The sequence below is a fragment of the Blennius ocellaris genome (assembly GCF_963422515.1).
Source record: "Blennius ocellaris genome assembly, chromosome: 4".
NCBI lineage: Eukaryota > Metazoa > Chordata > Actinopteri > Blenniiformes > Blenniidae > Blennius > Blennius ocellaris.
This window is the reverse complement of record NC_137653.1, coordinates 2,376,658-2,520,836: the sequence shown is the minus strand read 5'-3', so window position 1 is coordinate 2,520,836 and position 144,179 is coordinate 2,376,658. Positions and strand designations below refer to the sequence as shown.

Below are 144,179 nucleotides of genomic sequence, written 5' to 3'. Positions count from 1 at the left end.
TTTTTAATTCTGTATGATGTGTATGAATTTTTGGGCTCATAGCTGCATTAGAAAACGCCTATCTTGTACGTTTCTTAAGACTGAGAGCTATCTGTGAGCATGCATTTAGTTTGAAGTTAACAGATAATTCTTCATGGTTTTCTGTGTTTTTCCATCTTGTGCTTCGACCAAAACTGCTGTATTCAGTGGAACTGCAGGTTTAACAAACCTAATTTCAAGTATACTTTATTGCAATACCTTTTTTTTTTTTCTCCAGCCAGTAGTTCTTCGCTCAATGCTCGCAGCTTTCTGGAGGGAAACGCAAGTTCTCTGGATGGGTTTAATGCTTGTTGGTGCAGAGGCTGCGCTCGAGGGTGTTTAACTAGCAAAAGTACTTATTGACATTTTGGATCTTTAAGTACGACGAGACTGAATATCACTTCTGCTGAGTGAAATATGAAGAACAGAACCAACCGGTCTGTTGGGGCACAAATCAGCTGACAGGAGTCAATAAGTTTTACCAATGAAGTTTCTGCCTTTAGCTATTTGGTAAAAACTAACATTGTTCTTATTGGGAGCCTCGGGGCCACAGGGCTTTTTTTAATGGCAGGTTTGCTTGTCTTGTATTGTGTCCTGTCTTTATTTAATGTTCTTCTCCGGTGTTTTAAGTCTGATTTCCTCATTGTTCCTGGTGTCTTTTGAGTTAAATGTCATGTTGTTGCGGTTGATGCTCCTTGTCTGGTCATTTGACGTTTTAACATGCTGGTTTTCTCGATTGTTCTGTTTTCACTTCCACACCTTGGTTGTGTTTGTGTTGCACCTTTTCAATGTTTCAATCTTTTCTGAAGCCAATGTTCGCAATTTTAAAACGGCAAACCTCCGATGCGTCTTCGGTGTCTTGTTTGCTCCACATTGCTGAAAACGCATCTTTTTGAAAAGCGACTCCCATGATGGAACTTTTCAACAATGATCAGTCTCCGTGGAAACGAGTCTCTCCTCTTCCTTCTCTTGTCTAGCTACGCTTCACGTGTCTCACCTTCTGTGTTTTTTTCGATCCGCGTCTCGTCTCACCTGGCGTCCTTGTCGCTCCACTTGTTTCATATCCTGGTCTAAAGTTTGATGACCTGTTCACTCTCTGTTTAATATTTCACGGTAGTCGAAGTCATCATCCGTATGCTCATGTTTCTATCTGTTTGTATCTCTCTGCTTCGTTTTCCTTTTGGTTTCATGTGTGCTGGAGTTCACCTGGACTCACTGCATCTGATGGAAACTGCTTTCGGTTCGAACCTGATCGGCCCTCTGTCCACGTAACCTGACACTTCCTGTGTCGGCGTTTTCGTCCTCCACGCGATTTGAAAAACACGCTTGATCATTTTTGACTAACTGGAGACTAAAGTGCTCGGGTGTGAATGTGTGCAGTGGTTGGTATTTAGATTATATTCAGATGAAATGAGAATGGGAGATAGATTGATGTTAGGACAGATTCTTCTCTGATAATTGGATTAATATTCCCATTGATATCATCTCATTGTTCACAATTGCATATATTTTGGTTAGTATGAAAAATTCAACTAAATATTAAATAGTTTACATGGCTGTAGTTTTTTTTTAATTATCTCAAAACAACACCTGAGCTTCATTGGTTACTCTAAACTTGACAGATCACCAGCACTGAACTGTGATTGGCTGCAGCCCCTTAATTAGATGAAGCCGTATAAAAGACAGATAGATATATTGATGCATCTTAAACAAAAAAACAAACTTAACTCATGAGATTGCTAAAGTTGCTCATTGCATTTTTTTTTGCTGTGAAAAAACTGTTAAGTTGCAATTTAAAGTAGCCCTGTGTGTCTAACTGCTGCTTTTGTAGTTATTAGTTATAAATTATTTTGTTTATTTGAATGTCTTTCTATTCAATCTTAGTTGTGCTTATGTAATATGCGACTCTTGTATTTGTTCCGTGGCAATTTGAACTTATCACTGGCCATTTTGCTTTTACATCTTTTCCATTTAAGTTCATCCTCTGTAGTGCGCTAGCGATGCTCTCCCTTTCACCTCAGCTCTCCCTGGGTGAGAGCGCTATTTAATGTATGAAGAAAACCTTGTAGCCAAAGGCGTCTTCAGATAATAGTCATTCATGTTTTATGTGAAAGGCCCTTGCCACAAAAGACTTTACTTAGTCATACAAAAGAAAAAAAGGGATGAATGAACGAGCCGGTTTGCTCCGGGCCGGACGAACGTCCCTCATAGCGCCGCACGCGCTAAATCCTGCACATCTTCTGCAATGTACTTCCCTCAAAGGGCTAAAAATATGCTTTTGACTTGATGAATGCTGGTGTGCATTCTTTTATTAATGGCGTTGTCGGCATATGAACGCTATGAAATGATGTTTGAGTTCCACCAGGTCACGAAGAGGGAGTCACGCAATGAGACGCTCGTGGAATTTAAATGATTAATACTCTTGACAGGCCTTCGTCATCATACTACAGCCTGAACACATGGCTCAAGTGAAGATCTTTGAAACCAACCAAAGGAGCATTTGCACCTAAAGAAGAAAGTCCCATGATCATGTGACTCCATTGGTGTCATGCTGTGAGTTAAAAACAAGAGGAATTGTTTATGTATATATGTAGCATTAAAATTATAATCAATTAATGCTAATGATATATAAAATTTAGCAACCAACAAGAGCGGCTGTGTCTCGGTTGGGAGATTGGTTGTCTTTCAATCAGCATGTTGCAGGTGCCATTCCTCCTGTCCACATGTGAAAGTGCCTTTGAGCAAGACACTTGACCACCAAACTGTTTCCAGTGGATGGATTGAGCACCTTGCATGGCAGCCGCCTCCGTCGATGTGAATGTGATGAACAGTGTAAAGCACATTGGGGCGACTCAAGCAGTTGGAAACATAAGTGAAATTCACTTTCCATATTTTCAATTGTAAACAGCTTTTGATTTGTTTTTTTGCGCTTCATCAGATTTTGGAGCTTTGAACATTTCTAAATGTTGCATAATGTTGTCAAAATACATTGTTTGCTTTGGTTTGGTCCACACAAGATCAAATCAGGTAATATGTGGCACCCATATTACCCTCTTTCTTTCTTTCTTTCCTTTCTTTCTTTCTTGAGTTGTGTCAAAACCCGAAGCAGAATTCTTGACGATGCACGCAGTGATCATGCAGGAGGCCGTGAGCTCTTGCAAACCACTGGTGGCCGTCGCTCTCTGATCTCCTCCTCCTGCTGCTGTTGTGCTGAACCTGCGATTCAAGCAATGCTAAGTGGCGTCGAAAACACAACAGGAGCTTTCTGCTCATTTGGCTGTAAAGAAATTCCAAAAATTCCAAATTGAATTTCCAAAAATTCAACCTGACTCGACTCTTTCTGGCAAGTTCTGCAACACTGCTTTCCTTAACACACGTGACTTAATGTCAGACGGTCAAATGTTAAGATTGTATCAAGGAATGTAGCGGAAAGAGGTTTATTTTCACAATAAGTGGTTGCATTGCTGCATTTAGGGGGCCGGTGAGGCAGTGTGGTTTAATCTGCGTGATGGGTGGCCTCATCCTCACACACTTTGAAAACCCCGGGGTTACGTTATCTAACACTCTTACTCTGATGGAAAAGATGCAAGGAACAAATCCCCGATGGATTGGAGACGGGTTTAGAACCAGCAGCCCACCAGGGCTCACAATACCCTGTGGGACACCTTCAGTTCACCTCTCATGTGGGTTGTCACTTTATTCCAGTTTCAGCTCTTAGCAGGGGATTTCATAATGCATTTTCATGTACAGACGAACACTGTGAACGTACCGAGGGTGTATTCAAGGCTACGCGTTGACTTTTTTCATCAAAGAGGTGAGTCAGTGTGACAGAGAGCCCCTTTCTTGGGATTATTCACGTTCTCTACTGAGAAGCCACACTTGTCATGTATGTGTTTTTGTCTTCCAGTCAGCTGCCGTCTGACACTTGCTTTTTCAAGCTGTTACACCCTGAACAATTCCTGATGCCTTTTATTTGTCCCCTCCGATGTGTTTAAATCCACGACCCATGTTTTAATGAATTAGCAGTATTTCTCATTCTCTGCTTTGTCTTCAGAGCATGTAGGGTAATGTGCTTTTTTATTTATTTATTTTTTTTTTAATTGTCGGTTGAGCAGTAGTTGAACTGCGACATCAAAGATACATTAAAAGCTCTGTCAGGCTGGATCTTCATTCATGCCGACAGCATTGCAGGCACATGTGGCTTGGAACGCCACAACTCTTATAAACCAAAGCACATTTTTAAACCCCGTGCATTTGTACAGGGATAAATAATAAATGTAATTCAGCAGATTTATATGTGTATATGATGAGGCAGGGGGCTTTGTAGTCAGTGTTCGCATCGCCAGAATGCAAATACGTTTTTTTTTTTTATTTCTGCAGCATGTGACAATCAGTGTCGCTTTACTTTGTGATGTAGCGCCTTTGAAATCAGCCCGATTAGCGTCATTAAAGATCCATGAGCAACACCAGCACCAGTTTATTCCAGCAGCATCTTGCTGCACCATCAACCTCATAAAAGGTTCAAATCAGCTTCCTCATCCCCTTTTCCCCACCTTTCCTAAACCCTGTCTCCTCCCCCCTCTCTTTCTTCTTCCCCTTTCACTTTTTCACGTCCCTCTTCCTCTAATCAGCCCGCCTCCTCTCACGTCCCCTACTACCGCCTCGCACTCCTCCTTCTCCTCCTCTTTTTTTTCTTCTTTCCTCAGTTTGCTGCAGTGCATCAGTAGCAGGCACATTAACATCTCATCTCCATTACCCGCGCGATGCCCTGCCCTCGCTCCCTCCTCCTGTAACCACCTTTCCTTTCTTCCCTCTTTCCATCCGTCTGCACCATCCCCATCTTTCTTTAATTGGCACAATTGTCCAGATTTTCATGGAGTGGCTGTTTGCTTTCACGCTTTATCCATCATTTCACCGACCATCACCCCCCGTGTGTTTTTACTGTATTTCCTTATTTCCCTATTCCACTGTGAATGTGATCATAATTAAGGGTCTCCTCTCTTCTCTTGTCTTCTCTTGTCTTCTCTTCTCTCCTCTCCTCTCCTCTCCTCTCCTCTCCTCTCCTCTCCTCTCCTCTCCTCTCCTCTCCTCTCCTCTCTTCTCTTCTCTTCTCTTCTCTTCTCTTCTCTTCTCTCTCTTCTCTTCTCTTCTCTTCTCTTCCTCTTCTCTTCTCTTCTCTTCTCTTCTCTTCTCTTCTCTTCTCTTCTCTTCTCTTCTCTTCTCTTCTCTTCTCTTCTCTCTCTTCTCTTCTCTTCTCTTCTCTTCTCTTCTCTTCTCTTCTCTTCTCTTCTCTTCTCTTCTCTTCTCTTCTCTTCTCTTCTCCTCTCCTCTCCTCTGACGAGCTGTGCTGTAGTGTTTCAGGGAAAAGGATGCCCTTGGTGTGACCGTGAGAGAGAGAGAGAGCGAGCGAGCGAGCGAGAGAGAGAGAAAGAGAGAGAGGGGTGGGCTAAAGCTCTGCAGTATAAAGCCAGTGAGAGAGTAAGTTACGGTTCACAGTGTGTCTGTGTGAGTGTTTATATTCCGATAATGAGAGACGGGGGAGTGAAGAGAAGCACAGATTTGGTGTTCTTCCGCGCTCGCCTGTGTTGTCGTCGGACTGAAGCTCGACCAGGAAACCCCGGTTAACATGCAGGCCGGGCGGTCGCTCCTCTGAAGCTCATCGTCGCTCTTCATCGCACGCTTCCTGGTCACCTAATCTGACTCCTCTCCTCCTCCCTTGAACGCAGTTTGGAGCTAATCTTGCTGCATTGGCACCATTCCCCCCCCCCCCTCCACATCCACTGACACTTCATTGTGTTGCTGGCTTCAGTTAACATCCACTAGAGTGGATTTAACACTGGACGGGCTCACAGAGCAATGCACAAAGGATATTGAGAGGGTTATATTTTCTGTCACCTGCCACATTCCAGTGTAATGAAAATGCAGATTGCACCGTATCGACAGTCATTCACAGCTGCAGTTTAGCCAGGAGCGAGTGTTCACATCTCATCCTGAGGACTTCCTTTGGTAAAGAAACGACCAATGACAGAGTGATGCATTTTATTACTTAAAAGGATTGCGGCTCTCGTCTGATTACTCCCTCGAAGGTGTCATTCAAGATGAGTTCCTCTCGATGGAGCAGTCTTTCTCTCTTCCATGCTGTATTTCTGCTTGTCTTACACCTCGTCCAGAACCAGGTCCAATCAGCTTCATCAAGCTGCTAATGAACAAACTATTGAAATGCAGCACCCACATGGAAAGAACCTATATGAGGATATATGCACATATATGAAACCTTTATGCAACATATATGCTGCATCTATGCACATATACGCTGTATATATGCTGCATAAGCATGTATGTACATATATGGGCACATATGTGCATATATGTACATATATGTACATAAAATATAGGAAAAACGGCCAATTTTATATATGTCACATTATTCAAAACCTATATTAAAACATATATGTTCATATAGGTTCTTTCCATGTGGCATGCGGTACGTGTTGCATGATGCGTGTTGTGAAACTGGTCGCTGGATCAGATTTGAACGGCGCAGTAAATGGAAACGGTTGCCAGACTTTAAGTTTCAGTTTGTGGCACACTGCGCCACTTAAGCAATCGTCACGTCTTCACATCATCATAATCGCATATATATTAGTCCACACGCCAGTGTGTGCTGCCACGGAAGGTCATCGCGCAGACCCACACTATACGGAGCAACTTGGGGTTCCGTGTCTCGGCAGTTTAAACACTTTGACAAGACAAGATGGAGGATCAAACCATCAATTTTGTTGATTGGAAGACGATCCACTTAACCAACTGAGCCACAGCCACCCCAAAGCTGAAGTCAAAGCAAACACAGAAGTTAACACATTAAAATGTGGGCGGTGGTGAGAGACTCAATAGTGTTGCCATTACTTCGCTATGTCAGCTACAAGTACTTACAGTTTAGACCCTTTTGGTCAATTCACAACCAAGATCAGTTGGTTCTGGCATTGATCAAGTTTTTCAGCACTAGTTGTATGCAAAAAATATATATATATAATCGTTTTCAGTTATATCAGATGTTTCATTCTGATCATTTGCATATGCATTTTTCATGCCATAATTTTTAGCATTTGCAACAGATGAAGGCCAAATATTATTCACAGCTGGGCTGGCACTTAAAAAAAAAAAGAAGTTTGTTGAATGAATTCAAAATAAGCCGTTTTTCATTCAAATATATTTGCCCTGTTTCAAAAAAATGCAACCTCTTCCATTTCATTTACAGCTGCATTGACATTTTGATGTCTTTAAGTTTGTTCCTTTGACGATGACCTCAATAAAACAAACTTATGTGACTAAAAGTCACACCTTTAATGGTAACTTACATCAAGTAGGAGGGCCCACAAGTTGTGCTCTGTGTGTGTGTGTGTGTGTGTGTGTGTGTGTGTGTGTGTGTGTGTGTGTGTGTGTGGGGGGGGGGGGGGGGGGTACTTTGAGTGGCCTGTGTGAGCTCGCATTATCCTCAGTGCCAGGCAGATCAGTTGCATAGCAACAAGAAGTTTTTGAGGGGCAGGAAATCTTTCACCAGTGGAATGTGTCAAAGCACAAGAACAGTAAAATGGAGAGAGAGAGAGAGAGAGAGAGAGAGAGAGAGAGAGAGAGAGAGAGAGATCAAGTACAGACCCCAAAATTTCCACATACAACTTTTGAAGATTGCATAACATGAAACACAGTGACTGCAATTGCAAAGTCTGAGAAATACAACATGCCTATTATGTCTAGAATTAGTTCACCGAGAAGAGGTTATAATCTTCAGATCAGCGGTAAATTACTATTGTAGTCAGTCTTATTGCGATAGCAGTCAGTAGTTTCTGATGCTACAGTAATAAATTCACTGTCAGGCTCCTTTTCTTGTCCAAAACTAAAGATAATATAAGGATACAAATACTACGCACTGCCATCTCATTGCCATAAATATCTATTTCAAATGCAACAATAGTAGTAAAGAAAATGCATAAACTTATATTTTGTATTTTGTGTTCATTGAGCATTTTCTTTGTGTCGCTCCAAACTACAAGGAAGATGCATTCCGTTTTCTTGTGGATAGTTTCAAATGCAAAGAGAAAAGTGAAACTGAAATAAGCAGAGACTCCATTAATATACAGTATATTGTCCTAACATGTCTCTATGAAACTAACCATGTGGTATTCAGCAAAGCACTCTCCTTTCATGTTTCCTCAATATTTTTCAATATTTTTAAATGCTTCATTGAATTATCCGTCGGTAGTGAGACGACTTTATTGTGATTATTGCATTCACGAACACTGTATTTAAAAAAAAAAAAAAAAAAAAAATGGCTGTTGTGTGTCAGATATTGTACTTGAAAAGGTGTGTGATCTCACATACTAATAGGCTGCATTAAGGTGGCATCCCACACTGGCTGCAGTGAGAAGTGGTATTAATGACCGTGTAGAGTGCTTACCCAGCAATGGCGTGTGTGTGTGTGTGTGTGTGTGTGCGTGTGTGTGTGTGTGTGTGTTTGAAATGGCACCAGAGGTCAGAGCAGTTTAACGACCTCTTGCTTCTTGCTGGAGATTATCCCCATGTTGCTTTATGTCTTTGTCTCATCCTCACCTTTTCCCCGTTCATTAGTGAAACTGACCAAGTGTAACTAGCAAAGACATTACCACAACATTACAGGCCTTCTAACACACGGCCCTCTCTGCTTGTATTCAGGAATCGTGAAACATTTTTTTTAATGGACACTCGTCCAGTAATCATGTAGATTTTACTGGACCGAAGTGAAGTCTGATGAAAATATTTAACTGCTCCCCAAGTTATTGTTTATTCGCAAACCAATTAAGAGTAAGATGGGTTTCTGGTAATATAAAGATTATTAACATCACAAACTGTCAAAACGTGAACATAATGTGAAAAAAAGAACAAAAAAAAATCACAATAAACACAAAATACTTCAGCAGTGAACCACGAATCTGACTAGAATTCACAAATGACGCCGTGTCATGTGACCTGACGTCACCATTCAAAATGGCGGCGCCCATCGATAGTGTAACACTTCATGTGTGCGGTTTTCATGCTGTTAAGTGTTCTTGATGTCCTGAATTCCGACTGTTGGAGGAGTCAGTGAAGGCATCCCGAAGAGCGGGAGGACGAGCAGGAGGGAGGGGCGAGCGATTCAGAGCGATAAATGAAAAATTCGGACACGAGACCAGTTTTTAAGAGGATATTAACGGACCAAGGGCATTTTTATCGGTCGTGTCCGATGTATTTCGCGATCACTGGTATTACAAGTAATTCTTTTCGTTGACAGGGACTGATCATTAATATTGTTTGTAGTCGCAGATCATTTAATCCAGACTGTTTCCTCTTTTATTCACAAACAAATTTACAGGCCGTCGCTCATTAAGCCGTTTTACTACTTGAACGACTCCATTTATTTTGATTTCATGATGACGTAATAATACTTTCGCTGGGATTGGACAGTCACATTGCAGAGGTCCTAGGGGGTCACCGTAATGGTTATATAAGGCTGCAGAGCTCTGCTTCCTGGTTGCTTTGGAATACTCTTATTATCACAGTCTGTGAGTTACGCCGAGGAGAAGCACACATGCCAAGTCCTGTCAGCAGTGACAAGATGGGTGTAAAAGTATTAACGAGGAGCAAGATGATTCACCGTCAGGATGAATAAACAGTTGACTGATTGTTTCCCCTATCAATCGAGTTGCCAGACAATGTTTTGCATTTCACTGGGTTTCAGTTGTGTCTTAAAGGGACTTTTAACAATGACGAGAACGCGGACATTGGTATGGACAGACGGAGTTGGATTTTTATCACAGCGACCCTCAACTATCAAACCACCAAGTCCCAGGAGAAGACGGACTGGGGAGTCGTGACGCTCTGCGGGAAACACAGTTCTTGTTCTTGTCCATCTACTCGTGCATGTGCAGAAGAACTATTCATGATGGCCCCCCGGTGTGCACGTTGTGTAGTTGCAGTGTTTCTAAGAAGTTGCCTTTTCCCACCTTTGGGAGCCGCTATCAAAAAGTTGTGTTTCCGTTGTCACGTGAACTGACAGCCACGATACTAAATAAACTTTAAACGGGGGCCTCGGTAGTACAGATGTACTTTGACAGCAACATATACCAACATAGACATATTAAAAAAAAAATAATTGTCAAACATATCATTGGATATGGATCATTGGATTCATCACAGGAATTCCGATAAAGAGATCTCTTCCAACTCTGCATCTATAGAAGCACTATAGCTCTTTGATTTTCAACAAGGCTCACACTACAAGGTGCACTTCATGAGATTAGTTTTAAGGTCCTCAGATTTGTTCTCAGAATTATTCTGCAGCATGACAGATGCCCAGAACAAGCACTGAGTTGTAAAGAACTATCATTAACAACATGAAGAACGAGGAGTCCCACAGCAGATGGTTTGGCCCCCACAGAGCTCTGATCTCAACAACATAGAGTCAATCTGGGATTACTTGTGAAGACTGATACAAATATACCAGCTGCACAGAAGGATTCCTTCAACATGATGGGAGTTGCGCACCTGTGTTGAAAAGATAAAGAAAGAAAGAAAGCAAATCAAAGCACACAGACCAGGTACTCAGTGCAAAATCTCTAGTTAATTCAGCATGGTCTTGTATGTTTGAATATGTTAGTATTTTTTAAAAAAACCCCAAAAAAACAGGATTTAAAAAGGAGTTAAATAGTTGGAAAAGAATCACATGAAAAAAATCTCAGAACATTTTAAATTTTTTCTTTGAATCGCAGGAAGTGTCATCAAACCGAGGCCCTGTTTACACAACAATGTTTTTAAGTGAAAACTGACAGCCTTCTTGCATTCTGGGTGTCCGTTTACACGACAACGGTGCTCAGAACCAAAGCAACGTTTTAAGAACGGATCCAGGGTGGAACTTTTTGAAAGCTCTCTGATTCTGTCTCCGAGGAAAATGCAACTCTTTGAAGAAATAATAAAACATTTAAAAATTACATTTCAGGATTTATTTGACTAAAATGACTCAATGTATTTTAAATGAAAAAAATGAAGTTCAATGTAGACAGGCTTGACTATAGACACTACAAGTAGGATTGGATGTGCCGGACTTTTCTTCTCCGTGTCGTCAGGTAATCTGTCTTTCTCACTCAAGGTCAGAGTCGATGTGTGAAGGAAAGCGTTGCCTCTCTGTCAGCGCTCTTCTCTCCTCTGCTCTCCCCGTCTATCTGCTGTCCGTCTTCGCTCTGCAGAGAGCTGGAAGCTGTTCGTGATCATGACTTGACTCCGATTAAAAAAAAAAAAAAAAAAAAAAGACCCCTTGAAAAGCTCCCTTCGCTGCAAACAAACCAACAAATTTGAGCTGGAATTGGAAGTGTGAAAGTGGATCCCAGTTTGTTCGTGGACAGTGGGCACAGCGAGTTCTTCTTATAATTGTGTGGCAAAACAAGAGCGAGGCTTTTCCACAGTGTCGCGCTCCGTTTGTAGTGAGCATCCTCTCTGGAACCCTGTGTGGCATCACTCCTCGTGTCCCAATGCAGTTCTCTCACCTCCGTCACGTCTGTGCAACAGATTTACTGTCCACTGGATGCATGTCAGAACCAGAACATCTTTCATCAGTCAAAAAAAAACCAAAACAAAAAAAAAGCCAGTTATTGAAGTGTCTCAGGTTTTCGGGAAGGAAAACATCTCTTATTATCTTCTTTGCGTTGACTGTCTGTCCTGAACAAACCTTTTGTAAAGCCTCAAACTGAAACAAATAATGGGTTTTTACTAGTCCTAGAACGTAAACATATTAATTTCGATCAAAATGTAACATTTATTCAGTTGTGCTTTATTTTTGCACTCCAGCAGAGAACACTTGTCGGTATACCTGAGTGAGTACTTCCAGTTCCTGGCATAGTGATCTTACTGATGCACCAGACGCATAAGACTAAAAAAAAAAAAAAAGCAAAGCAGCTGTGAACCGAAGCGGCTTAATGGACACGATGCATGAAACAGAAAAGCATGCTGTTTGGGGAGGGAAAGTTTGAATGGAATGGATGGATACGAGCACGACTGTGTGCAAGATACGCAATCACAGAATGGCTGAAGCTATTTGAAACCCCGACATCATTTGGAGATTAAGAACAATGTTTTCTCCAGAGTGTCATGACTCCCAGCCCATATTCTCCTGGGACTTGGTAGATTTATTGTTGACAGTCACCGTGATAACGATCCACGTGAACAGACACTGTTTTCAAAAGGTTTCCGTGTCAATGCGAAACGTATTTGAAACGACATCGCTGCGACCGTGGACTAAGAATAAAGTTATTCATCCTGTTTTATTTAAACAACCCAAAGATTTAGGATAACCACGACCCTAAACGTTGTTGACAGGGTTGAAACCCCCCCCCCCCCCAAAAAAAAACAACACAACAAATAAACTCAATATTGTTGTGCACATATTCATTATTTTTTCTACCAAAATGAGTTTCAAATAAACAATGTCGTTTGTTGTATCATAACTGAGATGCCAGTAAAAGAAAAAAAAACAAAACACTTAATTTCATTCCAAAGTCTCTAATATTGAAGACGTACCACTAATTTATATTTTAGGAAGTTGGCCTTATCGTAGGTTTAACAGCCAAGATTGACACTTGAAAGACTGGATAGAGTTTACTTGATTTAAAAAAAAAAACAAAAACCAAAAAACCCAAATGTAAAATCCATTATTTACTTTGAGGTAAATTGTCTTGGAGCCATGTTCGCCTCTGCTGTGCTGAAAGAATTCACACTGACTCATATTCGCTTAATGGATCTACTCTGCATCTAGCAAGTGACAGCCCTTTAGAACGATATCGTCTGATAATCACTAAGTGTTTGTAGTCCACTTTATTCCTCCTCCCACCGCTGGCTCAGAAAATCACTCATTTGTGGCGTTAATAGAAGAGAAGTGTGCTGCGCGATGTGAAGGGGCAGTGCATTTAGGCCGTCACATGAAGGGATGGATGTTCTTTACTTAGCAAAATGGGTCAAAATGTCTTTATCTGACATTTTAATACAAAAATGAAATTATGTAATTGCTTTCGGAGAATAATGTGCAAAAAAAAACAAGCACTGTAGCTGAAAAATATCAAACCCTAGCATATAAGTAAGACCTGTATTCTTTACAGAATGAATTAAATTCAGTCACAATGAGTTGCACGTATTCAAGTGGATGTTCCTATTTTTAAACATTTTTTTTAAGTAACTTGTCAGGAATTGTCTGGCCTATAGACATGCACCACTGATTAATCTTCTTGCACGGTTTAATCCTCACACCTCACCTCGACCAGCCATTAATTTCCTCTGGAAATGGGGAAGTTAGAAGTGAACATATAGCTATTTAGGTGGAGGGAATGAAAGGAGTGCATGTCTCCAGACCAAGAGAAGATAGATGGAAAAGGGAGAGAGAGAGGGGGGGGGGGGGGGGGGTTAAAAAGAAGCTTGGGTAGATTAATGGCTTTGGACAACCAGCTTTTCTCATCTCTACCTCACCGGATTCTATTGAAGCTGAACAGGAGCAGCAGCTTTGTTGGATTATCTACAAAATGTTGCATGTGTTTGTATGCGTTTGTGTTTTAATTAGCTCTGCCTCCAGCGGTCTGCCAATCAAAAACTAGGAAGAGTTTGATATTGGGTTCAAGATCTGGTGGAGAGAAATGTCAACATTTTGCTGAAACCAGTCCGTTTTTCTGGTTTGGATCATGGTTGTGTGGACCTGTGTTTCTGCCCAGCACTTCAACGAGGAGGGAAGCATCATGAGACCAGACGCTCTTGGTGAAATAAAAGCGATTTACCGGTAATAGAATCAGTTGGATTGATTATGCAAAATGGAAGAGATTAAAGAAATAACAGCAATGACAACTTTGGGAAAACGCAAGAAAAAAACCCCAATTAAGTTTCTTCCAGACAGACGGTTGAAATGTGTCATCACGTGTTTGGGAGTCTCTGCTCAACTGCGATTGGTCCACGTCCTGATCTGCTGTGTGATGACATGACATGCTTGCTTGGCTCTGACCAAAGTTTCCAACCAGAGTAACTAATACTTAATCATTTGATTTATTCGGCTGACATCTATGCAGCATTTTGTGAACATGGCATGTTTAACACAACGTGGCCTGCTTATGAATTTATTGGACGAAATGCCAGGAAGACATTGAATCTTGATTTTGGCTTTTGAGTTTTTCGTTTGTTTGAATGTTATGTCATCACGGGACAAGTCACGTATGATGTATAGCTCATCCAAGCATTGGAGCTTGTTTTTTTTTGTTTTAAAAAAAAATCTCAAACATGGAAGTACGGTATGTAAGGAAGTTGTTGCCTTGGTATGACGTGTGACTGGAGCCATACCAAGTCCACCTCTTCAGGATCCACGCTACAGTCTGGGTGGCATATTCACAATCATCCTTAAACAATAGAATCCATTGGCTCCAAAAACTACCTACAAGCATCAGGTGTGAAGACACTTAAATAAACAGACTCTAAACTGAACCTTAAACCAAGCTCTGAAGCTTTTTTTTTTTTTTTTATTCTTTTTCAGGGATGGAACCACTTTCCACATTGACAAAACAATGGTGACTTCATTCTGTCATTCGTTCACTGAATTGATTTAATTTCTTTCTTTGTTGCTGTGGTTTGGAAACCTGTGTTTAAAGAACAAAGACTCTGAATTTGTCTCCAATTGCTAAATGGTCTGATGGACTGACTGGTGAGTCAGAGCCTAAACCCGACGCCTCTTTACAGCAGACTGAGCTGATAACTGGCTCTACTTTAAATGACAACTCCCACCGATCGCACAGCGAAGCCCGTCGGCTTCGACACGGACAGAAGTTTGTTGTTGCAAAGTGGAGAAACAAAGGGGTTTAAAAAGATCTTTGTTCTTGAAGCTGTCACCAAGATTGTGAGGTGTAACAACTTGTAGAAGTTTCTTGTATTCCTTTAAAATCTTCACAGTTTACCTGGAGTACTCTGCTCTTACCTACTGTCTGCAGAGTTTGTAATTTTGTTGGTGCAGAGAAGAATTTTCCTACGGCTTACCGCTTTATTCTAGTAGATAATGTATGATATAGTCAGAGCTCTATAAAACACAGCCAAAGGATACATTTTGGATCACTGCTGTATATTCGTTCTGTGATATAACATCCACAGGAACGCCGCATGCAGTGCCTGATGCACTACAGCTTTTCTTCTAGCTGTGGTCTCACACACCGCTTATGAAATGCGTCCAGCAACAGCATGAGTTCCTTAATTGTGCACATCAAATCCGATCTGCGGCAAAGATACAGTGTTCTGATGTGCGTTTCAAGCTCTTTGGTCCATGTGGTGCTCAGACCTCAGCCAGACTTCAATCAACGCTCACCAGATTGTGTTTGGAGAAGCACCAAGGCCCGCTTTTCAAACACACTCTATGGGTCTATGTGTTTGGTGCACATTAGGATTCAAATGGTGCCGTTCGTACTTCCACAGAAATATCTCATTAACGCAGCGACATAACACTTTCTAAATGGACCACAGGTGGACATACATACAAACCGTATGATTAGTAGAAGAGCGGCAGTAAAAGTAACTGGTATTCATCGGGATATTTCACATTGGGAATTGGGATTTTGAATGTTTTCGAAAGCCCTGTGTTAGAAAGTCTGTCATTTATGTATTGAGGAGGAAAAGTGAAAAGCTCCGTTTAATGTGGATGTCACACCGGCCGCGCCGTCGTCTTCCTGCCCCATGATTCCACGTCGTCACGTGACCTTCTGAAACCTCTGTGTTCACACTCGTCGGTACGGGTTGAAAATGGGCCATTTGGCCATTCGCTGATATTCCTGCAGCACAGCTCATCTTAAGTCATTCAGCTTGTTCAGATTCATCACACTAAGATCAGATATGAGTCGAGTTGAAGGAATTAGAGCCTTTGCGTGCCGTGGTGAAACAGTTTTAAAGGGTGCTAAGAAATATTTTCAACAGCTGTATGCTTTGTGACCTGAGAAAATTAGAAATTTTTTGCGCATTAATACATTGTTGAAACCTTTATTCCATCCATCCATCCACCATCCACCACTATATATTTGGTTGTAATTTATTTTTTTTTGGGGGGGGGGGGCACGCAGTGAACTTGAAATGCTGCCTTTCAAAGTGAGTGAAGCATATTTACGCTTTGAACAGCTTTATCTCCCCTCTGTTTGGGGACGAGACGGTCCGGTATATCATCATAACCATAGATGTTGTCCTTAAATGACAGCAGCAGCAGAACAGTGCTGCACTCAGACAGACAGTTTATAAATGTATCATGCTCTGGAACGCTGTACTTGAGGATACGGCCTCAGTTTAAAAAAAAAAGTACAGTGAGAGTCTTTGCCTTATCTGCTACCTGCACGGCCTGTCGTTGCATAATGTCCCGTTCTCCTCTGTCTCCCCTTGCCTCCGGGTTTGGTATGCAGGTCGCTTTGCCAAAGAGAATTTAACTGAGTTCCCTCCAACTGTCGGACAACGTCTTCCTGTCTGCTGGCTCCGACGTGGATGTAGGTGTCTTTTTGTGCGGAATATCAGGCGTGTGTGTGTGTGTGTGTGTGTGTGTGTGTGTGTGTGTGTTCCGTTTCCATTAGTCTTACAGCTTATGGTTGTCCTCAGGGAGTTGAATGAAGCTCTCCATCACTCTTGGAACAAGGACTGAGAGCAGAGAAAAGGGAGAGAGAGGCATGAGAGAGGAAAATGGGACGGCATGATGAGGCCCTCACAGCACTGCCGGTTACGATTGTATGACTCACAGTGAGATTGCCCTGGTATTAGGGACCCAAGGTACCCAGGCTTTGGTGTTTTCTCTTTGTGTAACAATAAAAAGACACAGGAGTCTCCGGAGGCCATCGTCGTATCAGTATTTACCAATAGGAATCATATATCTGGTGAAATTAGCACCATTGGCACATTTAGTGAACATGAAGGAAAATATGTGGTTGAAGAAAACTGTCAACGATCTGATAACATTTGATCTGTCAGATATTTTGATCAACATTTTCAATTATTGTCAACGTATTTGGCGATCAAGTAATTTACATGGTAATAGAGGAAATTATTGAGCATTTTAATCTGTAATGAAAACTATAATTGGTTACGGTCCTAATCTGGAGGTCAGCTCGTGATATTGACGTAGAGTGCTGCAGCATCCAGCGATAGCCCTGAGTAATAAATGAAATAGACTTCCCGTGGACAATAAATATGCATAGGGTATTCAGCCTTTTATTTCATTTATTTATTTCATTTTTTTTCTGTGCAGTACATAGTCCATTGAAAATCACAGAGGAGAATTGCTGACTGTGAAACACAAATCAGATTAATATCATTTCTCAGGTTGGTGGGGGGGACGGGGGACGGAAATATGATTAGATTAGTGATTTACACTGTCAAGGTGTGATAAATCACATGTGACGTATGTAGTTTACATCCTGGGTGTGAGGTTGTGGGAATTCCCAGTAATGAACTTGCACGCTTGATTGGACTTTTTCATCAGAATTTAGAGATTACTTTCGAGGGTTTTTTTTAAGTCTCTGTCTTGTTTTTAAACCGAGTTACTATACCTTACATGTTATCTCTCAAACTCTAAACATCATGTGATAGAATAAGCATTGAGCTCTCACTCTTCCCAGTTGTCCAGGACGAGATGAGAGGAGGGCGTGTGAGATGGTGACCTCTCACAGAGAAAGGTTAGAGACCTTTGGGAGTCATCTCATTGACTACACGCTTGTGTCAGTGGCCGAGTGTGTGGTGATATTTCACTACAGCACTCTGGAGAGGGTCCAAGGATTCTGCAATTAATAAGGCTAATGGTTATTGGCTTGTGGCTAGTGATGAGGACACAGGAAATGATTGACTCAAGGTAAGCATGGCACTTTATGGGTTAACGGATCCGTTTCTGCGAAGAAAACTGAGTTTTTTATTGAGGGAAAAGAGAGACCCTTTGTAGAGATGAAGGTAATGTGTCTTGTGCACTCCTGGGGTGACTGTCATTTAATTAAAATGTATGATGAGAAGCCACGTTAAGATGTGTGTTTCTTTAGCTCAATGTATATTAAAGAAATGCGGCTGACTGAGATACATGACATTCTTACGAAAAGCAATATCTCGGCATTGTTTCTTTAAATCTCAAATTTTGACACCAAGTCAAGTCGATATTTGAGACATAAAGGAATCTGTTGATGGCTAAGGGGTTATGTAGGTGAAGCAGCATGTTGATTGTTTGTATGGGAGTGAGTGGCTGTGCAGGACTGATACCTCCGGTCTGTGATGCTACTCTGCTCTTGCTTCTGCTCCCAGGTTCCCTGGTTTTGGTGCACTGCAGCCCTGAAATCTCCTCCATGTGCTGCATTGATATTCAGGACCTGTTTCTGATCCCCATCACTGCTCTCTCTCTCTCTCTCTCTCTCTCTCTCTCTCTCTCTCTCTCTCTCTCTCTCTCTCTCTCTCTCTCTCTCTCTCTCTCTCTCTCTCTCTCTCTCACCCCCTCCCCACTCACACACACACACACACACACACACACACACACACACACACACACACACACACACACACACACACACACACACACACACACACACACACACACACACACACACACACACACACACACACACACCTTGCCACAGGCCTCTTTTACTAAATTATTGTGCAGGAACTAATATAATCACATTCAACTTAATATTATCAGTTACTAACATTATTGTTTAGGTATTCTATTCTATTCTATTCTATTCTATTCTATTCTATTCTATTCTATTCTATTCTATTCTATTCTATTCTATTCTATTCTATTCTATTCTATTCTATTCTATTCTGTTCTATTCTGTTCTATTCTATGTATGGTGTCTGATTAATTTTGCCTGGTTGATTTTCAGTCACCTCTGCAGCCATCATCCACCTGCCATGCAGTCACTTTACATGCAGAACCGGAGTCACACCAGATTCCGACTTTTGCCTGAACCTAATTTGTGCCTGCTTGCTTGAAGCTTAACCCCCTGACTGAGCCGAGTGAAGAACCCTCCATTAAGGACCTGCTTGAATCACTATTATCCTCCGAAAATCATTCTATTCTATTCTATTCTATTCTATTCTATTCTATTCTATTGTATTCTATTCTATTCTATTCCCACGTGCCTTGCTGAACCTGCTGTAGCAGCTGTGCTGTCCTGGTCGTGCTGTTATGCGTCAAGCTGTTGCTTTGATGAATAATCTCCTTTTTATCCAGCTTGATTGATTTGGGTTTTTTGTCTAATCCTATTAAATCATGAATGTGCTCACCTAAACACAACATATGCATAATGTACACATACAGTATTTAACTCTTTGCGTCTGTCCTAAAAAGCTTCATCAGCGTGAGGGGAGCCGACAGTTGTCATTAGTCAGTTGAAATGTGAGCTTGTCCAAAGGGTTTTTTTTCCCATGATAGGATCAGCGAAAGACGTTTTGTATGGATCGATAGCGCCCACGGTGTGATATTTGCAGTTGTTCGGGCCGGCAAAGTAAAGCGTACTTGATAGGTTGACATTGACTAAGGCAGTGTGTCTCGCTCCCCACCTCCCTTTTTCCTGTTGTGCTGAAAAGCTGCCTCAAAACCTGTCAAATAAGCAGGAATGCAGTCTCTCTTAAGTGGAACAATCGTGCCGCCACCAAAGTCAGACAGACACTTCGACAATACAGTAATTCTTCCCGTACATGATGTGTTTTGTAGCTGCTGTCCCAGCCTGAGCCCGGATGTGCCGAGCTCAGCTCTGTTTAATGTAGGGAGGGGGGGGGGGGGGTAAGGCTGGTGCTGTCCAACGTCTGATCTACACATAATATACCTGTGACTAAACAGTAGATATAGAGGAAAAAGCGAGTGAGCATGCAACAGAAACAAGAAGAAACGGAGAGAAGAAGTAAACTGAACACAAATAGAGAGTGAGAGGGTAGCAGGTTGACACTCCTGCTCCTCCCTCCTCCTCCTCCTCCTCCTCCCTCCTCCTCCTCCTCTCTTGCTGCAAGCTGTGACAGGATGAGATGTGAGATAGTGACGTGACGGCGACATGACACAAAGCTGTTATCCTCTCCTGTCGTGGCTGGCTTACTGGTTGGCCAGATGACTTGCTGGGGCAGGACAGGTGTGTGTGTGTGTGTGTGTGTGTGTGTGTGTGTGCGCGTGCGTGCGTGCGTGTTACATGAGGCTCACACAGGCTCAGAAAGGCAGGATGTCCTGCAGCCACTGTGACGAGCTGCATGCGACTGCATGTGAGCAGAGTATAGGAATGGGATTCTCAATCTGCAGTACACAGAAATGACCCCGACAACACATGTCCTTGAAACTTCCTCCTTGTTCCCCCTCTCCGTCTCTGGGGTTTTTTTTGTTTTTTTTTGGGGCTCTTGCTCTCATTTCTTTCCCTCACCACTTTTTTTTCCTGCTTCCACTACTGTATTCAGTTGCCTTCTCTTTGAATCTGTCTGCCTTGCTCCTTCCACCTCTCGTGCTTCAGAACTCCTTTTCCTCCCTCTTCTACATCACTCATCCATTCCCCCTATCACCCAAACCTTCTCTTGTTTCCTTCGTTTTCCTGTCTTCTTCGGTCGTTTCTGAATACTGGGTTGAATGCGTGTCTTCAGTGGACCCCCCCCCCTGCTCTGCTCTGGGGGCAAAATGTCAACAAGAGCAAGTTAAAAGAAGCAACAAGGGGCGAGATAGATGGAGAGAAACTGAGTCACTGTCTTACATTTTTCTTTCTCCCATTTTGCTTTCAATACCGCCCCGATCTCTTCTCCCTCTCTCATCAGTCCACCTGTCACTTTATCCTCTCATTCGTTTTGAAGCTTCAAGTCATTTAGGGAGAAAAAAAAATGTCCAGTAGAGATGAGCCTTCCTGCTATGCAGCACCAACCCACACACACACACACACACGCACACGCACGCACGCACGCACGCACGCACACACACACATGCCCACCCCTGCTGCCTGCCGACATGGTACAGGCTGTGCATTGAGACAGCCCCAGCTGAGGCAGGAGCAGTGAGAGTGCAGCCCAGCCAGTCTCCACACACACGCACACCTACACTCACCCACTCACACACACACACACACACATACACCTGCACTCACACACACACACATATATAACGCACACCGCTGTGGCGGCTCGTCCTCCGCTGCATGTGCCGGTGCCACAGCAGTTTCGGGTGGGAGGATTTTCACGTCGCGGTGACGGCGGTGGTCGTAGCCTTTCTGCCATGTAAGTATGTGATGCTCGTCTGGAGTGGAAGTGAATGAGCTGCTCGTCTGACGGTTTTGTGGTCAGTCGCCTTTGATGCTCGTGGCACAAGTCACCTGTGTGCGAGAAGCTGCGTTCTGTACACGCTGTTCCATGCGTGCGGATCGTGGCTGATGCTTGGAGGCTCGTACCGGCGGTTCAGGAGGGAGGTGATCTGTAGGAGAGGGGGGGGGGGGGGGGGAACTAGGAGCCATGTCAGGTTATCTGTAAGATATGAGCAAGTGAAGATACGACAGCATGTGCAGGATTACGTCCATGCACGTGCAGCGTGGGTCCGCTCGCTCCCCGTCGTTGAACTTGGAGGAGTGATCACGTCCACTGGTGTTGCCGTGTCGGTCGATGAAGATGTTGTGCTGCACGTCTCTCCTCCCAGGCCGTCTGTTGGCAGCGCGAAGTCTGCAGTCTCTCCTCTCTGTCACACTCGCTGACTGCTTCTGGCACGGCAGCAGGTTTCGCTGCCGTCGCTCATCATGCGCCGTGTGCTGTCTCCGCTGCATTAGCAAACTGACTATTTGGCATGGTGACTGAATTAATAGGGAACATTATCGCCTCTCCTCCTTGATCCGCTGGCTGTCAGATTTTCCTGCCGCCTCGGCCGGCTCTGCGGCTGATTGCAGCCGCCGGTCGATGGATCGGTAGTTTCACCGAGCCTGTTAGTTGAATGTTTTCTTGCTTGTCCGATCAACACATTGATCACGGCGGTGACTGGCTGACAAGGTCAGTAACTCCGATTGACTATAAGTTGTCGTGGACTTGAGGCGGCGGTCAGTTCGTCTGTGTGTGCAACCATGAAGATAAATGAATAAATACATAAATCACAAGATAATCCATTCAGAGGATTGACGGAGCAGTTTGGCAGTCCAACACCCGGTCAACCATTTTCTTTGCCACCAGGTTGTTCAGGCATCCAGCGTCTCTTTCAGACAGGCTGTCATAGGAAATGGACTGTGCCTCTGTCGGGGCTGCGTGACCTCAAACATCAGCTCCACTGCACCAAGACAGCCAGACAGTGGGAACAGACCCACTCCTCTTCTTCCTCCATTTCTTTCTCGGCTTTGTCTCTATGGAGTGGAAGAGATACCTCCATGCACGTGGCGGTGTTCGAGGGGTGAAAAAAAACAAAAATTGATTTGAGGGGAACAGAGCTGCAACGTACCCGACCGCTCACTCAGGGAAGTCGACGCAAGTCTTAAAAACAAAAAGTTCGGAAAAAAAGGGAAGTTAACGATCATGTGTCACTCTAGAGAGAAAACCCGCTTTACCCCCCATTAAACTAATCGTTCATATAATTTATTCTCCATATGACAACATATTTGACTACCGTTTGATATAACAGATATTTCTGATCGAGCCGATCGCCAACCGAGTGGCTCCATACCTCCATACGTCGCGTAAAGGCGAGTGGCGCTCTGCATTAATTTCTGCTGTGTCATCACCAACTCTCTGTAGCATAGCGACAAACACAGTGGTGAGGAAGGCTTCAGTGTCATTACAGCGCTGAAAAGTTATTATAATCCGGATTTTCATCTGAAGACTAAAGGTTCTTTTGCTGCTGGTAATAACTGATCATGTTTCAAGGCTGAATTCTGGTTTATTTCGATTTTGGAAGGTTTTCTTATGGGAGGAGTCATGCAAGTTAAATTCATGTCATAAAAAAAACCCACAATGCAATATGATAAAGGAGGCAGGAGGGGACTTCAGGAAGGAAAACTACAAATCTGTGAAATGATGCTCTGTTTCTGTGGATTTGATTGCTCATACAAACTTGTCTAACGTACAAGCTAACATACATTCTTTCGAGCTTGGAGCTGAATCAAACATATTTCTAACACACAAATAGCAGTTTTACTTTTGTTTTCTTCAGTGGTTTATATTTATCGCAGTAGTTTTGTCAAAATCATTCAGTCATGCATAAGTTTCACATTTATATAATGCAAAGAAATTCAAGTATGATTTAAATAGATAACGAAGGATGACAATTATCTATTAATATGCCACATATTGTATGCAGTTCAAAGTCATCCAAAGACATCTATTCATTAGATGTCTGTATTTTACACAAAGAACTACATTTAATTGTGATTGCATGCGTCCGACAGTAGAAACGTGCACATTTAGCAGAAATCTTCAGCGGAGCAATAAAAACAAGAGAGCAAAGCACTTTCTTAACTTTCTTAACTTTCTTAACTTTCTTCTTGACGTATCCAGAGGCTATTGTTTCAACATTTCATGTTGATTCATTGTGATGCATCTCTTCTATTGCATCCAGAAGGAAAACTCACTTGCTGAAGGTAAACATTCAGAACTTGGTTACTAGGCAACACACTCATGCTCATTTAGCAGGAGTTGAATCCTTTCTAAGAAAAAGTTTGTGGCTTTTCTTATCTTAGTGCATATTAAGCTATTTGAGCAATGTGATTTTATTCTATTATTGATTTACTGTATGCTGCATGACTGTTCTCTTGTAATTCCTTTCATTTTCATTTCACTGATTTTTCACTGTCTGATTTGAATGGAAAATCACTTTGGTCACATTGAGTGTTGTATAGGGCTTTATAAACTAATGCCGATTGATCGATCAATTGGAAAATTCTATTGAAGTGTTTGGAAATGGTTTGAAATGTTCAAACACTAACTCGTACCATTCTGCATTTTTTAAGTAAATTCTGTTTTTGTGTCGAGAACAAGGGTATCAAACGTAAAGGACTTGGGCAAAAATGGGCCCAAAGTAAAGTAATATATAATAATAAAAAATTGCAAAGAAACCAGCAATTTTTTTAATAGTTTCTGAAAAATGCAACAGTGAGAGGAGACGTTTTAGGGTATTTCACATAATTTTGCATCAGAGTATAATTAAAATTGGCATTATGTTTAGATTTTTGATATTAATTGCAAAACATTTTGCAAAAAACTTTTTCAACATTTCTTGACGAAAGAAAAAACTTCTAGATCATGTGAAGCATTGTGTCTTATTTACATTCTGCATATATTTGTCTAGCATACACATGGAGGCTGAAACTTTTTAATAATTGTCATTATCACAGATAATACACTGAAATACCAAAATAAACCTGCATCTAATTAATCTGATAGAAGTGACAACATTTGCTAGCTCTGCATATTGTACCTGATGGGATGAATGGAAAAAATCAGTTCAGGCTTTTTTCATTGTGGTTCTGGTTTCAGTTTAATTGACTGCCTGAAGACTGCTGATGGGTACAACGTTCCTACCGAACCTCACCATCAATCTCTGTGTGTGTAATATCAGCAAGCTTGACATTCAATGTGTCCGTTCATTGCTTTGACCAGTTAAAGTGGCTCGTGATAGATTGCATCAGTTGTAGTTAATTCCTGTTAACGCTGGTCCGGCAGTAATGTGCTCCGTTCTGCACGCGATACAATCTGAAACATCCTTTTACATCTTTACCTTCCCTTCGACCGTGTGTTTGGTGGGGTGGCAGCCATCCTTGAAATTGCAAGCACATTGAAGATTTGAACTTTTCTGTGCATGGATTACTCAGATTTTTCTCCCAAAAAAAACACACGTTTGAGGTCAGTCGGTGGCTCTAAAGTCGGCGTCCAGGTGTGAGTCGTCACCTTGGTTCGGCACTCTGTCACCGTACGCTGCATTAAGAGGTGCAGAAGGTATATGGATTGTTCTAAAATTATACGCTTATTCATCTTGAGGTTATGTGTCAAGAGACGAGAAATAAAGGACAAATGTTTCAGTCACAATAACCTCAGTGTTTTTCCTCTCCTATACTTCCAGCACCAGACTCGGCCTGTATGTGTTGAATTTAATTAGACCAGCAACTCCCTCGTGATTTCTTCAGGCTCATCTGGAGCAAGTCGACGACCACAGCGGCGAGTTTTCTGTCCCGTCTTCCGGTGACCTTGCAGTTGGAAGTTAATACGTGTCTGCCCATGTTAAATCGCGTACATCGCATTGGAAGTGTTTGATATGTGATCTTGTGATCAAACAATAGGTTGCAAGCAAGGTAGGTTGACTGAAAAGCTTGCAGTTGTGGTCGGGTCCCGTAAAGAAACAGTTCAATTCTTCTCTGCGTAGAATTTTTTCCTGGCATTTAATCTCGTTAAAGAAAGTATGCGTCACATTTTAATGTGCTTTTTTCAGTTCGAGGCAGAAACATCTGAAAAGTAACAGAACACAGCAGGTGCTAATTCAGGTGATAAATGGAATCTTGTGGACTAAAATGGCTACCAGTGGAGCCTTAGTGAGGCTGCCTTTTTGTTCTATTAACAGATAGATGGAATGGCGCGACCGCCTGCATACTGCTGCTGCTATTACCCCGTTGCATACCTTCCTCATTGTCTTGTAGACAGGTGACTTCAAAGCTCCTTCCGTTTGAAGTCTTGTCTCTTTGGGACTTATGTCTCTTGTCCTATTTCACATTGAGATCCAGAATACCAGTTTCAGTCCTTTCCCTCATTCTGAACTGATCCTTCACCCAATATAAAGGTCTGTGTTCATCATTCAAATGTGCGAAAATGAATCCTCCCTGCTTGACGGCACCAGCAGATATCAGTCCTCACCTAAGATCGGATCCTGATGTCTTCCAGATGCCTCCCCTTGTAGGAGGACTGTAGGATTATATAACGGGAAAAGAAGCAGGCGAGCAGGCAGAAGAGAAGCTCAGAGCAGAAGAGGCAGACCGCCGTGCTGGTTTATCTGAATTCATGTGGGGAACGTGACGGCAACAAAGGCTTATGTTGAGAAGACACCGACAGGAGAAACAGATCACTTTGCATTCACGCCATCTGATGTCACACAAGATTAATTATTAGAAATATACATTTTGCTCATTCTTAGACATCCCATTGGAAGAAGTGAAGACCAAGCAAATGATGCAGATGTTTTGTCATTATAAATCAGTATTAAGATCAGATGAGATGGTTGGACAATTGTATCGCACAGCTTTTTCACTATTTTCCTCACTAATTCAGATCCAACAGCACCAAATTGCGTCTGGAGCTTTAAGTTGAACATGCACCATCCAAAATCGTAAAGTAGGATGTGAGCATTAGAAAAATTCCTTTTCTCCTGAACTAGATGTGTACGGGAAGTGTGAATAAAAGAGCCGAACCAAACACAATGCATCTCGCCGTTTCCTCACATGACTTTCATCAAAAAACTCTGCACCTCTACACAATGGCATCCCAATTTGACTTTGATAACTGCTATTTACATGATCACAATTGTATATAGACGAGGTTGAATGCCATTATAAGTCCTTCTTTTTTACTCACTAATATAAAGAAGATGATGGAGAAGTTTTTTTCTTTCAGTTTTTCAGTTTTTTCATTTTGCTCTGTTCAATTTTGTGTCAGTTATGTATCAGTTCTATTCTATTCTATTCTATTCTATTCTATTCTATTCTATTCTATTCTATTCTGGAGTGTTCTTGTGTTCTATTTTTTTCTGTTTGATTTTGTGATATTTTGTTTATTTTACTATAATCTGTTTTATTCTATTCCTTGAAATATAGCTGTTAAATCTTTTTTTTGATCATTTATTTTCACAGCAGATGTTGTTTGCCTGTGCCTAACCCGCTTTGTTTCCATGAAAACATCTTCTAAAGGTAGAAACACAAGAGTAATTTGAGGTCAGCGTTCTGGCTCACACGGACACAAATAACAGAAAAGAGAGGTTAAATGGAATTAGTTTTTAACAACTTGGTTTTGTACCCTATTAATTAGTACACATATAGTGTGGCTGTAGCAACAAATTAATCTCGGACTCTCGACATCGGGGTAATTTCCGAAAGTGGCTGGAGACTACACGTCGGTACAATGTGGGCCGACGCCAGCGCTCTCACGTTTGACTGTGCACATTTCCTTCCACACTGACATTTGCAGAGGTCACAGCATCACTGAAGTTCTCCTTTCTCCTCCCGTCAATACCCACCGTAGGCAACCTTCTCTGAAACGTTCTTTTTTCAAGCGGCACAATGCAGCATATGTGGCAGCGGAACTAAATAAATCTTTGACATTTGATATAAACCACCTTTTTCCTGTAACTCATTATGTGCGTCCACGGCGGCGCTTCGGTGGCAATTAAGGATTAAAACATTCAGAATCCGTCCGACCATATGAGTTTTCAAGGGCCTTAGGTACACCATTATTCAGCCCCCTCCCCCACCACCCCCCACCACCCTGCCTTAACTCCCCCGACCAGCAGTTAAAAGTTGAAATGCATGGTCTCTGCCAAATGACACACAAGCTTAGAGCAGTTAACCTTAAAAAAAAAATGATTATGACTCAGTTTGCTCCGCGGCAGCTCTGTTGGTTAAAAACCTCCCGAGCAAGTGTGAGACTCGCTGCCTTTCCTGGTCCAATGTGCCGCGCTACATGTAGATCGTCATATTGTGTGTGGATTAGTGCAATCCCCATCGGCACACGTGTCATCCACTTCTTTGGTGCGTACTTTTCCCGAGGTGGTGACACAATTCGCTGCATGTTAGCGCAAAGTTCAAAGAGCATGAAAGTTATAGTCTGTCAAAAGACAGAGAGAGAAAAAAAAAGAAGCAACCACGTCTTCATTCCTTACTGCTACTTGTTGTATTTTATGACTTTCGTACTGCTCATACTCATTGATAGTAACACCGTGGTTTGCTCCAGGGGTCACATGCAGCCCAATATCGTCTTGATTGGCCGGACCAGTAAAATAGTGTCATAATAACCTTTAAATTTAAAGTTGAAAAATGTTCTTTATTTATGCAGAGTATATCTGATGAAAATGTTTATATTTTTGCAAAACCAAACCATTATGATAGAAAATTACTACAATCTCAACATCAAGCAAATTTCAATTATATTTTCTGGTGCAAAATACAATAAAATCAATTTTTTTCTTTTTTTTTTCTTTAAAAATGGTTGCAATTGGTGGTTTGTTTCACCACATTGGAGCCTCTTGCCCTACGACACCCTGTGAGTGACACCACTGGTTTAAAAGGTTGTATTTAACTGCAAGTCAATCTGCTGGTTTCTGGTTATAAACGGTGGTGTAGTGGTTTGGTGTCTCCACTCAAAGCGAAGAACCTCCCTGGTTTGAAGCTGGCTCGTGGGCCTGTCAGTGTGCACTTTGCATGTTCTCCCTGGGTGCTCCGGTTCCTCCCATAAACCACAGATCTCTGTGTGAGGATATTTGGTGTAAGTCGCCACCATGTTTGAAAGCGTCTGTTTCTCTTGGTTTGAGCCTTGATGGTCGGATGCATGGATGGCGCTTAAAGGGAAGGTCTCACCAAACTACCCGAGCACTTTAAATATTAATTGTTTGCATGCATACTTAATGAAAGTGCATTATACAGAAAATCACTTCAGCTCAGATTTCATCAGAAACCATCAAATCGTTTTTTCTCCTTTAAGCTCTTCATTTCACAAACGGACCATATTGAGGACTACATTTGCACATCAGACATACGTCATAGTCAACCACTTATATAGACATCAGAGAGGATTTAACAATTCCTAGTTCCAGGGTGCTGTATAATTGTACGTATATCGCACATACTTGCACTGCATGATCATTTTTACAGTACCATTCAGTCTTCCCATTTGTTACTGTATTTTAATTAATGCATGTCGTACTTCTGAAAATATTACATTCTTGTGAGGTCATCCATCCATCCATCCGTCTGTCCAGGTTGATGTTACGAATAGCGAATCACCGAATAGCAATACTCAGAAATACAGTACACTCAGGTGTCTAGTGTGGCATATGGTATAAAATGTTTATATAACTCGCTGCAGACCATTTAAAATGAGTCAGTGTCAACAGTTAGCTTGCGCACGATGGATTACACACCTCTGTCCTTTGATTTAATGACCAATGCAATCTTTTCTGGTTGGAAAGTGACCCTTCTGACCCCGATTTGTCTTTCAAACCCGCCATGCATCTTCTTCAGGCCTATACTCTAAAACAGTCCGCAGCGCATTTATCAGAAGGAGTAAATTTATCTGATGAAACTATAATGAGTTATGGAGAGAAAAATATTGACTCTGCAGCGTGTACCTCAGACGCTTTAATTTCCCTGGAGGAGCACGTGGTCTCTGTGGAAAGATGGGCGCTATTGAGCCTGTAGTTACTGTTGTCATCTTCACCTTTTCATATTATTCTAACCGTCAACGCTGCTCGTTCTAAACACGAAAAAGTAGTTGAGTAAACGGGAGATTATTGAAGCATTAATAATAGGCAGGAGTGGAAACATCCTGCATCCCAGTTTCGATAGTTCTCACAAGTTTGTGCGCAAAATGATTGACAACAAGAAGTTTGATTGGAAAATTGAGCAATGGGTAGAAAAACTGCTTGGATTTTCTGCTATGGAGGTAAATCATATCCTTGTGATCCATAACTCTTCTGTACCTCTTCATTCAGCCTTGGTTTTTTCGATGTTGGTGATAAAACATGTTTTTGGACTGTCTACGGGTACTGAGTTGGAGTACCTGGAGAAAAAACTCATTCATACATAAGGAGAAGATGTAAACTCCCTCCGAGAACACGATTGAAGTTCCCATCAGAACACAGCAGTACTTTACAGCCCCTGAAACCAACAGTACAGAGACAATTATTGTCAATTTATAATGTTCGGACAACATTTTGAGTTTTCCAATATTAATGAACTACACAATGTAATAAAATAAAGTGCATATATATTGCATTAAAATTAGCCCGGGGAGAAAATGTCAGCATCGATTTGGTCACGGTCTGTTAATGTACATTCGCACTGCAGCTCCAGGCAGGATCACACTGTACATCTCTGCCTCTGCCTTACATTACTAGTGACGTAGTTTCATTCCAATAGCTCACCAAGTACAAAAAAAAATTAAAAATAAAATTAAAAATATATATACATATTAAATTGAGTTACATCAAGACCAAGAATGGAAATAATGAGTTATGAGCGCTGGATGAAGCAAACTGAAATTATATGTATGGACAAAACAGGAGGAAAAGTAGCATCTGTACATCAAACAGAAATGTAGAAAAGCAAAAAAAACCAAAAAAGCAGGTGGAAGTCAGGAGAAAAGTGATGATAGAGAGCTGAAGTTGTCCGCTGTTGCACATCATCACGTCCACAGAGACGCTACCTGTCCTCCTCAACACAGATTCGGTGGAGGTTTCTCCATTTCGACCGCTGGCTCATTGTCCACTATCGTATAACCCCGCCGTCTCACAGCTGCAGCACGCAGCACACCAGCTCTCCCATCTCGGCTTCTTAGTCTGACTCTGCAGTGACACGCGGCACTGCCTGCAGCCACATAGAAGTACGTGAGGGCTATATGTCTCCGCTGTGCTTCTCTGACTCATTTGTCTCAGTTTTTCTTCTCCATTTTATCTCTCTCTCTCTCTCTCTCTCTCTCTGCCTGATGTGAGTCGGAGCCTTTTGTGGAGCTCCAGCATCGGTTACCAAAATACTCTTTTCCTTCGTCAGACTCTGTCTGCTGTGCTTAGTTAGCATGACAGCTGGTTTCAACCCAATTAGAGACTCTCCGTGTGGTTGTTATATAACAGTTCACCTCAGAGACAATGTCAGTTAATGTGGCTTCCTGGTTGTGTGTGTGTGTGTGTGTGTGTGTGTGTGATGTATTTCAGTGCAGTACTGCGACGCAGCTGCAGTCGAACGCACCCCGGACTCGGGGATTCCCCGAACGTCGTGCGATATTGCGTCTGCCGCTCGCTTGATATTCATTATTTCATTATTGCACGTATTTGTATCGTCAGACAAGTTGAATTTGTTTCTCAGGACAACACAGCAGGGTAGTGCAGGTCATGCCTTTTTTTTGACTCGACATAGTGCATTTGTGGAAACACATTCCACCGTGTCACTCAAGGACTATGAGATGTTTCACGTGTGAGCCGGATGTTGGTTCGGCCCTTTGCCGTGCCACTTGATCTTCCTTCCACGCAAACGCAGAAGCTGTAGAAAGAAGAGCATCGGTGCTTTTGAGCATTGTAATGTCTCCACACAAGCTTGACTTCACTTGCTACCTGTCATCTGACATTACATGCCATTTTTGAAGAGCCTGCAGGTGTGCAGTGAATTCACCTGCACTGCATTTTGCAGCAGGCAGGGGGCGCTGCATGCCAGTGATGCTGCTGCTGCTGCTGCTGCTGCTGGTGACGATGCAGTGGGCACAGCTCAGACTCAGACCTCCTCAGCTCTGCCTCGCTGTGCTCAAGGACGTTGGGAGACAGCCGCACAGAGATTCCGTGGAGGGCAGCAAACTACCCGCTGCTTGTCAGACGGGGAGCCTCACATCTGAAAAGAGGAGGCAGCAATTATCAGAGCACTGTTTCATCATTAATGCTTGTTCTTAATAATCACAGAGCACAACACAATGACCCAGCAGGCAAACCACCGGTGCACACAGAGTCGAACATTAAAGGTAAATATCCACCCTAAATTAGAATGCAGGGCTCATTCTTAACATGCAGTTTTCAGTCAGAACAGATGATGAAAATGAAGAAACCTGAAAGACCGTGAGGGCAAACAGTTGCATCACTGACTGATGTGGTAAACCTGCAAGGGAGTGACTTTAAATGAAAATCTTAAAACCTTCAAAGCATCTGATGCCCTCAGAAAATATTCAGTTCAGTGTATATACTAACACAGGAATTATCGACAAGGTACCCACCGTGATTGCATAACAAAACCACAACGGAATAGATGAGATGAGACGAGATGATGGGGAAATCCCAGTGTTGCAACACTGATAGATTAACCAAAATCAGCAACAATAAGCTGAAAACAGAGTAAATATGAAGTGATATACACAAACATGAGCGTAATATACAAGAAAATGGATTAGAAGTGTTACAGTCTATACATTTTTTTTTCAGTTCATTAGCGTTGAGCAGATTTAACCGAATTATTAAGACTGAATTACTGAGTTGAAGCTCATCTCATCTCATCTCATCAAGCAGCTATAGTTTGCAAGGAAAAAAAAATCTTGGTCATATTTGAGAGTGAAACATGTTGTGGCCCAGCATGATAGCTGCTTTGTAAACTTTGAACAACAGTTTGGAAATGCTTCACAGACTTTATGGGAATGGGAGTCTTTGTATTTCAACTACAGTAGATTCCTCCGTTTTTTTTTCTTTCTTTCTTGAGTTTGTCATATGGCTCAACACAATGTATTGCGGTGGTCAGATGGCGTTAGCATCTGGCTTTGGAGCGTCACACATTAACGTGGAATCCATATGCCGCTCAAGTTCATGAAGTCCCATGAAGTGTGTCTTACACTTTAGGTAAAAAAAAAAAAAAAAAAAGCTGTTAAATATTGCAAAAAAAAACAAAAAACAAAAACGCAACAAACTTTCCCTTTGAGTGTTTGATCAGATGTTGCTCATTACTCACTGTCAAGTCGAGGGAAGCAGGCCAGCAATTATGCAGATGAACTGGCACATGGGCAGGGAGATAGACGGGAGAACGGCACAAAGGAGGAGCAGATAGACAACCGAGCAACAGGGCAACAAAGAGATTGATTGGACAGTGTGTAGGCAAGGACGGAGAAATGATTGGCAGTGAAATTGATTTAAACATCGGTGGTAAATCAATAAGGCCTAGCATCTTTAGCATTTAAGACGGGGTTAGGCAATTCATTTTCCAGAGGTGCCGCGTGAGAAAGTGGAACAGCTTCGGATGGAAATGACTTCAGTTTTGCTCAATATGAATTTTTAACTGCATAAGCTACCGTGACTGCTACTTATTCTTGAACACTGATATTCAGTAAATAAATACATTTGATGGTCAAAACTCCATGTTCTACAATAAACGTGTTCGCTATTTTGCTGAGTAGCAATTCTTGGCTCTGCCAGCCAGAACCACAAACTTCATACGCTATTAAAATTTAAAAAAATAAAAAAAGAAGTGGACACCTTCAAAATGAAAACGTTATACAGCCTCCATCTTTTATACCCATGGGTCTCATTTAAGATATTTAACAAGAAGCTCTACTGACCCATGAGAAAGACCCATCTGTCTTTTACCTGTGACTGTATATGGGAAGTAACCAACATCTTCACATGCAGCTGCCCTGCTTTTCGAAAGAACGGAGAAATCAATTGCGCTCACATCTATGCACGGTGGCGTAATTGTCCGTATGTTCACACTCCATGAAAGTAGAGCATCGTTTGCTTTGAAGTTACATTTGCATTGCCATCACCTCCACCTCACCTCCCGCCCGGCTCCGTCTACGCTCTCCTCTCTGCGTCATGTGATTCATGCGTCGCCTTTTATTCATGCTTTTTTTCTTTTCTATTTATTTTTCTCCACATCTCAGCGTCGGTTGCACCAAAAACCGTACCTTTCCCTTCCCTTCTCACATCTCTGCTGCTGCCACTGTTGCACCCGTTGTGATTTAAAGACGGGGCAGCTTGGAGCCAGCAGCGTGCAGCGCCGCCATCGCTCACTTATATCACCACGATAATGTGAAGCCTGGAGTACACACCTTCATGGATGTTGGGGTGTAAGCGGCACTGATATTCTGGGACATATTAGTCATCTGGTACTGCATTCTAAATTGTATTTCCACGCGAAAGAAAAAAAAAAAGCTTTCTTCTGTGAAGCGTCCCTGAGAAGAAATAGGAAGGTTGTATCTTTAATCCTGAATGAGCTCTCATTGAAATACGAGGGAATTGAACGTTTCAAGTGGTTAATACCTAAAGTCACTCATATTTTGCCTTTTATACCTTAGAAAATATGCACACAGCATACATTTCGTTCTTAGAAGGCTATATAATGCTTTCACTACAGAGAAATTCTTATGACGTCATCACTTAATCATGAAAGTACAATTCATAAGATCTACTGGATATTTTAGGTCTCAGTTTGAGAGCAGTTATCTTGTCCTTTGCACCATCTTTCTTGTTAAAAAATGTTTACAATCAAATTCAATGTCATGTTGTTGTTGCTTATCCAGTCATGTGCACTCACTGGTGGTAAGGAACTCATTTTCCAAAGCAACTGGTTAAAACTTAACAATATTATAAGGATAATTTAGATTTTTAGTCATATATTTTATGTCTGTCTTCATCTTGTTAATGTGAGGTATAAGCAAACAGAAAAGCGCCTTTTGAAATATTATGCAACAATGTCCTTGTGAGATCAACGACGGGCATTTCATTTACTGAATGGATCAGCCTCTTATTAAGGCCCAGGCCAAAACAGTATATCTCATAATACATATGCCATGGTTTTAAAAAGTTAAATGTTCCACCTCAACCTTTCTCTTCCCCTCATTCTTGTATTTCAATAATGACAAATTGAATTCAATCCAACCCCCCTCTATATGCAGAAATAATAATAATAATTAAAAAAAAACCCAGCACTTCAACATTGCTGGAGTTTTTATATCCTCGTGGTGTTGCCGGTGCCGTCTAACTAGGTCTCTTCAGAAAGCCCTCGCTGGTGCTCATTAACAGAAAGGACTGGACCCTGTGGAGTTACACGCTGTCTAAAGCCTACAGTTGTGTATTCGCATGTTGGCAGGCGCTCTCACCATCCCGCTGCGACAAGGTCGTCGCCCTGCTCTCCGGCACACAGTCGTGTCTGGTACTAGTCTCATCTGTATCCCCACACTTGATATTTCACACTGGACTTCCTGCTGATGGTCTGGCCAGTTCGGGCGACGCCGGCCGGCATCATCAGTGGCTCAAGGGTCTGCTGATGGCTAAACTCACATTACGACATTCGAATAAGAAGTCTGTGCTGCACAGTTTTGCATTTTAGCAGCGGAAACCGACAGCAGATCTTGTGGTATATTTACATTATAGTTTGCTTGAGCGTCTTTTGCATTAATTCTGTCTGTAGGCGTGTAATAATGTGTTTTGCTTTCGATAATAAGGGTGTAATTTAGCTAGTTGTTCATGAATATGGTCTGTAGTTTGCAGTAGTGTTCAGCTGTACTACCTTATAATAAGAGGCTATTCTAATATTGATATGTGGAAAACACATACACACATTTTGAATTAAAGGTTCTCTGATGATGTTAAGCAAAATTTAGCAGGATTATATGCTTGTAAAAGCAGAATTTAAGCTGTTATGTGGAATCACCTTCCATTGTACAACTTTAATGAATTGGCCAGTGCTCATAGATCTTGTATCTCGGCTCATAGATGAAGCCTTATGTTGTATGATGATCTGAAAACTTAGCGATGTGCTACGCAATCAAAGTTTCAGCTTTGGCTGACTTTGCTCTTTAGTTTGATTTTATTATTTAAATATGCCAAGTGTCTGCAGGTGCTGCTGCATCATGGCTTCTTGAAGGTCTCATAGAGGAATTATCTGCCGTGTTAATATTGTGCGGTCCGGATGATGGAGAGGCAGTAAAGTCACTGCAGCGTTCAGCTGAATACAAAACTACGGTGCTTTGATTCCAGGTCTCCCCCTGAGCGCGTGGGCGGTGATAAAGGGCAGCTGTGAAGCAAAGGTTTGCTTTGTATAATAAACGTTCGTGATGAACGCTATTTGGATTCGTCCGGTGACGAGGTGATCAATGTGTGACATGCCTGGTCACTGATTAAAACTGAGGGCACGCATGTAAATCACCGGGCACAGATCAATAGTGTTTTATTCACTTTCTAATGATACCACACACTTGTGGAGAAGTGGGTGGACTGTGAGAAACCAGAGACTTAAGGAATAATGCGGGCAGCATTTCTTCTGCTGTTCACAAATCCCATGCAGAAAGAAAATGTCGTTAGAGAATACTGCTGGTGTGTATTCTTTTACCGGTTTTGTAATCAGACACTAAAAGAAGCACACTATTGTTGGTTTCCTGGACAATTATTGTATATTTCCTTTGCATAATACAGCACAGAATGTCTGATTAACCCGGGGTTGTCAAACACAAGGCCCATGGGCCAAAACCGGCCAGCAGGAGGCTGTAATCCGGCCACCAAACACCAAGGGAATTGTCAATATTTCAATGGAAACATTGATTTTATTCAACATATTCATTGAGAGGAGTGGGCACACTGAGACCTGAGATTTCACTGTATTTTACACCTGAAGGTTTAATTAAAACCGGCTTAATGTTGAGATCGTTGCTCTAGCTACAACAAACAAAACCTTCAAAGTTTAAATTTAAAGGTTGCTATGACACTGTTTTACCACTCGAGGTGAATCTGGGTTGTACGTCGCCCTTGAACACGCCGTCGACTGTAGCACCCTGTGCTCCGGCAAATCACCAATATGTAACGTATGATGTTTTTTTTCCCCCTCAATCTCCTGTCACATGAATCTTAATCTTGAATGTTCATATTCAATGTGTTAGATATTGAGATCAGCTGTTTTTTTTACCACAGTGTGGTGGTGATTGGCACTCCTGCAGGTAACGCTCCCTGGCTCCTGTCCAGGTTTTGCTCGATATATGTAGACCTTCCGGGGTCTATTTTGATGTACTGTTGAACTGTTGAGGGTGCAACCTGCCTTGTCTTATTGTCAGCTTGGACCAGACCCACATGACCCAATATGGGCGAGATATGGTGTATACTGTTAGATTGTTGTGATCAATTTGCACAAGGTGACGCCATGCACTCACAAGAGGATGAGGCTGATGTCACATTACACACTGCAGTCAAACATGGTGCCTTAAAAAGAGAGAATTGGTGTGTTGTTGACAACGTGGATACAGAAGAGTTTAGTGTCTGGAGACTCTCCTTTTAATATAAAAAAACATACAAGTCTTGGCTCTGCTCTTAGTGGGCTAACTGTATGAATGAGGCTATACCATATGTGTGATATGATGCTCAATATTTACATTTCCAGTTGTATTTTCTTCTGGCTTTTAGCCTTAACTATACCCGTGTTTTGTTGCCTGACTATCAACACGCATGAGCAGTTAGCTGCTGTCAAACTTCCTATGACCTTGATTCAGCAAATGGCAGTCTCCCCCCGTCGCCGGCACTGCAGCCGAGCGTACCTGTGAAAGTTGAGGCGACAGGAATTAATTTCAAAGCAAGGCTTTTCAGGACGGCGGGCGCGGAGGAACGCGTGAGGGAGACGGAGCGACTGCATAGGGGATGTCACTTACTGTAGAAGGAGAAGGAGGGAGTGGCGGCGAGAGAGCGGCTCGGCCCATCCTCCCCGTGACAGCGCAGCGTTACATTCTGCCGCTCCGCTCTGTCGTCAGAGCAGCCCCAGCCTCCCACCCGCACACACCTCCTCTCCGCTCTGCACCAGAAAGGACCATTCTCTGCTCCGTCTCTTTCGTTACCCCCCCCCCCCCCACCCACCCACCAACCCACCCACCCTCGCTCTCTCCTTCTCTCTTTCTGTCAGTCCGTGTGTCCTCAGAATGAGGTTAGCAGCAGCAGCAGCAGGAGAAGATAGAGACAGCAGAGGCAGAGTTACTGCAGCAGCCCGGAGAGGCTGTCCTTCAGCCGTGCACCATCTCCAGCTGCATTCACCCCTGTCCTGAGAAGGCATCGCTCATCCCCGTGCTCTCCCTTCTGTGTCTCTCCCTCTCTGCTCCTCCCTCACCTTCTGTCCTCTCTGAATTCATCTCTCGAATTCACCTCTCTCTCTCTCTCTCTCTCTCTCTCCCTCCCTCTCTCTCTCTCTGTAGCAGTGATGGGGAAGACCACCATGTAGAGACAGAGTGGCAGCGGAGGCAACAGCAGAAAAGCAGCAATGGGAAGCCACACATGGAGCGGGTCTGGACTGCAGCCGTGGTGAGCCTGAGACCGCCGGGACTTGCACCCACAATCATTGCCCTGCTCAGGAGCTGACCACTGGGGCTGTCCAACGCTTACCTGGATGCTCCCCACCTCTGTTCTGTCACCCCCTCCTCTCCTCCTTCTCTGCTGCTCTCTGTGCTCTTCTTCTGTTTCTCCTCTTTGATGGTTTTTTGGTCGGCCGAAGTCTGTCTGTCCTGAAGTGGAGAAGCAGCCCATCAATTTATCCCCTTGGATTTTTTCTCCTTTTTGATCTGCCTACTCACCTGCAAGAGGTTTGCTAACCCACCCCTCTCCTTTTTTTGGTTGCTGTTGCCTGCTTGATACCTATTTTTTGGATTTTTTTTTTTCTCCTTTGGACGAGACTGAGCTCTGTTTTGCAAGCTTTTTTTTTTTTTTCTTTTTGTTTTTTGATCTATAAGCAATAAGAAACACTAATCTAACTGACTTGACAAGCTGACATCATGGGGGACATGACGAACAGCGATTTTTATGCCAAGAACCAAAGAAACGAGGACAACCATGCGTCGGGCTTCGGCTGCTCGCTCATGGAGCTGCGCTCGCTCATGGAGCTGCGTGGCTCAGAGGCGGTGGTCAAGCTCCAGGAGGACTACGGGGGAGTCGAGGGACTGTGCAAACGACTGAGAACCTCACCCACAGAAGGTAAGTCCACATGCTTGTCTGCGCATGGATGTGTGTAAGGGGAGGGGGTGTAAGTGAAGATCTGTGTCCTGCTGTATGAAACAGCCTCTCTGTCCTTTTGTATTTTCTGTCCTTTAAAAAAAAAAAAAAAAAATGTACATGATGCACCGGCTTCTTTGACTGTAAAGTCAGTGAGAGAAGCAGAGACGTGCGGGAAGCCTGTAAATCTCCCGGAGAAATGCGTAAGCACAGCATCAGAACAGCACGCAGGGGAGGGAGTCCCGTTTGAGGGGCACTAATGAAAATTCTCCTCAGCCAGCTAGTGTTAGACCTGTTTAGTATGAACAGCAATCTCTCTGGACAGTTTAGCCCGCCTCTCTCCCCCCCCCTCTCTCTCTCTCTCTCTCTCTTTCCCTCTCTCTCTCTCTCTCTCTCTCTCGCCTCCCCACCGTCCCCCACCCTGCCCTGTCATCCTTTAGTTCAGCCAATCAGCTGGAGCCTCATTTAGCAGCAGGTCGCAGGACAGGTTTTTGTGCCACGTGGGATGAGCGGTGGCATCTGCAAACGTGGACCGAATCAAACCACATATCCATCATTTTCAATTCAACCATTTGGATAAACACATTTCTTTCATTTGTAATAATGATGAATATCTGGTTGCCTACCTGTGCTCTATATTCTTCGACCAAAAGATTTTCCACAAAGACGATGTAAAAGAAAAAAGGAATTCCTACATAGGTTGTGAAGATGTCTGCCAAGGCTCCTACTTAAAATTCCTCTCATGTACATATTAAATGCACACCTATGTCTGCTTTGTCAAGATACCACCCTACGGACATTCAAATAACACAAACGTATGATTCAAATATGTGATGCATTTCCTGTCTATACATTTCATTAAGGAAGGAGTTTTGTTGCTACATCAACAACAAGCACACAAACTGGATCTCCCTTCTCGCTACTACACCTGCGTATTGAATATTTATCACGGCGCTGAAATCTTCTTACTCGGCTGACGTTTGGGTCACTGATCAGTATTCATGCTGTGGGACCTCTGTGACATCAGAGGAACCCTGTAACCCTATAGGCTGATCGTCAAAGTAGATACTGTTTCCAGGCCAGGTTATGGTGATGCCACCAGCAAAACAAGTAGTCTCAATACAATTAGTGCATGTTTCACCAACATGATTGATTGGAGAGTAAAAAAATAGGATTGGGGAAAAGAAAGTGCACTCGGGAATCGGTTCTCTAACATGCATCTGCACCAAGAAAGTCGTTTCCCCCCGTGTTGCCTCGTCGGTGACTGTGCGGTGAAGAGCTAGCGTTTCCCTCAGGCAGCCAGCAGGTGAATATCATGAGTCATCCAGAGGCCAGATGGGTTGTCAGCCTCAGACTTCATTTCCAAGTGGGAGCAGCAATAAGCAGCATTGGCGCATGACCCCGCTCTTCTTGCGATGGGAAACAAGACCATTGTTGTTGGATGCTGACAGTACAACTCTTTACCCTAGAGACGGTGGAGAGCTGCAGCACATCAGAGAGTCCTTCTGAGCGGGGAGCAAGGAATTGTAAAACAGCACCCAGAGCGCAGCCATTCCTCCAGGGTCGAGAGGTTGGAGAGGTGCTCGGGGCTCTGCTAGTCTTTGATGCTACGAGAGAGAGAGAGAGAGTGGGAGGGTACTTAGTCAGAACTCGAGAGGAGAAGAAAACACACAACATAACTGTGCAAAGCGTTCGGGTTGGTTTCGTGAATGCTGTAACGTTGGATAAAGACACAGCACATTAAAAGAAAACTTGCATCCATCTGTCTTTCCAACCCTCCAACCAATCCGTCTTTAGATTGTGAAGAAACCTGAGGAAACTCCGCGAAAGTGAAACGTGTTCATCAAAACATACCAACGAAATTAAGACCAGAACCTTTCTCTGTGTGACGCAACAGAACTCGCCACTCCACCGCTGCGTTCCCTCTGCATCAGTAACACATAAATCAATATATTCATTACAAAACAGTGAGCATTGTCCTCCACTGTATCTGAAATAATGTCTGCAATGTTACTCAAACACTGGAATGAAACAGAACACGAACTAGCAATAAAACATAATATTAGAATTTCATTTTCCTGTCTCATGCCTTTCCTAATTAGAAGAATGACATTTTATTAGAACTCTAATTACTAATCCACAATCACAGCCGACAGACGTGCCGTAAAACTACTATTAAAGTAATTAAACTTGTGTCTTCAAAAAAAACCATCAACAAATATTGTAATTAAAGTCATGTTTTCTGATGCAGGAAATCCAATTTTACTGAATGTTTTGCTCATTTTGTTTGCACAGCATCTCCTATCTAAGCTTAAAAGCATTTAATCGTTATTATATATTTTAGGACGGAGTGTCAAACAAGAGGTCTGTGGACCAAAACTAAAACAAAAGACACTGGTTTTTTTTTACATTTCATTGTATTTTACACCAGAAAGTTTCATTAAAAATGGCTTTATGTTGAGATTGTGGTCATTTTTTGTAGTGATTGTTTAGGGTTTGTGAAAACAGACTTTTTTTTTTTATCACGTATACTCTGCACCACAACACAGAAAAATTTTACAGTTTAAATTGAAATGTTGTTATGGCACTATGTTCAGCCCACTCCAAATTAACCTGCACTACATGTGGCTCCTGAACTAAAATGTGTTCAGTACTCTTGGTCTCGGATAATATAATTCATAACTGCACACAAAACCTTTAAAAGAATAAATTAAAGGAACATCTGCAGCTTGTTTGTCCTTTCTTGGGTGTTCACACTGATATTAAATAGGATCACTGTGTAAAATTATAGTTCCTGCTGGAGGATGCAACAATAAGAAAAAGAGCAAAAGAAATGAAAAAGCTCCTCTGAGGAACAGTAAAAAATGTACATAAAATGCAAATTAAATGTACTGCTGACTGCAATATTCAAAATGGTGCAATCTCAAATGTGAATTAATATTTCATGTGAGTACAATTTATTGGAATTTGCTTTTTTACCCCATTATTTGTTTAGTGCTTTGTTGAACTTTAGGTGTTTTTATATCTTAACATATTTAATGACTGGTTTCACTACATCATTTTTTTTATCGGCGAATCTGACTTATCCTCCGATAATCTCATGGTTCTAATTATTAATTTAGATAAATTAATAATTTTCCCCTCGGTGGGACGGTGACTAAATTGGCCCTGAGTAATGGTGTCTTGTGCCGTTTGCATCAATGATCCCTGCGGTTTCTGTGTTTATGCCGCGTGGGCCCCCTCGTGCCATGTGGTTCCTCCACAGAACATATGTTACCTCGGAAATGTGATCATGGTAATCATCCTTTAAGGTATTCTGCAGAGCTTGCTGTCATCGTGTGTAGCTAGTGTAATATGTATGGGTCCCAGGGGCCTGTGTTTGATGGCGGGAGGCCCCGGGCATGGTTGACCTATTACCCTTGTATACGGTTGCCTATACCAATTTGTTTCACACGATGCGAACAGTTCATGAAACGCTATCGTGCATTGTGCAGCATAAATGCATGTCGGCTCACGGGGCATTACCAGTGGAGAAGTTTTACTCCGCACAGCATGTACTTCAACGCACGTTGTGCTGCATTGAACACGAACAACTGTAAGACGAGACGTAAGACGACTTGGAAGAGTAAGAACAGATTAAAGACGATAAAACTATAAACTGCAAGCGCTGCATTCAAAATATGCAAGGAATGTTTTTGGGGGATTGTTCTGAATTGAATGCAACATAATGGGATTCTCCTTTCCTTGTCACTCTCGATGGCGACGATTCCTCGCGCCATGCCTGCACCCCGGGGATGTAGTTACATGTGCGTTGCCTCGTAGGTGACGGCGTGGCGACCAGCGAGCCTTTCTGTAAAGGCTCGAGCCACGCAAGGGGCCAGATCGGCTGTCAGACAGCAGCTTACAGTTTCCGAGCGGGGAAGCTCAGGATGTCACCCGCTGCTCTCGGGGTGACCGAAATGACAGAGGGCGGGTGGTGACGATACACCTTGGTCCTCCCAGGAGACGGTAGAAAGCCGCAGCACATCAATGGGAGCGCCAACGAAGGTTGCAGGAACATGTGACATGGCCTTCAGCCGTCCCCCGAGGGCTGAGAGGATGGGGGGGGTGCTCATGGTGGGGGTCGTCTTCACAGCGTAGCTTCACAGAAGAGTAGAGGTGGACGTAAGTACAATTTAAAAAGTTATAATAATTTAAACAGCATAAGCGAAAACATAAATAGCTGCGGTTGGACAGTGTATTGATTAGCCAGATTTAAAAACAATGAATAGTAAATATTAAAAATTACAAACATATGCAGTCAGAGGCAGGATTTGTACAGTACAACGTGGAAGGTAGTGAAATATAAAAACAATAAAATAAAATAAATATGGGCAGGATTGCATATAAGCAGCATTAAAACCATTAAAAGTAACACTATGCATTACTATTTTGAGTTCAATGGTTTGATGGATCATGTGATCAGTTAACACCCCCCCCCCAAAAAAAAAAATCCCCCAAAACAAAACAAAAAAAAACCAAACAAAACACAGAGCTGTAGATCTAAAAACATAGGGGTTATAACAATATGTTATGCTTCTATAACATATTAATAAAAATAATGATCAGTTAATCATTATGGCAGTGAAACTGAGAAACTCGATTTATTGCCTTTATTTTATTCCAAAGAGCTGAATCACTCAAGACAATGCAAGAAACAGGAAGAGCGGAAAAAAAACAATGAAAGAAAAAATCCCAACAAAACTGGAAAAAAAAAAACCCTGATAATCAGTCATAGTCGCTCGCCCTTCTTCAGTGAAATCTTGCAGAACAATCTTAATGCCAAAGGTAAATACTCAGGAAATACAATCAAATCTGCACACGGTGAGATGCAATATCGATATAAAGCTGTTGTATAACCTGAAAGGTGTCGGAGCCTCTCAGCCAACTCTGTGCTGTAAAATACAAATACACTTGAGTTTTTCTTGGAAAAAAAAAAAAGAAATAGCCATTTAGAAAAAAACCCCACCCAATAGCTTTACTTTATTTATTTTTCAGGGTAAAGCGAGATAACACTCAATACAGATAGAGCAGTGAAACGGAAATTCTGAAGTTTTTCCTCCTTTAATATCATAAAACCAGTGAGAATTGACAGTTTTATGTTTTATGTTATGTTTTCCATTCACTTTTTTTTCTGTTCCCTCTGCACCAGTATCTCTGTTACACACAGCTGTCTTCAGCCTTTCCAAACTGTTTTTAGACTCTCTCTCTCTTTTTTTTTTTAAAGTTCCAACCTCAACTGCACTGCACTCTCGTCGGTATTGTAACGGTATTTAACTATCTCTTGGCTATTGGCTAAAAAATTGACATTAACATCGATTATAGCGACTTCCTTATAAATCCTATTTCTTTCTCTTTCTGCAATCTGTTGCTGACATCGTCTCGTTTGAATCTTCTCACTTCCTGCCAGATTTTGTACCTCCCATTTTCTCCTTGCTATCCCCTCCAGGCCTGCTCCTCATCAACCCATCCACCTGCCCTTCATCTTTCTCTCTCTCTCTGTCTCTCTCTCTGTCTCTCTCTCTCTCACTCTGTCTTTCTTCTGTTCCCATTTCTATTTAAGTATACTGGTTGGTTGCGCGTATCCCAGAGGGCCGGTGTACAGCGTAGCCTAAATAGACCTGCTCCACATCTATAACCTTCATCACGTCTCTCTTTTACTCTCATTTCCTTCGTTCAGCCAACAACAATGTAGCGATCCAAGCTAGAGTTTCTCAACATTGCAGTTCCCGATTCGAGGAAAAAAAAAAAAAAGAGAGAGAAAAGTTTTGACTTGTCTCGTTCCATCCGCCTTCTCTACTGTTATCCAGCCAAAGGTCGCACGGCACTGGAGCGCGACTCCAGCTGTCTGCGTTGCGACAGCCGGATACAACAATTACCCTTCATGGTCGCCATTGGTGTGTGAGTGTATGAGCCAATAGGTGGAAGTGATGGATTGTGTTGAGCTTCATTGAGACTCTGTAAGTTAGTAAAGTCCATTTGTAGCAACTTGTGACCTACTTATTTCAGTATTATTATAAAAAATACAAACAGCTACAATAAGGGAAGATTTCTGGAGCACAAAAGCAAGATTCACGACCAAGTCTTAAAAAAACAGTCTTGCTTTTTCTTGTGTCCTCATAATAAAGTTTACAGATTCTTTTGAATGGGATTATTTCAAACCCGCCAACCCACCGAACAAATTTCAAAGAAAACATAGATTACTTTTTAAAAAAAAACACATTTCTAAAGCGTAGCGGACACAACACAACACAACACAACACAACACAACACTGACTCAAGCTGAGATATTGGTGATGCTGCTATGAAAAAGCGAGCAAACTGGCATTAGACTCCATGCCATGTTGTTTGGATGAGTTTTCAAAAACATGCATAATGCAACAACTGTAGGAACAACTGTTTTGGACTTTTCACTGTGAGATTGAGATTATAGTAATTTCCTGTAGGAACTGTGTGGTTTCATAGAATTTTCATCACATATATTCTGCGCCACAACGATGAAATAGTCTAAATTTAAAGGTCATGGTAGTACTTTACTGCTCAAGACAAAACTGGGCTTTATGTGGCTCCTCAACAAATACACGTTGGGCACCCCTTGCTGTTGCAAATGGTTTGGGAAAATCCACTCATGCACATCGGGAACATGCAAACTCCACACCAGGAAGCCCCTCAAACTATTTTGAGGCGCTAATAGTTACACTGTCTGTCCTATTTAAAACTGGAAATTTGACAAAATGGGTAAGATCCGAGTTTGCAATCTGAGAAAAACCGGTAACAGAAAAAAAAAAAGAATCACATGGCTTTTTGCCAAAACAACCAGAGCACGGCTTGATATCCAGGTGGCCTACTAAAAGTGCGTCATGACTGCGGCACTTCATACTCCTTGAACAGTGGAGAAATGCAGGTGACTATCAGTTAAGCGAGGACGGATCCCAGAGGGGGGGGGGGCGCTCCCGCACCGTCTTCATGACAGTAGTGACAGTGGTGGATGGTGGCCAGATGATGCACCATAAACACTGGCCGCATCCCCCCCCCCCCCCCCCCCCCCCCCCCCCCCCCCGGAGAGAAGCCTGCTCGGGGTTCTTGAGTCAACACTTGCGTCTGAAGTGAGTGCAACCTTGAACATATACACCGGGATGTGTTTAAGGACCATGTACACATACATCAGCAGGCGCGGAATGCCTCCACACACGGGTGCAGACGTCGCCGTGCCTTGCACTCGTGTATTTGATAGCGAAGGGAAGAATAGAAGAAAAAAAAAGAAGAAAAGACTGGCATGTTTGCATCCATTTTGTTTCAGTGACATTGCCCCTGATGTCAAGGGCACAGAGAGGGAAGCGTGTGGCTGACAGAAACTGGAGACACAAGGAGAGATTGACTTGTCACTATAGAGAAGAATAAGATTAGATAGAGGAAGGATTGTCCAGAAATGCATTTGCCTGCCATAAAAAAAGCCTATAAGATAATCCTATGGAGTCGATGTGTGATCACAAACACACTGTACTGTGCCGCTGTTTCTCTTTTATTTCCCGCACTGTATAATCCCGCCGTCTATATTTAGCACTGTCATCTTGATCAAACCTTTATGAATCCCGAGCACAAGAAAACTATTTGGCCCACTCATCTGTCATCCACCTGTTTTCTCACCTTCGCTGCATTTTCCCTCCTTTCCCATTCTGCACACTTCAGTTGAATCCCTCTACCTGCTCTTCCATTTTAATCTCCTTTCTTTCTCGTTCTTCCTCATTCACACACATCTTGGTTCTGTTTTTTTTTTTTTTTTCTCCCCTCCTCACTAATCTGTTTTTATCCCGTCTGTGAAACATTCTGCATTCCCACACACACACACGTGCACATTTCTTTCCTCAACCCCATTTTTTTCCCTTTTCCACCATTCTTCTCGTCTGTCTCGCCCCCCCTCTCCCCTCGTTCTCTTTCTCTCTCCCTCCATCCCACCCTCTCTCCCTGATGATCATACTAATCACGTCTTCCAGTCGCAGCACCACGAGCGCGTTCCCCTCTGACGCAGTCTATTTAATCTCTGTCCCACAAGGGATCTCTCACATGGAGCTGCCGTCGCTTTAATAAGGACAATTTCTCCTGCTCTGCAAGTCCTCCGCACCTCCTCCCCGCCTCTTGTATCTGCTCTCCCCCTCTCCTGCCCTCCCCTCGTGGCTCTGCAAAAAAGGCTGGAAGAGGTAGAAAAAGGAGAGAGAATGAAATAGGAGGCAGTGAAAGAAGGGCGAGAGGGAGAGTGATGGCTCTCAGAGGACAGATTATAAATGATACACAGCCATTTTGCTGTTTGAGGAGGTGAAACCACACTGTGGGTGCATGCGGACACACACACACACACACACACACACACCTTTATGCACACAACTACTCACACAGGTGTTCTTCTTCTGCAGTGTAGTAGCAATGACCTTGAGGCAGCAGCTCGGAGTGAATCACTGCAATCACACTCAATATGCAACATTAGGGAGATTTACCAGGGAGGGAATGTTTTAAATAGTGATCTTTAATAATACACAATGCAGTACATGCATGTTCTCCTAAGGTTTGTATGGGTTTCAGGCACATATTTCGAAAACAAATGCATGCTTTAAAAGGTAATTTATGACTCCAAAATGCTCAGAGCTGGGAATGTGTGTGTGTGTGTGTGTGTGTGTGTGTGTGTGTGTGTGTGTGTGTGTGTGTGTGTGTGTGGGGGGGGGTTGAGATCGGGACACCGGCACTCTGCATCTCTGAATCGGATAAAGCAGTCCAGGGTTTGGTTTGATCTCTACAGCCCTCTGTACATTTGTATATTTCAAGATATCAGGAAAAGTGAGATATTTCCTTTCAATTATCAGTGATGTCCACCTACATCACTTCCTTTTAAGAACATTCGGGATATCATTTCAAGGATTTGTTTTCAGTTTGTTACTTCAAGATGCAAGCAGGATACCTATAACACAAAATGTTCAGTTTTCAAATGCAAACAATATTAAGCTGTAAGCATCACATGCTCTTATTGCGAGTCCTATCTGTACAATGCATACGTGCTAACTGATGGCAAAAAAAACCAAAATACCCTTTCAACTATTACACAAACAGGGACATAAACTACAAAGTGGACAGCTTCAACTGTCAGAATGTGCAGCTTTAAAAACTCCAAATAGCTTTCTTGTTCTTGTGGAGTTGTTTGTAAGCGCAGACGTTACAAAGTTGTGGAAAACGTAATTCAATGCAACACCAGAAGAGGAGGAAATGCAGAAAAAAATAATAATAATGGGTGAATGTTTCCTCTGGGTTTTATAGTGAAGTGCAATCACTTATCAGATACTGAGGCTTTCATATCATGGTTTGATTATCGTCTCTGGAGATGTACACTGTGGGCTGTTTTCCCAGACAGTGATTAAACATGGTCTTGGACTAAAAACAGCATTTTTACATCCCATTAGATATCTACTGAGAAACATCCCTGCTCTATCATTTGATGGGGGTTTTATTTGGGGAAGTTTCAAAATTGGCCCGGGATATACGTATAAGTTAAGAGGATGCGGTGCGCAACCCGCCCCCCAAAAAACAGCAGTACATGTCAAATGAAAATAAATTGTATTAGTTTTACACAAATATACAGTGGGACTCCACAGTCGCTGTGTTTACACAAACAATAAGTGATCTGATTTAAACTCCGATATGGTTAAAATCGTGTCATGTAAATACTTTTGTGTGATTGAATGATGACAAACCAGTGTGATTTAATATTAAGAGTTAGGGAACAAACTGTTTGAATGTGTTTATTTCTGTCTTAGATGTGTGCAGGGAACCCGAGCTTGAGGAAACCTGTCAGACAGACTGACATGAGTGTGCAGACACACACACACACACACACGCACACACACGTGTGTGCAGATGCTGGACACGGCCAGCAGTGAAGTGAACCGTCCCAAGAGAACCGACCCTCCTTGTAGCCTGTTGACTCACTATAGTTTACAGTGTATCTGTGTGAGTGCATCACATAGTGTTCAGTAAACATGACTCCACATCGGAAACTGACTGTAAATCAACCCAGTGCTGAAAAGAACCTAGTTAGCCTCTTACATACTGTTAATTCTACAATGACCTGGTCACGTTTGACCTGAGCTAATATCAACCTCATAGTAGAAACAGATCTATTTAGAACACGTGAGTCGTCAGTCTGACTTTAATAAACGGATAATTAATCCTGAGTAAAACCCTTTTTTTCTCCAGATTTTTCAACACTGGTTTCTAAGGAGACGAAAAATCCAGTTTAAGCGCAAGAAAGCAATACTTAACAGTTGAGTGTCAAATTTTAGCACTGCTAAGTCACTTTTTCTGTCTTGATTTAATGCATATTGGTGTATCCAAAATCCCTCTGAACAGCTACAGGAAAAAGCCTGAGATTTAAGATTCTTTTGTTCACAATTTCTACAATTTTTTTCCACAAATCTTGCAAGAACACATCACTTTATATTGCTAAAGATGTTTAGTTTGGATTTAACAGAGTGGTACGTGCATTATTAAAAATAGAAGTTAAATCTTTTTCTTTGTTTTACTGGCATTTTATACTTTTTTTCCCTCTTTTTATTGGACTTGTGCTAATGGCACCAGCTTCACATCACGTGTTCATAATTCCTGGTCTGGTGTGGAATTGGCACTCCGGTCCGGTTTGCTTGGTGCTCACACTGACATTCTTAAAAAGATGTTAATAGCATGCATGTTGGACAAATACTGTGATATGAAACACGTCTGTTTCATCATTCACATTTGACTGAATTGCTGTAATGCAGGAATCATACCGCGGGTTGTTGTTTCAACCCAACCAAACCTGACAAGTGATTGCAGCCTTTCACCTCCAGCCTGTTTTTTTTTTTTTAATGGTCTTGTTCACCTCCAGGTGAACAACCTTCCTAATGTCGAAGCCTGTCTGGAATCTTGTCCACGGATAAGTGATTTGCTTAAAAGATTCAGTGCCGTAACGCCCCTCCGTTCCAGGTTTCTGTCATTTATCTACATCCACCTCTTGTCCTGGAAAATGTCCCGAACCTGAAGCGGCTGTTGGCCGGCGGATACTGGGGGATATGGATAGCGAGCTGACAGGCAGGGCGGGGAATTTAGCTGGATATGCAGAGTCCGGGCCTATAACCGTCTCGTTTCTCTCCATGTCAGCTCTTTTTTTTTCCTGAGCTGACCTCTTCTCCTCTCTTTTTCTCCTCCCGCTGTGAGGCAGAACCAGCGCGTCGCCGCCGCTGCCGCCAATGCAGACGGACAGCGTTTCCTTCTCAAGGGCACGTAAACAGATACAGTCTTGAACCGCATCCAGCCCATGCCTTGCTCAAGGGCACAGGGCAGCCGCATCTCAACTCTGAATATTGTGCGTCCATGACAGTCCAGCCATGATGGAAGAGATGCACAAACACATGAAGATGGAAAGTTGGGAGTTTTACCTTCTCTCAACCTTTAAAATACACCCCCTCTGGGCCTTGCCCAGTGGCACAAAGGAAGCAGAGGCATTTATTCCTGCCTGAGGGGATCGGGATACAGAGATAGCCACATTTACCCAACGGGCAACAGATCAAAGCAGAGAAATCAAACGCTTCCTGATGGGCAAACACATTATTTCGGCTTTTCATAATATTCCCCCTCGTCTCTTGTGACAGCGTCAATTAGCTCCAACTGTTTAATTCAGTAAGTCCTGAAGAGACATGGAGCAATCATTTCTTTTTTTTGTCAAATATTTTTATTGATTTTTCCCATTGAGAAGGCACAGAAACAGACACCAACATCCAAATGGTCATCTCCCAAATGAATTAAACTTGTTGCAGTAGAACATAACTATAAAACCAATGTGCATCAGAGGGCAAGTCCCCCTTCCCTATTAAAACAGGAGCAATCATTTCAATACAGTGTATGACTTCCTCTTTTTGTTAAAATGATACATGATCATTTTATAAAAGATTATACATTTTATTTATATTTATTTATTTATATTTTATAAATGTATATATTAAATAATAGTCATTAAAATTCATTAACAATATTGGACTTTAGTCAATAAAAGTTTTTTTTTAATCAAAGCAAGTGTCGCAATGGCTTTTAATGTGATTATATCTTTTTACATTTTTAATTCTGGCTACCTATGTAATAATCGTCTTTATTGCCATTGGTAAAAACAATAGAATTGTAAGTGCCATGCGTGCATGTGCCACAGTATAAATACATTAAAGGACATAGAAGGTTAAAAGAGAACAATAAAGTGCATAATAAACTCAGATACATTTAGAAAATTTAGAAAAAAATGGATAATAAAGCCACATTTAGTTGTATGTCTTTGCTCCGTGGCAAACGCTTTTGTTGCAGTGCATGAGAGACCTCCCTGCCCTCGGCCACCGGCCTTATATGAGCAGTCCAGAGTGGAAAAATCAATTACGTTGAATACAGCGCAAGTATATCTGTTTAATGTCACAAACATTACAGTGGAGTCATCCATTTGTGAGGCAGATGGAGCATTTTGGATGGAGTTTCACGAGGCTCGGCCACACAACAGTTCAATCAAATTGTAACTGTGGAGCGCGGAGGGAGGATCAATACTCTCCCAGCGCACTCAGATGCAGCGACAGTAAGCCTCTGTTCATACCACCATCTATCTATCTATCTATCTATCTATCTATCTATCTATCTATCTATCTATCTATCTATCTATCTATCTATCTATCTATCTATCTATCTATCTATCTAATATCCTCCAGCATTGTTCTCCCTTGAATTTCAAATAGCTGTTGACTCCTCCTCCTCCTCCTCCCCGCTCAGCTTTGACCTAAACGCTGTATTTTCTCCCACAGTTCAGATAACGAGGTTCCCCCAGTACAGTGTGTTGATTTCCCTCACCTGTCATGACTATTTCATGACTGTCTCTGGTAGTTTGAATTTTAATAGCTGTGCCTATTGTGTCCGGAGCTTATCTGAGCCCCCGGGCGAAACCAGAGCCTGACACCCAGATGGGAGACAGCAGATAGACCACTGTCACTCTCCCTTTCAGCCTCTCGGCCCTGGATACTCTCTCTTTTCACTCCCCGGGGGGGGGGGGGGAGGAAGGGTTACCGACGTGTGTGTGTGTGTGTGTGTGTGTACACTCTGTGTGCGCCTGGCTAAAGCCACAGAAATGCTCGAGTCAGGACAATTTTAAGCAGCATTCTTCAAATTCACATTTCCTTTGTCAGAAGGCAATAGATTGTTTAAAACGCTGAAGTAAGTCATGATTGCAACTAGGATTAGGACATGGTGATGTGCCGTATGCTAATCTATAAGCAGATAGTCTTTAGCACTAAAAGTAGCTGTCAAACTCTTCTTACATGGCTGCACTGGCGCATCAAACAGCCTGCAAATAAATGGATTCCCAGTCCAGTCACACGTGGGGAGGAGTGGGGAACAGATGTGTTTCTTCCATGTGGAAAGAAACGAGAAGGCAGTTGTTTATTAGCAATATAAATGAGAACACGTTTTTATCAATAACTGGGAACTTTGACTGGAAGCTGTATAGGTTATTAGGTATTCATAACATGTCTGGTTAGAGTGATGAAAGACAGATTAATGATGGCGGGAGGGCGTGCACAGGCAGATCAAATGATTGATTGGGTGAATGAATGAATGGTTGAATAGTCTGAAATTACAGGATAAAGTTACTGAGCCCATTAAAGTTTGCTCTTGTCAGTGAGCAGTTGTGTCTAAACAGGCTTGCACACACACACGCACACACACACACACATGCAGACACACATACGCACGCACACACGTGCATGCCTCCCCACACACACAGAGGCTGTAAACAGATGTCTCATTAATGTTGTGTCCACTCGGAGTGCAGTCAGGCCAGCTAACGTTACAGTGTTTGAGGCTCAGATGGTGGAACAGATACACTCAGTGACTAATAAATTCAGTCAGAGACTCACATTGACACTGTTTTTGTTTTTGTTTTTCCACTTTTGATGACTTTCAGTGGGTTGAGAAGGCACATTTTTTAGCATTTTGAGCAATTTAGGGTTCAGGTGTCTTGTCTAAGGACATTACTTCTCATGGACAGGACAAGATGAGGGGGAAATCGAACGGCAAACCATGGGATTCGTCAGGTTTTGTTCGATTTGTTTTCTTATCGTCTGCATTCCATATCCAGGCTCATGAAGTAATATGTACTGCTTTTCATTCACCGGCTGAATATCATGGGAAATTCTTAAATATCTGACTGGCTTATCAGACGTCGTTGCTCGAACCGTGATGCATCACATCATTTCTGTGTGGATCACAGGTACTGCATGTGCAATCTCACTGCATCATAGATCCATGGAATGAAGCGATATCATGTAATTCACACTAATTCATCTTTAAAGGAAATGCATTAAAGCTGGAACAAAAAACTTTAGTTGATCTGTAACTTTTGAAAATATTAGTAATTGGCTATTGTTACATTTTACATAAAAATGTTTTTGTTCTATTATCATATTAATAGTAGACAATATATATGACTAATGTATTCAAAATGCTGTTTTTTTAAGTGTTAACGCTCATAAATGTATTTTTCAACTCACACAAGAAATTTGCATTTGTATTGTTGAATATGTATGAAATATGGATACTGTACTGTACAGTACTGTAACATACCCCTATTTCTTGTGAATAAATGAATGCATTATTAGTGTAATTGAACAAAAAAAAAAGTCTTAAAGGAAAAATGTACAACGGTAGAGTGAAAAGTATATACACTGGAAAAGTGGTTTCTATGCTAAGCATATGTCTGTGGAGCCTGTGGGACGCTGCACCTACACAAGTTCATGCCACAGTTCATTCATGCTCAGAAATATCAGCGGCACATGCATTTTGCAGGAATGCACTGAAAAGATCACGTGACCTTCGACAAAGTGGGAACCTGCTGAGTCTCCCGAGAACCTCTTCTCTTTCTGCCTCTACACAGTTCATAACACTGACTCCTGATAAACAAATACACTTTTGTATTGCCGATGCATATTCGATACGTAAGTTTAAATTTAGAGGTTGTTATCGTACTATTTCACCGGTTCGGCCCACTCCAAATGGAGTTGGGCTGTACGTTTGGCTTTAGCTTTAATGTTTGTTCATTGGTGACATGCCTACATGATAAATATAATCCGTTTTGCAAATCTTTTTTACTCCTACATTTAGTGGAAAATAGCCCCCAAATTGTCTGTTTCAGTCCCCAGTGCTGCTCCACCAGCCTCTGCCATATTCATGCAGGTTTTTATGCAAAAGAAGTTCTCATCCTGCGCAGGTTGCTTCTCTTTTTTCCCCCCCTTCTTGATATACCACGAGCCAAAAAGGTTTCTCAGCAGGTGTAAATAAACCTTTAGGTATTCATATTCTGTGATATAATCTGCACGAAGAAACCTATCAAAAAGTCATTTTTATCAGATATAACATAAGTTTTTTTTTATTATTATTATTTCTCCCCACTTTGAAATATAAAAGAAAAAAATTGATGAAGCTCGATGACATAAAGAGAATGACAAGGGCGCTTTGGATATAAGGAACTTTTCTGTGCAATACCCACAGCTGAACCCTGAAGATTTTCTTCCATCTCATGTCACCATGCAATTTACACTTTTGCTGATATGTATTCTGCTATGAACGTATGAAAACTAATTATCTGTTACCCTGTAGAGTGTGTGTGTGTGTGTGTGAGAGAGAGAGAGAGCGAGAGAGAAAACGAGAGAGTGTGAGTTGTGTTGTCTCACTTCACTCTGCCATTTCTCGCATGAGTCAGACTCACAGAGCACAATGCCTGACAGCAAAACTCACCCACTTGTACAGCTGCCTACACACACACACACACACACACACACACACACACACACACACACACACACACACACACACACACACACACACACACACCGAGAAACACTCTCTCACACACAACAATTGCATATTTCATTCCTGGGCTTGGAACGTACATTTCATTTTGGTTGTTGGGAGACTCAACATTTAAACCTTTGGAACTGAAGAGACATTATGTGATCAAGTTCAGCCTTGGATGGAAGACCTGCAACAGAAAATCACGTGTGGTCAATTTTTTTCCTGTTGTCCAAGTCACACTCGAGTCGGCTGTGTAAAATGTACATTAAATCTCGAACAGGTCTGAAATTGATGGTTTGACATTTGAGGAAAAACACATAGTCTGTTGAGTGTCCATTAGTTGCATGGCAACGAGGCCCTGAAATAGCCGGACGCATTTGTTGGTGAAATACTGAATCTGTGTTGTTTTTTTTTTTTACGATTGTGTAACCATACAGTGTGTTTTAAAGTTTGGAGTATAGTTTCCTTAATCTTTAGGGTGGAAGCTCCATGACACACACACTATATATAAAGGTTAGCCACACACCTTGACGTAACAGCATCTGCAATATCGTCTTGTAATGTGAAAAACATGAATACGTTCAAACAGTAATTGGTTGAAACCCTGAGAGGAGGACTCATCCTGCAACACTTTGAAACCTCCTGAATGAAAACCCACAGGAAGTATTTATATGAAGACTAGTGATTGCCCTATTTTAACGGTCTTGGGAGGCTTCAGCAACACGGGATTGTTAAGAAGAAGCAACACAAACATCCACATCCCTCACTTTATTCAAGCAGTGATGCAAACCAGCAATCGATACTTGCTTTGAACAATGGATTCACTTTTTCATTTCTTTTTTTTTGAACAGACTGACATATAAACATTGTCTAATCATTGTGACTGCATTGTTTTTTTTTAGTGTGTTTAAGGCTTAAGTTTAAAATTGAAGCGTTATTATGACACTATTTTACCGGCCCGGCCCACTCAAGATGTAGTTTGTAATGTTTGATACCTCTGATTTATAGGGTACATAAAGAATAATGGAGGGCCATCATTTTGTACAGTGACGGTTGTCCAACAAGGACATTTATTCCTGATTGAATAAATGTTCCAGGCAGAACCACGTGGCTACGAGCTCCAGACATGTTTCCTATTTTCCTTTGGCTCATTTAGGACCATTCTGGGAATGTTAACATACTGAGGACACCAGAAGTCCTGTTTGTTGTAATTCCACTTCGGGAAAAAAAAACAAAAAACATCCAAAATGTTTGCACATGTAAAATCCAACATTATATGAGAAAATAATCTGTCACTGAAACATAATGCAATACCTCTGAATTATGATAGACCATACAGCACAGAAGATAATCGCCATTATAAATGAAAAATATAAGTTGTTTTTTTTCTTAATTTGGTGAAATACAAGGAGAGGGGCTTTACACGACATGTTATTTCTTTCATTCTTTCTTTCTTTCATTCTTTCATTCTTTCTTTCTTTCTTTCTTTTTTCTTTCTTTTTTCTTTCTTTCTTTCTTTCTTTTTTCTTTCTTTTTTTCTTTTTTCTTTCTTTTTTTCTTTCTTTCTTTCTTTGTTTTTTCTTTCTTTCTTTCTTTCTTTTTTCTTTCTTTCTTTCTTTCTTTCATTCTTTCTTTCTTTCTTTCTTTTTTCTTTCTTTCTTTCTTTCTTTCTTTTTTTCTTTTTTTCTTTCTTTCTTTCTTTCATTCTTTCATTCTTTTTTTCTTTCTTTCTTTTTTTCTTTCTTTCTTTCTTTCTTTCTTTCTTTCTTTCTTTCTTTCTTTCTTTCTTTCTTTCTTTTTTTCTTTCTTTCTTTCTTTCTTTCTTTCTTTCTTTCTTTTTTTCTTTCTTTCTTTCTTTCTTTCTTTCGTTCTTTCTTTCGTTCTTTCGTTCTTTCTTAAAGGTGAGGAAGGGGAAGAAATTGCTGGAGATGAAGCAGAAGTGAGCAGATCAGTTTTGAAAAGGATTGTTGTCACATTCTTGCTTGATGCAGAGTAGCTGGGCACTTTTTGCTGGATATTTTAATGCAGTAAATAGTTTACATTGGTGAAAGATTTGAACTGCAGGCAGGCTGATTCAGCAGCGGGATTCTTCTTTATAAAGCCATAGTGTGTTGTTGTGATGGAGATGCAGTTTGTTGTTTACAGACTTCGGCACAAATTGCAACCCTATGCTATCAAATACACAAGGTTTGATAACAAGCTTCATGATCACTTGAATCTTACTCCACAGGACACACTGTCCATAGTGTATAAAACAAATGTATATTTCTGATTTATCAGACAACAGAACAGTTCTCCGGTTGATCTCAGACCTCAAGCGTCGGTTCGAACAAGATGATAACATGTCTGGTTTGTGTTTCATGTCTACTTCTTTGCATAATTCAATTAGCATTTGTGGACCATGTGGAAAAACATGTGGTTTTTTTTTTTTCTTTTAATGCAGAGCCGCCTGAGGGCCTAAACATCAGAAGCATTTATTATTGACGGTCAGCTTTGTCCGTTGTGGACGGAGATTTCTCCCGATTCACTTAATTGTTTGATGTACTGGATGGTGGGAGCTTCAAAGTGTTTGCTGTTTCACATTGAGGAGAACATTTGACTGAAACTGTAACTCTGTGTTTTTGCTGGTTTACGGATTGTTGAAGCTCTAATTGACTATTAATTTTATAAAGCAGTATAGAAGATGGTTGGATGGCTGAATTGGTACCTCTTACTTGTTCCTGGATGTGAATAGACTGTCGCTGTAACATGGAAAGCTAACCGAGCTATCAACCAGCTAACCATGACAGTTCTATCTTTTTTTTTGAGACGAGTCGGGCCGTCTAATTTCAAGTGGGCTGATATTTTTTTCCTCAAACTGTAAAACATCTAACTTTTGACAGCTAAGATGTTGTAATGTGCATGACATATAGGCTTATATTTATTGCAAAAAGCTCCTGTCGTACAGTGTGATGCGTATGTGAGCAAATGCACTGATACAGTACGGCCATGATGGGAAATGCGTGGTGTCGAGAAATTGCACAGTGTCGCTTTTCCAGTCCATTAACTGTCAGACGGGGCTAGTCCGTGGGGGAATAAATGATAGATCCATGTGTGTGTGTGTCTGTGCATGTCAGCATGTATCTGTGCCCGTGCTGTCCTGTGGCTCTCCGTGAAATGAGAAGCCCTCCTCGCTTGTTTGTTTGCATACAGTAGGATACATCTGCTTGCATGTTTGCCCTGCTTTGATGTGTGGACGCTCTACGGTCTGAACGGAGCAGTGCGCTTCCACGCTGAAGACATGTCACATCGGCCGCTCCACGAGCGAGCCGGCTCGCCATCGCGCCCTCTGACCCCGGAATCTTGACGCGACGCTATTCGATGCATGCAAAAGCACATTGCGAGACGAGCGCAGAGACACTCGCACGTCCAGTGACTTGGAATGCAGAGTAGATTACCACCGAGGGTAACAAATGTAGACACATCTGCTTAGTGTCTGCCATCTTTAGGTGAAGCCGACTGTGTTGTCTTTGCTTGAAGCAAAGAGAGTGTGGGAGTGTCATGTGTGACTCGGGTCATCGGATCTGAATCATGTTTTCTCTTTTGCACCTCTTTCTTCCTCATTAGTTTTTTTTTTTTTTGTAAACTTTCTTTCTGGAAATAAAGCACAATTTAGAGTAAATAAATGTTGAACAATGTCAAAACCATGAATCATCCAAATCATTGTTTGTACACATGTATCACAGGAAGGTTGACTCTTGATAAAACTACCACTTCACGTCTCTGTAGAGTTTTAATACGCCCACATCGTGTAACGCCTCGTACGGCCGTGGACAAGAGATGATACGAAACATTAAAGTGACTCATCCCTCACAAAAAAAACCCAAATCCTACTAATTGTCTTTTTGAGGCTGCTTTCCCCCCCCCATCTGTATTTGGCTTCTCCAAGCTCTGGACTGAGTTGAATAAATGTACTGTGATGAAAATACATTGTTACGTAGTGGGTACAGTGGTTACCAGAGTCTCACAGTCCCAAACATGATTTTCAGGTTAAATCAGTGCCTTAAAAAGTGTCTTGTGATGAACTGGTGATGTCACCAGATGGAACCGTGCTTCCACCCCATAGTCTGCTGGGATCGGCTCCATTACTCAGTAGACAACCCTAAATTTCATCAAGCAGTATATACAATGAATGATCGGATGGATAAATGGGCAAAAAGCGCCAAAGACGACTAAACAATCACCACAGACGATTGGCTAAACAAACGAAGATGCTGCACACCAGTTGCTGCCATATCGGCTTCGTTGATTGCTTCGTGTCCAGTCAGACTGCCGGTAAACACAAGAATCAGCTAACAGACATAGCAAAAAAAAGAAGAAGTTGAATATTTGTCATTTTAAATCTCTCTCTGTTTGATGGCATCACATTCTGTGCTTATGGCATTGTTATACATCTGCTCATTGAAACATCTTCGGGTTTCTAATTCCATTCGTTCTGCAATACAAAAATGAACATCATTTCTTCTATGGCCTAAAATGGAGCCATTATTATGGAGGTCATTCTCAAGGACACTGACACATTTCTCCATCAATCCTTCTTCTAATAGGAGCATGATAATTACCCACCTTTTATCCACTGATGGGTTATTACTCACAGAGTTACTCTACATCCAGCCTACTCCCATTCTCTTCTTTTCAATCCCGTCTCTCTCTCTCTCTCTCTCTCTCTCTCTCTCTCTCTCTCTCTCTCTCTCTCTCTTCTTCCCGCTCCCTCTGTGACTCACACTTCAACCCTGCTGTCTTCCCTCTTCAAATCCCTCTCCCTCCCTCACTCTTCAAATGGTGAAAGCTGAGAATACACATTGGAGCTATTGATTTGCTGCAGGAAAAAAAAAAAAAAAAAAAAAAGCCGTCAATATTTTACGTCGTTAGAACGATGATCGTCATCAACGTAGAACCCTGTTGCCATGGCGATGTGTTTTGGACACTATCGTGCGCAGTAATGCAAAGTGGAGAGGAAAACAAAGTTGAGGCAGGTTTTATATCAAAGAGATGTTGAGGCACCTTTTTAATAAAATAGGATATTATATATGTTTATTTACCTTTAATATTAAAGTGTGTGCAGTGCTTTGACAAAAAAAAAAAAAAGAAAGAAAAAGCAATCAGACATCCTTCCAGCTGGAGCGGATCCAAGGTGATGATAAGTTAAGACGGGGTACACCCTGGACATGCCACTAATCCATCACGCACACACACATGCAGCAACATGCAGGAGGTGGTGCGAATGAAAAATTCCATTTCAACAGGAAGAAAGGTGCAGAACCAGACTCAGAGGTGGAGACGTTCCTGTTGTGGTTACAGGAGAAAAAGCATTGGACAGACAGATTTTTGAAAAAAAAATCCAACCCCTGGTTGGGTTTGGGCTTGAGGATTGCACCTTGAAGCAACTTAAAGTCAACAATAAGCCTGGATAACATGCAAACGCCACACAGAAAGATCCCCAAGCTTTGAGTCAAACTGAAGATATTGTACTGTGAGGCGACAGTACTAACCAGTACACTGCAGTGTGGCCAAGGTTTTTATTTTTTCTCCATGGATTAACTAAATTCTAAACCAGCCAAAGAATTTCCCAGTGATTAATGGATTTTTTTTCCCCCCCTTTCCTCTCTATTCCACCAGCATGTTGCCCCAGACATGTACCAGTAAAACAAAATATATGGGGGAGGGAATTATAAATAATGACAATTTTTTGTAATGAAATGGCAAAAGAAAATTGGATGTCACCACCGTAAAAAAGGACTAATTATATAATGGATTGAAAGTGGGGAAAAAAATCACATTAAATCTAATGAAATTAAGAATTTGCTTAATAAAAATGCATCTTTAGAAGTGACTTCAAAGAATTTAAGCTCGATCCCTTCAAGCAGTACCTCTAATTGCAAGCAGCTCTGTCACCTCTTGACCTTTCATAGGCTAATATTTGGTCAACATTTTCTGAAATGAGTGAAAGAGCTGAACCCTGGGAGGCTTTTTCACCCGTCTATGACTATAATTACAATCAGGCTCCCCGGCTTTATATTTTGCGGCTGTAGGAATTGTCAAGAAAACATGCAGTGAACAAGTGCTTCTACTTTTTATGCAAGACAACTTTATTATTTAAAATCTAACAGTTCTTTAATGTTACAGTGTGTTTTTGACAGTGCGAATGTGGCACGCTGGTGAATCTAGTCACTTATTGGACAGCCATACTGCAGACATACCAGGGGCGACTGTGACCACTACTATATGAGTCCAAAGCTCTACTTCTCTGCCTGCATACATAAACTATACATACAAACTCCTTTTAGCTGCAGCATAACAGGAATATAAGTCAAACATCATGCCTAAACTCAGAACATTATGCCAGGAGCCAATAGAAGAATGCTTAAATCGGTATAATGTGATGTCATCTGTTGAAACCAGTGAGAAGCCGAGCTGCTGCAATCTACACAAGCTGGAGGCGGGGGAGAGATTCATGATTTATTCCTGACAAAAAGGATTCATAGTAGATCCAGTACAAATGAGCAAATCCAGTGAGTTTGATTTTAGAGCCTGTGATGCAGCTAAGTTAATTTGTTTTAATAAGACCAGGTTATATCCTAAATGTGGAGCGTAAGACGTGTTTATTTCACAAGGACATTTAGAGGTCATTGCAGCAAGTCTGTCTTCTCCGTGTTGGGACACTTGCTTTTGCACACACACACACACACACACACACACACACACACACACACACACACAGGCACTCAAATAGACACACACTCATATATTCACACATTCTCCAAGGTTCAGAGTTGCGGGTATTTCCATTCAATGAGTGGGATGCATAGTGTTTCCATGGAGATCTATTTTTAGCCACTGACAAAAAAAAAAGGCAACTGTTAAAATATGCCATCATGTTCTCCTCTGAGTGAAACAAATCATATTTTATCTCATGGAAGAACGATGGAATAAAGTTGCTTCTCTTTGGGTTTTCTCTTTTCTTATCTGTTCAGACACAGAATGCACCATGTGTCAAAATGGATTAGGAAGGTCAAGGACAAGCACAGAAACACAAAGTTTAATTTCAATCCTGTTGCTACTTTTTGATAGAAATGAATCACTGGCAACTAATGAGAAGAAAAAAAAGCTGAAATAAACAACAAATGTGCTGACGATAGCAGACGGGTGTTATTAAGGTGAGCGAATGTTTATTTAATAACTGCTAATATGATGTGGATACAGGCTAATGCTAACGTGACTATCCAGCTGGAAATGTGACGTTAGTCACGAGACTTAAAAGCACCGCTTTTAGTTTAATCGGCTTTGCACCTCTGGAACTCTTTCCGTGAAAATCAAAAGTAACATAAGCACTATTAAAATGTAATATTTATGTTGGGCCACTTGTGGGTGCTGTTGTTTTTGTCGTGAAAACCACAGACATGCGCGCAGAGAAAGATCCATGTTCGATTGTTTATGTGGCGACTCAACAATAAAACTACCAAGTCCCAGTAGGATATGGACTGGGAGTCATGACACTGTCCGTCCACTTACACGTGTGCAGAAGAAATCCCCGCTGTGTAAACAGGACCTAAGCGTTAGCAGGATAAAAGAAGATCAAACCATAAAGGGCTTAGAAGCAGAGACTGATATACTGAAGCATATTTAAAAAACTTAAGTTAACAAGTTAACAGGGTGACCTGAGGATCGCATGTGACAGATGCACAAATAACACACATACTATTGATTTAGTGCATTTGACTGCCTGGATATTCAAATTCAAGTGTGTGTTCCAGATCACGCAAAATACTCTGTTTTGGGGGGGTTTGACAAGGTTGTACATATCAGCCGAGTGTTTATCAGAGTGGCTGCTGTTTATGCGTGAGAGGCTTTTCCTCTGCAGGCTCCTCATGACTTTCATCTTATCTGAATCGTTTCTGCTGCTCTTCTTCTTTGACTTCTTTGACATCGCGTGTTTGCTCGTCATTTTGTGCTCAGCGCTCCGTCCTGTCATTCCACACAGAAACAAACAAACGCAGAAACAATGTCTTAAATCTAATTCAGCTGAAACACTCTTTTAAATACTAGTTTGAACACGCCTCCACCCATGGTGTAATTCTGAGGTGATATGAATTAAACCCGACGCTCAATCTATTTCAATGAGCTTGTGAATCAGGCGCTAAATTTGGGGTATTATGGATAGAAGTGAAAGTTTGTACTCACGAGGCTTTTACATCTTGACTGAAGTCATTGAGTTTATTCAGGCATTACTACCTGGCTGTGAGCTCTCAAACTGTCTTATTTGCGATCAGTTTTAATCCTCACTGAGCATGTTGTGACTCATCTGTGTATCTCCACGGCTTTTCTGCCCTCTCACTGCCTCCTCAAAATCCACTGCCAGAGCAGTTAGGTGGGCTGACAGTATTTAGCCTACAATATTCTGTAATCTGGAAAATTGATCTTTTTCAGTGAGCATTAATCGCAAGCGGTAAACCAGGAAGCCACACGGCAGAGTCTTTTCTTCTTCCCCTCATCCAGAAATCACGAGAGGAAGAGTATTTAATGATGAGGAAGATCAGAGACTGCACCAGAGCACGTGTCAAGGGTATTTTGGGCGAGAGCAGTTGAAAATGTATTTAATAATTTTTTTTAAAACCAACATACCGATCGCCCATCTATTAGAACAGTAGCAAAACATGCACGGATCTTAATGCACACATGTTTGTATATTTGTCCGTTTTCAGTCAGACAATAAACTGTGTGTGTGTGTTTGTGTGTGTGCGTGCGTGCGTGTTTGTTTCTAATTGGCTGGAACTGGCTAAAGCCTGGTTTTATGAGCTTTGGTTTATTTTGTGATCGGTGATACTGCAACCAATCATAAACACACACACACACACACACACGCACACACACACACGCAGTAGACATTCACGACTCAGAAACCGGTGACCATGTGTCCACACACGTACACACACACACGGTGGTGTGTGATGTGAGGCAGGGTGCCGTGCAGATCAATGGGCGAGCATGCTCAGTCTCCTTGCTGAGACAATTAAAAGAGAATGGATAATGAGGCTATTTATAGCCTGATCTATTTGTAACCAGGGCATTCTCCATCGTATGAGCTGGGAATTGTTCTTTTTTTCTGCCTGCCCTCCTTTTGTCCTTACCATCCCCTTCTCTCTCTCTCTCTCTCTCTCTCTCTCTCTCTCTCTCTCTCTCTCAATATTTCAGTTTTCATATTTATTTCATGATGCAGTCCTAAACATTCCTTCACGCAACGGCTGCCGTCTCATTATCCGTCTTTCCTCTGCTTTGATGGGTCATTAAATATTTTCCTGCAAACATTAATAATTGATCTGAGCGTGGTACACTTTGAGAAGCGCAGCATTGTCATGCTGCAGCAGCGTTATCAGGTGAAATCCAGGGCCGCTCCTGGGAGACCCAGTGACGCACCATGCATGACATAATGCTGTGGTAATGTCTGTGGTTGTGAGGAAGAGAGAGAGAGAGAGAGAGAGAGAGAGCAGGCTCACACACACTGAATACACACTGTTCTTTCGGCAAACACAAAATGGCACTGTACTAAAAAGCAGCCTGATAGAATAATGAAGCTCAGGCTTTTTTTTATCTTTATCTTCCCACTGCACATCGGGAGCATAAATTTGCATAGAACTTAAAGTCACCTCCTGATTTTTGATGTAAATATAGATCAGACCGCAGCAGAGTCAGACACATCAGTGATGCAGACTTCACAATGCAACCGCAGCAAGCTTGATTTGATTTATGAACCATAGTTTTTTTTTTTTTTAAACATTCATTTGGCGTTTTATATTGATTTTCAGTGTTTCTTATGTAAGACAAGCATCAGTGTACGAATTCTCTTTGCACAAAAGTCACGTTCAAATATCTTGTGCAGGTTTGATCATGCGTCCTATGTCCTTTCTCCAAGAAGATTATGTTTTACATTAATGTATGTACCTGAAGATCATCACCCATTGCTGTGGTGGACGATAAAATCAACAGACACTAACTGAATCCATGCGGGTTTGCAGCTTGGGCAATCATTAATTCATCAACGGCTTACAAAAACAGAGTCAAATCCAAACACCTGTCAAGTCAAGTCTGACTGCAGTGCAGAAACAAGCCACTGACTGCATGTAACAGTCGACATATTTGTCCTTAACTGCTCAGTTACACAACATTTGGTGCAGCGTGAGACTTTGATCCACACGGTGACACTGAGAAGCTATTTGTGTCTCCGTGCTCACACTCTCCGACTGTAAATGGTGGGGAGTGAGCTCCACCTGGAACCCGTTGGCAGCGCACCAGTTGTCGTCTGTCGTTAGGGTTTGCTTCGGAAAGGCGGGCTGACACCCGGAGAACTATATTATGACCGTAACACGTGCAAAACTCACACCTCGTTCAGACCGAGTCTGGGCGGTTCTGTTCGCACCGCACGTGTCTTTTGAATAACCGCCGTGTGGAGGTTGCGCTGCATAAAGGCCCTCGGCTCGCTTTGTTCACTGAAGTACAAAAAAAAAAAAGAAAGAGAAAAGTGGTTGGAAGTGATTTCAGGATCAAACCAGCCACATGGCTTTATTAGTTGATCTCAGTCCTTCATGACTATGTTGCTCTTCTTTTGAAAGGATTATATTTGTGTTGTTCATTTCATTTGCATATATTTTACTGTCGATGCAGAACAGTTTGTCGAGTCCGCTGGTGAAATTGCTTTATTCAATATAATGGGATAATACATTCATTTGTCCAAGACATAAAAACAATTCAGCAGACAATTGCACTGCGATTCCTACCGGTTTATAACCAAAACAGGCATTTTATTATCTTGAAAGTAACCACAAATAAACCCGCATTAAACAAAGTGACATCGTAGACTTAGTAGAAACCACAAACCCAGTTATCCATCCATCTTCTACACCACTTAATTCTACTCAGGGTTGTGGGTGGATGGATCTGCAGTCACAGATGAGCTATGACAATTGTACATGTCAGTAGATTTATGAAAAGTATTCCCAGTCGGATGAGAGAGAGTTTTTGGCTCATTCTGGAGGAATCTCTTTATGAGTGCTCATCACGACATCTCCAAAACCGGCAACATCTTCCAACCCCTATTAGGCCCCTGTTATGCGTTTTATAATGTTTAGAATTGTCCATATCAGGTGTTAATGGCTAACCGGCTTGAGTTTGGATTGTATTATTAAGCCTACGTCACTTCTGCTGAATGGCCCAGTTGCGATGTGATTCATCCAGCCGAGCCTGGACGACTTCCTCTGCCGAGGTCGGTGTAAGGCATCGTGTCTCTGCAGACCCCTACGCATGGACATCAATGTTCTTTTCCATAGTTTCTTTGGAGAGTTGGAAAGATTGTATAAAGCAGACTGGCGCATTGTCTTAAACGAAAACATTCCGTGCACCGATGACGTTTACGGACGACGTGCTTTCGTGCAACGCCACCATTTGTGATGCATGATGTTCCCATCATGCATCCTATGTGATCAGGTGCATCCGTAACCACCTCAGAATGTGGTTTGCGTGAACAGGCATCGACCTCCTCACGAGCCTTCCTCTTCTCCTCCTGTCTGGCAGCTTCATTCTCACCACATACGTATCTACAGTGTTCCACATACTAAATGATCTCAACTTCATCACTTTCACTTCTGTACCAAACTGTCTTGTATAAGCAGTCCCGCTCACTTGTAGTATCTGGGACTCTTGCAGTCACAAATAAAAACATGTTTAAATAAAGTATGCAGTGTTACAGAAAGTAAAGAACCATCACCATATCGAGGGATGTCGTCTGAACCTGTACTCAATGTACTGTCGAACATGACCCTATATATATATATATATAGGCTGTTAGGTTAGTCTAAATCTCCACTTTCTTTGCATGGAATCTGACATCCTGTACGAAAATAATTTTCTGAACGGTATTCTAAAATTAAGTGGAGCCTCGAGCCAGAAAAAAAAAAGTTCTTCACACAAAAGTGCCAACGATATTTATGTACAACGGTTCATTGTGTATGAGGTCAAAGCATTGGGCCCTCTTTTCTCTTTTCAGAGTTATATAAGGAATGCAGAGCTGTGGCCCACCACGGCTCCAACTGGTAATTAGAGTCAGTTTATATCTGGTTTGAGAGTGCGAAAAAAGAAACTGCAGCAAAAGAGGAAATCGGAAAAAAAGGATTGATTATGAAGATACGTGCTGTGAACAATAAGTGTCTGAGAAGCTGTGAAAACATTACAGTTTCACTTTGTTTGTTCCGCAGAGCTTTTAGTGCCTCTTTATTTGTTGGGATGACAACTACCCACAGGCTGTTACATTGCCTTAACTGCCATGTTAAATGGACTTTGCCTATCTGGCACATTTTTTTTTCTCACTCCTCAACGCTCTTTAAAGTGTCGGTCACATTCGCTCATGCTCAAACACCATGCAACATGCTCAACTCTGATTGGGAGCAACTGAGGGGTTCAACGTTTTGCTCGTAGGTACACTAAAGCACAGACAAGACTGGATGAGGTTTTCAACCACCAACCTTGAATTGCTATTGCAACAACACATCATCAGTTGGGTGAAACTCATCTGTCTCATGACGGTTGAAGCCAGAGGTCTACAACCTTTATGACCAATACAGCCATTTTTTTTTGCCAACAAATCAAATTTAAGTGCCACAAAACATGTCCAATCTTTAAATTTAGGCTAACACAGATTATAATGTTTCATACATTGATATACATACAAAAACTGTATCTTATGTTGTATTTGGAGTTTTAAAATATGCAAACATGATTGTAAACATTTCAGTACATTTCAGCTGTTTTGTAATGGATTTTAGTGGTTTCACCCAAATATTTGAGCATTTTTTTTTTTTTTTTTTACATTTTAGGTATCAAAACAATTTTTGCCCTTTTTAAAACATTTTTGATTTTTTTTCCCAATTTTTTCACTTTTTTTGTTTTAGAAATTCAAGTCATTTCAAACGGTGTTTTTTCATCTCCTCTCTTTTTAGTTTTTAGTCATTGTGCCATTTTTCTAGAGCCCTTGTTAGGCAAGAGTGAAGAGCGACTGTGTTGTGTCAAAACAATACAAAATAAAGGTAAATTGTTTATTGATCGACGACATGCAGAATTGCTCCATGTGGGTCCAGAGCTGCAGATTACAGCTCCCTGGTCTAAACTCAGCTCACGTTCTCTGTCAGTGGGTGAACAATTCAGTGTTTTGTAGATTCTGATTCACAATGATAGGAAGAGCCAACAAGGGATCAATGAGGGATTGAACCACCAACCTTGGGATTGTAATATGACTCGATAGAACAACTGGGCCACTCGCAGTAAAGATGGAAATATGATGCAGATGGATATTGACAAATGACTTGCAAGATTGGGATTACATCCCCACAACCTCATTTCAAAATATCCATAACTGCAGTATACGGTATCTATATATATTTTCTGCAAACCATACATCCAAAAAACGTGAATATTGGCTTTCTGAAAAAATATATTCAAACTTCAAAATAATACTGATAGCAAAGCTCAAAGAATTCCTCATATACAGCACATTACAGTTCATATTGCATTCTAATTTTAATTGCACATTTAATTTTCCATGCGCATTTTCCTCATAATGACTCCACATTGAACTTGTGGTCCTTTCTGTATGGAGTTTGTATGTTCTCCATCTGTGTGCATGGGTTTTCTCAGGGTAATCAAAACCATGCGTGTGAGGTTAATTGACTCTGTCTCTATGTTTTTGCCCTGCGGTGGATTAGCGACCCCACCAGGGTGTGTTGTGCAACCCTTAATTGGTTAAAGCTGTTTAGAGTATGGACGGATGGATGTTTCCAGCTGTTGCCATGGTTTTAGCTGTTTGGAATTTCTTTCCAACATGCCAGTGTTTTTGGAAGTAAAAGAAAAAAGAACACGCCTTCATACAGTCGATTTTATTTTGTTCCAATGCTTACGTTTTTTTTTTTCTGGATTTAACCATAGTTCGGGGCTGGAAACAAGGCAGGTTAGTTAAAAGGATGTGACACATAGTTTATATATTATGTGACAAAATCCTGAACCATTCTTGTATGTGTCAAGATAAGGATCCCTTGGAAAACTGTCTGCTCTGCAATATAATTAATAGAAATATATAAAATATACTTTTCTATTTGATTTGTGCTGCAGGTTGCAGACAATCGGAATAGATAATCATCTTAAATTCTTCTGTTTGTCTTTAGCATGTGTGCAGGTTTTGTTTTCTGATGCTCATTTTTCCTCCCGCAATCCAAAAACATGCATTTGAGGTTAATTTATGACTCTAAAAATATGTGTGTCTGTGCACCCTGCCTTTACTCATTGCTACCTGGAATTGGCTCGAGTTCTGTGCGGCCTTACGTCTGATAGAGAAAATGATACAGATAGTTGGATACATACGATCATTTCATGTTGACGCTCTTGATGAGCCGCACTCATGTTTTCTCCCTCCTTCCTCCTCAGGTCTCTCAGGCGCCCAACCAGACCTTGACAAGAGAAAAGAACTGTATGATAGAAACCTGATACCTCCAAAAAAGCCAAAAACCTTTCTGCAGCTGGTATGGGAGGCCCTGCAGGACGTCACCCTCATCATCCTGGAGATCGCTGCCCTGATCTCCCTCGGCCTCTCTTTCTATCACCCGCCTGGACAGAGCAACGGAGAGTGTGAGTAAAGCAGTTCCGGTGACGGGACGAAATTCACTGACCGTCATTTGTGATAACCACTCGCACACACTCTTGCACAAACGTATCTCTCGTATCTGCACAATTGCACTTCGTCTGACAGTGCGCACCTGCATGCATGCACACGTTTGAAGTCGGCGAGGCAGGTCAACACTTTTGTTTGCGACCCGCCTCAAGAAGCCAAGTGACTTTTAATGAGCGCGTGGGCAAATTCCTGCGTGTGCGTTCACACAACCGTCCATGCACGTTTTGAGCGTGTCAAATGTGTGCGTGAAAGATACCGGGAAGGTTAATGAGGTGTTGAGCAGAGAAATAACCTTGAGCTCCCAGGGCCCATACATCAGCTCTGAGCTGTGAAACAGGAAATGAAGACAGAGACCATAACGAGGTGCTGAGTCAGCAACATCAGTCATTGCTCCCAGTGCTATCACCGTGATGGAATTCAGTTTTCCCCCCCGGCGCCTGCGATTATCAATATAAAAGTTAAAAAAACTCAGACGAGACATACCTCCAGTTTTCATATTTGCATTTTAGATTAAGTAAATATGTAAAGTAATACATTTTCTTTTGTTGATCAACATCGACTAGATGACATGAAGGACTAAGTGTGTGATTCACTCAATCTGCCAAATGATTCCATTGTAAAGTTTTGGGTTAATTTAAATTTGATGATCGCAGAAGCATTTCTACCACCCTGCCCCCCCCCAGTTATTTGATCTGCTTGGTTTCATGAATAAGCTCTCCGCATCACCAAATCCGAATATAGCTGAGAAATGCCAGAGGCATCATAAAGCTAATAAGTGTGTCCATCTGCAGATTCATAATAAAGCTTCCTCCTAACTTCAGGCACAAGAAGAAGCCAGTATGCCAGTTGTTTCCTTCTCACATTTGAATGATATGAATACATATGAATGCAAATCGGAATATCAGCTCCAGATATGAGATGTGAATGCATTTGGCTACTGGAGGGAATTAGACAGATCTGATTGTGGTGTAGTCAAAATGTCAGACCAATGAACGCCGTCTAATTGCATTGCAAATAAGAGAACACATTTAATCACACTAAATGATCTGAATGTCTGGCAACTTGAATATGTGAGATTTCTTACAAAAACATTTGCAGCGGAATTTCCTGCCTCAATTTCACTTTTTGAACATTACATACAGTATATAAACAATATGTTCAGCTTTCTGTCTCAAAACATAAACTACAAGTGAATCAAAGCTTATTGGTTCATAAATGACATCTTTGATAAACAAAATGTTTTCAAACTCCAAGCAAGAGAAATAAAAAAAAGCACCATGGAAACACATCTCAAATATCTGTGAGGAGCTGATATTGGCATATAAAAATATATTGGTTTAAAATTCTGGTCCAGCATTTTCCCAGAGCGCCAAAAACAGACAACAAAAGGAACCAATGACACCCCCATTCATGCACACAAACAAACAAACAGACAAACAAACAAACAAACAAACACATTCACACATTCTCACACACACGCACACACACACACACACACATTGTTGGTTTTGTTCATTGTAATAGGTCAAAAAAAGCTCAGTGGTCCATAAATAGAAGCTGGTGGGGCGACTTAATTCTCATTTACATATGAAACGGCCTGGCTGCAGTTGAACGAGGAGGCTGTTAATTATGTCTGTAATAAACACACACACACACACACACACACACACACACACACACACACACACACACACACACACACACACACACACACACACACACACACACACACACACACACAAAACATCCTGGTGCCACACATGTGAAATACTTTCACATGGTATCCAAACCAACACCACAGTGCATTCGACGTTCATCTTTCCAATTTAATGTTATTTGGTTGTCAATTTTTGTTTCTGATTTGCTCAGCCGGTTCCGAGGGCTTTTCAGCACCACGGACAGCGACAGATCTGCCTCGTGATGGTGTGTGTATCTGAGAAACAAAAAAACAAAAAGGTCATGTCTGGCTGCAGAGAGAGCAGTGCATTCAGCACCACGGACAGCGACCACACTCTGTTGCTTCTGATGCTGCAGCAGCAAAGTGGAAGAGACGAAACTCATCAGGTTCGACTTTAGAGAAAAAAAAAAGTGCTTTTTTTTGAAGTTGAGAAACTTGCTGTATTCGGCAGGATCTGACACAGTCATGCCAGCCTGTGTTTATGGTTGCAAATTCTTTAAGCAGTACATAGAGTGCTGCCACCTGTCAAAACCAGAATTTGACTGAGGAAATTTCCTGTAAGTAAAATTACTGTTATATTAAGAAATACAAGAAGAACAATATTTAAAAAATCATCTATAGTGTACGTCCACTGTGAGAAAAGTGATATAATGCATCAGTCTGGATTATAAGATAAGCATTCCCCCTGGAAATGGGTCTGAAAATATTGGGTTTAGTATTTTGGCATCTGAGGAATTCAATATATTGGGTGGGCACCGTGTATTTTGACCGTACTATAAGCTGCTCAAAGGTTTAAAATCCTACATCTTGGTTGCATTTTGCATGACACTGAGTATGACACACAGAAGACCAGAGCATGAAAATGAAACTCATGTCCTCTAAAACTATTCTTATTTTGCTCATATTCGATTCAGACCAACGGTAAATGCAGTTCACACTGGATGTGCACATTATAGAGTTGAATTGGTTTGTTTCTTTTCTGAATTTATATAAGAGAAATTGCAATGATACATAATTGAAAAAGTCATTCATGTTCCAGTCAATCTGGTTAAACTGTATATTAACTTACATCAATTAGCTGATCATTCAAGTGGACATTGTTGTCATTATCAAAACTTTGAAAGTGGGTTTATGTTATGCAATTGCCCGTTCATCTTTCTAAGTCCTGTTTTTTACTGTCCCTCTTGCATGCCTTAAAATCTGGATTGTGGATACTGTATCACGATATTCAGGATCTTTGTGAACCCTGAGAAAATGTACAATTAATTCTCATCTGTCTTTATAAGGTTTCTGTCACATTGTTCCGCAGTCTTGACATAAAAAGGCATGCTAATATGCCCAAGTCTTAAATATGAAAAGCACCATTATGAAAAGCACTAACGCTTGCACTCAATGTAAGCATTAGTTGGTAAAACTACTATAATCAAATCAAACTACCATAATCAAATCAATCTGCTTATGTCGTATCATGTCATTTTCGATTTCCCCTTTGATGATGCAAACACATAGAAGGAGCAAAATTCTCTGAGGAGGAGAGGACGCCTCAAACTGTCCGTCTCCAAAAGCACCTCATGTTCCGGTTTCTGTGCGTGTTCCTGCTTCAGCTGCAAAAGCTTCTCAGCTGAGAGCCAATCACTCCTCTGTGGGCTTTCGAAGGTGGCTGGCCAAGAGTGTGGGAGTGCAGGAGGAGCAAAATGGCTTCCAGAGTATTACATGATGCAGCACATGCAAGACTGAGAGTAGACCTCGTTTTGTTTTTTCTTAAATGTTCTCCGGTCTGACGGTGCACAGTCAGTGAAATGCAGGTGAGCTGGCCAGTCCAGCCCGTTTCTATATTTTCAGTTTGTTTTCTACACAAATTGTACACAGACTGAGGAATTGCATATGCCTAGACATAGAAAGCTGGATGTAGATTAAGAAATACCGTCAGTGTGTAACTTACTGTTTTTACATGTACTGCACTGAGGTATGTAGTCCAATATTTACCAATCAACATGCTGTTCAAACATTTGAAAGAACATTTTGTGTTGCTGTTTTGCGAAAACGTCTGAGAAGTGAATTTTTGTAAAGGCTGAAAACTTGAATAGGATGTGTGTTTAAAGAGCCTGGGTTGGTGTGTACATCAAATAACGTGCCACCCTGGTTTGGTTTGTTTGTTTGTTTGTTTGTAGGTATTGCATCACATTTTCAGAGATGATTTGTCGACATTAACGTCATCATTTCCGAATAAATGCCAAAATAATGTGCAAAAATATCCCATACAAAGCAGGTGAGAGTGGAGGAGATCTAAGGAGATCAGTGTCTGTCACCATGGAGACGCTCCCTGATCAGTGTTTCACACGGTGATGTAGCTACCTGAGATACATCGTTAGCGTCAATATGAGCAATCAGCGAACATGCTAGCGATGCTAACACGGCTCCACAAAGAAATGTGGCATTCTACCGGTCTGCGTTCTACCGAGTGTAGCTCTAGTTTTGTGAAAGTATTCAGTGTCTTGTCCAAGCAGCTGTCCGCTTTGAAGTGTTTCGCTCGGGCTTCTGATTAATAAATTTTTCATTGCTTTTTTCTTTGAGCGAATGTTTGAGCAGAGCTTTTGAAGCACCTGTATTTCAAAATACCATGCAAATGGTTCATGTTTTATATTATTTATAACGCGATAAATAAGAGTCAGACGCTTGCACTTGCTCATATCGGCTTCGGTTTATTTACAAGTAAAATCACGGTCACAGCCGTCTCCGGCTCTTCAGTGTGAGTGTGAACTTCGATGGCATCTCATTGTACCAGATGTATGATGACATTTCCACTCAGTGTAAAAGTGTCTGCCTTCGACTGCAGAGCAGAGTTTCCAATCTTGTCTCCTCCTTCCCTCAGCCTGTGGCTCGGCGGCGGGCGGAGTGGAGGATGAAGGCGAGGCCGACGCCGGCTGGATTGAGGGCGCCGCCATCTTGTTGTCTGTGGTCTGCGTGGTGCTGGTGACGGCCTTCAACGACTGGTCCAAGGAGAAGCAGTTCCGCGGGCTGCAGAGCCGCATTGAGCAGGAGCAGAAGTTCCAGGTGGTGCGCGGCAGCCAGGTCATACAGCTTCCCGTGTCGGACATACTGGTGGGGGACATCGCACAGATCAAATATGGTGGGTGCAGGAACGTCGACTGGACCCCCTTTACAAACACGCCTTAGTGTCATGCAGCTCCTAACTTTGGTTAGTTCAATGGATTAACCTAAAACCACAGTTGAAACTACAATTCTGCATCTCACATACATTTATGACCTGTTTTACTGGATCACTGTCTCTTTTAGATTTCTTATTTGTTCTGTTTTTGAAGCACAGTCACACATTTCTGACTACCTGACAAAACATTCAGCAAACTACTTTTGAAGTTTCCATCGTGAAACACATGATTTCTGTATTTTATACCACCAGCAGTTTAAAACCTTTTCTAGTTGAATTGAGTTTTTATATTCCCCCATGTTTAGTGTTGTTGTTTTTATTTTGAACTTGATTTTAAATTGTGATTGTGTGTTTCACAATGAGTCTACTTTTAACATTCATCTCTTTTAATTTTTAACTGAATTTTTCTTTTAAATCTCTTCTTTTAATATTGTGATGCACATTGAGCTGCATTTTATGTAAAAAAAAAAAAAAAGTGCCATATAGTTATGACTTATTATGATTGATTGTTGTTGATTTTGCTGGAAGTACATTATATTCATGGTTTCTAAGGTGCAATTGGAAAACCCACGCATTTTCAGAAGACTGAAGTTGTAAAGCAACACCTTAAACAAAGAAGTGTGAAACAAATTTTCCCAAAGGGCCTCATGAAAAACTAACACTACTACCGAGGGATGAGATTTAAGTGGACTTGAATTTTGCTTAATAAGACTTATCTCATGATAAATTCCTGATTAAATTTTTCTAAAGTTTGATTTCAGTAAATAAGTAAATAAAGACTATATTTTCTCTTTGATAATTTTTTTGAACTGTGAAACACTAAGTTCTGTGAGGTAATGATTGATAAACCCAACCAATAAAGTAACAATGACCTATAACAAGAAAAAATGGACCACTTCAGATGTGATAATGCCTATAATAATACAAGTAATTTTCAGATATACTGTATTCATGCCTTTACCCTCTGTTTTCCAACGCCTACAAAGATTACTGGACAGCTGTCGAGCACATCTGGAGCCGTCGTACCAGTTTTCTTCTTTAGTGCTGCAGATCGTCATCGCTCTGTCCTGTTTCAGGTGATCTGCTTCCCGCTGACGGCGTGTTGATTCAGGGTAACGACCTCAAGATCGATGAGTCCTCACTGACCGGAGAGTCCGACCACGTCAAGAAGGCTGCAGACAAAGACCCCATGCTGTTGTCCGGTACGTCCACGCTCCGTCCACGCGCTCGGCGTGTTTTACAATTTTCCGGTTTCCTTGATTTACAATCTATCAGCTGATGCAGACTTTTCATCTTGCATCACTGCTTTGTGCTAAATTAATTGTGAACCCTTCAAATGCTCATTTGTTTATTTAGGGAGGAAAACAACGCTACTTCCTCCAAAACTGTTTTTGATTTGATGAAACATTCCCATCATTTACCAGAGAGTAGTGTGTGAAATAGTAAATTCTATGGCAATAAACCTTCTTGACAGTTTATCATACAACATTTTTGCATCTTGCATTCCCCTTCACTGGTTTCTGTTTTTGTTCCAGCAGAGATGCCAGAATCTGTGGGATTCTTAGAAATGCAGAATATCAGTGGTAGCAGAAATGTGGGTTAATCTGATCCCACATCTTAGTGTTTTTTTTTCCTGTGGATAATTAGCTGTGTGCCATTTTCTTGCCTTTCTTAATTAGCTTCATATTCACCCACATTGACTTACTCTCGCAAAGGTTAATGATTTTCTGTGTGTGTGTGTGTGTGTATGCGTGTGTGTGTGCTGTGCATATAGAAATGCACAAGTCTAAAGCAGTCTTCTTCTAATTTGTACAGTGACACATTTTTTACTTTCCTCCGAAGAGAGGTTATATTCAATTAAATTTAGACTTGTAACTTTAATGTTTGAGGTTTTCTATTCACTGATATCAAATCGCATCTCTTCTAATACATGCTGCTATCCTCAGATTGGTTCTCAATATAGTCAACAACTTTAAGTGAACTACTACAGGTTAACATTGTCTACAGCTCTGTTAAAATCTTTGAAAAGCAAAGATGTCCACAGTTTTTCATCAAATTATAAATGTATTTGTTCAAGAGGTGGTTCTAGAGCTGTGAATCTGTGGAACAATTATCAGTCGAACAACTGCAAGCAAACATAAATTAACAGATTAACAGTTGAAGAAGATACGTTCAGACAAGATTAAGGAAACCTAAATATTATAAATGTGTTATTGAAGAGATTTTCATGATTCACAAGTGCTTTGGCAGCCCCTTCATTTATAATGTATTTCATAAAAACTATTGATCTGAGATAAATATCGATATCTAGCAGTTTTGCATCTTGCTGATTATCGCCGCATCTTCATCTGTCTGTAGCCGGCTGGTTTGAAACATATCAAAGCTTAAGCTTTCTCCTTCAGAAGGAGTTGATTAAACATGTGACCTGACCTCATTGTTGGCCGCATTTGAACCAACACATTCAGTGGTTCTGCACGTGAGAGAACAAATTATAGAGAAAGTAGGTCCCCTGACCAGATCGCAGGCGTGGCTGCATTAGAAGTGAGCTGCAAGCATCTAATGCATCTAAATAAAGATTGATTGATTGATAATGCACGTCCACGTTTAAATGGACGCCGCCGCTGTCATGCTGCAGATTGAGGTGTGCTGTCAACATGCTCACACTGAAATAAATCATTTAACTGTTTGGCTTTATTTCTTTATCAGCATTGTGTACTATGTTTAACTAGATGCTCTCCTTGACAAATTGAAGCCTATTGAGATGGTGGTGGCAAAGTAGGGTTCACGTCACTGTTCAGGTCGGATTTCATGGATCGTTTAAAACAGTGGTTCCCAACCTTTTTTGACCAGTGTACCCCTTGAGCTGGTTTCCATGTGAAAAGTACCCCCTCTCTCATGTGTGATTATTCGCCTTAATGTGTACTTATATTTAACCCTTTGTCTTTCTATCCAACTGCTCATTTAAATAAAACAATTATTGTGAGTGTAAAAACATACCTTTTAATGAGACACTTGCGCTTGCTTGTCTTTCATAAGTCTTTCATAATTCCTTTTTTCACTGGGCTCCCCTGTGCCTGCGTCCGAGGCGACGGTAGCAGTAGCGGTAGCTGGACGTTTACTCCTGCCTAGCCATGCATCCATGTTTACAGTCGGTATGCAGCTAGAGTTAGCTAGCTTCGCGAATCGTGCGCGCCCGCAGCAAGAATGTGAACCTTTTTTTTTTTTTTTTTTTAAAGCGCGCTACTTTATAGTCTTTTCATGTTATGTGCATTGTAGTGTTACAATCACTGTGGACGAACTGCTACTCATGGAAAATAAATGTATGGCCTTACTAAAATTCATGATATAATACAATATAATATAGTATAATTTTTTTTTTTGTGTGTGGATACTGTAGGCTAATTTATAATCTTTCTGCGTACCCCCTGCAATACCCTCGTGTACCCCTAGGGGTCCGTGTACCCCCGGTTGGGAATCACTGGTTTAAAACACAATAGAATAGGATGCAAAAACTTGTATAATCTCAGAGGGAATTTATTTTATTTATAGGACAAATTACGGCATTTGGTAACTTCTAGACTCATTTTGTTCTGTCTAGTGTAAGTTATCCTTCCAAATCTAATGTATCTTACAGTAAATCATATGGCAAGGCAAGGAAAGCACCATAGGCCAATTCAATTTTGCAAAGAAATAAAAGAAGCTCCTTTATCGTCAGTTCTTTTTTTCTTTTTCCAAACAGAAAACCAGGGACTTGTTGATCCTGGTTAGATATCCCACATTTTGGCTAAAAATGCAGAACTTTGTATGATTTTGGTCAATTTCACATTTTCCAACAGATTTCTGTGCGTAAAACGGCAGGTTGATTTAAGTAACGGCTGATTTGAGTCTGCTTTGAATGACACTCGAGAGTGAAATCTGGAAGGGGGACTATTTCAATATGACGCGTCTCCTCAGGGACCCATGTAATGGAGGGGTCAGGGCGCATGGTGGTGACGGCCGTCGGCGTCAACTCTCAGACTGGAATCATCTTCACCCTACTGGGCGCCGGTGTGGAGGAGGAGGAGAAGAAAGAAAGGAAAGGTAACCATCATCATTTCCACAAACTATCGTGTCAGAAGTATGGAGGTAATCTTTTTGTCTTTTTGCCTTTTTTTTTTTGTCAGTGTTGCCCAGCAACGTACCTTTAAAAACAAGCCTGTTTCATTTATGTGCTGAAAGCCAGCGTAATGGTTTTTTTTTTGGTTTTTTTTTAACCGTTATGAAAAGGGTTTCTGAATAATAAAATAAAATGGGTTCATCTGTATGAACCCTTTGTAGGTATTTGTGTAATGGAGTCTGTGTGTATTTACTGTGTGAGATGAGTATTTGGAGGTACAGTTGTGAGCTGCAGTAAGCAGATTCTGTGGGTTCGGGTGCATCATTGTCCTTACTCTCTTATCGTTCCAAATTCGCCTCGAAGGAGGGGCAGTGGAAGACGGACACCAGAATACAGGTAGAGTATCACCTTTCTCTGACCCCCGGGAGTGGTATTTGATCCTCTTGACCTTTCAAACCCCATAGTGATTCCCAGTAGACCTCCCTTCCCCGCCCCCCCCCCCCCCCCCTCCACTGTAGCCCAGCATCTTTGCTCCAGTTACACTTAAAAAGAGAAGCCTCATGATCACGACACTGCATCTTTTTAAGTGTTGACAGGTGACACATTTCACAACGCATAATCTTCTCCCCCTTCAACAGGCACTGCACTCATCAAAACTAACTAGCTGGCATTAGGCATCACTACTCTTTTCATATACTGTGCTGAATGCCTTAAGAGGAAAACTCATGTTATTGCTGCAGCGCAGAACAATGACATGAGCGCGACAGTCTGCGGGTGTACGGCGCATGTAGAGAGCACACAAGCCTTTTTTAAGATGTTTACATCTTACATATGTATTTTTTTTTTTTTTTACCCCTACATATTCCACCTTGAGCAATGTTTTTCTTTCGCAGGATCAGTAAGCACACGACTCAGTAGCTTGCATGGAAAAACACACTGTATGTTTTTTTTTTTAAAGCTTCTTATTCATGTGTCGCGTCAGACTCGTCACATTGCACAAGGTAGCAGTCAAACATGTCATCTTCCAGATACCGTATGTCTCCTCGGTGTTACCTGCACCACGAGTGCAACGTTCCTCTGCGGTGCCGCGCTGGCAGATCGCATTATTTTCAGTGTTTCATCATTTAAAGGACAAACTGTACATCATAGAATGTATCCATATTCAAATTAAAGTGTTAGCTGTTGACGATGGATGATTTGTTCAACGTTTAATTGTTAGAAACTGCAAGAAGTTTATGTAAGGCTGATTTAAATCACCTACAGTTGTACATATGTAAACACCAATAACTTAATAATGTGATATATTTGGCCATTCTGAATGTAATAAAGCTGATAATGTAATAAGTTGCTCTTAGACGATTTTTCACTTAAGAATGGTGAACAGAAACAAGTTCTGAGGTCTAGTTTAAGTTTTACTTCCAGGAAAGAGTCCACACGTACAACCAAGACTGTACAGAGAGAAGTGAAGTCATATACCAACAGGGTCTTTTTTTAAAGAGACAGGCTCCATGGCTGAGTTCATATCTTAGGAAACGTTTTGTCAGAAAACACATTGAGAAGAGTTTAACTCAATATTTTTCAATCACTTAATAATACGACCGTGATTGACAAATATTATTTAAGAGTTTGTATCTTCAATGAATTAATATGACAACCATTATGCCTATTTTTGAGACACAAAGTGCACAAAACTCGCAATAAAACTTTTTAATTCCCAAGGAATGCATAATTTTTTCAATTATTACATTATTAGCTGCAGTTTAATGACTTATTGCGTTATTGGCAAAACATTATTACAATACAGGATCAAATATAGTATTACACTTTTAGCAAGTTATTATGTATTCTGCTTTATAACATGTAAAATCCCCAGATTATTATATTATTGGTTGTTACAATGGTACACTACTGTTTTTATAAGTCATTTGTTAAAACTCTAAATAAAGCAGGCTTACTTCAAATAAAATTTCACATCTTCCACATATTTTCCACTCTGTACGCCCACGTTTACTTTGACATGCCAACAAATATCGAAGAACTGCCACTGAACTTCACTTTCCCACGATGCAACATTTGTGTCACTGCTATTAAAAGATTAAAGGAAGTGTTTTGAGATTTTAAAACAGTAACTTTTGCTTCAAGAAGGACTAAAACGATATAATTTTTCACCTCATTTGACTGGTTTGTACATAATTCTCCCCTTTGATAATAAATGGTTTCCTCGTATGTTGGATCTGTTTTGCGTGTTGGGGGGGGGGGTTATTCAGAGATTGGTTGTATGACATCGTTTAGCTTATTCGTTTCAGATTTTTGGCTTAAATTATGATTTTATGATGCTCAAAGTATTACATGAACATGGTTGAAATTCACTGCCTACAAGGAAAATGAGGCCAAACTATGATCTGATGGTAAAAGAAAAATATCGCTTCAGTAAAGATATGAAAGAACAAACAAATGCAGTTGGTTAATATTTGATTGTAGCTCTGTTTCACTCATTACTATATTCTTTTTTTACATGTTGTGTTCAGATTTCATGTTTCCTGTCTGTCCACCTCTTTGTTTGGACTTACATCGAGTGGAGCACAATATTTAAACTAATTGACATACACACTTTTAATTAACACACACATGCAGTCTACATATGCTGAATTTCTTTATCCGTGCTATAACCATGTTATTTCTGTTCACTGTCCTGTGTGTCCACTTGCGTGTGTGTATGTGTGTGTGTGCGTGTGTGTGGGCGAATGTGTGTTTTTGTTCATTCATGTCCGGCCCTCATTTTTTACTGGCTAGACTGCTCCCATCCCCCCATCCACCCCATCGCAACTATAGCCACGGATGGGGCTGCAGGCATTAATGCCCCTGGCAGTGCCAGCCTAATTAATGGTAGGTTAACAAAGCCTCTGATCTCTGACCTCTCTCTTGTTGTGACCTTTGACTCCTCCTATCTTCTCTATTCTCCCGCTGCCTCCGACCCTGGGCGCTGTGTTCCACCTCCTCTCCCTCTCTCTCAGTTGTTTCGTACCTCTCGTGCTGTCAGTTGCATGCCATCTTCACTTGTAGAAATTAGTCTCGTGTTTCCTGTTTTTTTTCTCCCGATGCTGTCGGCTGCTGTTTGTCTCGTGATGCCTTTAATGCAGAGACTTGAGACTGTCAGAACAATGAAACTCAGCTTTAATAAATTGAAAATGTAAAGTGTTCTTATTTCGATGGGGCCTGTCATCTGCGAATTCACCCAAATTGTAGTCTGTATATTGCTCACAGACACAATTGTGTCATTTGTGCCATTTCTTTTTATATATGCAGACAAAACATAGTATAGAAAAAGATATATCTGCTATGTGCACTACTCTTGTACTCTCTTCCACTTTGAATGAAGCATTTAATCTGCTAAATTGGGATTATTAATATTGTGACTATTGGACTATTTACCTGCTCTTCCGTCAGCTTTAAATAGTGCTATTGAGTTAATTAAATGTTCAGATTAAAGTAGCTATGATTAATATTCCTCATTGTCATCATTTAACTAAGATTCATGATGACAGAAAGTAAAATCCTGCTGTCGTTTTGTTTGCGGTGAGCGTTCGTTTAGATCACTTCACCGCAAATCTCGAATTTCTGCAGGAGTTGTAAACATGTAAAAAAATTACCTCCAGCCTTGGTTGCACTGGATTCTCTCTTATCTCCAACTCCTTGGAGAGCAGCCCAGATGTGATGATGTTTTCGTACAGACAAAGCAATGAGAGAGTTCCTTTGGACTGCCTTCCAATGAAACAGTGAAGTGCAAATCTAATTATAGTGACATCAGATAATGGGATCTGCACAAGGCAAACACACGTTCCAAATAAACCATACACAAAAAGTAAGTAAACTTGTGTTATACCTTCGGGGAGCCTGGTTATTGTTAGGAAGTAGGGATGCAATGATAAAAGTACAAGTACTAACCTTTAGCCGACACAAGTATTTATTAAATGGCAATGCGCCTTATTCATTCTCCGTATGCAAATGCGTCAATGCTTCGTGTGCCTCCGACAGCGTTGAACACGCCAGTGTGTTGCTGCGTCTCCAGCACTCGCAGAACAGTGCGTAGTGTCTACGTACACACTGCCCTATGTGAACGTTAGACCCAATAGAATAGTAACTTTGAGATGCTGGAACTCGCTGTGTTGCTGCAGTTTAGTTTATATCTTTGGGTCCATTTGGTTCGGGTGACATTTTGTCAGTTTGCAGAATTACCAGTATTTCATGCTTCTTCCAAAGTTACTCAGTTGCAGCTCCTCTGGACTTCCCAGAAGTTGACAGTAACAATTTAAAACAAACAATGCCGGGTGACTTAAATGCCCGTTTGAATGGATTTCACTACAATCCAGCAGCATTATAAATTCATTGTCCCTGAACTTCGATTTCGATTTTCCCTTCAGTTGCTCTTATGTAACTTCATGTAGGAGGCTTTTCCTTCAGGCTCTCTCTCTCTCTCTCTCTCTCTCTCTCTCTCTCTCTCTCTCTCTCTCTCTCTCTCTCTCTCTCTCTCTCTCTCTCGACCGCTCCCCCCTGTCTCTCTTGTCCATATTTCCAGTCTGCCTCCCTCTTAAGTGTGTGATCTTGCATGCGCTCTCTGAACTCCCCTCTTCTGCATGTTGTCTTTTGTGTGTGTGGGCGTGCGTGTGTGTGCGTGTGCGTGTGCGTGTGCGTGTGTGCGTGTGTGCGTGTGTGTGTGTGTGTGTGTGTGTGTGTGCGTGTGTTTCTGGTGTGATCTCCCTCCGCTTACACTGTCCGTTGGGTCTAATGCTCTATCTGCTGTTTGTCTTGTTCCTCATTTTCTGAGCTGATGATTTGACGCTCGTTGTTGATGATGCGTGTGGAATTGCCCGTGTTCATGGTGCGAGTATGTCACCTGAGCTAATGGAAGTCAGCACAATGTGCATTTTTTTTTTTTTTTTGAAATTAGCCATGATTTGATGTCACATTCAGTGTTTTCCCTGTCAACATATTTAATTCCACAAAGGCCCATTTTATTCTCCATCATCAGAAAATCTGCACGCCACACTAGAAGTGTAGTTACTTTTAGTGTAACATTCATTTTAGTTCTTCTTCTTCTTTTTTTTAAACACCTTGACAGTGGATGCAGCTTTTGGTCACATAGCATCACTTAGAAACCTTTCTATGTGACTGTCACAGAGATGTTGTATTAAAAGTCATTTTCCTGTCTCCCTGTTTGTGGTTTTTTGGTTCTCGCTGTTTGTGTCGTCTGTGTGGTGATAATCTGTTGACTTGTCTGCCTTGGTTATTTTTGTTGTTCCTGTCTTGTATGTCTTCCATCATAGGTAAAATGCAAGATGGCAATATGGAGAGCAACCAGATTAAAGGTAACCAAACCATATCTTTCACTCTCTCCCTCCCCTCCCCTCCTCCTTCTCCTCCTTCCTCTTCCTCCCTTTTATGGCATGCGGCGTAAGCTCTGGGTCGTGTGCAAGTGGAAAGTCCCGCAGCATTTATTCCCAATACCACGCTTGATCCTCAAAAGGATTGTGCATTAACTTAAAAACTGCCCGTGACTGAGTCAGTTCCAGATTGAATGTATGCTTGGATTGTTTCTGACCCAGGTTTTACCCACAGTCACATTACTGTAGGTTAGTACCGCCCCCTCTTCTTCACCTCCTCACTGTCTGTCACCGACGTGTCGTCCCTGGTCTGTTGTTCTGTTGTTCTTCTTGTTTCGTTGTCTTACTGTCTTGGATAGAATAGCAGCCCGTCCCTTGGCTACCTTGTGTTGGCATTTTCTCCAGAACCACCCGGGAAGTGTCCTCTCAATACTCTCCTCCAGTTGTAAACCCGCTTCCCACTGTTTCATGAACTTTTCTTTACACAATCAAACACAAAAAAAAGATGTGGGGATTTAAAGGATACTGTGACATGTTTCTTTTCGTTTTCTGCGAGGTGTGTGTAACATTGTTTTCTCATATTGTTCTTTTATATATATATATATATATATATATTTTGAAAGAAAAAATATAACCGAACCCAGGTTATCCACGAGATGTTTTACAAACAATGTGTCGGGAATACAGGTAGAAACTGAAGAAGCAGAAGATTGCCGACTTGGTTTTGGCAGTTTTATTTGCAGATGTAGTCAGATAACAGGCAGAGTAAATAACCATCATCCAAAAAACAAGCAGAAGTACAGAAGTGTAAGAAAGTATAGAGAATAAATATAAAAAAAAAACAAGAATTGCAAGTGAGGAAAAAATGAACTACATAAAAACAGAAACGTTAGACGCAAGAGGCTTTATAATGAACACACACACACACACACACACACACAGGGAGTGGGGAAACTAGTTAGTTTTGGTGAGGAGTATGAATGACGGAGCAACAACACACCAAAATCCACCCAGATTCGAACCCACAACCATCCTGCTACAAGCAGAGGGCGTCAACATCTCCAACATGCTCCACTGGGGAAATAGTTTTATCATTAAATTAATGGAACATGTGGATACGGTCCAGCAGTCCACCTCCTTGCGGAATCTTTCATCTCTCGACGCGTTGCCACGCCGGACCGACTTTGATCTTCTTGCCGTTTTCTGCTTGCATTTCTATTGAAGGTTGTAGCAGGAGTCACGCTGTTCGGTGAAGTGTGACCGCCAGGAAATAACCTGCGGTCGCACGACTGTGACTGTCTGTGATCTCCTCTCAGATTCTGACACAAATCCAAAGATTTTAATCTGAGATATCGCGATTGCTCGTCTTTCGTCTGAGACCAAGCCTGAATTGCAAAAGGCACATGGGCATTGCCACAACATTGAACGTGCACGGGAGGAACAGCCAAAACATGAACGTGAAACCACGACGGGGATAAAACAAAAGGGAAACTTGCTGTTAAAATAACTTGGGAGATATAAGATGGGACAAAGTACACAAGAATAACACCAAGACCAGGACAAAAATCTATTTAAAAAATACCAGCTCACCCATGACAGACATATAGGATGATGTTTGAAACACACAGACTATTGAACAACAACTACTGTGTCCTATGTCTCTCTTTTACTACGTGTGCATGCAAAAGAAAGTTTATTTGAAGCATTTTTCACAGGTCTGAATATATTTCCCTGTCAAAGTGTGCCCTAAGCAAATTGCCAGGAGGCTAAATAAGCCTCTCGACACCTACTTTATCATTATATAAGGCTCTGAACCAGATTTAACACTTTGAAAACTACGCTGTTCAGCACGGTAATTACAATCAAGATCAGCCTTCCTTGATTTACTGCATAAAACCTGAAGTATTTCTGCGTACAGCTGGATGCACATCACATGGGGGGGGGGGAAAAACAATACACACATGCAGAAGAGGATGACAAATGTTTAGCATTAAAAGGTTTTTCCATGACTGTCAAACGTGCGCCTCGCCGCGATTGGGGGACTGGGCTGAAGTGATTCTTGGTAATGAGTTACATTACCAGAGCAGCACTGGATGTGGATGTGGATGTGCGTATCGGGGGTGGACGAGACGGAGAGAGGCTGAGGTAATTGAAGATTTGGTGTTACTGCCTGAACAGCAAGACCTCGGTTTATGTCACATTATAAAACCGTCCCTACAGCGTTGAGCAGATCAAATTACAATCACACTTTAAGTGGTGTTAGTTATTGTGTACCTGTAATATACACAAATTGAAATACGTGTCAGAAAATGGTATTGGAAATGGCTTTGATGTGGATTTTTCTTTAAATGTTCACGCGCTGCATTTATTTTTTTTCTGCCAATCAACTTCCAAATATGGGAATTTCAGTGAAATGTGTGATTTATTTCAGTGTGTTATCTGATTATAAGACATAGGAGTTAAACAATGTGGAGTTTCCGTTAAGTTGTTGATACTGTAATTTCTCATCCATGCTTGGTTCAGTCACTGCAGCCAGCTTTAGATTTGTATAGATTTTCTTAAAAAAAACATTTTTTAAAGAGCTACTTGCCAGTTACCAAGTACCGATGAAAGTACTTATTATTCTGTGTGCCTGTCTCTTTAAGTGGAGAGGTTGAAAGATTACTTTCTTAGGCGCTGGTTTAATTTGAATCTTATTAATCTTTTCCGTGCGCGCCCATTTGGGAGTACATACACCAAAAAAGTTTTTTTGACCATATATGAGTTACTTTTTTATTTTGGTCGACTGTGCAGCAGACTTATAAAAACCATGTGAACACGACCTTTCCATTAGATTTAATGCCACTGAATTACGACTGATTAACTGTTTGTAACGAAAGATAATGGCAGTGATGGAATCTGTGTAGGTGTAGTTCTCACAGGAGGTTCAAATCCTGATTGATCTTGCCGAAAAGACAACGAAGGGACAGACAATCAATTGCTATCTGGGTATGAGGAAGCTCAATACACACCGTTTAGTTCGGTGGGACATCACAGTCGTCTCTCCTTTGGTTGTAACCGCTAACCGTATGCCGATCCCGAGCATACCTGGGTGTTGAAGGACGTCCCTCTTCCTCCTATTTTCCTGCGTCTGACCTTTTTTTTTCTAACAGTGGCTCTGTATGTTTTTGTTTTTTCTTTCTTTGATTGTGGTGTTTACAGTGAAGAAGCCAGATGGCGCGGCCGCCATGGAGATGCAGCCTCTAAAGAGCGCTGAAGGCGGAGAGACCGACGAAAAAGAGAGAAAGAAGGTGTCCGTTTCCAAGAAGGAGAAGTCCGTCCTGCAGGGGAAGCTGACCAAACTGGCCGTCCAGATCGGCAAAGCAGGTACAGTGAATCACAAGTCCATCACTCAGTCACGCCAGGATAGATCAGAGAAACGAGGAGCTCCTGAACCATCATCCTGTCCATCAAGGAAAAAATGTTTTCCACCGATCAGACCCACTTCAGGGCAGTTCAGACGAAAGCTCATTTATCTGGATGATGGAACTTTCTGCATCGTTTTGGTGGGGTCGTGTTACGCGGCACGTTCACGTTTGGCAATATTGCAGCGAGTATCGCAACCACACAGTTTGTAATGTAATCTGAATCAAATTACAGCGCTGACAAGTTGTTGAGTTACTTTCCGGAGGTACCTGAAAGCGTGTCTTTGAACAGGACGCTGTTATCCCACACTTTAGGAGTCCTTCCAGCAGCCTCGTGAAAAATAACAGAAAAATAACAGAAAAAAACCCGACTGGACTGCAGATTTGTATTCCTCATGCATTCCTTCTTGATTGAACTTGATTTGAAAGGGTTGAGCGTTCACAGAGGGCTGCTGAAGACGCCTCGTGTGCTCTTAGATCAGACTGTTGCTCTGAGTGATGGAATGAGGACGGGACGTCATAACAACAAAAGAACTTGGATGTATTAGCATACAAGCAGCAGCAAAAGATCATGAGTTTGGACATAGCACACTTCAGACACGTTCTGTCTTATAAAGAACACCAGGTCTGTCACAGGCGTGGCTTTGATGTCCATCTAATACTAAGTCATAATGACTCCAAGTATACTGTTGTTCCAATTATTGTAACTAAGTCTAAGTCTGTGGGGTTTAATCAAATTACAAATTACTTGTATTTTGTTATTGTAGATGGACAGGTCTGCATTTTCTTTTATTTGCGATTCCCTACTTATCTGTATGTTTTCTTACATTCTCTTCACACTTATCACTTCAATTAGATTTGATTTCTATAGCATCAAATACAACAATACATTTCAAGGCATTTTTACAGAGAAAAACCTAACAAGTCCACATGAGCAAGCAGACGAGACGGTGGAACTGGAATTTAGTTTCCATCTAAAGCCTTGCAACAAGCACATTGTCATTGATAATGATAATACATTTGATGTATTCCAGCTGAAAAACAGAACTACACAACTATAGCTGTTTGAAGGTTGGTATCTGTCTCATGCAAGTACAGTATAATAGACACCATATGTCAATAAACATATTTTATTAATGTTTTACTCATATATATTCCACAACCAGTAATTTTTTTTTCTTTTTACCCAAGTAAAGCATCTAAACTAGTGTTTTTATTTTGTCATAGAAGTATTGTTAAGTCAAGTAAAAAATGTGATGGACTTTGCCCGATCTGCTCTTTTTCCTCCAACCTTGCTGGAGTTTATGCACTCAAGATTTATGAGTGGATGAGTGGCCATGTTTTGGGTCCGTCGCATCCAGTCCAGCCAAATCCAGCCCACAAGATGCTCAATCGGGCCTGACAAACCACCAACCAAAAGATAAAAGTGTCAAGAAAACATAGATTAAATTGAAAAAGTTGACACTTTCTTGCATGCGACGGGTGTAGGAGAGGTTTTTCGGACATTTCACTGGATTTTGCACGAGAAGCTTTCATTAAAATTGACTTCATATTGAGATTGTAGTAATTTTCCCTTGTAATTTTTAGATTTTTGTGAAAATATCAACATTTTCAAGGAAGAAAGGAAGTCTTTAATAAGCTGTTTGTCACGTGTGTTTTCACGTCATAGCAGAAACAGAAAGTACAGCCTGTGATGGTTGTTTCATTCAAAAGTATAACCTGCAGTTTGATGAGAAGCAACAATGAAAATGAATTGTGTCCTTTGTTAAACAGCCACAGACGCCGGCGTTAGTCGATTTGATGCTGAGAACAAATGAGAGATGAAACTGTGAAGGAGATTCATTTGCCTCTATTGTGGGGTTGTATTATACTCGACAAAGTCAGTGAAAACTGATTAGCATCAGAGACTGTTCAAAACAACAATTCTTAAAAAATTTTACTTTATATAAATACACTGGAGATTTAAATCATTTTTAAAGTGCAAATGCTGTGTTTTTTGTTGTATGAATGGATGAATTTCAGTACTTTTTCCACTTTTGCCTCAACCCAAATACTGTAATACACATTTCTTTTTTTTATTATTAAAACGTAAGGGAACAAATAGGACAACCTAAGGAGATATTGAAAACTTCTAATTTTCCGATTTGTAAATACAGATAAAAACTGTGGTGACACCTTGAATTGTTTCTCACATTTCTCCCCAGTTTTCACCAAAATGTTCAGCAAAATGATCTGTTTATCTTGAGTGTCTTCGCAGCTTTGTTTCCCCTCCACATTTTGCCACGCCTTGGCGTTGGCGTTGGCGTTGGCCTTGGCGTTGGCGTGGTCCCCCTCCTGACTTGATGCCCTCTGTGCCCCTTCCAGGTTTGCTCATGTCGGCCATCACAGTCATCATCCTCGTCCTCTACTTCGCCATCGACAACTTTGTGCTGCAGAAGCGCCCCTGGATGCCAGAGTGCACTCCCATCTACGTCCAGTACTTTGTCAAGTTCTTCATCATCGGTGTGACTGTGTTGGTGGTGGCGGTTCCCGAGGGGCTGCCGCTGGCCGTCACCATCTCCCTGGCGTATTCTGTCAAGGTAGGAAACAGCTGTAGGGAGATTGGAGTTACTTTGTAGTCTGAGTTACACAAACCAAGTTTTGATTTTGTACACAGTAAACTTAAAAAACACGATTATTGATATATATTTTTAATTGACTGCAGTTATGCTGCCTTGTACAAATAAATATATCCGGTTGAATTTTATTGGTCGAATGATAAAAACTGTGTGAACATTTTAGTTGGAGCAGAGGGGTAAAACACACGACGCCCGATTTCATCCTGAATGGGCCAGACCGATAAAATAGTAACATAATAACCTTTTGAATTTCAACTTCTATTTTTTTCTTTGTTGTCGTGCAGAGGACACGTGATAAAAATGTCGATATTTTCATGCACAAAAAAAACAAAGCTATCATACAATTACTATCAGAAATTTGAACAATCTCAAGGTAAAACCTATTTTGATTAAATCTTCTGGTGCAAAATGAAAAGATGTGTTCTTTAACAGTTTGAAACTCAGCTTGGTGGCTTGCAGGCCGGTTCTGGCCTGTAAAAGTTAAACGAATCAAGCACATTCGAGGCTTATAAACTCGTTCTGAATGGTATTTTAATGACCAATTATGACCTGAGACTGTTTAAAGGAACAAAAGTTAATCACCGACTCCATTGTGTGCCATTTATCCATAAGAAAATCTCTGCGAAAAATCATTTCTATTTCAAATTTTTACCTTCGAGATATGTTTAAATCAGATGTATTCCTCACTGGATTTCTGTAATTGGTGATAAAATTGCTTTTTCTCCATACAATATTTTTATTGTCACTCATGTTCTATTCTCTATTACACTTTAAAAATAAAAGCATCAATCAGGTGACCTTGCGCACTAACTTTGACATTTTTAGAGGGTTTTTTTTTTCCAAAGCTCAAAACAAATCAGTGTTTGTGGAACAATAGAAGAAGCAGAAAGTATAGCTGTCCTGTCATTAGCACTTAATACTATTTTTATGTTTTTTCACCTCGTCTGTAACTGTCATCAACTCATTGTTTGTTGAGGAGTCCGTCCAGCTGCTTTAACCCTCGGATGCACAACCTTCCAGTTCCTACTCTCTTCCACAAGTGGGGTCAAAAATGACCCCAATTCAAATCAATGCGTATTTGCAATACTGGCTTGTTATTCTTCAAAATCTTTAAAACAAAGTGTTGTAATATTTTAATATTCCAGGTGTTCCTCACAAAACATCTTTGTGACATGAGACCATTAGCATTTTTATGAATTTTTTCATTAATTTTAAGAAATGGCAGTTACCTACCTAAATACAATACTGTCAGCTAACAACAAAGTAGATTAATCTGATCGCACATAATTTGTCAATGAAAAATAAGTTCATAAATGGAGATAATGCTTACATGTACGTTGCTGGGTAAAACTGACCTCCGGGGTGGTGAGACTGCTGACATCAGATGTTTAAGTGGGACTATCGGAGTTGCTAAGAATTAAGTATCATAGAAGATTCCATAGGAACTGCTTGGGGTAATTTTTGACCCCCACTTGTGGAAGAGTGGGGGTCGAGATACAAAAACTGCACTTTCTTAAAATTAATGACAAAATAAATAAAAATGCAAATGGACTCATGTCACAAACATGTTTTCTGAGGAATACCTGGAATATGAATATATTACAACTTTTCATTGTAAAGATGTTGAAGAATAACAACCTGTGGGGTCATTTTTGACCCCACCTGTGCATCTAAGGGTTAAAGTGTTTAGTTCTGAGTGGTCACGCTTTGTCTCCTCCAGAAAATGATGAAAGACAACAACCTGGTGCGTCACCTGGACGCCTGTGAGACCATGGGCAACGCTACGGCCATCTGCTCCGACAAGACAGGCACGCTCACCACCAACCGCATGACGGCCGTGCAGTGTTACGTCGGGGATGTGCACTACAAAGAAATCCCCGAACCCGGAGCTTTGCCGCCCAAATCACTGGACTTATTGGTCAACGCCATCTCCATCAATAGCGCCTACACCACCAAGATACTGGTAAGTCAGCTGCAACAGCAAAGAGAAGCCTGTTGGCCACTGAAACAGGAAATGTGCTCATTCCACAAATCCGTGCTCTTTTCTAATGTATCACCAGACTTCGGCACTGGGACTCGTCGTCTACACCCAATTATCTACAAAATGTCTTATTTATCCATAATTAGTAGAAACAATACGTGACCATTTGCGATATGACCCTAATTGCAAGAAAATAATAAAATTGAGTTTCTCTACAGGAGAATACAGTTTCGTTGTTTAGAGTCCTTCAGCCTGTCCCGCTGTTGTGACTTTACAAATAGTTTTTATATTGTCAAAATGTGAAATAGCATTTTCTTGTGTTCTTTATCGTATATATGAGAGCATGTAAGATATTGTCTACTGCTACAACGCCTGAATGTCTTGACTTAGCTGAAGGTTCGAGGTGACCTGTAAGTCCAGCAGTCCAGAAAGAGTGAGACCGGTCCCTGCACTACTTTGTTCAGTCGGTGTCCTTGGCTGCTGCTTTACATTCGTCAGGCTTTCACTCAACTTGCCACCTTGAGAATGGTTGTGTAATTTTGTCTTATCTGATATTGAGAGCGTGGCCGACTGTAATTGAATCCAATCCGTCTAAGTGCTGGAGATGCTCTCTCGTTTACAGTGAATGCGGCGGAGAGAGAGATTCTCTAAGCCAATTAGACCTGCGAGAAGTAAGAAAGAGATAGATTGATCTTTGGACATGCACGCAGCAGATGTTTAATCACACAATCTCAGACCTGTTTGCATGGAAATCTATTTAGGACACTCATCCGAGGCAATATTTCCATCATAAATCACTTGGAGAAGTATCGTAAATGTTATACTACACTAATCAGGACGTAGTCAGTCAAAATTGACCAAGTATATACTCACGTGTAGCGGCGTCGGCAGATCTCACCAGAGAAACACGCAACCACACTTAATAAAACAAGTACATTTATCTCAAAGATAAATAATTAAATAGATAAATAAATACGCATAAAAGATGAAATGAAAAAGCACAATGGCCACAAACGTGACTTTCCGAGTGTGTTAAGCCATTAAAACAATGTAACCTTTGATAAACAGCAGATATACACACTTTAAAATCAGATTTAGACTTTTTAAATCAAGAAAATCTCTGATGATTTCACTTAATTATTGTTTCAAAGCATCCGTTCCTCTTTTCATTGTATTTGCAGGACGTCAAACGAGCAATTTCCTCATTCAGACGCCATAAAGTGGCATACGCATTAAAAAGGGACCCTTTTTATATAATTAGAAGAAGCTCAAAACAGGAATAATGACAGATAATCTTAGTCTGCAGCATCAAGAGTGACTCCTTCTGCAAACAAATGACAAAAGGTCCCAAGTGCAATTGTATGAAAATGTATTTAATATTTTGAATACTCACACTCTGATTTGCTTGTACTATGTGTACACGAGGAACAGGGTGGATGTGGAAGATTAAAAAATCCATTTAAAATATCTGACAAATTGTGGAGACGATAAAAAACCAAATAATCATCAAACACATTTCATAAAACTGCAAATGGCTACTAGTATTTATACACAACTTTACAATAAATCAAGATTTAAGATCAAACTACTGAGACATACTCAGTAGAGACTGAAGAAGTAGCAAAGCAGTTTACGTGGTGTAAATTGCACTTAAATATGAGATTACAAAAAAGCTGGGCCATCAAAATACTACTTAATTACAGTAATGTCATTACTTTTAAATCATTACTTCTTCTGTGGATGAAAGCAAAGTCCATCAATCTGCAGGCAATTTTTCTAAAGTGAACTTTTATGGTATTTCTACCAGGACAATATGCTACTACTGTTTAAAAACATTGATGAAATATATTTTTCAGTATTACATTGGTACGTTGGTATTCTCTTGGCACAACTCACCGCTCCATTCCTCAAGGAGTTTAATTCATGTATCGAAGTACAAGTTGAATAAAGATTAAATATGAATTGAAGTCACCTCTCATATCTTCACTGTTTGCAAACCTGCATCTGCAATAATTACCTGCAGCATGCACATCGTGTACCTCTTACGTACTACAAAACTTGCACCATCAATTTTATATGAAGAGCTTCAGAGTGCAATGTAATGATAGGTGTGAACTTTTTCCTCTATGATATAAAAGGAGCTGAGTGCAGCGCGGGAGTGCGCTTCACTTAACTAAAGCTTTACATTCTTCATGGTTTGCTGATTTTTAAATATATAGGGTTTGCTGATAAATGTAATTAAAATGTACATCCATTCCTTCAGCCTCAAAACATTCAGCAATATTGAAGAATTGCCAGATATTGAAAGTTGAACTACCCCCCGAAAAAAGGACACACTTTTTTATGACAATTCTGTCAGAAATTCTGAATAAATCCAGCCGATCTATATAATTGGGAAATAATTGTACCAGTAAAGCCAGCCAAGTGAAGCACTGTTGTACTGCTTTGTACAGGGTTGCAGATCTTAGCTGAATGTAGGTGAAGGCAGGTTACATCCTGCACAGATTACTCGTCCATCACAGATTAACCAAATTAAACCCACACATACAAGGAGAACACAGAAAATCCTAATAACAAGCCTACTGACCACTATTAGAATATATCTCTATATTGCATTTGTTCCAGTAGGAACAGTTATAACAACAAAAACGTAATTAGAATCGCAAATTGTGCATATTCTCAAATTTCAAGGTAGGAAAGAGGCATCTCAAGGCAAGTAGATCAAGTCAAGCGATTCAGTTGCTTTCAGAGAACGATGATGAACTTCCAGGACTCCCAGTTTCCGAGTGCTGCAAGTAACCGCTGAGTTCCAAATAAATCAGGGCACAGACCTCTTTGTTTTATTTAGTTCGTGCAAGAATCAATACATCTCAGTAAAATGGAAATTGAAAAAAAAGATGAAGTCTCTTGGTGAATGAAGATAAAAGTGACGCCTCTATTTTGCACGGGGAACTAAGTAACTTAGAAAGTCTCTCGAGTGAAGTCGAGCTGGGAACCTTCTCGCTCTGAGGCGAGAGCTTCGACCGCCACATGACCCATGTCAGAATGATCTCATTACATCCCTGCTCCAAGTTGGACAAGACCATCTGCTAGCGGTGGACAATATTTTATTAATGAAGATTAGCTCAGCTGACCTTGGGGGTGGAGGTGCATAAATAGCATACCGTACAGTGTGTGTGCTAAACTACCCAGAGCTCTAATTATGGAGAATGGATGAGAAGCACCATTATACAGTCTGACGGAGAAGGACGGATGAAAATAAGGCACGGAGAGAATTCAGCAAGCACTTTTGCAGGAGGGAAATTCCTGAGGAATATTGAGTGCCTCCCTCTACTCCGTCCCCCGCCTCCCCCATTCCCTCAGCGTCACTCCAGCCCTGCAGTATGCTGGATGGTTTGTCCTTATATAAGAGGCCAGTCCTGTGGGATGCCAGGATGGCTATGGAAGTCTTTGATGGCCACCACACAAAGGCACAAAGGCAAAGAAGCAGGCTTTGATACCCATATCAGTCCCCCCACTGCCTCTCTGGCTCCATAATGCACTCGGTGGTGCAGCTCTGCTTCCGCTGTCAGCGCATACAGACTACAGTACAAAGTGGAGGAGCCTCGTCCTCCAGGGAGGAATTCACACACATATTTACACAATGAATCCACGCACACATACTGTACGCGCGCGGGCTCATTGATGCTGTACCCGAGCGCACGTGCGCTCCTATTCTTGCATTCTGAAAGGGATGCGTGCATGCATGCATACATACAAACGGGAATACGAGGAGATGCTTGGCACGCTTGTCAGCAGACAATTCAAGCATAACGCGGGGCGATTTCTGTACAGCGCTTTAGTGACGTCACTAAAAACTGACGTCACTCAGATAAAACATCGCGCAGCACAGATACACACTTTCTTTTGAGCCCCGTGTGTGAGTGTGTGTGTGTGTGTGTGAGTGTGTGTCAGTGTGTGTCAGTGTGTGTGCGTGTGTTCGCACGCACGCATTGCTCATTTGCACATCTGTTTTGGGGGTATCTTGACACTTTAGGACGTGTTCAGACTGTGTGTGTGTGTGTGTGTGTGTGTGTGTGTGTGTGTGTGTGTGTGTGTGTGTGTGCGTGTGCGTGTGTGTGTGTGTGTGTTCAGCAGGGCTGTGTCGGTGTCCTGGACGCTCAGTTTCATGTAGTTTCCACCACCTGCTCGGGTCATTATTCCGGTCAGGGATGAGAGAGGTGGAGAACACTGCTGCACACACAAATACATGGCATGAGTTCTGAAATGTGCTGTATGTGCTTTTTGGAAAGAAGTCAACGCGGAGGAGCTCATGATGTGGGTGAAAAAAATGGGGTTGTTGGATTCCAGATAGCAGAAAAAAAAAAAAAAAAAACATTTCAGTTCATGTTATAAGGGAAATAGAAAAAAAAAACAAACAAACAAAAGAGAAATACCACTCATCAGTCTCCAGTGAGCAAATTATAGTAAATAAATAACATGAACTGCCTCACGTTTGTTCAGTCGTAAGCAGCGAGGCCTTGATAATAATTAGTTCCTTGCTTACAGTGATTGTCATCTGGACACTGCGTGCTGGTTTGCTTAACATGGAGGCGAGATGAGAGTCTCTTGGATGTTTTTAGCTTGAAGCACCCAGTGTCCCCATATTTTAGGATATTTTTGGAGACTGAGAAGACGGATATACCCACTGCAGAAGCATGTCCAAAAGACGGTTCTCTTCTCTTCTCTTCTCTTCTCTTCTCTTCTCTTCTCTTCTCTTCTCTTCTCTTCTCTTCTCTTCTCTTCTCTTCTCTTCTCTTCTCTTCTCTTCTCTTCTCTTCTCTTCTCTTCTCTTCTCTTCTTGACTGAGTGCTGAGAAAAATTGTCATCACGGGGCTTTGATCTTTCCGGAGGTACTAAGCTTAATGGTTTCTCTGCATTTCCATCTCATTTGATGCAATTTCATGCTTTCATTGACCCTGTTTTAGCTGATTAGTGGGATCTAGTGTCAGAAAATGCTACATAAGTAGTAATAAAACTGATAATTGTTGAGATAAGTTACCTCACCGTGACACTGTTGCATGTATGCAGGGATTTCTGCAGACTGTTTAGTGGATAACTGGGGTTTGTTTTCCAAAAGCCAGTATGTTAAGGCACACATCTCATTCTATTCAGAGCAGTAATTAGCATTTGTCACTGGATCTTGACAAAAAAATTCTCAATTCAAACAAGTTAATTACTACCCTGCCAGCCAGGCATCAAAACTAACATCCCGGACAATAGACTTTGAGCCGTAAGTAGTGGGAAACAGGGAAGAGCAGAAATGATGGAGGGAGCTTCAACACAGCTAAAATGGATGAACTCAAGTGGTGAATTACCACTTTTTCAAGTACAGCTTTTCAGTGTAGAGGGAAATTACATGTCCATACAAACAGTCATTCAAAGGTGTGTTCGGGGCTTTTCGGTATGAAGTTAAAATATTCTGTTGTGCGTGTTTTGCTCTTCTGGAAGTCCAAAGACATGCATGTTAGATAAATGGACGACTTTTCAAATGAAAACGCAACACTTCCGTTGCGTTTTGGGTGTCCGTTTACATAACAGCGGTGCTCAGCGCGACATTCAACTTTCTGAAAACGACATTCTGATAAAAACACACCAACTCCCGCAAATGATTTAAAATGCTGTTACTGTGCTCATCACAGCCATAATAAATACTTGTGGTATGAATGTCATGACTCCCAGTCCATCTCACCATTGTTAACGTTTATAGCACGGCCTAGAAATGCTGAAACCGACATTTTTTTCAGCGTTTCTGCCATTTACAGTAAACACACATCTTTTTCTTCAGCTAAAACGTGGAAACTATGCATTTTCACTGTTGAGATGCATGTGTGTGTGATGTTTGATTTAGTGTTAGATGAAACCTTTGTGCAAATTTAAATATATCATAATGTGATATAGAAACAAACGACTATAGGAAGCAGAAAGAAGAGGCTAAATATGTGATTAAGATGTAGCAGAGTCACTAATAGGATATATGATAGAAGAATAGAGGAGAAGAGAATATGCGAGTGAAAAGCACACTTGCGTGACAAGTGTCCTCCTCACGGACTGCATTACCGGCCTGCAGCACGCCTCCAGGTCTCAGCCCAGTTGGCTGCTATAGTCATGTGGAGAGCTACTGTATATCATCTACTCCTACATGCGAAGAGGGAACGAGCGGGAAGGCGGAGGCAGGGAAGGTGGAGGACCTTGTGAGAGACTGTGGTGAAATGCGGGAGAGAAAGTCATCCAAAGCAAGGAAGACGAATAGAAACTGAAGGCAAAGGAAGGAGAGAAAAAAAAAAATCTGCAAACATCAAAGTCAGAGCAGAATAAGACAGCGAGAAGGGGGATGTAACGGGGGGGGGGGGGGGTGAAGAAAACGGAGAAGGAAGGAACAGGAGGGCTGGATTAAGGAGAGCCCCAGGTGGAATAGGAAGTAAAGTTGCCAGCTCTCCCTCTGGCATATGTCCTCGCCTGCAGGAACACCCAAGAACCAGGGAGAGGGCAGCTGGTCCGAAGCCACGTCCAGGACAGGACATGCCAACAGTCGTCTGGTCATGCCAACACTGGGTGTCCCATGCCAGCAACTCCCTTTGTGCGTAGAAACCCACGTCAAGCGAAACCTCTGCGGAGTCTCTGAGAATGAACGGCGGCGTTGTTTACATTTCCCCCTTTTTAGTATCTGTGAATTGCCTCCTTTTTTTCTTTAACAGAGCAGTTAAACATTTCATTTGCACAAAAGACATTATAAACTACATCTCAGTGTCGTACTGTCCGTTTTAAAGATTTACAGTTAAAGCAATCCACCATCACATTTCCTGGTACCAGTTTTCCTACACCACATGTTTGACTGGTGTGGCCTCAACCACTGGGTTAGCTGATTAGTAGTATTCTATCAACACTTGAGCCAGTTATCCCTGCAGTAACTTTTCTGACACCTCCTGCTTAACACCCCCAAAAACCGGATGGATTGTGAGGCCCAGCTTTGTGGATTTGCTCTGAAACTCCAGATCAAGTGAGCCCTTTCCCTTCCGGTCGATGTGAAGTTTCTTTCCTCCCGGAGAACACATTGGCACACCTGCTCCACAAGTTGACAGGCACATAAACCCCTGTTGAACCCAAGAGGTTGGCTTTCCTGGCACTTCCTCTGCAGAATTTGAATATTTTCTGTGGGTGCTGCAATTTTCTCCCACAAGTTGCATTAAGAGTCTCCATTTGCACCGCATTGGTGTTCGGAGTCACTGAAAACACAACATTTTAAAAACACAGAAATGCTGTTACTGCATGTGTTCCTTCTGCACATGCATGGGTCGCCAGTGTCATGACTCCCAGTTCATATTCTCCCACAAGTTAGTAGTTTTATAGATAAGAGTCACCCGCAATAACAATCTAACTTGGCCGTTGTACATTAGAACGTTTGTAAACCCTGCCGTTCCCTTCATGTACTGTATGTGTGGAGAGTTTCGTTACAAAAACAAAGAAACGGTACTTGCTTGTGTGTCTGTCTCTCTGTGTTTGCCCTGTAATGGACTGGTGAACTGTGGCGTACACCGCCCACCCCCACAGTCAGCCCGGATCAAATCTACAGCCTCTGCCACCCTAAGTTGGATGAAGCTCAATAGAAGATGGATGAAAAGATGGTTTAACTTGATGTCGTGCTCTTGCCAGTAGCTCATCACACCCCACCACCCCCACCCCCCCATTCACCCCCACCCCCCCCCCACAGATGAGACAATTTGTTACGTCCCCTCATTAGCCAATGACAGGCAGTGTCCTCCTGATGCAATCATTGGTCATTAGGAAAAGGCATTAATTCTGTTATTTACTGCAAACTCTTCTCTGTGTGCTCCTTGTAAAGTATTTATACTCATGTCTGCGAGACACACGGCTGGACAATAACCAGATATGCCCAATTACTAGGTGAAGCTGGGCCAACGCTCTGATTTGGTTTTAACGATGAATGTAAATGTGGACGTGTCTTTGTCAGCTGGACTCCCTGGCCGTCAGCCGAAACAAGTCAACCACATATGTTTCACGATTTAATCTGTATTAACAGCATTCATTTAAGGAAATCAAACGGCCTGTATATAGTTTTACAGTGCCCAGGTCTGCTATAAATATTTCACACGCTCAATAGAAACACCCTTCACACTGACCAAATCTAAAGTTCTGCATTCTGCAGTTTCGGGACATTTATTCTATTGTCTCAGCCACCTTGTTAATACAAATTAACACAATTAAAGTCTTGTCAGCAGGTGGATAGGCGCCGGCTTCATAAGGAAAATGCGAGTGCATCAGTTCCGACAGGACATCAATGCGATTAACAATACCGCCGGCAGAATCTTTCTCAACACACCTCGACGAGCGTAGAGGGAAGAGAACAACAGCAATAAAGTACAATACCAACGTCAAAATGTCAAACTACCCTTTTTAAATCCATTCCTGTTCGCAGGCCCGTGTACACGCAGAACAGCGAGTCTATTTTGGGGTAAATAGCGCAGACTGAAGGTGTCTGCTGAGCAGCACGGTAGAAGAATTAAGTTCGGTGTATGTGTGGAGTGCAAGAGAGAGAGAGAGAGAGAGAGAGAGAGAGGAAAAAGAGTGTACCTGACAAACTGTTGTACAGATGTGAGTGTAGGTGTCGGCTGTGCTGTAGGTACTATGCAGCAGAGCCCTCAGGGAGCCCGCCTGTCACCTCAGCGCCGGCTAATGGGGATCCAAATGAAGCAAATGTAACATGCTGTACAATCAAACACCGTTATGTTCCATATTACTCATTAACAACAACATTAATCAGCACTTACCAGCAATTGTTCACCGTTTCATGGGTAATTTGTATCACCCCAAATTGAGATTATGTCCTTTCAGAGTCAAATACAGTAATTAGTCAAACTGTAGGAAATGATTTGGCTACTGTTCTCATCAGTTCCAGTCATTTTTTGTTTTTCATTTTTTTTAAGACAAAATCAGAAGGCGTCATCCTGTATTTATTGTTATATTTTCTGTGCAAACAATTTATCAGAAGGATAGAGATTCACTGTCTTTGTCTATTAACCCCGTGGCTTTAATTGGGCTAAAAGTAAAATCAGCTTGAGAAGTGTGATCGTGTGAAGAGGCATGCTATGATTAATGACAGTGAGGACTCCACACTCTTTAGATGTGTCTGCACATATGAGCATCAGTGTCACTACAGTGGTCAGTGTGTGTGTGTGTGTGTGTGTACGCGAGCGTACGTGCGTGTTTGTGTTCTTCATTACTGTAGTGGGAGCTGGAATCTATTTAATCTGGAGGCTTTATTTCTTTTAAGCCAAAAATAACAAATTATATTAATGATAATTATTAAATCCACTTGTTAAAACATAGTCGATCTGTCCGTATTTACACAGCACATTTCAGTCGACGTTACGTGACTCAAACCTACACATCTGCATGTTTGCACAGACATGCAAATATTGAGAACAGTTGAAAATGAACCGGGGAGACTGAGGGCAGTAGAAGGTGAATGTAAGTCTGTGGGAAAATGTATGGGATTTAATGCAATGTCTCCTGGAGATATAAAAACACGTGTGCAAGCACTTACCATGTCTCTACTTGAAACAAAACGCTCAAGAGATTCTTGATGTTGGTCATCACATTTTGAGTGTGTGCTTGTCCGTGCGCATGTGTGTGTGTGTGTGTCTGTGTGTGCATGTGTGTAAAACAATAATGAGATTTGTCTCTCTGTGCGCCGCATTGCTCGTATCAACCTGTGTGGTGGTCCTTAAAGCAGAGTTCATAAATGAAGTCGGGCTCAGGCAATATGAATAAATATAAGAGCGGAGCACAGGCTGAAGAGGGGAAACACAAAAAAGCTTGGCGGACGTGTGGTGTGAAGTGGGACGAGTGCGAATTCTGTAAGAGAATCAGAGCCAGAGAGCAAAAATCCCAGTGTGGTGGAGCGTGCAGCGTCTTCTCCCAAGTCTTCTCATCCAAGTGCGCTTTGCCCAGTGTTACCATGGTAACTGTGTCTTCGACAAGCTGACCACTTTGTGTGCACACACACACACACACACACACACACTTGCACTTACAGTAAGTGTGTACACAGCGCACATGTACTGTAGCACCTGTCCACACACAGACACACACACACACACACACACACACACACACACACACACACACACACACACACACACGCACACACTATGATAAAAGAAGTCTCTGCTGTTGCCTGATAATAATCACATTCCCGCTCTGAGAGGCAGAGAAATTGTTCCCTTGGTGTTGTTCTACGTCGCTGTATGACAATTCCTGCCTCTTAGAAGCAAACGTAATCGGAATTGTGTTAATAAGTGATTGTTTTTAAGGTGATCAGTAATTTACGATTTGTACAAGCAAGAATTAAATGCCTGCCTCAATTCTCCGTGATGTTAATTTAGTTGGAATTGATATTTTGTGAAAAGACGTAATTCTATCGTGTCGATTTGAACTCTTGGAAACTGTCGCATGCCATTATTGTTTTCTCAGAATGGAAATGCAGTGCGACTGCAAACTTCAATTGTCTGTCTTGTGCGTGTTTTATTCCAAACCTGCAACGGCAAATTGAAGTAAATACGACAACATATGAGTAAATTGTTGAGCTAATTATTCATATGTGTATATTGTTTGCTATTTCAGGATCCCCATTAGTTGCCACACTTTTGTCAACTATTCCTACTGGGGTCTAGAAAGTGTTATTTTTGTAGTTAAAGACACAAACATACACAATAGTCTATGTCTTTTATGAAGCATCTCCTCCTCACAACATTTGCATCGTACAAAGAAAACTACTACAAGAGACACTGTATTCCTCTAAACATTCACAATACTTACAGATAATAAAGTAAAAAATGACTATTTAATCCCATTTTTGTCCCATTCTGCAAGATATATGTGGATAATTTCAATGGTGCATCTTTATTTTGACTTCAAAATGTTGAAGTTTAAATGTATCTAACACCTTATAGGGTTATAAAATGTACACATGTTTCAGTGAGTGACCTATAAAGGGTAAACTCTAACTGAAACATGTTTATATGTCACATAACTAAATCCAAACTCGCTTGTTGTTTCTGTCTCCTCGTCCAGCAATGTTTAATGGACCAGAGAAACCCCGGGACTGTTTCTGTTTACGACTTTTACCCGTTCGGTCAAAATGTTTGGTCGTGACGAAAATCTGCCGCCTCCTTTCAGCCACCGGACAAGGAAGGCGGTCTGCCGAAGCAAGTGGGCAACAAGACGGAATGCGGCCTGCTGGGATTGGTGCTGGACCTCAAGCGGGACTACCAGCCAATAAGAAACCAGATTCCCGAGGAGAAGCTTTACAAAGTCTACACCTTCAACTCCGTCAGGAAGTCCATGAGCACCGTCGTCAAACTTCCCGATGGCAGCTTCCGCATGTACAGCAAGGGAGCCTCCGAGATCGTCCTGAAAAAGTGAGTGTCTTCTGCGTTTAAAACTAGAAGGTTGTGAGTCCAGTGATGTTGCTCAAGCAGGTGTCGGGGTGTCGTTATGCTTTCACCTCGGCGACCGCCGAAGGGCAGAGGCGTAATGTTTTCGGGTTTTCCATCCCCTCCTCATTAGTGTGATTCTTCAGGGATGCCTTGAGGATTTTCTTCAGATTTGGCACACCAATCGCCCTCACTTGAGGGTGACTTGATTTTTCGTGGCTGAACGCGAAGGGCCACTGTGACCCGCCGGTTTTTTTTTATGAATGCAGACTCTGCGGGAAGCTGTGTGGAAATTTGACAGCTGTTCACTCAAGGACAAAGAGGTCAGATTCTTGTTGCAAAACCTCACGGGAAAAGAGTCGTGTGGCTTTTGACGGACAATAAGTGGTGATTGCTGCACTACACATTCAACAAATCCTAATTTGTCAACCCGTATTTATGTCCAAATTTCCACATGAACCATTCCCAAAATCCATCAACAATATTTCAGTGAGTACAGATCATTGGGGAGGCCTTCATAAATATATTCATTCAGGTGCAATCAAATAAAATGAGTGTTGAAGCCAAAGCAACGACCTAAATGAAGGTGAGAGAGAAGTAAAACCCCTGAAGTAAAGACACCTAATAGGTTTACATATGATATGCAATAGCATGGAGTCAGGCAATAACAATCTGATTTGTGATTAATATAATCATATAGATTTTGTTAATGTGTCTTTCCTGTCATGACCAGCTTTTTGAAATGACACTTTTTTTTTCATTAATTTTCTCTAGATGTTTGTGCTTCTGTGGTCACCAGTTATGAAATGGCTGTTATTCACAACATTTTGGGGAACTTCTTGATGATGAATAAGTTTACACAGTTTTGTGAGATGGGTATTGCACATGTTGATATCAAGATAACGATAAATTTAGAACATATTGTCAGGATCGGGGGGAGCAAGGTGGATCCATCCAACGGCGTAATGACCATCACGCAATATTATTGAACATAGGTGAAGAAGATCAGCTTCTTACGGCCTCGCTGTAAAGGCCTGAGGTGTTGAGAGAATATGCTGTACGAAAAAGGTGGTTAAATCCCAACTTTTTTATAGATTTCATCTAATTTTCTCCACAATGGGGCTGAAGACCCCAGTCACGAAATATTGTGAGTTTAGCAATGCAGCAACCCATCACATCCCCCCAATTTCCCTGAATGAGGGGAAGACAAAATTCATGAAATAACAACACTTGTAATGATATCCAGACCAAACTTGAATAAGCTGAATCAACAACTCCAGCACATAAACTTGTTCAAAGAAACACAAGTAGAAATGAGAAATGTGCTTGAGGATTGATATAAAGCCACTTTGGGTTTCATTGTTTTGTGGGACTATTATTCAGTTTAAATATCACAGGTTGAATGTGAACAAGAAATGTCAAAGTTCAGATGAGTTATTGATAACTTGTTTCACACACACACACACACACACACACACACACACACACACACACACACACACACACACACACACACACACACACACACACACACACACACACACACACACTAACCCGAACCCTAACCTAACCATAACCCTAACCCACAAATCAAAGCTTTGTGAAAGAAATTGCTGCTTGAAAATTTAATTCTTAAGAATGACTTAAAAGTTCTTGTTATGGACCACAATATTCCTGCTTCGATACGGGCTTTCGGGAGTTTGCATGTTCTTAATTTATGTGCATGTGGGTTTTCTGTGGTTTATCGCCCACGGTCTAAAAACATACATTTGAAGTTTTTTGTTGAGTATGACTTGCACTAAATTCTGGGAACCATCACAGAAACTTCATGTGTTTTGACTGCGAGACTGAGGATGTCAATTGAGTTTGTAAGAACGTTGTGTTTTTCTATATTCCCCAAAAGGTTTCCCGCTTAGAGGTTGAGAAACGCAGCGGTTGGGCTCTGCTGTGCTGAATGTACAGGATCAGATTGGACGACAACTTGCTATATGCTGCCTGCCAGCTGTTTCTCTTCATTTATTGCCTTTGTGCTGTGATCAAATGACGGACTAAAGCCTTTCTGGAGTTTTAGATCTGCCTTGCAACTACACAAACAAAGACAGCGCAGCTTGAACATCCTACATGTTTACAGCTTCTTTTTTTCATTTTCATGGCATTGTCATTATTTGACTTTGGTCTTCTTGGAGGTGTGGAGTATTTACATTTGGTGCTTTAAAACCCACCATTAGCCTGATTTACATAATAGCCACTGGCCATGGTGAAAATACCCACATTAAGTAACGACATAATAAGTAAAGGAACTGTTTTAGTTTCTTGGGGAGAAGTAGCAACTAAAGGTTCTAGATGTTTTGGTCAAAATGCAGCTACTATTAATTATTCGGTTTCATTTGCTGTGATGTGATCAGTAGATATGATATCGCAGTTTCACGCTCTGTAGGTCAGATTTTCTCCCACCCCCAACACGTGTGGGCATACAAAGTTCATTCTCAACCTTCAAAGAAGCAGTTGAGTGAGGGAACGCTCATTAAGGTTGGTTTCCGTGGGCGTACTGCATCTTTCCACCGTACGACCTTCGACTGAAATGTAAATGAATCACAGTTTCTGTAAACATTTACAGCAAACTTGTTTTCGCTTTTCCTGAAAGATGAAGCCACCGTATCGCATTGCTCATTTGAACCAGAGGTCCTCCAGTCTGTACATTTGATGCTCTTTTGACAAATGCACTTCAAGTTTTGTCTTCCTTTTTTTTAGCTCTACCTATCCTCTTCATCTTACGACTCCATTGTGTTGACCAGCAGTCAGATTTAGTGGAAAACATATTGAAATACTGATGTAACGATGCATGGCTAAAAGGGCTTGACGAGACATCGTGTTTTCACTGCTGTGACATAATATAACACCCGTAACTACGCTTCACGATAACTCCCGCTTGAAACTCGTCTTTTCTGCAGATGCAACCACATCATGAACGAAGTGGGCGAGGCCCGGGTTTTCCGTCCTCGGGACAAGGACGAGATGGTGAAAAAGGTGATAGAGCCCATGGCGTGCGACGGCCTGAGGACCATCTGCGTGGCGTACCGCGACTTCTCCGGCGATCCCGAGCCCAACTGGGACGACGAGAACAACATCCTCAGTGACCTCACAGCCCTCTGCGTCGTCGGAATAGAGGACCCGGTCAGGCCAGAGGTACGACATTGTGGTCCTTTACTGAGATGAGAGGCATGATGGGAACAATTGTTTGGGGGGACATCAGCAGCTGTGCTCTGCCTGCTCTCGCTGTCACTTTGACGCAGAATCTCTGTCCTGAAGTATTCAAGCCGTTTATGAAGTGGAGGAAAAGAGTTTGTTTCCTTGAATTCATTGAACACTTTGTTTTGAACAGGATGTTCCAGATATCCAAGATGTTGTTTAAATGCCTGTATTTGTGACAGTATTATTTGTCTTCTGGTTTTAATGCAGAGGACACTGCATTTTACAGTGAAAGGCCTTGTTCACCGGCCTGCACTGGTACAATCTGGACCCTCCGGTCACAAACACACTTGGCCACTTCTCCTATTTTAAAATATTAGAAAATCAATGTTTCGCTCTACACAGATGACACGAGCCGCCAAAGACTTTTTTTTAGTGTCTTGAACACGCTTTCAAGTGAGTACAATTCACCTTTGTCCACTAGAACCCTCCATTAAGACAAAAAAAATTATAATTTTTACACTTTTGTATTTTTACACCACATCAGAAACTGGAACTTCTACCATGTGAACGACTGACAATAAATCGATCGAGCGTCTACTTATGAATCTTTTAAAAAGCACATGTAAAATCTTTTCGGGCTGCAATTTTATTTCAGTTTTGCAGTCAACATTTGTACCTGTTGTCGACTGCAGAGATGTGATTTACAGTTCAGAGTCTCCACTCGTTGTTCACTTCATCACTGTGCACAATGTTCAAAATTTTAAATGCCTTCATTGGATGGACACTGTCTGTTTGGTCACTTTCTTGTTGATCAGATTGAAATTCTTCGTAATGAAAAATCAGATTGTCTCATTTACGTGGACACTGGTTATAGTAATCACACTGACTGAGCCGAGAACATTATCTGATGCGGTGGATCAATCCCAAAATGCTTTTTACTGCGACTGTGGCTGTTGGTGACGTGCACAAAATCCCACATCCAGCTTTAAGCGGAAGTTTGCCAAGAATGAAAATGGATTCGCGAGCTTGATCACTGAAGGTCATTGTGTTTTTCTTGAAGCAAATCAAAAAAAAAAAGAATCTCATCAACCAGTTGTGCTTTGAAAATATTTCTCAAAACACCATGCATAAAGCTGCACATGGCGTAAAACAACCCAATTCAGTATTTCTATGAACTCTGATCGTATCACAAACAGGGTAACACCACCTTCCCTGATCAGATCTTAATTTTAAACAGATAGGGCCAATCTAAATAGACAGAAGTGTTTACATACACAAGAGCTTAATTGGATTATTTATGGTCAATATCACTGCAGCTACAGGATTGTCTACAAAATAATTTTGGGGAATAACACCTTAATAATTATCACCTCTGTTTTACATAAATCATGGAAACACAATCACAGATCTTCAGAAAGTCTGTGGTGCCAAATTCTTAGACTGATTCAGGGGTTAATGTAATAATCAAGTTTTAACATGTGATTGTTAGTTAACTGATTTGAAACATTCTGTGTATACATTTTGTCCAGGCCTCTTTTGAAACAGGGTTCTTTGACCTCGGTTGGATTTGACCTGGTTTCTAATCCAGAATTAGGCAGTTTGACGCCTGTTGAAGTTCTGAAGTTTGTGTGTGAGTGACGATGTGATTGTGTATAACAAAATAAAACTATATGCAGTATGTAAAATCCATTTGCCACTCAACGAGACAATCAATCGACTTCTGTTTTGCAATTTTCTTAACACTAACAGAGGAATTATTAAGAAGCCTCTTTACATAAACTAAACCCATCAATATTTTCCCCTCAAAGTTGCAGTTTGTTTTTTTAATTTGAATGGTGGCAGGTAATTTTAAACATTAATTTTCTCCTCGAGACTTGGGCCTTTCTGTCTTGGTGTGGCTTCTAACTCGCCCTGCCTTGAACGTGACACCGGCACATCTGTGCTAAATACAGCTGAGGTAAACAAAGTCTGCAAAGTGGTAAGAAAGTGACACAAAACAAGACACCAACAGGCCGAACGGTTCAGCCGACAGGAAAAAGGACTTGACGTTCGAGTGTGCACGCGATTGGTTGCTTTGCTGATAGATTCACTAAATGCTTATTGATTTATATAAAACGCACAGTTCACCAATCGGCCGGTTTGTTTTTCCGACATGCACCTCTCAGTTTTCACGTGCCGTTTTACTGTTACTGTGCAGCGATGCTTTTCTGCACCCCCGTGTTCTACTGATGGCATTTCCATTACAGCAATGTCGTGAATCAGTGATAGGGAATCACTCTGCAGATTTATATTCAGTTGCAATCATTTCTATGAAGGAGGAAATATGTGATTGAGAACATGCAGCGCATTGGGAGGGAGGGAGGGAAGAGGAAAGCATATTTTATTGATCACCTCCCTGTATTCAACCCGTCGTATTCATGGTTAAACTTAACTACACCTACTGGGTGCAGTGGGCTGCGCTGGTTCAGCACCCGGGGGAGGAAGGTCGAGTTCAGGGGGGCAGTTGTAACCTGTCAGCAGGGGGATTCACATCCTTCAAGCTCAAACTCGCTTCTTTAACCTCTAACCTCGAGGTCTTTTCGTGACTCTCTATTATTACATTAGTAAATTTGTTAATGCCTTATTGTACGGTTATTGATTTTATGTAGTGTCGTATAACTCCACTAGTGGTATTAGCCTCTTCACTTGTCAGTTGGTTGATTAGGTTTATTCATTCCTTATGGAAACCCTCGTAACATAAACTCTTTTTTTTTTCATGGTACTGGTCCGAATAATAAAGTGTAATCCTCCAGACCACCAGATACGGAAAAAAAAACATTTCACATTATTTAAAGTTTGAAAATCATGAAAATAGTGAAAACTTGACATTACTGTAAATAGAACAAAATAAAAAAGTAAGGCAGTTTATTAATTTTTTTATTTGTTGTAACAATGTTTTGGGTCTTTTTTTGCATTGTCGAGTTCTTACTTGTGTTTTTACTTAATATGATAACAGAGGACGTTTTGTTTTCTTTATGTTGTTGTTAAATGATAAGCGTTCCGTTACTTGTAAAGCTTATAGGAAAAAACATACAAAATGCATTATAATGTCAATTTTAACTAAGTAAAGAATTTAAGGCATCTAAAGTTAATTTCCTCCACCACAGCAATCCAAACTTAATCAAAACACAAATTCACACTATCAATACAACTCCAAAATGCGAGTAAATCATTTAAAATCATAAAAACTAGTCAGTTTAGAGCATTAAGCGTGCCGCTCAAGTCTATAAATCAAATCCCTAAATTGTGCCACAGGCACCAGATAAATGTGAAGGCCTCCACGCACTGACGCAAACACGGCCTGGCTTCTTTCTCCAGCAGCACGTCAGTCACCTGCCACTCCTCCTGATGAGGTCAGGCTCTGTTGCTCTGCCTGGAAAAAAGCAGGTGACGCCTCCACCATGCTCAGCTTCCTTCTGCATTCCTCCAAAGCAATAACTGATATGATCCGGAATTTGATTGTTTTTAAAAGGAATTGTACAAGACATTGGAAAACTTGGTTAAAAAAAAAAAACAACTCAGCAGCCATTAATACTATTGGAAAGCTTGTTTATTTCAATAAGAAATTAGTACATTTTCTTATTGTTTGTTAAGTGAATAAAGTGATAATATGCTCAAATGCCTTGTTTGGTCAGAATTCAAGAAGAAGTCCAATTCTTCATAGGGATAAGCTACTTACTCCTCTCCTCATCCCACTAATGGCAGTTATAAATTTATAAATGTACACATTTTCCTTTTTTTTTTAAAATATATTTAGAGGGAATGGAATTAGTATTTTTATTAGTATTAGTATTAGTAAATTAAAAGTAATTGCTTCAGTTGTTTCAGTAATTAATTTTTACACTTCCAACTTTCTGCTTTGTTTTTTATTTCTCTTTGTAAAGAAGGGGGGGGGGAAGGGAACAATCCAAGATAACTGGTAATGTGATAGAGTGGTACGGATCTTTTATGTTGAATTCCACGTGGAGACGAGCAGTAAGGTATAATTGGAAGAAAGCGGTACTTGTATATAGTAAGAAAGCTGACCTTACATGACAGCTCTGGTGAAGGTGGGGAGAAGCAGGAAGCTGACGGACTGATGCATTATTCAGCTTTTTCCTTTTATCATTTTCCCCCCCCTCCATCCCCCTCCTCAGTCTTCTACAACATCTCTCATTCAACCATTTCCCAACATGTTTTCTGCTTTCACCCCTCTCGGTGTTGTAATTTCACGTCCACCTCTCAGCCGCTGCTCTCTCTCTCTCTTTTTTTTTTGTCCTCTCCTCTATCTCAAGTACAGCTATGGAACCATCTGAAGACCGAACAGCAAAAAGCCAAGCTTTTTGAGATGATATTCACCATGTGTTGATATTTTGAGAAAATTAGAGAGCCAACTGCAGCGTTGTTAACGTTCATTAGACCGGCTAGTGTGTCTCTGCAGAAGCAGATGACAGAAATGCTGAAACTTTGAAGAAATATATTTTTGTCTCACCCTAGAAGCCACTTGATAATTTTTTTTAACAACGAATGCAGGAACGCATAACGCCTCTGCACTCCAGCAGCGTCTTCCCAGTCCTCCAGCTCAGAATGGCTAATATTGGAAATTAGATGACTTTCCCCTCCACTGAAAAGGTCACACAGTGCGGTAAACATGTTTTTAGTTTGTTTATCAGTCTATAATTTCTTCCCATCGAAAACAATGTTCTTTTAATAACTAGGTGCACTGTAGGGTCGCCCCCCCCCACCCCCCCCCACCCCCCTCCAGAGAGGAAAGAGGGAAGAGAGGAGAGGGATTAAAGGGAGATCGACACTGAGTAAGATAAACAGATTCAAAATGTGATTCCTGTGAGAGGGGGAGAAAACGCAGGAGGAGGAAGACGGGTAAGGAGAGAAATAGAGGAAAACGAGAGTGTCACCAGATCCATATGTGAGACCCGAGAGGCTTGTTTTTCAGTCTCACCAACGAGCTTCTCACCCTCTCACTCCGTCCCGGCCAGATTGTATTTTTAATAAGCCTCCACTCTTCCCTTCACCTCCTCTTTCAAATGACCAGCCAACTAAACAAGAGAGAATACAAAATAAATCCATGGACGACAGAGGGGCAAATGGGAATTTCATACACAATCTTTATAATAATAATGATAACTTAGTTTTAAAGGTACAAGCAGAAAGTTGTCTGGTTTACTGCAGATTAAAAACAGAGTGAACAAGAAGGAATTACAGCTGAACGGGCTGGTGGGTAGAAGTGTGAGAGAATCACTGGGGCAAAATAAAAAACAGTGAATATAAAACACAAAATGCAAAACCATCGTAAATGTTATTTGTTCATTGTTTTTAGAGATTTAACGTATCATGTATCACTCAGCAGTTTGTGTAAAAACTGTGCATGACTTTAAAGTCAATCCTGAGAGTTTCAGACCGATCTGAATTACTTTTATTTGATTCGTTTTGTCCGATCCAGTGCTGGATTAGCTTTTATCATAATTCAGATAAGCCGAATTGAGATTAGAAAGGGGGATGTATGCGCAAACCAGACGAAGGGTCACATCTTCCAAACCCACCAGCATCCTGAGTGTATCAGCACTTTTAATATTCAAACAAACTATCAGCATTAGTAGGTTAATAAATAGCATCAGTGTTAGTTCTTCATGATGATATGAAAAAGATAATTAAATTCATACAAAACCAATGTTCTTTTAATTATTCATTGCTTATATTAATGATTGCTGCTGTTTGGTGGTCTTCATATATTCCACTGAATGAGATAAGTTTGGTAGGTTTTTGTATTGAGGCCAATGTTATATAATACATGAGAATATATGCATTTCTGTTTGTTTGACCTCCAGCTCATTAAAGGGCTCCACTCCATAGATTTTCCTTGTGATATATGTTTGTTAAATGTAATATTAATCTAATTCCTGTTTGCATGCACGTGCACAGCCCCATTTAACGTACAGCTCATTTGCACGTCGCAGTGATGGATTTATTTCCTTTTCCATTTTATGTGTGTTTCTGAGTCCAAGCCTAAGGCTCTCCGTGCGGGAAGGGAAAGTGCAATGTGAAAGAGTACGGCACGGGAAGAGTTGCAGGCCTGCAATATACAGTATGAGTACATCGATGTGGAGTTGCACTTACGGCATGTGAGCCCATTTGTTTATGTGTGGGCTTGAAGAGCAGCTCTCGCCCACGCTGACCTTTATCAGGAACAAGACACGTTCCTGAATTAATGCTCTTCTTTGCAATTCTGTTTCTACCTCGGATCAATTTTCTTATGCTAATATCTCTCAGCTAATCTACTTGATTAGCGCCTGTGGGAAAAGAAGCACCTCATTATATAGCTTCCTAGTACAAAAACACTACAGCAGAATAGTATTGCTCTCCGTTAAGGTACTACAGGATGCGGTTTGTGCTTGTATTCCTTTATTTTTGTTATATGCTCAAAAAAGTATCATAAACTACTTGTAATAGGAAATAAAGCATTTCGAGAGATGTCTATATTGTCTAACATGTGCAATGTGAAAAGTATGGGTCTCAACAGAGAGCCCTGTGGAACTCCATGATTCACTGTATTCTCAATTGTACAAACGAAGTGGAATTTCTCTGGATTGCAAATATAAAAAATGAAACTAGCCGAATGTTCAATGGTATCAAACGCAGTGCTGAGATTTCATGGGACAGCAATATAGGAAAAACTGCAATGTCTCATGCCAGAAGAGGATTGTTAATTACCGGTACTTTGAAAAGGGCTTTCTTTTCGCGTATTCATATCGCACGTGTGCTTGTGTGTTGTTCAGGTGCCAGATGCCATTCAGAAGTGCCAGCGTGCCGGCATCACGGTGCGCATGGTGACAGGAGACAACATCAACACAGCCAGGGCCATAGCCATCAAGTGTGGCATCATCCACCCCGGTGAGGACTTCCTCTGCATCGACGGGAAGGAGTTCAACAGGAGGATCCGCAACGAGAAAGGAGAGGTACAGGAACCGCTGTGACGCCGAGACTGGGGGTGGGGTGAAGGAGAGCTGTTATGGCACATTGATGGCACATTACTTAAATGTGTGTGTGTGTGTGCAGGTGGAACAGGAGCGTATTGACAAGGTTTGGCCCAAACTTCGAGTCCTGGCCAGATCGTCCCCCACCGACAAACACACACTCGTCAAAGGTATTTTCTATATGAGGTTTGCTAAAAAAAAAAAATAATACTGTCATCCATACAGTGATCGCACTGTCTCCTTATTTCGTTATGCAGTTCCCCTGTTCATGCGTTCATGTGTCTCTGACAGGTATTATCGACAGCACTATGGCCGAACAGAGGCAGGTGGTGGCGGTGACGGGAGACGGGACCAATGACGGACCCGCTCTAAAGAAAGCCGATGTCGGGTTTGCCATGGTAAGCCGCCCTGCCGTCCCTCTTCATCTGTTCATGTCGTTCTCTTCCTCTCCGGCCTCCCGGGGAGGCTGGTCTCTGTCAACATCTGCAGATGTCTTCTTTACCTCTGCAGTGTTTAGGGTTTTATCTCAGGCACGCTGCCTCTGGCTGTGCTGATAAGGAGCTCCCCCTAGTGGTTATACTGCAATCCGACAAATCAGTCTGTGGGTTGTTATAAAACAAGCAAAGCACTGCCTGCTCTATTTGTAAATCACAACTTGGTTTTGGTCTCCTTTTTTATAATTTTTAATCTGCATTTTAGTAATATCGTACAACCCATACTTTCTCTTCCATTACTCTGAATTTTGCCGTCTGCACTCCTGCAAAACTGCTTTTCTCACTCTCAGTCACAGTGTGCATTTTTACTACTGATTTTGTTCTGTGAACCTTTTTCTAATATTAATTCTTTCAAGATGTTGCAACTGTTTTTATTACCTGCTGCACTGATTTTCAATTCAAGTCAGAAGTTTCACTGACATCTGTTGCAACATAATTCATTGTGCAGGAACCTTATTTTCTGTGCAATAATAACATAATCTCTGGTATACTTCCAATCACTACCAACATTATGCGAGTATGTAAAACAGTTTCACAGTTATTAACTTGTTTTTATTGATACTGTTATTGTTTTCACTACTAATTATTATTGTTCATTACTCTTATTACTGTCCACCTGCTGCTGCAACAGTGCACATTTCCCCATTGTGGGACAAATAAAGGATCATTTTATTCCAACTTCTGCATCATCAGAATGAAAATATTTTAATGCTCTGGGGAGGACATGGGGGCCACAGCAGCAGTGACACTGTGCAATACTGTGAGATGGAGGTCATGAGATTTCCAACACCATCAGAAGATTATCTCTGACTGTCTGTGGCGGCACGGTGCTGCAAACGGCCGTCACAGTTGCTCATTTTCTGTCCGAGACAAATCACACGGTGTGAACCGTCATGGTGACCATATTTAAATAATGTGTACTATTTAAAGAATATTTTGCCTCACACTGATATTTCAAATAAATGGAAAACTCACAGAGTTGTTCTTCTAAGGTTTTCTCCTGTAAACTATCCGACGGCTCATGAAATATGTGTGCAGATTCCTCCTCCCTCAGTAAAGGAGCCTGCTGTCATCAAGCCAATAACACACACACACACACACACATACACACTGACCCGTCATTTGTCTTCATCATTGTCAGTCGAGTTGACACACATTCAGTTTTGTCCACTTCCATTTAAAAAAAAAAATAATTTTTTCTATTTTGACGCAGTGAGGCGGTAGAAAGCGACATTAGTAAGAAATTAAATTGGATGCACAGTGGCTGCGTGTCAGTCGGTGTCTGATGGCGTCTCTCGCCTGCTCTTCCAGGGTATCGCCGGTACAGATGTGGCCAAGGAGGCGTCAGACATCATTCTGACCGACGACAACTTCAGCAGCATCGTGAAGGCAGTCATGTGGGGCCGAAACGTCTACGACAGCATCTCCAAGTTCCTTCAGTTCCAGCTCACCGTCAACGTCGTGGCTGTCATCGTGGCTTTCACTGGCGCCTGCATCACACAGGTCCGAGGCATTCAAAAGAAATGGGTTTTTACAGTCATTGACACACAAGAAATAGGGTTTTATACCCAGCGGCATGTCTATTTTGTGATTTAAAAGCTGGGTAATTCATGTACAAGATGTAAGTTATTGGTGCAGAATTGTTCACTGTGCTTATTTTCTCCAGGACTCTCCCCTGAAAGCCGTGCAGATGCTGTGGGTGAACCTCATCATGGATACTTTTGCATCCCTGGCTCTGGCGACTGAGCCTCCCACGGAGTCTCTGCTAAGAAGGAGGCCATACGGCCGCAATAAGCCTCTTATCTCCAGCACCATGACAAAGAACATCCTCGGACACGGAGTCTATCAGCTCATTATCATCTTCACGCTGCTCTTTGTTGGTACGCGCTTTAACGAACTGACAGCGACCGGGTTCAGGCTGAACAGAAAACAGGCTGACTGCCTCTTTTTGTTCTTCTTCTTCCTCTAGGTGAGAAAATCTTTGACATTGACAGCGGGCGCAACGCTCCCCTGCACGCTCCCCCCTCCGAGCACTACACCATCATCTTCAACACCTTCGTCATGATGCAGCTGTTTAATGAGATAAACGCCCGCAAAATCCATGGAGAGAGGAATGTCTTTGATGGGATCTTCAGGAATCCCATCTTCTGCTCCATTGTTTTTGGCACTTTCGCCGTACAGGTAAACAGATGAGAATTTTGCGACGACATTATGAAGTGGGGGCGAAAAAAGTCCGCGTAGAAATTTCAAATGCAAAATTCACTTTGTGCTTTCTTGTGTGGTGCTTTGTCTGCTCCAGATTGTGATTGTGCAGTTTGGAGGAAAACCATTCAGCTGTCAACCCCTGGACCTGGAAAAGTGGATGTGGTGTGTTTTCCTCGGGCTGGGAGAACTCGTTTGGGGACAGGTAACAACACCCAACACCTCTTATTTTCTTAGTGCTTTGATCATTCTGCCCCTCTTCTTGTGTGTGTGTGTGTGTGTGTTTTTTTATTTTTTTTTATTTTCAGTTGTTTCTGTTTAAACTCACCACTCTGTTGCTCCGTCTCCTCTCCCGGGTCAGGTGATCGCCAGCATTCCCAACAGCAGGTTGCGTTTCCTGCGGCGGGCGGGCCAGTTAACGCAGAAAGATGAGCTGCCAGAGGAAGACATTAATGAGGACAATGAGGAGATCGACCACGCGGAGAGGGAGCTGAGACGAGGACAGATCCTCTGGTTCAGAGGGCTCAATCGCATTCAGACTCAGGTGAGGACGTGGCGCAGTTTGGTTTATCCTCAGTGAACTAGCGTGGAGCGTTTAAGATTCAAACTTGACACGGGCTTTTGTTACTCGGCGATAATGTCATGTGTTGCTTGTTGGAGCATTTTAAATCATTTTATCTCGAGAAAACTCATTTAGGAGCACGAAGAGGACGCCATCCCTCACTGGACCGTGGTAATCATCATCATCATCATCATCATCTTCAGTCTGGACCTGCAGAAGATCAGCAGTCACACTCCAGAGTCAAATACAAAAGGAAATAGTCTGTGAATTATTGTTGCTGTGATGACATCAGCAGACCAGTATCACTGTGATATTCCTGTTAGTTTTGCCTGTTTTATTTATTTGTGTTTTTTTTTTTTTTTTTTTTTTGAAGGGGGGATGTTTCATCTCATTTACGTGTCACTCATGGTACAGGGTGGAGTTTTCCCACCGCATGCTCTCATGGGCAGATGCAGTCAGTCCCGAATATTTTGTGTCAACGCTCAGCTACTTTTAATCCGTGAAGATATCATGACTGCATTCGGTCTAAATATCTGCATCCGTACATTTGTATACCTTAGAGTGACGTTGGCTTTTGAGAGTTGGACCATTCAAATTACCAAAGAAAAACCTGATTATCCTTAACGGTATTCAGCCATGTCAATTTTTTCCATGATTTCTGAAGTCTCGTTTCTCACGGTTCTCAGTCAACGAGGATGATTGGACCAGTTTAAGCAACTTTCAAGTATTCTACAATGGAAATCTGTTGATCGAAAGGGAAATATTGCATTTGAGGAAAATGTTGAAAGCTCCATTTGTGTGCTTCATCCCAACAACATACTATAGACCTCATGCTTCCAGGTTTGCATGTTTCCCCCATTTGAGATTAATTGGTGGCTCAAAATTGCCTGTAGGTGTGAATCTGATTGTGGACGGTTGTCTGGTCATCTGTCCTCAGCCTTTGCCCACCGTCAGCTTGGCCTGGGGCCAACATTAAGTGGACAGTGTACAAGATGGATGGCTTTATAAGATCTGTTCAGCACCTAAATCGATATGTTTACTGTAACTCAACAATCGCCTGGTTAGATACTAAATGCTGTAGAAAGGGCAAGTGTGCAGTAGATACTTATCATTAGATTCCGGATTGTTTTTGCTGTCACTCTGAACAGAGATCAAATATCACATTATGATTTTGAATTCACCAACAAATAGGGCTGGGTTCACACCGTTTTGAGACAGATTAGTTTTGATCCACTGACGCTGCGCAATAGTAGTAATGGTTCATTTGGATGATCAGTCATCGTGTTGTTGGGACGCCGTTGGGACACTCCACCCCGACCTCGAGTGGTCACCCGTCCATCGCGCCACGGTTGAGACACTGTACTCCGTTCGCCACCGAGGTCACCCGGCCAGTTGTGTTGCCATTCGGCCTGTGTCACTCTGAGCAGCCATTTGTCCTCTCCTGTCCCGCTCTCTCCTCCCGCAGATTGAAGTAGTCAACACCTTCAAGAGCGGCACGTCCTTTCAGGGGGCGGGGGCTCTGAGACGCCAATCGTCCACCACCAGCCAGACCCAGGATGTAACCAATGTTTCTAGTCCTAGTCACGTGTCCTTGTCCAATGCCCTTTCCTCTCCTACAAGCACTACTGCTGCTACTGCTCCTCCCACTACTGGCCGTGAGTCAGAACTCTGTCAGTCTGCTTCTCTGCTCTCTCTGTTTCAGGGGCGCCAACCTGTTGTCATTTTTAAAAAAAAAGAAAAAAAGAAAAGCAATGTTTGTCCCGATGACCATTTTAGAAACAAATTACAAATTTGAGGTTGGCACCTCTGAAGGTTTGTCTTTATTTTTCTTTCTTGCTCTCTGCTTTCTGTTTGTTTTTGTTTGTTTCATTTTCTCTCTTCTTTCTGTCTTTTTGCTGTTCATACTGGATTTCAAATTCATCTTGATATCTCCTCCCATGGTTGGGTGTAACTGTCCTCTCATTGGTCGATGTGTGTTTGTTTCCCCAGAGTGCTAGGAGCGCAGGACTAAGGGTGATACCCACGGCGTGACATTTCAGGTTGTGAGTTTGTCTCCCTCTGCTCATCCACCATGCCCCCCCACCCCCCCCACCCGTCATCCCACCCTTCGATCCATTTCATTTTTACACCCTGACGGACATTGTCGTCAAACTAATTCCAATCAACTCAACAACGGACTGAGTGAACATTCAAGTATAAGTTACAATGTCTTTTTTGATTCCCTGTTTAACGATGACTTGAGTTCAGACTTTACCTGCTATTTTATGTCGTTTCTTAGTGGCACATTATCTAAAGAACAACTTTCAAAAGTTTAGCTGCTTTTAAAACTTTCATTCCTCCCGTACCCCCCAAAAGGTGAAACTAAAAGAAGAAAAAAAACAACTCACAAGGACAATTTTAGTATCATCACCTCCAGTTCCTTTATATATTGTCTGCCTCTATCTTTTGTATATCCATCTACCTTTCACACACATATATGCGTGCGTGCAGACACTTCCACTGTTTCACTGTCTTGGATTTAGTCTCAGCCGCTTGACGAAAACCGAAACGAAGCGCCGTGCTCTGGGCGTGTGGAGTGGGATTGAGAGAAAGGGGGGAGGATGCAGGACAGTGCTGTACCAATAATTCATCCCGTCTTGTCGCTTCATACTGTTGGTATGGTGTAGTCGACTGTCATGTTGCCATAGTTACAGGCACAGAACCTCTGCAGCAGCGACGACGTAAAAACCAACCCCCCCCCCCCCCCCCTCCCCTCTTCCACCCGTTTCTGACACCCCATCAGTGTTACTTGTCAGACATCCTGTCACATGCACTCATCTAGACAGGCTCCTCTTATTATTATTTTTCTATCTGTCTTGTCTTCTTATATCGTTCTGCTCCGCTACACTTACTGCAGCTGAAATATGTTTTATACACACATCGAAAACACTGTTACACGTCTTGATTCCTGACGTCTTCAACAATTGTACTGCACGTCTAAGTACCTTAGCTACACAAACCTGCAACTTAAATTTCTTCTTACAATGAATTATTCGCTTATTTATTTTTTTATTATTATCATTAATTAATTCCAGACCAAAAAAAGAAAAAATACAGACACAAATATACTCTATAAACTTCCCTCTAAATGACCTATATAAATAAATAAATCTAACTTTTATGAGAATTCATGTACACAAACAAATATTTTGTCCAATAATACACACACCTGATACATACTAAAATACATATTCAGATATAACATATTTCTCTAATTAAAATGCCTGAAGAAAGAATAAGTAAAACATAAATCAACAATGAATATAGGCTTTACATTAAAGCCAATGAATGATAAGATACTTGAAAGCTAACATTACGAAAGTCAAGGTTCATTATTATGGTGTCCTTGTTTTCTACGTGTCAATGTCAGTGTAAAGTTTTGAGATTTGAATTGGCGCTTGGGCATAACAATGAATCCCAACATGCTTTAGAACTAATCTTAAACACGTTTTTGTTCCAGCATGAGTAAAAAGAAAATAGCAGATATGTACCATGTTGAACACTGATAAGGTTGAGATTCCTATAAATAAATAAGTAAATAAATAGATAATCAAGACAAACGGTTACTTAAGTGTAAAAGTAGCATGACGTCCTGATTGTGATTTCGGTACAAACACATGGCATGGTGCTCCTTTTCAATTTTGTTCACCTTCCGTTTGGTCCTGACATGATTCACTCGCTGTTGGAAAAAAGAAAATCAAAAAATGTCAAAAAGTGTCAAAAAATCTGAAGTTTCTACACGAACAACACTCATCGAGACTGAAAGGAACCCGTCTAGTCGGCTCACGGTTAGTTTCCATGTTTGGGGCTTATACTGTACTTGAGCGTTTACTCAGACATGCATGGAGTTGAGAACTTCCACCGTCAGACACCTGACAATAAAATCCTATTTTATTCTTCACCTCCACGAGTTGTGTGTCAGTGTTCGGTGTCCACTCCTCACTGTCCCATTGTCTTGTTGCATGTAGTTTGTGTTTACTTGTGTTCATAATACCGTAACTTGCTGTGTTTGCCTGTTGTCTAAATGCCACCGGGTTTTGATTTTGATTTTTTTTCTTTCTGGATGTGTTTTTGTTGTGACTTTCTTCACAATGCAATGCTTGTGTTGAGCCACCCTCATGCGGGCTTGACTCTCTCCATCGCCCCGTTTGGACCCACGCTTTACCCCACCCTGTGCTATATCTGTGTGTTTACACGTCCCATTCAGAGTCTGTGTGGATATTGTCCCAGACAGTGTTCTGGTACCTCCAGAAGTTTTTTAAACCACCTGATTGGATCTCTGAGATCTAACCTCCTTCCTTTTTTTTTTAACTGACCTCGTCCACCAGATTTCTTCAAACTTGCATGTGATATTCTCCTTTAAATTTTTTCCTTTGAGCATTCCATTTATTAACGTGGCTTGTTTCTAGGTATACAGCACATTGGACTAAAGCGTATACTTACAACGAGCGTTTGTGTTGCTTTGTTTTTTCTGGAAATGTATGATTTTGTTGTGTTTTTGGTTTGGTTTTTTTTTTACGATTGTGTTCCTCACAGTTTTCCTTAGTGCACGCCAAAAAGTTGAGTGACTTGTGAACAGTAGTCATCTTGTGAAAGCAGAACACAGGCTGCAGTTGCCTCTTGCTGCTCCCTTCATCCTTTGCCTCCTTCTTCACCTCCTTCTCCTCCTCCTCCTCAAACTAGAGGATCCCTCCCTCCTCTATGTCCCTTCTCTCTCCGAATTCCAACTTTTCTCTCATCCCGAGGGTCCCTCCAACCCGGCCATCTCCTCTCCCACGTCGCCTCTCATGCTTTTCTTTCTTGTCCCCCTACCCCCCCCTTTTTCACGACAGATCCGAGTTGTGAATGCATTCCGTAGCTCCCTCTACGAAGGCCTGGAAAAACCAGACTCCAGATCATCCATCCACAACTTCATGACACACCCCGAGTTTAGGATAGAAGACTCCACGCCCAACATCCCCCTCATCGACGACACGGACGACGACTCCGCCCGGAAGAAGAGGAAGTACTCCAGCCAGCCGTCGTCCCCCAACAAGAACAACAACGCCATCGACAGTGGCATCAACCTCACCATCGACACCAGTAAATCCGCCGCTTCCTCCAGCCCCGCCAGCCCCCTGCACAGCCTGGAGACCAGCCTCTAACCCTCATCCTGAACTCAGCTCTCGCCCTCCTCGATGTCCCGAGGAGCGCCTCCTCCTCCCCGATTCCTCCAGACCTTTAACTGCAACCACGCACCTTGACGACCCCGGAACTCTCCTTACCCCCACCCCCCCCCCCCCCTAACCTCCTCCCGCCTTCCCCGAATAACCAAGCCTCCAACCGCCAACACAGGGCAGGTCCTGTGGGAAAACACCCAACTCCACCCATCCCCCTTTATAGCTCCGTTCACAACGGAGAAAATCTAAGTAATATGGCAACGTGAAAAGAAATACGAACTTGACATACAATCAAAAAAGCGCAACAAAGCCACAAAACCTACACAGCCATCCTGCTTTTGTGGTTGTATGTGTACGGTGGCAGCCGTGGTGGTGTGTATGACTATATGCTTGTACTGGTTAGCATGTACTGTATAAGCGTGCGGCTGACTGCACATCTGTATGAACCTGTGTCCTCAGTGGCACCGGGAGGAGGACGATGAGGAGGGAGAACCTGCTGAGGAGTGAAAATCACACACCGGAACAGACTCGAATCTCCCCTCACACTCCCTTCTCCTCGACAATAACATTGTTAATACTGATGATAGTTTAAATTAAATTGAAAAAACATTGTTATTATTCTAATTCTGATTCTAATTATTATTATTATTATTATTATTATTATTATTATTATTATTGCTCCTGCATGAATGTACATTTCCCACGTTTTATTTAAAAGGGTTTTTAATTTTATTGGAGTTCTTTGGTTCTGATGGGCTGGGCCTTGCAGCGGACTGATGTTTTAAAGACAGCTTCACGGAGTTCCAGGCCTGCAACGTTCCCTCTTCTGTGTGGCATGAACATATACCCAAACTGTAAAGATTTATTTCATCCATAAACGGAAGCGTGCACCGAGGTGGTAGGGCTCAACTTGCACAGTAGTTTTGCACCTGTCAGCAAAAGAGGAACGCAAAAATAATAATGATGATAGCATTTATGGGATATATTCTATAAATACAAATACATATAAATATATTTAGAGAGAGTTTATCTTTGTTTGTTGGCATGTTGCCTTGTTCCTGCTTCAATGGCTCAAATTACTTTGACTTATTTATGTCTTAAAGAGAATGTAATTTGTTTACAACCTTGTAGAGATAAACTTCCTGGGGTCTAGACGGAGGGGAGGCGTTGAAGTTGAAGCTCAGATGGACCAGAGCTGCATTGGTGTGTTATTACTGAAAACCCATGTGCTGGAATTTGCCTGCTATCTTGTCAAATAATGTAGATACTTTTAGAGGATTAACAAACGAAAAGAAACCAAAATATAACGGGATACATAGTAAATGTGGAATCTTAGTATTACTCTGTATGATTGTTGGAATCAAGTTGGAGTGGCTTGCCTTTTTTTAAATGAAGGCCTCCTTTTTGTGACAGAGGGGGATATTTAATTCCTTTTCTTTTTTTCCATGACTTCTTTTTTTTTTTTCCCTTGAATTTATGTTTTATGTTCTTTTCTGTGCTTCAGCGCTGGCCTGGGGTCAGGGCTCGAGTCAAAGGCTGATATCAGGACCTTTATAGTGATCTATCTTCAAAAAACCTGCTTCTTCAAAGGATTTGTGTTTTTTAAACAAAGTTTGACCATTATAAGGCTGCAACTGAGTCATAATTAACAATCTGCAAAATTATATTGGGCCTATCTGTAATGCACGAGGAATCAGACCTTTTTTTTTTGTTGGGATATTGTGTTTCATTCCATTTTCATTTGTTTTTGTCAGATTATTTTCCTCCCATTAGAGGGACACATGCACAGCCTCACAGAGCATTTTTAACACCCCAAAAAAGGAAAAAACTCACAAAAAAAATACCAAATTACAAATGGAATGTTGCTTTGACTCTTTTTCTATATACATATATATATATAAAAACAACAAAAAAGATTCTCTGCACTATCTGGTTATGAATGAAAACTTCTGTGGTGTAATTCTAGATGTGCTTTTGTGTGTTTTAACCAAGCTTGTCTTCCTGCCGTCACAGAATATACAGTACTCTAGCATCTCAACCGTACTCACTAGTTGTAAACTATTTATTGTGCTTTGACCAATCAGACATTACCGGAGAGAAGTTACCTACAGAAGGCACATTTACCCACTGTTATTGCACTCAGAAGGACGAGGCCACCTAACTGAGCCTGAACTATTCTTATCTCTATTACTAACCCAAGTCATTGGAACGCATGATGTTATAGGCTCATTATGCAACTTGAAGTCAAAAGAAGACAAAATTGTTTCTCCTTAAAAGTAACATATACACTACTACAGTATATACAATCATTTATGAGAGCAGTTTTATTACCCCCCCCCCTTTCTTTTTGCTTTAATCTTCTCCTCCTCTGTCATTTCCCAGCCTATCTGTCCATCTGGAGAGGGTGCACAAGCTTTACCAGTCAGCTCAGGCGTGTTGAAAAAGTAACATGGACCATTTGAAATAAAAATATGTCTCATTTAAGTTGAAAAAACAAATAGTCTGGATTCTGATATTCTGCTTTAGAAGTTGTTGATTTAGTTTGTTTCTTTTCTGATGTTTTCAACCTGACAGTTTGTTTATCCGTCTGTATTTAAAAAAAAAAAAAAGAAAAATTAAAACAATAAAACACAAAAAAAATACACACACAAAAAAAATTTACATAACAGCATTTTCAATACAAGAAAAGACTTAAGCCAACATTCAACGCAACACTTTTACATCCGGGAGGACATTCAGCTTTAAAGAGGATGCAAAGAAACAACCGATTCCTGTAAATAAATCAGCAATGAGTCCAGCGAGGACGATGGAGACTCCTAATGTGGACTGGACCTGAATACATGTCCCATCATGCAACACTACGAGTCATACTGCCGACGCAGCCAATCACTGCTCCTGTCCAAAAACATCCAAGTCATAACTCGTGCTGTAACAACTAATAATTATGTTGTTGATGATGATGACGATGATAACGATGACGATGACGATGATGATGATGATGATGATGATGACAATGATGATGATATCAATGATACTTCTTGCAATATAATCTCACCTGCCTCGATGTACTGTATTTAGCAGCATGCAGTTTGTGGAACAAAGAAAAAGAGAAATGCCAACAGATAACTTTCTGGCATACTTAGCCATTTATGGGTAAGTGATTTAAGTGTTCATCTTGTTTTTATGATATTTTTTTTATCTATACAATTACTGTAAATAAAGAACTCAATGTCTTTGTTCATTTAATACTATGCAAAAAGTCATGCTTTTCTGATTGTTACCCACCCTTAATCCTAGAGTGTGTTGCTGGAATGTTTGTGGTCCCAAAAGTCAGTAAAAACAATGTGATGTAAATTATTTTCTAGCTTGAGGAAAAAAAAAGTTAAATGATAATGAAAATTATTCTTACTATTATTATGATACCATGAAGAGGAAGATGATGATAACAATGGTGGTGACGGTGATGATGATGACGATGATGATGATGATGTTGATGATGATGTTGTTGATGAACTGTGACTCTTGCTGCCTGACTGTCCCATTTACCATTCTCCTGACAGGAGCGCAAGTGAATAACATAATAAAAACAAGACCAAAAAAAAAAAAAAACCCTAAGAAAAAAACAACAACAAAAAAACGGAAAATCACTAAATAAATCTCCCAGAGCAGCATGACCCAGCATGGTGTGTCCTGGACCCGTGTGACATGTCCTGTTCTGATTCGTTGTCGTTTCGTGTCCTCGATGACTGTCGGTGTTTGTTCTGTTGATTTTTCTATTGATTTGCCTCATGAGATTCTTTTGATCGTGGAAAATATCGGGGTGGAGGGGATTGTTTCTCCTTCTCTTCTGCTGATCACACTGTAAAATATGTCAACTTAAGCTTATTCACAGTGATAAATACATTTTACATGTACAAAGAGAACTTAAAGAAAGAAACACACTTAACTCTGTTCTGTATTCAGCATATTCTTTAAAAAAAAAAAAATTTTGTTAAGTAAGTTCTATGCCAGAGATTCATAAGAAGTTACGGGGCCCTTTTAATTTTAAGGTGTGTCACTTTTTTTCTGTTTTAGAAATACATGAGCCCAACAAGTGTTTACATTAAAGCTGTAAGCAATGAGAGTAAAAATGGCGGCGTGTCAGGCTGAATTAAAAAAAAAGATTTGGTCAAACAGAATAAAACCAGTGTGCCAAGATAGCTACGTAGACTACGACTGTGTTGCAGCAATGGACAGAATTAGAGCCGAGTGCATCTTTTGTGGTGAAAAACTAAAGAATGAAAGTTTAAAACGGCGAGCTGAAGCGGCACCAGACCACCAAACACCCTGAGGAGGCGTTAGAAGTGTGGATCCAAAGAGTTCATCCTCAGAGAAAAGGAACTCACCGTGTCAGAAGAAAACAACTAATTCATAGTTATGAAGTTCCTTCAACTTCGTATGGGGACGTTTGGTGCAAATCATTGATTTCCCCCAAAACAGCTTCTGACTGACTTCTACACACTGCCAGTATATATTACAGACAGAGACGATTGTACAAGGTTTCGCTTGTTGGGTCAGTTTAGTTGATGGTGATTGGCAGCTTTTGTCGACTGCACCATGCAGTAATGTGAATTGTTTTCGCCATCAGCCCTCCCAGGGATGTACTGTGAGGAGTTCAGAGACAAGTAGAACCCTGTGTCGGGGTTTCCCGGAGACCCAGGTTGAAAAAATTGTGATTGCCATTTGGGATAACTCTCCTGGTGGTCAAGCGCTCTCACCTCAAAGCTCGGGAGCCTTTCGGTGTGCAGTTTCCATTTTCTCCCTGTGCGTGTTTAGGTTTTGTCCCGCCGTCCAGAAGCCTGCGTCTCGTCCCGGCGATGTCCCGCCGACCTGTCCAGAGTGTCCAGAGCTGCACGAAGCCCATGAAGATCAATGTTTTCTAATGAGAGCTCAGAAATAAATCTTCACGTTTGCACATCTTCACTAAACTCTACTTCTTGAGTGTGTTTCATAACTTTTGTACACAATTAAAGCATCAGAGTAACACGACGACCAAAGAGTCTTATCCACTTGATGTCGTCTATTTAAAGTCTGAAAATAACCGAAGACGTCGGTGATACTGACACGTCGGCAGATCTACGAAACAGGAAAAACAAGCCAACTCCAGCAAACAGAAATGGCCCCAATCAGAATCGAACCCAGGGACATCTTCTGTGGCGAGGCAGGAGTGCAAACCACTTTAGAATTCAGATTAGTGCGTGACAAGATTGGCAGCGAGAGACTTTTCAGCAAGACCGTGAACAAAGACAAGCATTGTGATCAGAGTCTTTTTTTCTTTAGATCGTCGTTGCCTTGCTCAAGGGCACCTCTCCAGGTGTAAAGAGAGAACGATAAACTTAAAACACACGGTCTGTCTAAACTATCTTGGAATGATTCACTTAATTCATATGCAAAGTTGTTTTATACTACAGCCTGCTCGTTTTATTGATCAGAGCCAGAGTTGAGTGAAAATCATCAAACGCCGCCTGCAGCGTGTCGAAGTAGCTTCGTGCCGCAGAGTGGGGTTTGGGAGGGGGGGGGGGGGGTTGATGGCGTGCTTGAAGAACATCATAGCTTTGACTTAATCTTTTTTTTTCCCCGTTTAATTTGAAATGCAAGCATGAATGACAGACCCAAACTGTTTCCACAAGACGGAGCTAAAAGAGGCACACTGGCGTCCAACAGCAGCGCAGTTTGGTTTTTAATTAATCAGCCACACCAGCAGTGAACAAGTCAGTGAACATGACTGCTGGTTATCTGCTGTGTTACAGGGAGGTCAAGAATGATTCTGAGCTGCAGCCACTGGAGGGCAGTATTCACCAGAGAGTCCCTCTCTTACCGTCTTTAAGGCAGTATTACCTTACTTGAGGGGGGGGGTTAGTCAACCTGGGATCACACAGTGGTTACCACTCTCGTTCACTTCAAGTCAAAGAGTTTGTAGAGTTTGCAAGTTCCCCGTGTACAAACACAGCTCATGGTGTAACCTGCAACAAGGCGAATAGGTTGAATTGACGTGTCGTCAGCTCGTGCAGCTCACCTGGGCTTTCCTGGTTGGAACATCCATTGTGTTGTGGGCAAATCTCAGCAATTGTTCAATAAATGGTTCTTTGCATGGAGCCATTTATCCTAACTGACTGTTAGTTAATCATCAGTGTTATTTTTCAGGTTAAAAAGTGATGGGTCGTACTGAGATTCTTCTGAGTGCTCAGATTGTTCCTATAAATCATTGTGGATACTGTAAATGTGTCTCTTTCTGAAGTATTTAGTATATCTGACAATTGTTTATCTGCACGTGAGATTAAATGGGAAACTGTATCTTTCTGAGATTATTGCGACGTGGTTGGAGATGGAAACTGAACTCAAAATGAAAAATGGGATTTTTTTTTCCCCCCCTTGATTATTCTACCACTGTGAACAAATATAGACTATTTAAAATGATAAACCATGCATGAGTAAACTTTTGGGGCACTTTCAGCAAAACAGTGCTGTCAGAAATACGTCCATCTAAGCTTATTCAGACAGAAAGCATTTGCAGAGCTGCATCGGTATTTAGAGATGCATCCATGCAAATTACAACTGTAATTTCTCTTCTGGGCTCCTCACCAATTCCCGAAGAAAACATACGGCTCATTAGCCGATCTTCTTGGTAACTTCTTACTTTTCTGCTCGACAAACGAGCTTCATAAGTTTGCCAAACCCTTATATTCACTCTCAACACAGCTGCGGCTGTTTGTGAAGATCTGGCCGGTTGGAAAGTTGAAGTGTGAACTCAAACCATAAAAAGTTAGAAGTGGGGGAGGAAAAAAAAAAGCAAACTCGGAGAGTACTAACCACTAAAACCCTGTCACATCGCACAAAACGAAAAACCGAGGTCAATAATATAATAACACTTTTAAGCATCCGTCCCGTCTTCTATCCCACGGGTCACTTTAACCACTAATTGTTAATAAGATTTCATGCGAAAAGTGTGGACGCTTCATAAGCATGAGGTCGTCTTGTACAAGGATGCAATTCGCTCTGCTCAGCCATCAGTGCACAAACATGATGTGGATTATTACTTTGCTGCTTAATCACAGTGTTACTCTGATGCAGACGGAAAACATTAATAACCAGGCCATAATAGTGGCGTCAGTTTGTAATGATAATGAATCCTGCTGTCTGCAGGTCAATAGATGGTGGTGTTTGTCATCCTTCACAGGATTAACCCCCTTTAAAACGTCATTAACAATGAACCTGACCTCTGTGAGCGTTTGAGGTTTTTTTTTTTTTTTTTAGCATCAAACTGTTGGAAATGCACTCGTTTTATTTGGATTTGTCTCCATTTTAACTAATTATAGAACATGGGTCACAGACAGACAGATCTAAGTAGTTGGGTACATTAGCGTTAACCCGGTGTTTGCCCAATAGCCTAGTGGAGTGCGTAGTAGCATCAGCATGCGCGGCCGGGCCTGCTGGGGCGGCACAGCCTGTGAATATAGAGTGGGCTCCCACAGCTCCGAAGATTAGCGTCGGAGTGCATTCAAGTCCATGTGCAAGGGCCGATTTCCAGGAAGAATAGCCCTTTATTGGGCCCCAAGTTGAATCCTGCTGCTTCCCTTTGGCCCAATAGAAGGCTGCAGTAACTGACAGTCCTTTACAATCAGCCAACACTGGTGGAGGTTCTGGGGCTCTCGTTCTTTTTTTTTTTTTTTTTCCCTCCACTCTTTTCCTCCAAAAGGATTGATTTTGAAATTACTCTTTCTCTGCCCAGTGTGTGTATGGGCCGGTATATATGTGTGCATTGGTCCGTATATGTGTGTTTGTGTGCTTCCGTGCATGAACACACACACACATGCACGCACGTGCACACACACACGTGCACACATGCTTGAATGCCAGTCTTGGCAATTGTCTTAATGGGATAAGGGAAGACTATGGTTCCTGTTTTTTTTTTTTTTTTTAGGGGGGGGCTGAGAATGACATGGGAAAACACACACGTTGCATTCATCGCACTAACAGCTATACTGTCGGTTGATTCAAAGCAAAGGTGATCTGTTGCAGCTCATTATCTCCCAAACACCTCAGGGAGGTAAATACTCTGCACGCTGGCTCCCAAAAAGAAACATTCTATGACACATCTTTGGACAGGAAGTAGAAACCTCTTTTCTTTTTTTTCTTTTTTTTTTTGCCAAACAAAAATAATCCAACACTGCAATGACTCCTGTGTCAGTGTTTGGGTGCTGTCTTGAAGTGTTGGATCACCTTGCTGAAGGTGATATTTCACACTCTGCACACCTGAAGGTGACTTTAATCCAATGAGAGTCGTGGCACCCCCGTTGGCTGCAGTCGCAGGATGTGATGCGATGCAGCGTTGTGACCAGTAGGGGTCATCTGTGGCACAACGTTAAATCTGCGCTCGAGATCAGGGGCGTCAAACACATTTTAGTTCAGGGGCCACATACATACCAATTTCATCTTGGGACTGGTTAAATGTTGTCATAACAACTTTTACATTTACATTTTTTTTAAGTTATTTCTTGCGGCAAAGAGTGACCACATTTCACAAAACCAAACAAATTCTACCGAAAATTCTCATTTTAATGAAACCAGAAAATACAGAGACATTTTCCAAAAACGTGCATAGCTGTATAATTCTATATGTGTTTACAAACTCTGACAGCATGGCTTTGATGCTAATGCATATTTTTGGGGGGATTGAGTAGGAAAAGGAGAGAGGCCCAGGAAAAAAACCAAAAACTCTCATGTTCAGGGAGAACACGCAAACTGTAAAGAAAAACTGCCACATTGGAATTGAACCACAGACTTCCTGATTCTGCTTGTCGAGTGCTGACCACTTCACAACTCTACATTTAGTTTTTTTATTTCTTTTTTCATCTGGCCTCTGCTGCATCCAACAGCCAGAATACTTCCATCGAATTGTATTTTACGGAACTCTGTATAGTGAGTTTTTGAAATAATTTCTTTTATATATTTTATATATACTGTTTCAAGGGGTGTGTGATGTGTTTGCCTCACTCAAACGTCACAAAGAAGATATAATATAAAACACAAGATAGTCAATATCGGTAACTGGTAGATCTGATTTGAAGGGATATTTTACTTGTTTGAAAAAAAATCAAACATGATGATGTAAGATTTATTTTTTTCTCCCAGTTTATCAATAGTCTACTTGGGTGCCATTATCTTCTTGAAAAACTCAATTTCCATTGTCTCTGTTTCCATCACCTGAAGAAGACAGCTGAGAGAGCAGGAGAGCGAGCAGTCAGGGAGAGGAGCAATTCATTATCGAAGAAGAGCTGAAATGATTGAACGAAAACCTCTGGGGCTTCAGTAAAAGATGGATTTGTGAATTGTATCTTGGAAATTAAAAAAAAAATAAAAAAGAAAGGTTTGTTTTCTGTGCAGACTTTGGTGAAGCTTCATCCTTACATAGGACGCTCTCATCTGGAAACACATAAACCTGCTTCTGGAGCACACTCTCCTGGCGTCTCTCGCCGAGACATGATGACACTCAATTCTCCCATGACAGCAGATAGACAGGCCCGTGATTACCGCTCCACCTCTAAACCTCACAGGTATAATTGCCTCATTCCCGTGTTCATTGTGTCGATACCGAGATGTCAGGCGGCGATAAGTGAAATGACAAATTCAGAGGAGGATCCCGGAGTGTCATATTTCCCCAACTGATCAACATTTCATCTTGATATGAGTGTGAGCTGGAGAGGGAGGGTGATGGATGGATGTGAGAGAGAGAGAATTGAGAGAAAGAGACCACCGGCAGCCATTATTTGTGTGATATTTCCAGTTTGTCTTCATTACCTACGGCCCAATGCATTGTGGGATGTGGCAACAGCTCATGCATCAGGAGCTTTGTCTGGCAGGTGAGCGTGGAGACAGATGGCACCAAGAATAGCGGGATGTATAATTGCACATCAGGTTCAATATTGTCAGTCCCCCATGAGAAATCTGCAGCATGGAAGGATTCACTCTAACTTTTACGTTGGTCTTCATAAACCAGGGAAACTCTTGACTTAAGATTGAAATGATCAACAATGACACAGTTTGGTCCACATTTGAGATTTTTGTAATAATTGTGGAAAACAAAAAAGACTTAAGCTACAAGAATTCACATCACGGTTCAGTGGTTGGTGTTCTCGCTTCACAGTGTAATGATCCCTGGTTTAAGCCCAGGCTTGGCAGCCTCGGTAGAAATAGAATAGAATAAGTAAATTAAACTTATTTGAACCCATGAAATCAGCAATAAAAAAAATTACTGTATCGGTGAAAGATGTGAGGATCCTGATTCAGGAAAAACACAAAGTCCACTTTACTTGGATTTTGTTGTTCACATCAAAAAATAAGTAGGTAGTTTAAATAATCTTTCGACATCAACTTATAAATAATGCAAAAAGTTATAGGTAGATCAAGTATAATTGATTCTAAATCAGTGTAATTAAATAGATTTCCATTTCAAATACCATTTCAATTATTGTATGTGATAAGACCGTTTCTCAAGGGAGTGAAGGTTTGTTAAGGCAGTAATTGACTGGAATTATCTTCATTCTGTGTTTGTTTCATTGCAATTTTTACCAGATGGTTTTGTTTGACCTTGAATCATCACAGAGGACTGGAAGCGTGCGGTCAGTAACACTATCTGCTACAGTTGTGTTTTTGTTTTTTTGTAAGAAAGTAATGTGTTTATAAGAAGCTATATCAACTGAAAACCACTGGTAACGCTATTTTTCTGAGTGAACAGATTTGTTGTGGATGACTCATTAGAAAGTAACAGATTACTGTAACCCTACCTGAAAATAAAAGATCATCCAGTGTTGTCTCCACTGAGAAGCTAAACTCGTGTTTACTGGAGGAGGCACAACTTTTAAATCCTAAAGTATGAGGGATGTCCAACTATAAGTATGTCTCTATCTGTATCTATGATCACGGTGGCTACAGACTCATTTAACACTCAGTGACCAGTATAAGACCGGTTTGCAGCGATCTGCATGTTGAGTGGTTTTTCTCACTGGTTTTGTTGCAGCATGAGGCTTAATGTAAATCATTGAAGGTAATTTAAGGAAAATGAGTGACCATTTCCCTCCATTTCAATTTAACAGCCACATAAGATCTGAAATACACTCTGTGATTCAACTACGTGGAGAAATGTATACAGACACCTGCTGCAAACCTGCATAAATGACCATCATCCTCCAATTACCCATGAAGCCAGTCATGTTTGAACATCTGCACATTGGCTTATGGGCCATCGACATTGTCGACATTATCCATAATCCACATAGACACAGGGAGACACAATACAACCTGGGGTGACTTGGACTCAGGGAGGGCAGTGGGTTGTCCCTCAGCCACAATGTTGGTGTTTTAACCCTCCATCCTCATCCTGTTCATGGGATCTCTCCGAACCAAAGTCTTTGCATTCTTCTATGGGAAAACATGTAGCATGTAACTCGTAGTGTCAAACGTTATGAGACCACTGTAGTGCTGAAGATGCACTATATAAATCATGAGTCTATTCAAAGGGAGGACGTAAAAATTCCACAAAAGAAAGCCTGGATTCAAACCGGGAATATACTCACTGTGAGGCGACAGTACTTATTACAACAACATCTCATCAGGAGGGTAAAACCAACCTGTCCCACAAAGGTCTAATCTCATACGTTCCCTATTAGTGAGTGAACAATCCACCGCTTTGTGAATTCTGCTTCCCAATGACAGGAAGAGCCGACATCGAAGGCTCAAACACACATCACACAGTCCAACTTGTTTCTGCACTGAGTTTATTTATTTATTCATTTTTTTCCTCGATAAAACATTCTTGGACAGCTTGGACTTGCAGAGCGTGGTGTTTTTGTGCGATGCGTGCATACATACAACGGTTTCCTCAGCTCTGTTGGCATGTGCCCGGAGCTGCCGTTGGCAGGTTGTGCTCACTACTGGGTGGCCTGGTTGGTCGCTACTCAACACTGCCCTCTTGCCATGCATAAAACTTATTGGACTCCCCAAACAAAGTGTTGAGGTGGGGTCAGATTGAACGCGCTGGTGTGCGTGCGTGTCCCCTTACACAAATGTCTGCGTCGTCACACCGTCTGTCACGCTGCTCCCGACGTCGCCCACCTGGTTTGCCGAGTGTAAATATCACCTTGTGTCGGGCACCAGTCTAATTGTTCGGTGGCGGTGAGAGGAACGTGGACGGAATGCATGCAGCGGATTGGCCGCGGCCAGTTTGTTGAACCTGAGTTGGGGATCTGTTGCACTGGGCTCTTTGTCTTGCGTTTCCCCTCACTCCTTTTCTCTTCACTTTCCCTTGCACTTTCTCTTTGTTGGCGAAAATTGTGCATGAATGCGGTCTAAAGCTTTCTCAGTGAAGTGACCCGCGTTTAAATGTCCTGGGGGCGTCGCAAACAAATTGCTGTTGATATGAAGATGTGGGGTGGTGTCTCTATTGAGGTGGAGGCTTATACACTTGGCGAGCCCGTCAGTATTTCAGCGCACTGAATGGTCGATCTGGCCGCAGTTATGACCTCGCCTTTTGTCGGTCAGCTTCGGTTCAACCTTTGAGTGCGCGTCTAAACATATCAAACATACAACATTGGAATTTACAGTGCAGATTCATCCACCGGTCTCATATAACACAAGTTTAAATCAGGAAAACTATATCAATGATTTCACTGGTAACTTTTACATCTGATTCTGGATATTTAATCAAAAACTGTAAAGCAGCACATGAGTTAAATTCAGTTCCATATTGTTAATTTCTTCATCCACCTGGAATAATTCCACCTTGACTTTGTGCCTTCTGCAGTTTTCTAACTTACTACATTGAGTTGTTGAATCTCATGAACATCTTTTACTGCTTTTTCCTGTTTTGCATTGCGGCCGGGGGGAAATGTGATCACCAAACACAAAATGGATCAGTCACCAGTCCCTCAGAGGACAGAACCCAGATAAACAGACAGTCACATGCGCACTCCTTTAAACTTATATTCTATTTTAAAGATGCCAAAAAGCCTCCAACTTGTGTTTTTTTGGGACTGTCGAAGGAAAATTAAATACCTGGAGAAAACCCTCGCATGCAGAAGGAAACCATCCAACAAAAAACATGAACGCAAAGAAGTGAAGTTCATTTACAACATAATGTGTGGATTTTTTGTTTGTTTGTGCTAATCGCCTTTTCTGTGAGTACTTCAGCTTCCTCACACAATTCAAATTCAAGGTTCCAGACCTTGAATTGCCCCTCGTGAATTGACAGCAGAAAAGTTAGTGGGTGATGCACAAGATGGCGTTTTCAAGTAAATATCCAACAAAGCCTGAAAAGATGTAACGAATACCAAAGTGATGATCGTGAAGTTTCATGTCTTTCTCATTTTCCGAGTCAGATGACCTTTGAACTCTCCACCTCGCACACACTTCAAGTATCTTCAGACCACCCATACAGAACTGAAAATGTTGAAATGTCAACTAACTTGCTCGGTTTTTTACAGTATGAACCATCTAGGATTTGTTTTTTTTTCCGGTCTCTTTTCACTTTTCTCCAATGGCATTTTGACCGTCAGCTCCACCAACACATCGATTTTAATTTAAGCCCCTTTTTGACACTTTAAAGTTTGCAGAACTATATATATTTTAACTATTTGTTAAAAAAAAAATGATTGTGGCGACATGCAACATTTTTTTTCCTCTCTATGCATCTTTGTAATTATGGACTGAAGAAGTAAAAAGCAGTGTTGTGTAACGTCACGTGAAAGAAGTGAGAGAGATAAGCGAACGACAGCTCCCTCCACTCCCCTTCTCTCAGTTTTAAATTCTTAATTTAACGTCCTTTACCTTTCCATTCCTTTTTAATCTCCCTTTAAGTACTTCATTTGCTAATATATGGTCATCTGCTCAATCTACTTTCTGTATTTATTTATTTTTGTTCTTTCCCCTTGTTAAAGGCTGATGGGTTTCTGAGCAACAAGCTTTTGTCCCGCTGTCCCAACCAGACAGCAGAGTGACTCTGTCCTGACCGACTTCAACAACCAATGAAAAAACTTTGCGTTTCTTTTCGAGCGAGACGACCAATGATTCCGCAGCATCTCACTTGTGTTGGAGTCAGTAGGCCAGGGGGATTATGGTAGAGTAGTACGACCTGGAGTCATCTTTTCAACTGAGCGGAGCAGAACTCGATCACAAACATGGCCTGTTTTGTATTTCAAGGGTCCAAAGTCATTTTTTTCCCCAAGTTTATTATCATTACAGTTATCGGACTGCAGCCTTTAACCTGCATTAAATGAAGCATATCAAAACCTCTGCAGCAGCCTCATACCTGCAAACATTTTTAATGCACCACTGAGAATTCACCTTCTGATAATGTTGTGCCGGGCAACATAAACAAAAGACTTGACTCTGCCTGAAAAAGCTCAGCCAGTGTTTGCCAGCCGCTTTGGGTGGCCATACTTTTTATGCAGGGCACTTCCTTTAAGCTTCTAATGACGGGTGACCCTTGCGTGAAGGGACTCTTAGATACTAGGTCAGGCTTTTAGAGTCAGGGGAGTTCCTAGTGCACTGAGTCTATCACGCCTGGAAACCAGGCAATCAACTTGTGTATGAACAAATCTTACAATCTGACCCCTTTTTCCAGGCCCAGAAGAAAAACAATTGTTTCTGAAACAGCATGGGATATTAACATGTTTATGATGGGCTGACCATTCATCACGAGCTGCTGACAGCAAAAATCGAGTGTTTTTTGTGGGGTTTTTTGACTGGGGAAGTCCATTGGTATTGTATGCTGGTGCGCAGAATGACTCTGAGGACACAAAGATGTGTGAGTTAGTATTCCGGGTGCAAAGCCTCAGGAGCAACTACACTGACAAAGGGAACCAGACTGTTGACATCAATTCATAAATCAAATGGGGTCACTGCCTCTTTGAAGATTAGGATTCGAATTCCCACAAGACTTGAACCAACAAACCCCCCCAAAGGTAAAATACAGCATTTAGCCATTTTGCAATGTACAGACACAACACACACAATTTCAGTATTCATATGATTATAAAAATGTTTCTACTGAGTGGAGACCTAGTCATGAAAAATAGCCATGAACATTTTTATTATTATGATTTGGCCATTAGTGAGGAAGCTATCTTTGTTATAGTGGCATGAAGAAACCCATTAAAAGAAAACTTTCTGTAGTTGTTCTGTTGTAGATATGAGACAACTTATTTAAAAGACCAACTTAGTTGACTCAATCAAGTCTGATTGTCACTTATAGACAAGGAGAACTTCACCTCCATTATAGTTATATACGTTTTATTATTAACTCATAAAATGAAAAAGCGAATGTAAAGCAATGTCAAATGAGTTAGTTGTGTCACAGATCGTATTGTTTTGAGACCTTTACACCAGTATTGAAGTAGTAAAGTACACATTATTATGAATACTTTGTATGCACGTGCCATGTTAAACTGCAGTTTATTGTCAAAAACACTCCAAATTTCATTTAAATAAAAAAAAAAATACATCTAACTTCTTCAAGTGTTGTTTTTATTTTTTACAGTTCTAATCCTGGTGTAGTTGCCACTGGTTCTGTCCATCTTTGGTTCTGCTGCTGTGTTGCGCGCCTCTCCGTGCCATCCTGCGCGCCCTGCGCCGTGGTAACGCCGCTGCGCGCGCTAGATTGGTTACCACATGGCTTCCATCCAAGTCTAGAGGCGCTTGAGAGTGGAGCGCTTGGAGAGTGGGAGCGCAGTCGCAGGTTATCCAACGCCTGGTGCAAGATCCACCGTCACTCCGCCACTACTGGGATCTTCCTTTATATAGACGAGAGACTCAAACGAACTCACTTCGCTCAGCGCGGATCCACATTGGGGTTTTTTTTTTTTTCTCCTTCATTACACTTTTTTTTTTGCCCCCTCTCTCCTCTTGTCACCCCCTTGATCGGGCTTAACCACCCTGCGCGCTTGTAAAGGTAATTGTTATTGCGCGCAGCGTCTCGGGAGCCAAAAGGAGGTTCGCCACTTGTTTCATCGGACACTGGTGAGTACAGAAACTTCCATCTGCATTGTAGACAGTGTTAATCTATTTTCATACCTGTGTTTGCGCAACTTAAGTAGTTTCTGATTGTCTTACGGTGACGCTACAGTTGGATTGCATATCAAAATGCGGTCCATTAAGTTTGGTTTCTATTTTGATAAAAGAAAATCTTACTGGAATGTGATCTTCTTAAGCATTAAACGGACTCATAGCTAAGTAATTGGCATGAGAAAAAATAATTAGACAGCTTTCACTTGACTTTTAGTGTGAGCTGTTTGATGGGCGTGGTTTTGCATTAATTGGCCAGGCATTCAGATGTCTCCTATAGAAAGAAAGAAAGAAAAAGCATGAAGAAAAGTGAACTGATTGAAGTTTATGAAGTCAACCTTTTCTCTGTTTTTTTTTTTTTTTTTTGTTAATTCTTTTGTTCCCCTGTCTTCCCCTCTCAGCGGGCTGCTGGAGCGCCATGACAGCTGAGAAGAGTGGCCCCGTTACAAACGGTAAACCGGAGGATGGCAAGGACCCGGAGGGGTCCAAGTCCAGCCTTGAAAACGGGGTGTACAATGAGAGGGGGCACTGGAACAACAAGATCGAGTTCGTCCTGTCTGTGGCCGGAGAGATCATCGGGCTGGGAAACGTCTGGAGGTTTCCTTACCTCTGCTACAAGAATGGAGGAGGCAAGAAAGTTTTCTTTTTTTTGTGTCAGGGAAGTCGGTGACGATCCGGAAGGTTGCCTGTTGATGAACAGGTGGATACAAACCCAGTTCCCCTGCAGGGACAGAAGCACCTTGGTTACTTGGTTAGAATTGCAGGTGAAAATGGACTTTCAATGTTCACGATGAGGCACATTTATCCATCCACGCACATTGATTTGAACAGGTGCCGTGCCAGGTGCTCGCACAACAACCGACGCAACTTCAGGCTACCTCAATAGCATTTTAGCAGGGTGAAATCGGGGATTCAACCACTAATCGATTTATATTTCTATAGCGCCAAATAGAACGCGGTTATTTCAAGGCACTTTCACAGAGAAAAACCCAACAATTCCATACGAGCAAGAAGAGGAGTCGGTGGAAAGGGGAAAGCGAGGGGAACCAGGCTCAGAGGTGGAGGCTCCTCTCCTGCTGCTCCGCTCGGGGTGAGGCGAGAGATGGAGAGAGAAAGGGGGATAAGGCAGAGAGCAACAGGCAAACAGACATAAATCCTCTGTTCTCACCACCATCGTGTTCACCAGCAAAAAGTCCGTCCATTTATTTTTCCCGTGTTAAAGGCGATGATTCACTATTTCAAAATGACACAGCGAGTCTCAAAAGGCTGTCCTTTAGTTTTCCATCCATTATGCATATTGAAGTCAGCCACAGAGGCAGGTTAGTTCGTTACTCGCAGCATGGATCCATCTTCCCGTCTGAAAAGGTCATCCTGCAGTGTGAGCGTCACGGCCCCTTAATCAATGCTCCCTTTACTTTACTGATGGACGTGAGTGTGTGAGCCCACGTTAACTTCAGAGCTACTGTCAGGCCTGTACACCGTTTTGCTTTCAAATTCTCTCCTTGCAGGTGCGTTCTTCGTTCCGTACGTCATCTTCTTCGTGTGCTGCGGCATCCCGGTGTTCTTCCTGGAGACGGCCATGGGTCAGTTCACCAGCGAGGGAGGCATCACCTGCTGGAGGAAGATCTGCCCGCTGTTTGAGGGTGAGAAGACGTTCGCGCTTGTCTTTTTTTTTTTTTGAGATGTTGCTCAGGACTTTTAATAATTCAAGTGGAAATCGTCAACTTCAGAGAGAGGGAGCGTTTGGACCGATGGGTCTTACAATAGCATTAATAACCGTTTCCTTTTTTTTACAGTTTTGTTTTGTTTATCAATATACCCTCTGTCTTTTCAGGCATTGGCTACGCGACACAGGTGATCGAAGCTCACCTGAACGTGTACTATGTCGTCATCCTCGCCTGGGCCATTTTCTACCTCTTCAACTGCTTCACGACTGAGCTGCCGTGGGCCGGCTGCGGACACTACTGGAATACAGGTAGGAGGAGGGGGAGGACAAAAATGGATAGGGGAAGACACATATTCCGTCGTATCTCGAAGGAACCGACTGGCAAAATAACCTTGTCGTTGTGTCTTCGCAGAATATTGTGTCGACTATTATGGAGAAAATGCCACCAACATCACAAACCCCAATGCATCCTCACCCGTCATTGAGTTCTGGGAGTGAGTATCCGTTTTGCTTCTCTCCGTGTCACATCCTCCATGTGTTCAGTCTTGGACTGTGAGCTGTGAAGTCGATGAGGGTGCCATCGTGGGATTAAAATCTCAGTAGTTGCGGTGGCAGCAGCCTTCCACACGTCACCTCTTCATCGAGGGTCCCAATCTGCCATATTGTGTGAAGCTGAGCTATTGGCGGCCACAGACTGCCCCCCCCCCCCCCCGACCCCCGCTAACCTGAACTCCCTAATAATTAGTCAACCCTTTTCATATTTGCGTGTCAGCAGGCCCCGGTCGGCCGGCTGCCTCCCAGCGAGAGCCATGTGTGTGGCAGCGGATCAGGGCTCGTCAGTGCGTAATGCTGACCACACTTCTGTCCCGCTGCCAGGAGCTGTGTTTACACTGCTGGGCTCAATCTCACTCGCGAACAACATATGAATCTTTGGAGGGGGGAAAAAAAAAAGCCCAAAATGACACGCTTTAATGCCAGGAGCTGAATATTAAACTGTTGGATGTTTTTCGTTCTTTTTTTTTTGCTTCATTTGGACTGATGTAACATCGAAAGATCGGAAACCGCAAAGAAAAAGCCGACCCCGGGGAAAGACATAGAGCCAACCACCATGTTGTTGGCAAAAATAGAAACTAAGCACACTCCAGTCAGTCCGAGCCAAGGCAGACAGGATGGTACTGTATGTACAGGATAAACAAACATCTGAGCTCAAGAAAAGGGCATTTTATGATCATATTCTTTCTTCATACTACAAATAATACAAGGAAGTTTTTCATATTCAACTTGTGTTTTTAGAAATATTACATCTAGTGGTTTATTCTCCTTATTTTCTGATCTGGAATAAGATGTTAAGAACATCATTAATTAATACTTTTATAAATGATAAACTAATAAATGAAAACAGACACTTAGGTCCAAATAGTTTTTGTCTCCCAGAGAATAAGGATATGAATAATGATTTTTTTTTTTTTTTTAATCATTGATTACTTCGGGCATATAAAAAAAAACCCAAATAACATTTAAATGAATAGTAAATTAGACAAATGTAGCAGAAACAACATAATCCATCTTCGATATGTGCTCGTTCACATGATTGAAAGGGAGTTGGAAGAAGATAAACTTATTTAATTCTACCTCTTTAATAGTAATAATAAAACATTATTTTTACATTAAAATGAGAAAAGAGGGTTAAAAACAATTATTTTTAATATATATAAATGTTATATACAATTTAACATTCAGGAGTTTGCAACATTAATAGGCTTGTTAAAAAAGGTTTTCAGGGATTTTAAAGTGTCCAGGTATTGAATATATCAGATGTCAGGTTGGAGGGAGTTTCACGAAGACCAAATGGAGAGGCAGTGAGGCCAACGGTCATTAATCAACCCTGTATATGCTTAATTGAAACCAAGTAATATGCACACAAGTTACATTTACACCAACTATGAACCCATTATTAACATTTTCATCTTCAATTTAAAACTCCTACAAGTATATTTATGCACATTAGTGTTCACATCTTGGTCTTGCAACTGACCAGGAAGGGACACGTGTGGGTGGGGGAGGGGGGGGGGGGGGGTTGTTGGACCTGGCCTGTGGCTGACCACCAAGAACATGTCAGTATGATCAATGGCTGGTCAGGAGCCCCGGGGGTGAACCCGGTGTCAAAGATTTGGCAGCGCCGTGTGGCTCAGTGGGTCCGACTCCCGTTTCTCATCCTCCCTCAATGGCGTTTCCTGGCCGTGCCTTACACAACAGGAAGTGCACTGTTTCATTCACCAATCGCGTCAAGCCGTGATGTCATCATCGCCAATAATGACGGTCACCTTTATTGCCACAGTGCGTTTCTCCGGAGAGCGACCCAAAACTAAAAAAACTAAGTGATTATACTGAATATGCCACATTTGTCAGCAAGGTTAATCATTTGCAAAGACTCCAATCGTTCAGTCAGCAGCTGGATCACATGCAGTGTTGGTAACTATGTGATGAAGAGTTCTTCTCATCTGTTCTTGTGTGTCTGCGTCGATTTCATCCCCACCAACACATCCAACTGATCTCAGATATACAAATACCCCACAGTCTACGTACTGCTTATATCAGAGGGCAGGTTTTAATGGTCATAATGGGAACTCTGACGAGCAGAGGAGAGAAAACAATCATTTAGATGGAAGGTGACAGCAAATACTCAGGCTGTATATTCATTACCTGCGTCACACTGTTCTAGTTTTAACATGTGACGATGAAGAAGCTGTGGATCATCACTTCCAGGTTTTAACTTTTTTATTTAAACTAATTGTCATAAGTTGATAACAAATGAATAAATCACTTTTTTAAATAAATTAACGTTTTTGCGGGACACTCGTAATATGTGGTAATTAGGATGAGACAATAGCTTTTTGAAAGCTTTTTGAAGTTATCCAGGGAGAACTTTTGATTTACAGATTTGGTTTTAATGATAATTTGTTTATTATCGTGCCGTTCTGGTCCGTTTTATGCTTTCCAACCGATTTTTATTATAAATAAGTTGTTTTTATAAGACAAATGTTTAAAAAAAAAAAAAAAAGCCATCAAAGTAATCTTTAACAAAACCAGAGTAGTGAAGTTTTTTATTTGCACATATTTTAAAGAGTGACCTTGTAAAGGGTTAAAATAGTAGATAGTACTTCTTTTATGACTCCTGGTGGTCAGTAGCTTCAGTGGATAGACGACCAGGTCTTCACAGCTCTATGTCCTACCTTTTCCCACTGTTTTTCAAACTTTGTATGACTTTAAAAAAAATGAGTGACATTTGTAGACATATTGATGAAGTTTAAAAAAAAATCTATGCTTTCTAAGCTTTTAGCCATTAGTGAACCTGAAACTGAGCTTTTCATTCAAAGAGAATGCATTCAGCGACATTCCTCGGGAATATGGTGAAACCAGCGGCGGATACGACGTTGCTATTTATACTCCAGAACCTCTTATTCTCACACCACGTTTTAACTTATTTAGTACCTTTTGCACTCGATCACTTAAGTTGAAAGCCACCGCTCAATGTCTGATTCCAACGACTCGTGCCTTTATCTCCGGTGCCGCTTTACCTCGCGTGTGATTATAAGATTACAAACCCAACTGTGTAATTGTGTGTGTGTGTGTGTTCTGTGGGCCAAAATCAGACGGAGAGTGCTGAAGATATCAGATGGTATTGAGCACATGGGGGGGATGCGCTGGGAGCTGGCCATGTGTCTGGCCCTGGCCTGGTTCATCTGCTACTTCTGCATCTGGAAGGGACCCAAGTCAACTGGCAAGGTGAGGCTGCGCGGTGCACGTTTACACTGTTAAAAACTGCGGCTTTTGAATTGCGAGAGGTTCGTGTAATTAAGGTAGTGCTTGTGTTTGCATGCCAAGGATTCAGATTCATTTCAAAAACAGCCACAAGGTAAAGCGCTCTCCACCCTTGTCCTCAAAGCAACTCTCTTGTAGAAAGACCTACAATCTCAAGAGAAAAGCTGTGGGCGGCGCCTACTTCTACCTTTCCCTCCAGTTACTCTCTCCATTTAAATTGTTTGGGATCTCTTCGAGCAGCCTTGAGGACAGTTCGGACTCCACACCTTGCATTTTGGGGGCTCCGCCAGCCCCTAAAAAAAAACACAACAAAAAAACAACCTCCTCACAGATTCAATGAGCCAGAATGAGTGGAGAGATAGAGATGGAGTGAGGAAACAAAGAGAGTAAAGAAGAAAAGAGGAGAGGTGTGTGGGGAAAAATTAATGGGCTCACATTCTACATGACGAGGGGGGGGGGGGGGGGGGGGACCCAACCAGGCAGCAATGCCTATATCTCCATGAAGTGTCTTTTGTTTGGCTGTGAAGTAAGAGGGGAGAATGCTTCTTCATGGCTGAGCTTTAGCAGCCGGTCCAAGATTGATTCCTGTATTCACTGGAGGAAAGGAGAGCGTTCATGAGGAGCATGCAGAGTACATCCTCGGCCTCCGCCTCTCCTGCTTCTCTCTCTCACTCTCTCTCTCTCTCTCTCTCTCTCTCTATGAGAAATTAACCACAGCTTCCTCGTCGCGAGCGAG

The 144,179-nt window shown here is 41.6% G+C and overlaps 2 protein-coding genes across 12 annotated transcripts in view; both read left to right on the top strand.

The window, feature by feature from the left end:
* Positions 1 to 38,487: 38,487 nt before the first annotated feature.
* Positions 38,488 to 121,845, top strand: atp2b2 (ATPase plasma membrane Ca2+ transporting 2; the record flags this gene model as incomplete). Of its 11 annotated transcripts, none has more annotated exons than XM_080495677.1 (22): positions 38,488 to 38,686; positions 69,137 to 69,337; positions 73,931 to 74,188; positions 75,304 to 75,429; positions 78,182 to 78,307; positions 78,696 to 78,719; positions 81,117 to 81,209; positions 83,648 to 83,689; positions 86,906 to 87,070; positions 89,473 to 89,687; positions 91,447 to 91,689; positions 102,946 to 103,187; positions 106,154 to 106,388; positions 113,207 to 113,386; positions 113,487 to 113,574; positions 113,696 to 113,802; positions 115,210 to 115,401; positions 115,565 to 115,778; positions 115,868 to 116,079; positions 116,198 to 116,305; positions 116,462 to 116,644; positions 121,534 to 121,845. In XM_080495677.1, 22 exons carry the CDS (start codon positions 38,488 to 38,490, stop codon positions 121,843 to 121,845), a joined length of 3,765 nt encoding a protein of 1,254 aa, XP_080351803.1. The 11 variants fall into 11 exon arrangements, with proteins under 11 accessions (XP_080351803.1, XP_080351801.1, XP_080351798.1 ...); XM_080495675.1 differs by having other exon boundaries at positions 78,687 to 78,719; XM_080495672.1 differs by lacking the exon at positions 78,696 to 78,719 and adding an exon at positions 118,128 to 118,220 and having other exon boundaries at positions 78,182 to 78,337.
* Positions 121,846 to 138,373: 16,528 nt separating this feature from the next.
* Positions 138,374 to 144,179, top strand: part of slc6a11b (solute carrier family 6 member 11b) — a gene marked incomplete at both ends in the record, with an annotated part of 22,701 nt that continues 16,895 nt past the window's right edge. Inside the window, 5 exons of the mRNA XM_080494388.1 lie at positions 138,374 to 138,584; positions 139,464 to 139,598; positions 139,790 to 139,930; positions 140,034 to 140,115; positions 143,275 to 143,407. Coding sequence (XP_080350514.1) covers positions 138,374 to 138,584; positions 139,464 to 139,598; positions 139,790 to 139,930; positions 140,034 to 140,115; positions 143,275 to 143,407 — 702 coding nt within the window. The remainder of the gene's footprint in view (positions 138,585 to 139,463; positions 139,599 to 139,789; positions 139,931 to 140,033; positions 140,116 to 143,274; positions 143,408 to 144,179) is intronic.